At 37.5% G+C, this 144,179-nt stretch overlaps 6 protein-coding genes across 7 annotated transcripts; 4 read left to right on the forward strand and 2 right to left on the reverse strand.

Annotated features, from left to right (window-relative positions):
* The first annotated feature begins 46,883 nt into the window (after positions 1 to 46,883).
* On the forward strand, positions 46,884 to 54,657 carry LOC125236002. The gene is made up of 3 exons (XM_048142687.1): positions 46,884 to 47,011; positions 51,415 to 51,640; positions 54,453 to 54,657. Exons 1-3 carry the CDS (start codon positions 47,005 to 47,007, stop codon positions 54,613 to 54,615), a joined length of 396 nt encoding a protein of 131 aa, XP_047998644.1. The 5' UTR covers positions 46,884 to 47,004; the 3' UTR covers positions 54,616 to 54,657.
* On the forward strand, positions 49,279 to 49,937 carry LOC125236004. Its single transcript, XM_048142688.1, has one exon. The coding sequence runs from the start codon at positions 49,387 to 49,389 to the stop codon at positions 49,774 to 49,776; it is 390 nt and encodes a 129-aa protein (XP_047998645.1). The 5' UTR covers positions 49,279 to 49,386; the 3' UTR covers positions 49,777 to 49,937.
* A 12,099-nt stretch (positions 54,658 to 66,756) lies between the features above and the next one.
* LOC125236186 lies at positions 66,757 to 78,702 on the forward strand. Of its 2 annotated transcripts, XM_048142903.1 has the most exons (5): positions 66,757 to 66,849; positions 67,150 to 67,246; positions 72,697 to 72,870; positions 74,458 to 74,699; positions 78,646 to 78,702. In XM_048142903.1, exons 2-5 carry the CDS (start codon positions 67,154 to 67,156, stop codon positions 78,665 to 78,667), a joined length of 531 nt encoding a protein of 176 aa, XP_047998860.1. In that variant the 5' UTR covers positions 66,757 to 66,849; positions 67,150 to 67,153; the 3' UTR covers positions 78,668 to 78,702. The 2 variants fall into 2 exon arrangements, with proteins under 2 accessions (XP_047998860.1, XP_047998859.1); XM_048142902.1 differs by lacking the exons at positions 66,757 to 66,849; positions 67,150 to 67,246; positions 72,697 to 72,870 and adding an exon at positions 72,974 to 73,076.
* A 25,672-nt stretch (positions 78,703 to 104,374) lies between these two features.
* Positions 104,375 to 114,633, reverse strand: LOC125236068 (beta-1,4-glucuronyltransferase 1-like). The gene is made up of 4 exons (XM_048142754.1): positions 112,669 to 114,633; positions 110,990 to 111,110; positions 107,095 to 107,220; positions 104,375 to 104,787 (listed from the first exon to the last, which is right to left on the reverse strand). Exons 1-4 carry the CDS (start codon positions 113,763 to 113,765, stop codon positions 104,521 to 104,523), a joined length of 1,611 nt encoding a protein of 536 aa, XP_047998711.1. The 5' UTR covers positions 113,766 to 114,633; the 3' UTR covers positions 104,375 to 104,520.
* A 138-nt stretch (positions 114,634 to 114,771) lies between these two features.
* LOC125236069 lies at positions 114,772 to 118,083 on the reverse strand. Its single transcript, XM_048142755.1, has 7 exons — positions 117,923 to 118,083; positions 117,420 to 117,558; positions 117,101 to 117,231; positions 116,937 to 116,997; positions 116,732 to 116,840; positions 116,551 to 116,643; positions 114,772 to 115,163 (listed from the first exon to the last, which is right to left on the reverse strand). The coding sequence occupies exons 1-7, from the start codon at positions 117,996 to 117,998 to the stop codon at positions 115,116 to 115,118; spliced, it is 657 nt and encodes a 218-aa protein (XP_047998712.1). The 5' UTR covers positions 117,999 to 118,083; the 3' UTR covers positions 114,772 to 115,115.
* Positions 118,084 to 119,681: 1,598 nt separating this feature from the next.
* On the forward strand, positions 119,682 to 121,317 carry LOC125236056. The gene is made up of 7 exons (XM_048142746.1): positions 119,682 to 119,842; positions 119,931 to 120,069; positions 120,240 to 120,370; positions 120,474 to 120,534; positions 120,624 to 120,732; positions 120,821 to 120,913; positions 121,146 to 121,317. Exons 1-7 carry the CDS (start codon positions 119,767 to 119,769, stop codon positions 121,191 to 121,193), a joined length of 657 nt encoding a protein of 218 aa, XP_047998703.1. The 5' UTR covers positions 119,682 to 119,766; the 3' UTR covers positions 121,194 to 121,317.
* Positions 121,318 to 144,179: the final 22,862 nt, after the last annotated feature.

The raw sequence follows: 144,179 nt of genomic DNA on the forward strand, positions 1-144,179 counted from the left end.
TTGAAGCGCTGGTAGCCTGGCGCGTACGTGCGACTTTCGCTCCGGAGGTCGCGGGTTCGAACCCCGGCTCGTACCAATGAGTTTTTCGGAATTTATGTGCGAAATATCATTTGATATTTGCCAGTCGCTTTTCGGTGAAGGAAAACATCGTGAGGAAAGCGGACTAATTCCAATAAGGCCTAGTTACCCTTTGGGTTGGAAGGTCAGATGGCAGTCGCTTTCATAAAACTAGCGCCTACGCCAAATCTGGGGATTAGTAGTCACAACGGACCCCAGGCTCCCATTAGCTGTGACAAAATGCCGGGATAACACAAAGAGGATGGATGTTGTCATTTCAAACAGCTTGTTTTTCTTGGAAATTGAATATAGCTCGAACGGTGCAATATGCTATAAACTCACCGTGAGACTAAATGCGTTTTACACAAAACATTTTTGTAGAGAAATAACAACAAAGCTCTTAAAGCTCGTGTAAATCAATATTATATGTCAGGGCGTTAGAGCGATTTCAGATTATCCGATCCGATATCGGATGTAGGACCGATATGATATGCTTTGAATTCAGAATTACTGCCTTTTAATTTAATAATAAACAAAAATCATCTTTCAGCGAAATACCCCTTGGAACTCGTACACTCCTTTTTGCTGTATACTCAACACAGCAAAAGGGCGTGTACAAGTTTCTAATGGGTTTGCAACGCGCATGTAACGCTTCTTGAGTTGCAGGCGTCCATAGGTTACGGTGACCGCTTTCCATCAGGCGGAACGTATGCTTGTTTGCCACCGACGTAGTATAAAAAAAATACTCACAATATAATTTTCGCCGTAATTAGTACAACTGTGAGCTAGGGTTACGATATACTTACATACCCATAGTGTTCATCGAGAAAATCTAACTAGTAAACTGAAAGGCTTGTACGACCGGGATTGGAAAGCTTTCTGTCGGTTTCGCAAATTGCTTTAAACCAGGTTCTGTCAGTTTTGTTGAAAAAAATGCGGAACACAACGGTTCGCCAGCCCGAAAAATATAGTTGCAAATCTTTCTCGTAAAAGTTTTAACCAAAACATCGAAGATGTACGCAAACAAAAACATTTGTGAACATGGTTTGAATGTGAAATATGCTTAGTTACGTACTTTTTGAAGATAAATTGCTATATACTCATAGATTTTGTATATTTATAGCTTCTTACATAGATCTATTTTCAACTTTATTAAATTAACTTTTTAAAATAAATAGTTTCATTATTATCATTGGGAGGAATGTAGCCTAATTTAATCTTACACGTGGCATCAAAACAGTAATTTCTTATTAAGCTTCTGTACCGTTATAGAACCTTATTTAATATATTGAAATATAAGCTTCAAAAAAACCGGCCAAGAGCGTGTCGGGCCACGCTCAGTGTAAGGTTCCGTAGTTTTCCGTATTTTTCTCAAAAACTACTGAACCTATCAAGTTCAAAACAATTTTCCTAGAAAGTTTTTATAAACATCTACTATTGTGATTTTTTTCATATTTTTTGAACATAGGGTTCAAAAGTTAGAGGGGGGGGACGCACTTTTTTTTCCTTTAGAAGCGATTATTTCCGAAAATATTAATATTATCAAAAAACTATCTTAGTAAACCCTTCTTCATTTTTTAATACCTATCCAACAATATATCACACGTTGGGGTTGGAATGAAAAAAAATATCCGCCCCCACTTTACATGTAGGGGGGGTACCCTAATAAAACATTTTTTTCCATTTTTTATTTTTGCACTTTGTTGGCGTGATTGATATACATATTGGTACCAAATTTCAGCTTTCTAGTGCTTACGGTTACTGAGATTATCCGCGGACGGACGGACGGACGGACGGACGGACGGACGGACGGACGGACGGACAGACAGACATGGCGAAACTATAAGGGTTCCTAGTTGACTACGGAACCCTAATAAGATATTTCGCTTAATACGCGTTTTATTGTAAGGTAAAAGGCTGCTATTATAACATGCAATAACGCCTGTATCCCATAAAGGGGTAGGCAGAGCACATGAAACTACTAAAGCTTCAGTGCCACTCTTGGCAAATAAGGGGCTGAAAGAAAACGAAACTGTGACATCGAAACGAAACTGTGGCTGCTGTTATGCGTTATCTAATCCACTGTTTAATCAATTTTTCTTTATAAATGACAAACATAACATACCGAATATATGAGAATGTGGTAACTCCTTGTATATCAGGCTTCAACAAAACAACTTTCCTTGCAAAATCCAAAATATTATCCTTTTGTGTGCCGCCTAAATGAAGTGATTTAGCCCGCGTCATATTTCCCGGCCTTGGGCGAAAAAGGCCGCAAGAAGATACGAGCATTGTCGGAAATCCGTTCATTACAGCACTAGAGCATTTTGCCGGCCTGTGAGCAGAAACGGAACAGCCATTTCTCTCGCGGGCAGTAAAAATTTCCGGGACTAGTTTTGGGGTAACAAACGCCGGATCTTGTTGATTTTGTTTTGAAATACGAGGATTACGTTGCGCGTGGTTGTTGTAATAAACAATAAAATAAATAAATAAATAAATATTGGGGACACCTTACACAGATCAACTTAGCCCCAAACTAAGCAAAGCTTGTATTATGGGTACTAAGCGACGATATACATACTTAAATAGATAAATAGATACTTATATACATAGAAAACATCCATGACTCAGCAACAAATATCTGTGCTCATCACACAAATAAATGCCCTTACCGGGATTCGAATCCAGGACCGCGGCTTAGCAGGCAGGGTCACTACCGACTGAGTCAGACCGGTCGTTAACGCTGTGTCAAACCCAATGCGTTTGTCGCACACCCGTTTTAAATCTGATAATGTAATGTTGTTGGTAGGTCAGATGGCAGTAGCTTTTGTCCCTACGCCATCTTGGAATTCTTTTTCAAAGAGGACCCCAGGCTTCCAGGAGCCGTACCGCAATGCCAAGATTACGCAAGAAGATGGTGACGTATCTTATGACTTTTTTAATTTGCCGTGGAATTAGAACTCCGGGCCATCAGGGTCACTACCCAGTTGCTAGACCAATGGTGAGCAAAAATCAGGATGTGAAATATGTATCTAAAATATCTAAATTCATCAATATCAATGAATTTAGATATTTTAGATACATATTTCACATCCTGATTTTTTAACAAGTACGAACACGAAACAACACCCACGGGACGAAAAATAAAGTTATCTAGAGCTTAATGGAAAAAGCGTAGCGTGTAATTAATTTTCGATTTAAATTATAAAAAGTTTCACGCGGCGCCGAGCTTTTTGTAAGCTCTCACTTATTATTTAGCCTAACAGGCTTTTACAGCGACTAAAGCTTTGCCTCACAATGCATAGTGGGTTGGAAATGTTGGAATCTCTTAAATTGGAAATTCCAGATTTAAACGATTCTTGTTTTAAGTCTGTGAACATTTGAAAAAACTTGAAAATAAAATGCAAAATAAAGCTGATATTTAAAAGGTGTCACAGCTATACTAGTATACTTTTGGGTGAAGTGCCAAAAATCTGTCTTGTAGTAAGTCTTTCCCATCAATAAATTGTGATATATAGTAGATATTTTTAACGTACGTACAATTACATTTGTGTTCGTTCTTATTGAGGTCCGGATATGTCGACGCAGTTGCATGCATCATGATCACGGGTTTATATCCCGGTCAATATAAGTCTTATGAAATCAACCGTGAATTATTTAAAACTCTTATTATGATATAAACTGTTTCGAAAGTGCTATTGGTAGTGTTTTATATCCAACCAAATAGGTCCACCTAGAAGAGAATCGAAGGGAAAGGGTTCAAATAAACAAGCTTATTGGGTTTATCTAACGTATCCACGTAGCAGATCTCGGGCTGAAAAAGCAACCACAGATAAATTTTAAAATACTGTTTTTTTAAACTATAAAAGAATGAATCACTGTGCAGCGCTACCGTTGAAACTAAATGAGCGACGTTACACATGAAGAAAATTCGTCATTAGAACGTCATTAGAACACAGGGACGCAAATAAACCACCAGACGTTTTCTAATTACGAGCATTTTTCTTTATTAAGGGGTAATATTTGCTCTGGGGGATGTAAGCCGACGAATCCAGGCTTTATTATGGATAAATTTTACTTGTTGGCAAATGGTACTGAGTAAATTTAATAAAGTCGTTCGTAACACAGTCAAAATTAGGCGTCACTTTGACTAAAAGTGACAGCTCACGGTACACGTGACACTTTTTATAAGAATCTATACTATACTATACTATCCATACTAATATTATAAATAGGAAAGTTAGTGTGTCTGTTTATTTGTCAGTCTTTTACGGCAAAACGGAGCGACGAATTGACGTGATTTTTTAAGTGGAGGTAGTTGAAGGGATGGAGAGTGACATAGGCAAATTTTTGTCTCTCTCTGACGCGAGAGAAGCCGTAGTTCATTTTTAAGACGGTTCCGTCTCATTTCGTGCCATAGAAAATAGGATAAGTATCATTTATTTAGCATGAAACACACAATTTCTGTACGTGTCAGGTGGATACCAAAGACCGCCATGTTTTAACAGTCAACGGTGCAAAATTACCAAAATCGTTTACCACTTCATCTCTCCAGCGATAAATACCTAGGGCGGCCAGACTATCTTCAGCGATCAAAACTGAACGACTTTCTTCCATCTGCATTATATACCAGAATAATGTAAACACCGCTATAATACCTATTATATTTTCGTAGCCTGTGTGGTGACGGGTAAAGAATTTCACCACCCCCTTTCTTCCCGTGGGTGTCGTAGAAGGCAACTATGGGATATGGGTTAAATTGTGGCGTAGGCGAGAGGCTGGAAACCTGTCACTGCAATGTCACAGTTTCGATTTCTTTCAACCCCTTATTTGCCAAGAGTGGCACTGAAGCTTTAGTAGTTTCATGTGTTCTGCCTACCCCTTTATGGGATACAGGCGTGATTGTATGTATGTATGTTGTATGTATGTATGTATATTTTCGTAAACATGAAATATTCCCGAGCATACAACGCTGCATGACCACAAGCCCGTCGGCTTCCACATTTAAATTAAACCAGAGCGTATTAAACGCATCAACAAATATAATTAAAACTCCGATCCCAAGGATCAGGCTGTGGACTTTTGTATTACAAAACAGGGGGGCTACCATGAAGTGCTAAAGCCGTTCAGTTTAGGTTGAGAGAGAGGGACGGAGCTATGGAACTGCTATAGCTTCGTCCCTTTCTCTCAACCTAAACTGAACGGCTTTAGCACTTCATGGTAACCGGTGTTGAGCGAGTAGTTTACGTAAACCAATCTAAGTGTGACCACAGTGTGACTTGCTAGTCTAGCAGCGTAGCGTAGCACTCTTTCTCTGTTGCACTACTGCGGAAGAACAGAGAGAGGAGTGTGAACAATTGGCCACTTGTTTGACGCGCCCAGAAAGGTAAGTAGGTTTTTTTATACACGCTTGAGCACTCTTTTCATACACCGGTTTTTAGGGTTCCGTAGTCAACTAGGAACCCTTATAGTTTCGCCAGTGGTAAAACAAAAAGTGAAAAAAAATGTTTTGCTGGGGTACCCCCCCCCCTACATGTAAAGTGGGGACTGATTTTTTTTTTTTCATTCCAATCCCAACGTGTGATATATTGTTGGATAGGTATTTAAAAATGAATAAGGGTTTACTAAAATCGTTTTTTGATAATATTAATATTTTCGGAAAAAATCGCTCCTAAAGGAAAAAAAAGTGTGAAGGTCGCAGGAGTCCGCTGGATGCGGGTGGCGCAGGACAGGTCATTGTGGCAATCTTTGGAGGCCTATGTATAGCAGTGGACGTTTTTCGGCTGATATGATGATGATGATGATGACCTAAGTAAGAGGTCATCGGTATTTTATTTGCCAAGTCGAACGCTCGCTAACCAATCTAGAATCAAGTCTGATTTTTTTTTCCGCACGAGGGATTTTGATAGCGTAAAAATATAATAAAATAAACCAGATAAAATTAAACCGAATTAGTGTTTACAATCTGGAATGACCTTTGGCAAGAAATGTCATTTTAACAAAATGGGAATCGTGTTTAAACTCCGCGTTTCTACAATACAGTGGGCGTTCAATTGACTGGCCCGATTCGAACTTTAATATGCGTTAAATATTAGATCTAGATACGAGATGAATCAGATCAGTGTCAAGTTGTTTGAAACGTCGCTTTTGACGCCGATACAGATCTGTCATATATTAGGTTTAGTGGTGATCTAACTTATATCTTACATAAATTGTTCAAATACGCCTGAAACTGGGGGTCGCAATAAGTGCAAGAATCTATTTAGGCCTCATGAAAAAGTAACTATTCGTGATATAAATCTAAATAAAATAAAAGGGAAAAAAGTCATAAAAATGTCACCCAGAAATAAACAATGTAATAAAAACACAATCAAGTCCACGTAGGTAAATGTCCAGACATTAAAAATTGGGTTCAACATTAGGTTAATGCAGCAATTACTTTACACCGTAAAAGTACTAAAACCCCAAATGAGTAGCACATTAATGAACAAAAACGTTCCCGTTCTCTAATTATGATAAAACATACCCTCTTTGCTTTAAATTGCCTTACCATCTATGGGTGTCCTGTTGCTTTTGACATAATCATTCTTCCGCATTGCATCCGCATTACCTGGTTCCAAAAACTGATATATAAATGTCAACTATGACCCCACAAGGTTATCCAAAATAATATTAAATAGAGACCTTACTACTGTAATGTCACTCTGTTACGCGATATACTTTGGGTTGGCTCGCTAATACACACCGCACGTCCGTCCTCTATCTCGCTCGGACACCGACTCCCATATGTACTCGAGACAACTATACACTACAACTACCTAATTACCTATTCTATCCAAAACAAGCAAAGTCCCGATTAAATTTAAAAGATTAAAAACATTAAATCCAAATTATATCGAAACCACAGGCTAATGAAACAGCAAGTTCATCGGTCTGTAAAACACCAAATTAGTTTACACAAGTGCTAAGGAGTAAGTAAATACAGTGTAAACTCTATATAACGGCACTGAAAGGACTGTGCATTTTATGGCATTATAGAGAGTTGCCGTATCTGTATATTAATTGGAAGTTCAAAGGAATCGCTCTCAAAGAGTTTGCGGAACTTGGTAATGTTTGGAGGTGGGACGTCGACCGCGACTAAATATTCTATGAACAATTAATTCGCTTTTATTCGATAAAGAGTAAACATTAGACTTATATTGACCGGGATATAGATCGAGTGTGAACGCGAACAGTGGTAACGCTGAAAGTGAACGCGCCGACGCGCGCGAAGGAGGGTAGATCGCGCGCTGTCTACGCAACTTTGACATCCACCCGCCTTCATCAGTTTTCCGTGATTGATGCATGCAACTGCGTCGAAAAATCGGGAGCTCGACAAAAATCAAAAAGGTAATCACGGTCTATATCCCGGTCAATATAAGTCTAATGGAAATAACCGTGAATCATTCAAAACTCTTAAAGAGTAAACAATTGGACAACAATTCAAAATTCCGATCTTAATATAGTGCCGTTTGTCACCTCTGTTTATTTTTTTTTGTTTTGTGCTTCTTGAGTAAATGTTCCTTGCTATGTGAAGTGTGCAATTGTGCAAATAAAGAGTATCGTAATGTATTGTACCAAAATGTTTTGCCCGAAAACGGACAAAATGGCGTCGATCGTGGGCAAAGAAGCCCTTGACAGGATTGTAATCATTTTGTAAGCGCTTATCATGGCTGTTGGTGTAGAGCAGTCTTAACAACTAACGTACTTACTTTAAAAATAAAAATCCTTTATTTTGATGCGATTTTTTATCGGGCAGCTAAATCATCATACAAACGCCAAAGATTTCTTACAACACGATAGCAAATACTGATAGGAGCCTGAAATTGATCCTTACTAATTTTGTTATAGCTTGTATAGTGTATGTATGATCCAGACAAAAACTTAGCATTCAATCAACGAACTAATTTACCCATAAAATACCTAGTACCTACGATGTACAATGGATGAGGTGTAAACCCACATAAGTTTGTTCCCTACACTTTGTGATGAGCTTAATTTTCCGAGAATATATTGATTTTTGTTGCGTTCCCTTTTACCCGTTTACAACAAAATTGGAAAACTTTTGGTTATTTCCGTAAAAAGTTACAAAAGGGTTATTTAGAATTTAAATTGTGCGGTGCGAGTTTTTTTACTCATTTAGGTCAACGTTGGGTAATTTATGAACTTTCCTTGAGAAGGCGTTGATCGTCGGACGGATTTAGAACGGCAAAAGATCGGCCTGAGTGGAGGGCACTGCAACGTGCAGCGACTTATGTTGGTCACGACCCTTAGTCATGAGGTTTCGACGAAGAAGAAGAAGAATTTACGAACTGAGCATTTCTTTTCTTTTGCCATTTTTTATTTTGGTTTTTTTAGGGAATTTTAGACTTTCAATCTCACTGGCAGACAAAAAGTGACCCAGAATTTCCATACATTTTTGTTACTTTCCTCTTTTGTTGCCCCACACAATATGTACGGAAAATGGTAAGAAAATAAGAAAAAATCGCATGGGACAATTTTTTCAACTACTAGGATTGAAAAAGCTAGTGATTCTGAGTAGGAATAGCATAATTTTTTCAAAAATATCACATTTCATAAAAGTGGCGAGCAGTTTCAAGAAATGCTCAACTTGCAGTAGCAAAAGTTTTATGCCATGCTTAATTACGCGAGAGTACTTACTGCCTAGAAATGCCTAGAAATGTATCTTAAACTTATTCAATAAAATACATGCTATATCTTATACTTTTAAACGAGCAATTCTTGTATATTTATTTATTTATTTATTTATTTATATATATATATTTATTTACACTGACGATCTCGGAAACCGCTCTAACGATTTCGCAGAAATTTGTTATGTGGGGGTTTTTGGGGGTGAAAAATCGGTCTAACTTATCCTTAGGTCCCGGAAAACGCGAATTTTCGAGTTTTCATGCGTTTTTCTTCGCGCGCCATCTCGTGTGCAGTAGTTGTACTGTTAAGACAGAATTCTTTCGGTCGATGTAAGTACTATTTATTGCAAACACTAGATGGCGACACAGGTCAAGGCTAAAACGAATAGAAAATACACTATTTGAGTTTTTGTGGCGAAATGCGCGCCATCTCGTGTGGAGTAGTTGTGTTGTTAAGGCTGAGAATTCTTTCGCTCGATGTAGGTACTATTCATTTTTGAACTAGATGGCGACACATGTCAAGGATACGAAACAGAACCGAGCGAAGCTCGGTTGCCCAGATATTATTCCTTTTATCGGTCGAAGAGAAATAATAATGTATTAAATTACTACTTAAGTATTTTATGAAAACACAGAGAATTTTAATAAAACGTGTAATAGAATCTGCAATTACTTTTCTTAAGAGCTAATAGAAACTGAGAAGGCGAGTAAAATGGATGGATCTACATAAATTAATAGTGTTTATGTATTAATCGCAAATAAATAGGTGTTTATTTTCCATTAAACATCCCGTGTTTAAAAAGGTTAAGACAAATTTAATGTCATAATGTTATCGCGGTATTAAATTATTTATAGCTAATTTTAATACAGTGTATCAAATTACGTCAGAATTTGTGCTTCCGATGGAAGGACGGTACTTCAGTTTAATTTACTGCCAAGATTTATTACCGCTTCCTCTCATGTCGTCGGTAAACGCTAGTACAGTCAGCTGCAGAGAAAAGTAGACCCCCTTGCATACAAATATGTATGCAGGGGGTCTACTTTTCTCTGCAGCTGACTGTACACTGGGTACCTAGCTAACGTCCGTATAGCTGTTTAATAGATATGCGACGTTTTGTTAGTAGGTACCTATTAAATAACTTTATTTAAAGTACAGTCAACCAATTGGAACCTTAGGCCACTGTAGAACTATGTCATAGTGACGTTATACATCAGATTGTAAGAAATCTCTTACTGCTTGTCATTTTGACATGGTTGTAAAGCGGCCTAGGGTTTCAATTGGTTGACTGTACTTACGTACTTTCTCAGCGAAACTTAAAAGCCAATATTATTTTGTAAGGCGATGTACAATACACGAATACGTAATTCGTGTCGATTTAAACACTCCTAACCGTAATGTTTTAATTTATTTGCACTCGTTTTGAATTTCTTTTTTTTGCATTCTAGATGAATTATCATTTTAGAAAATGTCCCTTTGATTATTATCCATTAAATGAATACAAAACTCATTGCAAGCAACATACTGTGTTGTGTACATTTCCTAAAAGCATGTATTTGTTAAATAAAACCAAAAACTATATCCAAAATGTTCTCATTTTCCTGTTTCAGCGTCTATAACGTCAAAAGCATCAATACTTAGCCTCGGCTCATTAAAGCCCCTCCACACTCGAATTCTTTTCATTATACTGTTACACGCTCGCGTTCTGAATAATTCAGGAGTCTAGTTAGAGGAAATGGTGACTCAAAGCGGTACATAGATAGACCAGTTACTTTATTCGAAAAACATTTACTTATTTTTAAGATACGCCTGGCCAACTTCTTTTGCTCCCAAGTTCGGTTTTTTTTTTTTTTTTAAGAAATAAAAAAAAAAAATGTTGAAACTGTGTGTCAGGCTTGTCTTACTGTCGTATTCGGATAATGCTTCTAAGATATGAGTGAGATTTGACAGTGATATGGTACCTATTGGGACTGTAAAATGTGACGTTTCTTAAAACAAAAATCTTTACCGTGGTTTTTTTGTACGTAATCAATTACTAGTTTAAAGCTAAAACAGGTTGTAGAAGAAAACAGATTAACAAGAACTAAGCACAATTATTTTATCTATACTAATTTTATTTTTAAAAGGATATTTTTAATATCCTACTATTCGGAATAAAATATTGTATGGCTGCGATTTTACACCGGTTTTTTCAAGCGATGTGCTTTACAGGCATGTGAAATATCGCCTTTGAGATCAAACAATGATTGTTCGAAGCCTCTGAGACTTCTGAATTTTCGGATTGAGATTAGTTGATTTTAAAATTATACCTTCGTTTATTTTACCAAGGACGCCTTTGATGTTCACTTATTTGTTTTGAGTAAAACTTGAGATGTTTGACGTAGGAATTTTCAATATTTTATAATGAATTAGATATTAGATATTCTTACTAATTAATTATTTACATCGTCATTATCATTGGCCACTGCACCCCTGACGGATGATTTTTGCAACGTTGTATTAGGAGCGATTTAATTTACAAAAATCACAATTTTAAAATTACCAAAAAGGACAGTCGTTGACCGATCTTGAAATCTGGCAAATTATAAAACTCCTGGACATATTTTGATAAGTAAAAAAAAAAATCTTCCCAAAGAATCTATCCTGCCTAGGTAGGTAATAACCATCAAAACATTACTCGGGAACTTAACAATTTACTTGAGGTCTTTAGGGTCTTGCGATCACTTTTGAAGTCTTCTATATACATTATTTTGTTACATAAAGCCCTCGTACCCTTATCGATTACCAAACTCAAGTTGAGTAACTGACAAAAACGAGATTTATGTCCAAAATATTCACACCCATTACATGAGCACGAAAAGAGAGAAGACAGTTTATCTTGCAAGAACAATCTATTAGCTTGCCAAGTATATTTAGGCCTATGGTGCCTCCGTTGTGTCTTACAGGATACATAGAAAGTTAGTCAAGAAAGGGGTCAGGTTAAACTGGTTACTAAGGAGACAAAGCTAGGGGACGCGTCACTCATGTCGTTTACGCATGAGTTACACTTGTTTTCTACGAAGATTTGTTCCCGAAATAGTGCTTCTGGCGCATTGAGTGTGAATTTCGTAAGTACTATGAAATTTATATTGATGAGGCTTGAGTTCTGCTTAACCTTCAGCCACTTGTAAATATACAATATGTTGAAAACGGAGTTTTTGGAATTCTCACAATTTCAATTAATTTTCCGGGAAAGGTTGCTTTTACGAATTTACTAGGTCGAATTTACACGAGCTCTCACAGATTCACACTGAATTAATGGCAAGTGTTACAGACGCTACAGATGTTAAATTAAATAAACTTCTAAATATTTTTTTTTAGTTTACCATTATCTAACCGCTAAGCTAAAAGAGATTCTGTGTCAATACCTACGTGGAAAGGATTATTAAACTTTGATATTTCTGACCGCGATCTTTACTGTTCAGATTTAGCTTTATTTATCTTATTTAATCTTGTTTCCCAAACAAATTTTGGACCCCCATTTCACCTCCTCAGGAGGTGAATTTTGAAAAATCCTTTCTTAGTGCTCCTCTACACCTTATCAAACCCGTACGTGCCAAATTTGGAATCTCTAGGACCAGTGGTTTCGGTTGTGCGTTGCTATGTCAGTCAGTCAGTCAGTGAGTTTCTTAGTTTCTTCTTTTATATATTTAGAAGAAGAAGTTATATCAGATATTTTTGGTGCGTTGTTTCATCCGCTACTATTCATGCTGACTGTACATCAGTGAAACGTTATTCTCGGAGAAAGATGATCTATTTATAACATTCTTCTTTGTATTCGTCGCAAGTTCTGGGATCCGCCTTAATCCTTTTTCTGAAACTAACATTTCTGTCATTAGATTCAATGCGCCAAATACCATAAATAATTTGTCGGTAGATGGAACCTTCCATTCAACTTAGATTAGATTTTTAAAATTAAGGACTGTTTTGCCAGTGTCAAGGTGATATAAGCTAATTGTTTTAGATTTTGGTACGGTAAGTACGACAGTGTTCGGTAGTTGGCACTTGTAAATTGATAGCTAGATTTTACAAGGGCACGTGGACTAGCGGCCGTTGACGACAATAAAGGAGCTAAACGCGTTTCGAGATTGATTCTTCATCAGCTTCTCACTATAACATTAGTTTACTGCATAATAAGCTATCGATATTACACTTTAAACAAAATTAATGAGCAAAAGAAGGAGAAATTATTCACGACACGATACCGCTAAGATGGCGCCCGTACCGGAAGTCCTTCCATTCAACTTAAACTAAAGCAGAGATTTCCGAGCACAACGTCAAGGTAGGTTCAGAAATATGAAAACTACTTTTGTCAGTCTAAATTGCTCTTGATTTCCTGGAGGCCTGTTTAATTCCACCCGCTAGATTTCGTGTATTTCGATCGAGAGGATTGAAAACAAGTGCTCAATACTATTAAATTCCCAGTTTTCGTCACTCGTATTTAAAAAGTAGCATTTTTCATAGAGTGACGAATTCTAAAATCGTCCCGGGCTTCTTTATAAAATATTTTCATGGAAAAGTTCTTAAATACCATAGAGGAATAAATAAGGGAAGAGTTGCAACTCCATACATCAGTAAATGCGGGTTATTTGTATAGGCATAGTTGAGTGACATCTAGCGAATCACGCGTCAAATAGCGTGAATTATCAGTACCACTACTCGATACTAGGTGGCAACTGTGTCTCGTCTGCCAAAAATGTAATATTAGAACAGCTTACAACTTATATTACAAGGAGAAGGAATTGAAAACAGAATACTGATTAATACTATTGTAATATTACCTAAAAATTGGTGAGCATTAGACTTTTCGTTCGTCGCGACATCTATTGACAAGTAGCGTTACTGACAATTTACGCTAGTTGACGCGTGATTAACGCGTGATTGTCGCTAGATGTCACTTAACTATGACTATACAAATAACCCGCATTTACTAATGTATAGAGTTACAACTCTTCTTTTACTATTCCGTATGTTAAATATCTAGTTTATATTTTTCACGTCACCTAAAAATACCTTATTTTCTTAGGAGCGCAGGCGGTCAAATGCTGTCACAGTACCAGGAACAAGTAACCGGACCCGTTTGAGGCTGCAGCCGCGTAGCGAGATAGGACACATTTTTCAGCCTTGATCCGGTACCTACCAGACTAGCTTAATGCCAGAGACCTAAGACAGACTGCAAGCTTTTATGTTAACGTTATCATTCCTTTTATTTTACATTAATAATAATAATAAATAAATAAATATTGGGGACACCTTATAATGATGTTTATATGTTCTTTTATATTGTTTTGTATGGGTGTAAGTTTTGTATTTTACTTTTATATACATATTATAAACAGCCTAGCCTAAGATAGAAAATAAATATCTGTGCTAATAAATAAATAAATGCACCTTACCGGATTCAGAAGCCCAAACCGCGCATAGCAGACAGGGTCACTACCGACTGAGCCAGACCGGTCGTCATATACATTGTTCTGAGGTTAAATATTTTTTTGAACATTTACATTCTTCGAATCTTTTTTATCTAAAGTTACTTATGTCTATAATTACAAAAAACTTTAAAGTTTTCATTATGTTTTATTCAAAAAATTTGGCAAATATATACCCGTTCCACACATCCATTGACTCCACTATTCGACTATCATAAGACAAGATCTGATAAAAGTATACCTACTGTCTGATCGAGGTAATCATAATCAGAAGTCATCTAGTAATCAGTCACTTAAGTAAATTTAATAAAACAAAACTGTCTTTCAAGTAGAAAATCTTTTCTTTATCGAAATTATGAACTCATGCCAACTATTAAGTTCTAGTTTTAATCCCTTTAAGCCATTACAAAACCTTTTACTTATCAAACATCAAAACTGCACCAAACTGCAAGCATTAGCTTACATGCAACCTTATTACTAAGCACCTTTTACCTACTTATCTGCGCGAAACCTCCAAAAGTCCTGCCTCAGACTTTACCTTTTATACTTACTTCCGCCAGTTCCGCCAACAAAAGATCACAGACAAAAATTATAGCAAAATGATAAGTTATACTCTGACAACTCTAATCAAATTCTAAAGGACGTCGTTTAGGCTGTGCTGTGGCGCTTATAACGGTAAGCGAAGCATATACGTAAAATTATCATATAGAGTGAAAATATCTCGAGCACATGTAATCTGGATATTCTGCATAATAGGGGGTTTGAAAACGAGGGTTTAGTCTAATGAATCCGATAGCAGAGACTTGTTAGAATTACATGCTAGGTACTAGATTTGAAGCAAAAACGTCTGCGAACAGTGCGAACGATGCTAGCTTGCAATAAATTTCAAAACTTCAAAAATACTGCCTTGAATAAGATTTGACACAGCTTTTGCGGTAAGGGGTTTCTTACGGTAGATGTCGCTAGAGTACTTTAAGACCCGTAAGGCGGAAAAAAAAATGGTAGCTGTAGACGAGTTCCTTGGTTGCTCAGTAGGCAGAGCGCGGGAATAGCGATCCAGAAAGCGTGAGTGAAATATTTAGCATTGAGATTACATAATTAAAGAGTACCTGAGCGTATAAATAATATCGTTTTCCCCTCACTAGCTCGGAAACACGTGTTTTGTCCTTTAATACCAGCGGGTAAAAACGCATTTTATCCACTAGTGGGTAAAGTAATTTGACCTTGAACAAAGTCAAAATAACTGCTTTAAAACTGATAAAAGTAGGTGAATCTAGTAATCAAGATGATTTACCGCCTGGGGAACTACTGGAAGCAGTGATAAACGCATTTTTTTGCGTTGTAGTTTCCTCGCTGTAGTGAGGGGAAAAGTTTTGTGTTACACTCGGGTGCAAATGTATTTTACTTCTCGTGTGTTAAAAAACTCGCAAGTTCAGGATTCTATTCTCGAACACAAATACACGTTTAACTTCATATACCTAACTTTTATCCATTAATCATACAGTCAATTCAATAATCCACTAGTCTAATTTCAATTTTAAACACTAATAATCTCACGCCAACACGTTATTGAGTCAATTTTTATATCTAACTGCAGATTGCCGGTAAGGTGTAAACAAACTCATTAAGTGATTACATAACCATACGTGCATCTCATATCAGCGTTGCGTTGCATACAAGTTTGAGCGCCTGAGCATTTGTAATAGCAAATTGTATTCATGACATTTTAATTAAATTTATATACTTAGGCAATTCAATTAATTTAATTATTATGTTACAATGTTTTTTGACCAAGATTTACACAAACTTAATCACAAGCGTGAGGTTATTAGAGGCAAACTTACGGCCTTTCAGCACTCGCTTCGCTCGTGGTTCAACTATAGTATCCTTTCACTTGCTCGTTTTTCAATTCCACACTCGGCGTTAAAATACAACTTTGCCCCCTTGTATAACAAATAACTATTAGGTGAATGTGTTTCAAAATTAAGAAAATAGTTCATCCAGTTTGTGTTTCAATTATTTTCGTAAAGAGTATAATAAATAAAGTAAAAGTTTAAAATTGGCTGTCTTGGGTAGGACTTCAACCCACGAGCCTCTGTTCGCTAGCACAGTCAAACACGACAAACAAGACATTGTTTTTTCCACTTTTAATATATCTCTAATTTTAATAGCATCATTACAGACATTTCTGCATCATACGAGTACAACATAAATTTAGTCACAAACTACATATGTATAATGATCAGAGATCGGAAAAATTTGCGACATTGCTCGCAATAATGTGGACATGTCTCCAAAATTAATCAAATAATTAATCATTTAATCAATTTCTTACTTGACATATAATTTGATTCCTAGTCAATAAATACAAAAGTTTGTTAAAGTGTAGATTTATTTAACTAGTTCGTTTAGTTCTCTAGATATAAAACTCCGTGGATTCACTTTTTCTTAATATATATATTTTGACATTGATAGTATTCAAATTACAGGCGTATTTGTCGTACCTACCTAAATTATGTACGTACCATACCTAATCGGCAGCAAATTTAAAAAATGGCATTTTCTTTACTGGTGAGTACCTAATATCGCCAGTTTAAAAACGAATTAAGCTTAGTAGCGAAAATTGAATTTAATATAATACGACGTGAAAATGGTACGTATGCGTATTTACCTATACTATATATATATGGATGTAAATTCAAACAACTATGCAGATACTAAATCCCGATTTTGAGGTTATCGCCCACAATTTAGAACAGAAAATAACTCTGAATTATACTGGAATAATAATATTCCTATAAAAGTACTTAAGTTTGCCCCATTAACATCAGTGCATTGCGAGCGGAGTTTTTCAGCACTTAAGTACTGCTGACTGCTGAAATTTGGAAAAAATACTGATTATTTTCTTTAATAAATCTATACTTTTACAACACACTTGTATTTATTGACTAGGAATCAAATTATATGTCAAGTAAGAAATTGATTAAATGATTAATTATTTGATTAATTTTGGAGATATGTCCACATTATTGCGTGCAATGTCGCAAATTTTTTCGATCTCTGATAATGATTTAGTATACATAATAAGATGACTACTTTGTTACTCAGGATCTTGCTGTAGTTTCATGTGTACTAAATGTGCCTGTTAAATCGGCTGTTCGATTTTAAACTTTACCCCATTATACTGAAGACTCGCTAAACCGTTTCCCACGCAAATCTGTACTCATATGTTTAGTTAAACTAATACAACTTCCAGATTCCTGAATAATTTACCTAGTTAGATGTAAGTGCTATCTCTTGCAAACTTTTCCTTTGAATATATTGAGAAACTCGTTATCGTGTCACCCTATTAAAATTGCTAATGCGGGCTGCTGTTTGTATGGAAAATGCAAGGAAAATCTAGTCAAAGCCTTCGTGGTGATATGAATAAAAGAACCTACGTACCTAGGTGAGATGTGTTTATTTAAAAGGTATTTTTAATTTAATTTCCACCAGACAATCGGCAATACGGCATCGCCTCATGGTTAGTATTTCGAAAATACGCACTAAGCGTTTCGATTCAACATTTCTTTTGCGAACCGCCAAGGAGTGGAATGCCCTGCCTGAGTCTGTGTTTCCGCATGAGTACAATCCAGGTCTCTTTAACGCAAAAGTATATAGGTATGTATCTTATAGGTAAGCGTGCTCCACCTGTATACCGCATCATCACTTACCATCAGGTGTGATCGTGGTCAAACGTCTACCTATTCAAACTAAAAAAAAAAGTTTTGGTTTAGCTCTATGTTTTTTTGCGTTTTCTTACCGTAAAAGAAAAGGTTCAGGTCGTGTCGTGCCAGAAGGTGAAGGAGTTGGCAGAGGACCGGACGAGTTGGAATTTGCTCCACCGACAAGAGCACAGCTCTTAAGTTAGAAAAAGAAGAAGGTCGTGATAGACGACGTAAAATGATTTGTTAGATGATTATCATTTTCATAGCAGCGAAATTTCACATCGAATTTTATCATGATCGCAAATTTTTATCTCGTTGTTTTTTCATGCAGCGATTATTTATGTAGCGTTTTTTCACATTCGTATATTTTAACAGTAGGTAGATAATTTTACTACTCGCAAATATTTCTAGAATTTTTTTTTCGAAACGCATATTTTGACATGCTTGTTTTTTATAGTAGCATATTTTTATGTGTATGTACGCTGGACTATGACTTTGTTTTACGGATACAGGATACAGTACCGTTACCATGGGCTGCCCAAGTGAGAGCCGTATTACTTTACTTAGAAAGTGAGTGAGTTTACGTTTGTTTACATTATATTGTACCTAACTTCACTCCAAAGAAGCTGCTTCTGTCCCTTTCTAAGTTTATGAATAAACGGAGAAAGAACTATAGACGAATGCTACGCCTCTGGTGTTTACGCGATGGAACTAAAATCATAAGTAAATGTAATTTACCCAGGGAGAATAGAGGGTAAGAAGGAAAATCTGTCGAAGTAGAACAGTCGCAAAAATGACCGGCTGATGCCTTGTAATTGAGGTTACAAATCTCTCATGTCTTGCTCAATGATCAGCGACGTGACATGACATTAGACGTTCTATTCTACAACAAGTCAAGATGTAGTCCCGTGGTAGTGCGCTGACTTCGTATGCAGATGTTCTCAGGTTCGATCCTGTCAGCGTTCTTTTTGATTTTTTTTAAATTTTCATTTTGTGTATTTTGTTTAATTATTGTTTTATTAATAAAAATGTCAACTTAAGCCCTTTTACATTGTTTGCCCCATCTTAGGATTCTTAGGTAATGTTGTAAGTCTTGCGAATGAAATTTCGAAAAGTTGTAACAAAACAAAATATTTTTTGATATTAGAATTATAAAATATGCCGTGTAGTGACGGGTTAAGGATTTCATCACCCCTTTCTTCCCGTGGGTGTCGTAGAAGGCGACAGTGGGATATGGGTTAAATTGTGGCGTAGGCGAGAGGCTGGCAACCTGTCACTGTAATGTTACAATTTCGTTTTCATTCAACCCCTTATTTGCCAAAAGTGGCATTGGAACTTGAGTAGTTTCATGTGCTCTGCCTACCCCTTCATGGGATACTGGCGTGATTGTATGTATGTATGTATGTAAAAATATAAAATAATCCAGGAAAAGATATTATGCAGTAGAAAAAATAAAAAAGCTCTTATCAGGATTTGCACCCGGGACCTCTTGCTCCGTAGGCGGGGTCACTACCGAGAAGGCTAAGAGATTGTCAAACCCTTATGTACCTGCTATTCCAGTGCCAACTATCTTTTCTTTTATATGTGCACTTCTGATACTTAAAGCTTTCGCTCCTTACCTCTAATCTCCATAAATTTACCTATCGAAATCTGTCAATATAGGGTCTACTGCGAATTCTGAAACATACGCATTGAGGGACTCTTCCTCTTTCACTTCATACTGATAAGAGTAAAAGAGACGCATGTCCACATTTCGATAACCGGTATTCGGTAGTAGGCCTCAAACCATAGGCCAAGTCATTCTGACGTGACATTTCTGTCAACTTAAGTATACAAAAATCACACGGAATTTTCACTATTATTTTTGCAGTTTTAAATAAAATTATGACTAACATATTGTATTAATTTATAATATTACGTGAAATTCATCATAAACCAGTGAACAAATCAAATAAGGTAATGAGTTATTTTTTGCCATAATTTTGTACTATTTACAGTTGAGATGATTATATTGCTCAAAGTAGTTTTTGGTTTCAGAAAGATGATGGAGGCTATTATTGAAATCAATATTTCCGAACAAACCCGTATGGTATTCAGTCAACATGGAAGATAGTTCAATTAATATGAATACTGTGGCACTGTGGCAGATACGCTACTCATTACCTTCGGAAGCAGTACCAATTTATAGGTGTTTTTGTTCCGCGATGCACTTAATGGTATTATTGGCCATGATCATCACAGGTATATGTATAGAAGTGCTCCAATAAAGGAAGGAACCTCAACTCCAAAAAAATAATCCTGTTACTAAAATAAAGTATTTCATTAATTGACTTTGTTTATTTGTGATGTTCTCGAGTAGTAAAGAAATAGAAATATTTTATTTGCAGAAAAAGGGTACATAGCACCTTATATAGAATTAGCTTTTGCCGGCGGCTTCGCCCGCGTAATAAAATAATCCTTATTCAAACATGTACAAAAAATAAATTTTTCATTTGGATCCGTAGGTTTCTATGCAGACGTTTGTCTGCGTTTTTTTCGATTACTCATATTACTATTGTCTTTAAAGAAATGCTTGCAATGATTGTAGAAATGTTATAAAAACACAGATTGTTGTAAAAACACAGCGACCACAGCGTAGGTAGTAGGTACGAGTAGATATGTATTCTATATGCACTGGGGAGACTACATACAACAGAACTCACATAGCCCGTATCTCGACACTATTGTCGGTGGGTAAAAAGTACTTTCTCGCATTATCGCTTACAATTACCGCTTGCCGACCGATTAACCCTATCCCTATCCCTATCCCTATCCCTAACCCTATCCCTATCCCTATCCCTAACCCTATCCCTATCCCTATCCCTATTAGAGTTTGTTCCCGGGAAATACCGGTATCTACCGAAAATACCAGGAATTCCCGGGATTTCCAGCCAAGCAAAGAACCGGGAAATCAACTTGAAGGCTCTTTTAAAATATCCAAAATTATACCCTGTAATTTATGAATTTATTATGCACACTATTGGCGCTTTGTAAATAATTTAGTAATTGTTCAAAAATACTGCTTTTCATTCATAAAACATTGTTTTGTGTAGTTACTAAATAGTCATAAGTTTAGCATTTCAATATGTGCAATTATTACTTTTATGTTTAACATGGTAATTGTTATTCCTGTTATTTGTATGTTGTATTAAATATTGTATGTTTGAGCTGATGGCCAAGTTGCCAATGCTCCCAATAAATTAAAAAAAATTAGCTTTGACAATTTTGACACAAGGACTTAGCTGAAATGTCAATCGTTGACGCTAGACGCCGATCGAAATTCAGTATAGCTCTGTCACGTCAATACGGAAAAGTGATAGAGATAGCTAAGCTACGATAACGATGTTATCATAACCGTTTGTGCATTTGGCTACGTGCCCCGCCTTAAAATGGGATATAATTTTTAGTTGTTTCAAAATTCTTTTCACTATGCTCTCACTTTTGTATCAAATTATATTCTTCATATACATCACATAATGGCCTTCAAAAGTTCCATACCTTACCTTAGACTTATGTCGATGTCGTTGTAATTGATGATTGATATGTACGGAAACGCTGAATTTTAGGTATTAAGTTTTCGTTTCCTACCTAGCCTGTTACTCAAAAATATCACAAAATAAACAAAGTCACAGAATGATATACTTTATTTCAGAAATAGGATAATTTTTTTGAAGTTTTCTCCTTTGGTTCACTTCTAATAATATATACCCAGGAGATATGGTGTTATGGTGACTATGGATGGGTACACGTATTGTGCATTGAGGAACAAAAATGCCTATGAATTGGTACTGCCTGCTGCTGTAGGTAATCAGTTGATTCGTTACTGCCTCATTCCTTATCAATTTGAACAATCTTCTACGTTGGGTTTGCTGAATACCATACGGCTTGCATGGAAATATTGTTTTCAATAATAACTTCTTTTTCTGAAAGCAAGCAATATAATCATCTCAACTGTAGCTAAACAGTACAAAATGATGAATAAATAATAACTCATTACCTTTGTAAAAGTATCAAACACTGGTTTCATCACTGGTTTATCTTTTTATCGAACTACTGACTAACTGCTACATTTAAGCTGTTCTTGAATTTCACGTAATATTATAAATTAATACATATTAGTCATAATTGTATTTAAAATTGCAAATATAATCGTGAAAATGTTGTGGGATTGTTATATAATTTGACAGTAATGACACATCACAGTGAATTGGTGGTTTACTTTTACGCTATTGACTGTCAATGATTACTCACGTAAAGTATTGAGTTTTCACTAGAGACTGTCAAATAGTTCTGGTTCTATTGACTTCATATAGTTAGAAAGAGAGCGCCTTAGCTGTAAAGTTAGGAACGTATTGAAAACTCGGAGTAAATACGTTAATAACTTATGGTACCGATGAAAATTTTAGTACGTGAGCGTTTCCGCTTGGAGCGCTGTTCAGTTTTTCCATACATTTTCTGTAACTCTCACTGAAAACGTAACGTATTTTTTAACTCAAAAAAGTCATGGTAAGGCTACGGTATGCTTTTGTGATAATCATCTAACAAATCCGTAAAATGGCAATGTGTCGCAAAGTTACTAACGAAATTCTGGGTTTAGGAAACTTCATATTTTTGTAAGTATACGTAAAGAAATTTTCCATTGCCTAATCAAAGTTATTTTTTTTAGCTGCCTAAAATGTAATAGTACATTGTGCAACAAGGGGAGGAAGTTGAATATCACTAACGAGAGTAAGTTAAATCGCGACGGCTTGCCGCTGCCGGAGCGATTTAAAGACTCGAGTTAGTAATATTCATACTTCCCGAGTTACACACAATGTTTTTCATCACACTTGCATTATAAAAAATATGCAAAAAGGTAAAAAAGAGTTCAATACAGTACTAGAAATTTCTTAACTCCCTAGGGAGAACGATTTTTCTATAACTCACACTCCGCCTGCGTGCAATAGCACATTTAGTGTGCGAGTGTGATGAAAAATACAATTTTAATCAAGCTCATATTTTTTTTAAATAATTAAAATAATGTAGATAATATTACTAACTCGAGTCTTTAAATCGCTCCGGCAAGTCGTCGCGATTTAACTTACTCTCGTCTCGTTAGTAATATTCATACTCCCGAGTAACACACAATGTTCATCAAAATATACAAGGTTCCAACAGAGAATGAGTTTTAAAATTTGTGAAATACATAGATAAGTTACTATTAAATACAGGCCCTGTAGCCGAATGGCATTTCTCCGACGCGAAACGCCGCGAAAGGTAGTCTGGCTCTGTCACGCCAATACGCAAGAGCGATAGAGATAGATATCTACTAGCGTTTCGTTTCCTGAGCGTTACGTGAGCGTTTGTGCCATTCGGCTACGCACCCTGGGTCATTAGTGAGGAAGCTTAAAAGGCTGTGAATAGAAATTATTAATAGTGGCAACACTGAAGATCGCATTCGGTAAATAGTAAGCTCATTTCATGCCTTTGAAACGGTACAAAATGCTATTAATGATATATTATTATACCTATAACTATCCTTATTACTTTGTGAGGATCTATAGTTTAGTAATATTATCATAATCGAAAGAGGAGCTAGTTATTACATACATACAATCACGCCTGTTTCCCAGAGGGGTAGGCTAGATCACGGATTTCCATTTACTACAATCCTGACAATTTATTATAATTATTAATCCAAAGCAAAAAGATTATTTTTCAGGCAGCTATACCCTACGATAAACACACACGCACAATGACGTAGATCTATGAAAAAAATAATGATACTTAATCGTAAATCGAAAAAGCTTTGTCAAATCAAGCTAGCCTCAAATTATTTTCTTAAACAATTTTATGATTCTTTCAAAGTGCAGTTCTAAATTTCGTAGCAGGCTATAGCATGTAGGACTACAACTAAATCATCATGATTTTTTGAGGCCGTGTGCGTAGCCGTATGTACAAACGCTCACGATAATATATCTTTCGTAGCTATTAGGGATGTACCGACTAGTCGCCGACTAGTCGGGAAAGCCGACTATCCGGCCACATTTGTAGTCGGCGACTAGTCAGCAAAAAGGGCCGATTAGTCGGCACTTCATTAGTGATAGAAAAACAGTACAAAATTAAATTATCAGCTGAAAATTATGGTTGTATTATGTAGCTATCAGTAATTCCTTTTTTTCTCAAAACAACAAATATCTTTTATCACCACAGAAATAAATTTCCTTCCTAGGATTATCGACTTCATAGGCAGGATCACTACCCACTAAGCCAAGCCGGTTGTTAAAAATGGAAAATGTATATAAATATTGTCATGAACCTGTAAAAAATCATGAAAAGCGCGAACGAAGGACCCAAAATGACATTCAAAATGTGAATTTATCGAAAATTATGTTCTGGCCGACTAGCCGACTAGTCGGCCGACTAATCGGCCACCCAAGCGCCGACTAGTCGGTAGTCGGCCTAGTCGACCAAATCAATAGTCGGTACGTCCCTAGTAGCTATCTATCTCTATCGCTCTTGCGTATTGGCGCGACAGAGCCAGACTACATTCTGCGGCGTTTCGTGTCGCAGAAATGCCATTCGGCTACGGGGCCTGAATATCATCTATAGGTAGTTCGCTATCTGGTTATTTTCACTCCTCAAACTTCGGCAACTTTGCGGCCAAATTGAATTATGGGACACATTCACGTGACACGATATAACTTCCAGGAAACTACTGAATACCGCACTCAAGAAAGTTGTCTAACCTAATTTGGCTCAAGCTTGATCGAATTTAATCTATCTGAATAAGTAAAACAGGTAGGAATACTGATGTGCCGACGGAAAGTTTCCAAAGTTCTGAAATTTTCACATAGGAAAACTTCGGAAACTTTCCATAGTTTGTATGGACAATTGTATGGACCGAAACTTTCCATTTCATAAATTTATATTCCCATTATTTTTCGTGAAAGTTTTGTGAATTTTTCAAGAAATTTTAGATTTTTTTGTTAAGTTTCTGCAACTTGCACATCACTAGGTAGGAAAGCGATTAAAATTAAATCATATTAAATTGGAACAGCGTCGTATTGTTTTCTTTAAATTTCAAATGAAATAAAGTTTCAAGTTTTTATATTAAAGGAAAAAATTGAAAGATTTAAGCTCCCGGCGGGAATGAATTTGCTTTTTTTCCTTTAAAACTTATAAAAACTTGAAGGATCGTTAGTGGATGTTGCGCTTGTTAAAAATTAATGAAATATCATTTTCTCAAACATGCAATGAAATATTGTCTTTACGTTCCTTAAAATGGGCTGGGAAGTATCGCTTTTTGGGCGCAACAACTCGAGAGGACTGTAAAGGGATTTCATATTATTTTTTAGGCCTAGGCCTGCAAAGTAACTTTTTTTTATAAAATATTGTCCTTTAGAGCATTTTTTTTTATTTCATTGTATGTTTGAGAAAAGCACTATACATGCCTCGGCGTGAAAACGGATTCCCGGCCTCGTATCCCTATCCGGCCTCGCTCGCACGCTCGCTCGGCCGTATATACCCACTTGGCCGGAAATCCTCATTTTCCCGGCCTCTGATGTAATGTACTATTATTTTATATGCACCATATCAATTTAAAGTTTGACAGTTCTTACAAAGAAGATTTGACTACAAAGAAAGTACTTATTCTGTTTAGCTTATTTCCTAGGAAAGGAGTGAGTTATCTTCCCCCCTGTAATGTTCATTAGCTGCCAAGTTGGCACATGTTCGGTTACAACTAGTCACAAGTCGCGACTAGTTGTGCGCGATAACATTATCCAAGGCTGGTGGTGACATTTTGTGATAATAGCTTCGAGGTGTAAAATAGATACTCTGAAATAAATAACTCCTTAAAAATATTGAAAAAAAAGTGATTTAAAATGTTGCAATATGATATAGGTCCGATTTGGACTCATAATACATTAGAAATTAGATTTTTATACGATATGGTATCGGATGGCAATTTTAAAAGTTACAAGTGGAGGTGATACATTTGAGGTAGACAGAGAATCGGTCATATCGAAACTCCTTGTCATTATGGCTACAGAACTGTAGCCTGAGATTTAGTGTGAAATAATCTTCGTATTCACGGTACTATTTCTGCTATATCAGACAGTTTCAATGCAAAAAGTACTAACGTTGACCGAACTGGCTCGACAAAAAAGTACGAACGTTTCCGAGAAAATCCGATGGAAACCATTAATGCATACATCTGTAAAACGCATAAAATATACATGATACGCAGACAACATAGAGTAGACGAATAAAAAAGTTAGTTCAACAAGGTAATCATTTATCTTTTCTAGTACTTTTATACGAGAGGACGATGTTGCACTTAATGAATATTCAAGAAGTTTGGAAGGGTACTAAGAGAACCAATTTGTTTTCTAGCGGTAAACAAAGATAGTAAAAGGGATAAAGAACAGTAGGTAGTCATTTACAAAAAATCCGCAGCAGTTTAAATAAATAAATAAATATTATAGGACATTCTTACACAGATTGACTGAGTCCCACGGTAAGCTCAAGAAGGCTTGTGTTATATACAACGATACATAATAATATACAATTACTTATATACATAGAAAACATCCATGACTCAGGAACAAATATCTGTGCTCATCACACAAATAAATGCCCTTACCGGGATTCGAACCCGGGACCGCGGCGTAGCAGGCAGGGTCACTACCGACTAGGCCAAACCGGTTGTCGGTCGAAAGTTTCGGATGTTAATAACCACCATGGACCATAATATGGTCCCGGTCTCATCGTGTTATCTAAAATTTGTAAGCCAAATTCTGAAAATACTTACTCACATAAATGTATCACTGCGACCATTCCTGATCTGCTGTTATTGTCACCTTGACAGCTCTCGATAAAGTCCTATAAATTTTAAGACTTGTAGGTATGTAGTATCTTTTCAAACTCGAGATACCTCACATCATTCGGGTGTATTTCCTACAGGCTTGCTGCAAGATTTGGTATTAATAGATCAGATTATAATAATGAAGCTACAATTTCCTCTGCGATTCTCACTACTATGTCGTCGCTAAATAACTAAATGAAACAAGTTTCTAATTGTTTCCGTCCATTTATCTCCGTGCCGCCTTTCGCATTTCAATACCCTTTAGTTTTAGTGCTTTCCATTATTTCAACGGGCAAAATGCATACAAAGTGGTTGCCAGACGTGGCATTTTAATGGTAAAACGTGTTGCAAATGTTTAGGAGATTTATCAATGAAAAGCAGATTAAATTTTATGTTTAGGTAGATACAAACCCTTATACAAACTTTAATATCTGTCAAAATTTTGATTTAGATAATTTAATTTTATTTAATAAATATTTTTTACACAGATTGACTGAGCCCCACGGTAAGCTCAAGAAGGCTTGTATTGTGGGTACTCAGACAACGATATATATATAATATACAAATACATAGAAAACATCCATGACAGGAACAAAATATCTGTGCTCATCACACAAATAAATGCCCTTACCGGGATTCGAACCCGGGACCGCGGTTTAGCAGGCAGGGTCACTACCCGCTAGGCCAGACCGGTCGTCATATATATGTATATTATCCTGTCCATATCATATCTAGAGCTTCTTTCGAAGTCCGAATCAGGCAGTTAGTCAAGAGTTGATAATATAACTAGACACGTAAGTACACTGCCAAAATATCTGAAAATGCTTTTAGTCGTTATATGACATCCTTTTTTCGATATTTCTGTTTGCGTTAGTGTGTAGAATGGCTGTACATTTAAATCATAACTTAAGCAAAAACGTTAAAATAGATTATTTCAGTACAAATATATTTTCCTAAAATTAGACCACAATGAGTAAGGACATAATATTTAAATAATACTTTCGAATATTATTACGATATTTCAAAACCAACATTTTGGTAACGATCGGAAATTATTTATTACAGAACACGATTGGAATCTGACCGACATGCCTGGCTGCTTTTCTACTATTCTCCCAGCGTTCACGAATCAGGGTTCATAGCCAAAAGCACAAACGCTTACGATAATATCATATATCGCTATTTATATCGCTTTTCCGTATTGGCGCGACAGAACCGGACTTCGTTTCTATCGGCGTCTAGCTTCAACCATTGTCATTTTGGCTAAGCCGGCAGATGCTCAGTACCGGAGGATGGACGTGTTACCTCCCTATTACATTTTATTTCACGAACCCTGTCTTGGCACGTATTGCCATGACCAATAGTGTGGGTCATTTTTACTTTTTTTTATTTTCTTAGGGGGTACAGTCACAAAAAGGTGCCATTTTGTAATTAATTAGTGTACAATTTTATTTTTTAATTTTTATGTTTATTTTTTTGCCTCCGGATTTCAGTCGAAGTTTTTGTATTTTGCATGGAGTAGGGTGTAAAAAAGGTGTAAATTTTTGAGGTTTTTTCTTCATTTATTTTCTTTGAACCTTTAACATGCTATTACGATGCCAATAATGGTATATATTATAACAAAATTTTAAATTAAAAGACAATACATATATATACTCCGCACACCACACAAAATGTACTAAAAAATATATGAAAACTTCAAAGTGAATCCGGGGGCAGATGATTAATTCCAATTGCAAAATAATTTGAAATACTGTTTATTTGCATCAGTTTGCAAGTTTTTGTAACTGTGCCCAATGAAACAGCAATGAAATCAGGCTTGGAACAAGGTAAGTAACTTAATATAAATTTTATTTTTAGGTAAAATTTGTCTATTAAGTTGACTGTACCTTGTTCCAAGCCTTCAAATTGAGAAGTGTTTGTTATCGACTGCTGGATGAGTGAGGATTGTCAACAACAAGTAGATCGCCAATGTGAATAAAACATTAGATAGAATTTCTTATAAGAAAAAATATATTGCATTGATATGAAAAACCATATTGTTACAATTGATCATCAATTTGATTACGCAAATTAAATTGAATCAAAACATCTATCTAATGGATTGGAATGTGAAATCTGACTATTCACAGTTTTCTTGTAAAACCTATGAAAAGTGACAGCACTTTGCCAATTACCTCTTTTCAAGATATCATTAATGTTATGATTATCAAGCCAGCCTGACGAAGCAACCGCCGAACGGACACTGCCCGCACTACTATTTATATTAGCGTCTTTAAGAACTGCTTTAATCCAACCACCAATGATGGTTCGTGAAGCTGGCTTTACAGGACCACATGTAGAAATAAATAAATTATTTATTTTCCCTCTCCGGTTCTGAGACAAGGAAATCAACGTTTTTATCCAATAAACAGGATCTATATTTTTATTGTAATCACAAGCTAATAATTTCCAACCAGACTGTCTACGTGATACATTGTCCGTCTTGGAACCGAATTCGGGCCAAAATATAATACAATCAGAATCAATCTTACAACAAGAATCATTTATATTCAATAAAGTCAGGTCATGCACGCGTCTCCCTGAACATAGCAATAACAAAATTGCACACCTCTTTGAGGCCTCGAATAAACTGGTTTGCAAAGGTTCGTTATTCTCTAAATAAGTACACAAGTCTCTAACGTCCCATATACTATCCTTACTAGGAGTTGGTCTACTGAGAGCTATAGCTTTTAAAGCCTGGCGGACAACAATATGAGAGCTAAGCGGTGGGCCCGAACGAACGGGGCAAAAAGTTGAGACAACCGATTTGTGTAAGCAAATTGTACTATGTGATAACTTTTCTACCAAGTGCAAGTCTGTCAGGAATCGTGCCAAATCCTGCGGTTCAGGATTGTCTTTGGCAATATTATGGGCAGTACACCATCTGCACCATCTTAACCATGCTGGCTTGTAGGAAGCTAACGAGGATTTCCGCCAACCGCTTGCGAGTAAATCTCTTTGCTTATCGCTCCAAGTATCTAACAATGGGGCCCACCCTGTATCAGCCAGACTTCCAAAGCTATCCGCTTGACATCGGTTGGAGGTCTCAGAGTCTGTGTGTCTACTAACCGGTTCTCCAGATCTCGAATTTCCATTGGAAGAGCCAGGGATCGGTTTTTCAGGTCGCTGCGCCAAAACACCTTCTCCCAATTCGGCACTATTAGTATGTACATACCCTCTGCGTCGTTCAGGTGACTGAGAACCCTCGGAATTAGACACGGGGGGGGAAAAATCCAGGCCAGTTGATACTCCCATCTCCGACTGAACGCATCGACGAAGGTCGCATCTGGATCCGTCGGGTCTAGAGTCGCGTATATCGGTACCACATGTGCTCTCCTCGACGCGAAGAGATCTATTTGTGGCGTACCCAAAACCTGGAATATCTGGTCCGTCGCTGGAGAGAGCAGATGCCATTCCGACTGACCGCGAAGCCTCGACAGTCTGTCCGCCTCTATGTTGTACCTGCCGGGAATGAACTGGATGGCCATGTGAATGTGATGGCGGTCCAATACATTCAATATCCGATAAGTCATCTCCATCATCTGCTCTAACCTCGTACCGCCTTCGTTGCGCAAATACGACACAACCGTCCGATTGTCCGACATAATCATTAGGGAGGATCGCGTTAACAAGCGGCTCTGCAAAGTTATTACCTTCTGTACAGCCATCATTTCTAATAGATTTGAATGTTGGCGAGCCTCCCGATGCGTCCACTGGCCAGCTAACTGCTCGTTGTTCAGCAGGGCGCCCCAACCCTGACCCGACGCATCTGTAGTCAAAAAGAATTGGGGCGCTGGAGGATGAAGAGGGGACGTGGCAGCTACGTGATTGATCCACCATTCTATCTCGGTGTATAGAGTTATTGGCAGTTTTACCTTCTTCCTTGGGGATATGCGCAGCAACTGGTTGCAAAACCTCATCAACAGTCTGCTGTTGAGTCGACCCCTCGGAACCACGAAGCTGGCGAAGTTCACTAGACCTAGGAAAGATTGGACCTGCTTTAATGAAGCGCACCTTCGATCTACCATTGTTCGGCATTTTTGTAGTAGATTTTGGATCTTTTCCTCCGGAAGGGACTTCAGATTGTTCCAAGGGTCCCAGCAAATACCCAGGAACTCGATGGACCTCTGAGGAGTCAAGACAGACTTTCCGTAATTCATTGTCCATCCTAGGCTTTCGAGGATCTGTAGCGTGAGACTTACTTGATTTTGGAGCAATGATCGGCTTTGGCATGCAAGAAGAAAATCGTCCAAGTATACGATCACCCTGATACCACGAGATCTGAGTACTTCCGCAATCCAATTGGTCACTAGGGCAAATGTCCGCGGAGACGATGCCAGCCCGAAGGGTAAGGCTGTCACTTGCCAAAGTCGGCGCTGAAATATTACCCTTAGAAATCTCCGATGTGAGGCATTGACCGGAATATGAAAGTACGCGTTGTGGAGATCGAGCTTTACTAGCCAATCTCGTGGTTGGAGAAAGTCTGGGACTTTGTACATGTTGATAAGGTGAAATTTGGCCACATATACGTACTTGTTCAGCTGTCTTAGGTTGAAGACAGGGCGTACGCTCCCGCCCTTTTTCGGAACTAAAAACATGTTCGATACAAAACTTGGGGTCAATGGAGCTGGCTCTAGCACTCCCTGTTCCATCATAGTCGACATTTGAATGAACATTTCTGGACTTTCCTTCGTGACTAATTTTGAAGAAAGTCTGGCGGGGTGTACTAGAGGCGGCTTCTTGACAAAGGGTATTCGGTATCCAGACAGAATTTTGATTATGTAGTCTGGAGCTCCCATAGCCTTCCATTGGTCTATAAAAAGCTCCAGTTGACCCGCTTGAAAACTGAGATAGTCAGTCGTAGCGTCTGCGAGACCGCTTACCTTGCCTGTTCCTGTAATACCTGTCACCTCGAGGATTGGATCGAAATGGCCCAGCTTTTCGCTTTCTGTCCTGAGGAGCTGGGGCAGGAGCAGCAGAAGGCCCAGGATACACGCGGAAGCTAGCATTATCCGCAGCCTTCTTGGCCTGCTCCGGCTGAGAGACTCCTTGCGCAGGAGCTCGTTTGGTAGCAACTCCTTGCGTAGGAGTGCGTGGACAGAAAAATACCTTGTCGATTCCTCCATTCTTCGTTATGCAGTCGGAGAACCGCTTGTCCTCGAACAGGTGCTCCTGTGTGGGTGGGATTTTACGCAGACATTCTTTCATGTAGCGATCCTTGACGTAATGCAATACTCCATCACGTCGCTGCTGGATAATGTCTGCCCGACGGCCACAGACCATCTGCAAGAGGTCTAAGTGAATGCGGGAATAATCACCTTCTGAGAATACCTCGTTGATTTTTTCAGCTACCGCCTCCACTGTGCAATCACCTTGTGAGCCTATCCAAGACACGAACGTTTCAAAGCCTGCTTTCAATTTCTCATTTTGTATGATGAGAGCATGAGACACTGCGGCTAGAGTCTTTTCCGTAACGGCGAGGGCACGGTTACGATCAAAAGACTTGACCATGTCATTACTCTCCAATTCGGTAAAACCGGGTGATGACACGTACGTGTTCTGAGCATCTATGTACCGTACCTGAGACCAGTTGTTCGAATTGAAATGCTGCAACTTGTCCAAAATATCAGCATGCTCCTTTGAGGTTATCGCACCCGACGTTTTGAGGGTAGTTTCGAGTTTGAAGTTAACACGTTCGCGGACGCGTATTCTATAGCATACGTTTTTGTACTCCTTCTGGTGACGCGTATGCTATAGAATACGTTATTTGGTTTGAATTTCTGCGTCTGTTTGCTTAGTAATCTTCTTGTTCACAGTATAATATTATTCACCAACATTTCCTCTACCATTCACTAGAATCATAGTATGCATACTGCAACATTACATAGTTTTATCGCAGTTAAAAAATATGCTGTGGCGTCACAGATCGAGTTCACCTTTTTGTGACGCGTATGCTATAGAATACCTCTTTGTATGGAAATTTGCGCAGTAGCCCCGCGAGTGTCACCGGGAGTTGGCCCGTGAAATGTGGCCAAATTTCGAGCGCAAACGCAATTTTACGGATTGTTTAAAAAATAATAAGTAATTATTTTTACAGTTTATATATATTTTTGTGTTGCGGTTTTGTTAACAAACATGTCCACTGTCGTTTTATAATAATACACCGTGATTTTGGTTACGATAAATTAAGAAAACCGAAGCATGTTTACACCTATTATTTGAGTAATTTCCTTCGTACTTAGTCATTGCTTTGCTCATATAATTGTGAATAAACCCTATTTCTGGTTGATACTGACTGTTTACGTTAAATTATATCTTTTTGAGTGAATTTTGTTGGTGTTTAACTACTTGAACTTGGTTTAGATGCTTGTAAAATAGCATATAAAGCTGGGCGAATCATCGCGTAGTGAGAGGTAGTGGATAAGTTCTACCCAGAAATCATCACACCAAATGAAGGCCTTTAGCACCTATACAACAGCAGGTTTGAACAAACATTATTCTAGTCTCAATGACGAAACGGGTGACTACAGTTCTGACGAAAGTTAGGTACTCCAAAAGAGTCTGTAGGAGATACACATTTAGACAATTCTTCTTGTACCAAAAAACTCTGTATTCGTGAACAAGCTTTATACTTTTATTTGTGGGCATCATCCCCGCAGCCAGAAACACTAAATGTTTTATTTGATATGATTCTACAGAATGAATCTGCTGTATCACCATCTATGGATCGTATGCTATAGCATACGGTGTCATATAAGATCACAAATATAATACTTTTTTTTCTACATACAGGAGTGACCCACCCTAATGACCAACCTACCGTCAGAAAAAAAAATGTATAAAATAATGCCTGACAACCAACTGCATTTTCAACTCGCTGCCTCGGTAAGCCATATGAAGAAAACCCTGAATGGTAAAATAACAGAATGCTAATTTTAATCGTAGTGCATTGCGTAGGATGCTCCTGGATTTCAAAGAACTGTTACGTGTAATTCCATAAGCATTTTAAAATAACAAAAATATCGTAACCTGTGAGTAGCTCGAAAAATCTTGAATTAGATGTTGGTTGGAACAAAACGGCAATACATCGTCTTGAGAAACGTATACGTAAATGTAAGTTTAATCCAGTTCTATTAACAGCTATTAAAAAAGCTAGAGTACCTACGATTTGAGATTACATGGGGCACTTACATATTTGTTATGTGAAAATGCCTAAGTTAGATTTTAAAAGGTTATCTATGGACCGCGTGTAGCGCGCCACGTTTTAATTTTAATATGCTGGTTTTGACACTATTTTTCAATGAGCATTTTCAGAATTTGGGTCCCCCCAATTAGCGTAAGTTTTTAACAAAATTTAAGAAGAATTAAGAAGAATTAAGGAGAATTAAGCATAAATCTGTCTAAAAATTTACTTTTCTCACATTCTGAATGTAGATTATTGCTTAAAGTTTATGTAATTAACACAAAACAATATTTTTATTGAAATTTCATGCTTAATTATCGTCACAAAACTGACAGTGAGTTAATTTTTGTTAACATCAAGTCACGCTAATCGGGTGGTCTCAAATTCTGAAAATGCCCCAATAGTCTTAATAATTGACGCGTGTCATTCGTATAGTAATTGTAAACCAATGTAGTAGATCCGGTAATCGAGCCGACTACGGCATTTTTTACAAGCTAAGAGCTAACTAAAAGCTGCCAAATCCAAGTATAAACGCCGGATCCAGATGGAACTCTTATGGTACGAGTAAGGGTCTTAAAGGCGAGTAATATATCACCCAAAAAACCTATCCCTTTAGAAAACTAAAAACGGTCCGGCCGGACTACCCGGACGGTTCAACCCGGATTGCAATCCTTGCAATTTTACATTCAAGGTCGTGTCAAAACAAGACCATAATGTAACAAATTGTTAATCAGCATTCGATACTTACCTCTGCCCTGTAGACATGAATATTCAGTTTAAGCGCGTGTTGATGGCGTGGGAGTGATCTGCGTGGGTGTAACTATTAGCAGGCTACGATTTATCGTTACGGGCCAATTTATCTCGGCGTGTATCGTTTAGTGCCTTCGGTTTAACTTTAATTTGTAGCTAAATTGACATGTGCATTCGAGTGGGTAAAGTTAAAGGTATGATACTCGTGTTTTAGAACAAATAAAGTATCAATAATCTGCCTTGGCATAGCGTTTTTGAGAAAAATGTAATATTAAAATATTTAATTATCTATGGTTGATGCATACACAAACGATATCGTCACTACTTTTAAAAAATCTCGTATCTCACGCTGTTCCTCAAAGTTAAAACGCAGTAAGTCTATATGCATTCCATACATACTTACTACAATTTTCTTTTCATTGACAGACGAAGATACAAGTTTTTTTAAAAGTAGTGACGATATCTCACTTACTTATATTAGCCTGTAGGTGCATGTTGTTTTTGTTTTGTTGTACTATTAATACGTAAAAATGCTACACCCTATTGGGTTCCATGTTTGTACCTAAAATCTGCAAACACCTCTGTAAAATACCATGGTTGCATTGAATAAATCAATATGAATGAATGAATATGAATATTGAAGGTAGTTTAGTTATTGTGTACTTATCAAAAGTAGGTATACATCGGTATGTATACCCACTTTTGATAAGTACACAATAACAATGACTACGGTCAGTCAAATTGTAAGATTAGGTATTTTACAAACAGCATCGTCTTTTAAATGAATTTATTCATAAACAATCAATAAACTAAATTAACAGGGCATTAAAAAAACTTAACTATGAACTTATAAATAAAACTATAACTCAACTAAAACTACTTATAAAATAAAACCCTATAAATAAAAAAATGTTTCTAAATCTGAGCCGACCGTCTTTTTCAAACAATAAAATGTTTACAACTAGGGAACAAATCAAATTATTTTTGGCGGGCGTGTGGTCTAGTGGTAAAGACGTTAGCCGCGTAAGCTGAAGACCCGGGTTCGATTCCCGGCTCGGCCACCAGTGGGCCTTGCCGTTTTTTCTTTCGTGTATGATATCTATTTCAGTTTAATAAAATGTTTGTTAATTGACGACGCCACTATTAAAGTGTGATCCTGATAATTAGACTATGACACAGAATTCGGTTTTAGATCTATGCCTGTGTGATCTTAGACATTAATCTAATTCATGCACCGGTCATCATCGCACCGCTCGCCATCGACAGGGCGCTCATCCAATCCACACACCTTGCAACCTAAATGGTCGCGTACCGTGCGGTTTCAGAGGTATTCCTCCCGCGGACGCTCCGGCTGTGGAATGAGCTCCCTGCCGAGGTATTCCCGATGAACTACAGTACGGGGTTCTTCAAAAAAGGAGTGTACAAATTGCTAATGGGTCGGCAACGCGCATGCGACACCCCTTGAGTTGCAGGCGTCCATAGGTTACGGTGACCACTTTCCATCAGGCGGACCGTACCTATACCTGTTTGCTGCCGACGTGGTATAAAAAAATAACAAAAACACTTATTTAAAATAGGAAAACATACACGTATATTATAAGCAATTACAACCAAATTATAGGAATCCTAGTATCTACCTTATACATGCCTAATTATACCAGAACCCAAAGCGTTATAAGTCAACAAAATACAGCAATAACCAACAACCTTCACGAAGCTCCGGGCCCAAAATAGTCGCATTAGACGAAGTGGGAGAGAAGGTCGAATCGGAAAAATGTCACTGAGAGCGGAAATTAAAACAAGCCCGCCAATTTTATTAATATAAACCAATTTTCGGGGACTTTACGGAATAGATTCCGAAAATAGACTGACTTTTCTGGAAATAGGCTACTAGACTCATTTCGAATTTGGCACAATAAATGATTGTCTTCTGTAGTATTAGACATAAAAAAACAATATTTATAGATTTTGGATATTAAAAGTGGATGACTACGCATTTTCGATTAAAATTATATGTAATTTTTTATTTATTTTGGCCACCGAAAACGCTGTCACCGACCTAGTGACGTCATCGAATTCGAACCTTACTGCATGTCAAAACAGTCACTGACAAACTTTATGTCTTCATACTCAAAAAGTAAGAAAATGTTGTTTTCGAGTAGAATGACCTGATGCACAGATAATCTATAGATTAACATGACTGTGTTGTTTTCGCCTGATTGCGTAAAAGTATACTTTAAAAATAATTTTTGCTGTTTTGAAGTCATAATAAAATATGTTAATGTTTTATTTCGGCTAATTGGACAGTACTTAATCATATAAGACAGACTTTAAGAAAGGGTCAAGTAGCCTATTGATGAAATTAACATTTTGCATCATCTCAAACTGCTTATAAAGTGTCAGACTTGAGATTACTTAAGTGTATGATAATATTGAGGATAAAACGATTACATCCCTTGATATTTTGAAAGGGGGCATTCGGTTTTCGGGTAAAATCATACGTAATCGTATATGTACATTGACATCCTACCGAAAGCCCTTCTGAAAGTTTACGAACGCATCAATATGTAGTAGCGGATGAAACAACGCACCAAGAGTAAAAAAAATATATTTTCTCAAACATGCAATGAAATATTGTCTTTACGTTCCTTAAAATGGGCTGGGAAGTATCGCTTTTTGGGCGCAACAACTCGAGAGGACTGTAAAGGGATTTCATATTATTTTTCAGGCCTAGGCCTGCAAAGTAACTTTTTTTTATAAAATATTGTCCTTTAGAGCATTTTTTTTATTTCATTGTATGTTTGAGAAAAGCACTATACATGCCTCGGCGTGAAAACGGATTCCCGGCCTCGTATCCCTATCCGGCCCATATATACCCACTTGGCCGGAAATCCTCATTTTCCCGGCCTCTGATGTAATGTACTTAAGCTTTTTGTACTTCTTTATGCAACTCGCTATACAATTTGTATAGATAAAGATATATAATATAGATTAAAGTCCTAGTGCGACGAAACTGCGTCCTGTAACACAAGGTTTCCTAGCTCAGGACACAGGGTCGTGTTTTTCTGTAATTGTTAATTTATATAATAAACTTTTTTCATTTTTTTTAACTATCTGACATCATGAATAACTTTTCTAAATATGTATAGACAAATCTGTGCACTTCGCGGTCAGAAATGTCTGGAGCACACTGTTTGATCTGCTATTTTTGATGGTGACTGTACCTACCAACTAATTTAAGGGAACTTTTGGATGATGACTGCTGTATTAATGTTGTTTGATCGGTGTGTTTATTTACAAGTTTTACAACATAAAACATTTATTCAGTCTTTTTGACGTAGGCGATTATCTAAGGGACCGTCCACACTCAAGAGACGCATGTCCGCCGACGCGGAACGGACGTCAGCGCCACGCCGCCTGAATGTAATTTAAAAAACGTCTCCTCAGTATAGCAAGGACGCGCAAGGGACGCGTCTTACGTCCTTCCTACTGCGGACATGCGTCTCTTGAGTGTGTCGGTTCCTATGACAGTACCGACAAAAGCGTCACTTTTGACACTGATATCCGACCCGTCCTGTGTCGTGTCTATAACTAATAATTTACTCAACATTAATTTACTGTCCTCCGGCCGGAAAACGCCAAATTTCAGGCCGCTGCGCTATAACGAAGTTACCGCTTTCCAGCTTCGTTACCGTCAAATGGAAAAACAGTATACACATGTGATCTGAGACATGTCTTACTTACGGTGGCAAACAGGTATACGGTCCGCCTGATGGAAAGCGGTCACCGTAACCTCCACCGAATCACGCCAATAGACAGAAGGAAATGGTGTGCGTGTGGATTGAGTGAGCACCTTCCGAAAGTAACAAAAATATGCTGATCATTTAGTAAAAGTTCTAAAACAATTGTAAAACGAATCTCTGAATTTGTAAAAAGATAAATCAAAAGATACAGTCATTATATTGACTCAGTTCTCACAAACTACCAACGAAAACAGTAAATGTATTCATTTAACATATAATATTTATATACTAACATTTAGTAAAAAATATGCCAACTTACCTCTATAAATTTTAGATCACCTAGTGACGTATTTAATTTTTTACAAATAGTTTCTTATGCTCACTCAATCCTCACACTTCTGAAAAGCCGAATTTTGATGAAAAACATAAGATTTAGACCGCTATTATATGTGTATTAGCCTCAAACTGTTTCCGTTTACGAAAAAAATAAAAGTGAAATGGGAATTTGTAAAATACAAAACGAACCACTAACGTGTCAGGTTTTTTTATAATAAATTTTTGTAAGTGCTCACTCAGTCCACACGTTTTGAGAAAGTTAAAAATGTAAATATCTTAAGATTTGTAGCACCACAGACACTCGAAAGTACTTCAACATTTAGTAAAAATTTTTACTAAATATCCACCATCTAATATTTTATATTCGTTGTCTGGTTTTAAAGATATTCAGACATTACTTTTCCCATACAAATGTATCATGTAGGGTGACCACACTATGTCGGCTCCTGATTTCAGGTTTCTTACTAGTGAAGTATTATATTCTTTGTTTCTTACCAATTATTATTCATGTCCTTTTTAATGCATGAATGTCGATATGGTTATTATCCTGACGTCGATAAAAATTACACAATACACATCATCACTAGGCCAAGAACATAACCTAAAAACAGTTTGCAGATGGAGAATTAATATGGTATTAGTTTAATATAAACTATTATCAAAATTGAACGAAACTCCCCAATCTCAATATGACAATGGGAAGGCGGGGAAAATCAGGAGCCGACATAGTGTGGTCACCGTACATGATACATTTGTATGAGAAAAGTTATGTCTGAATATCTTTAAAACCAGACAACGAATATAAAATATTAGATGGTAGATATTTAGTACAATTTTTTACTAAATGTTGAAGTACTTTCGAGTGTCTGTGGTGCTAGAAATCTTAAGATATTTACATTTTTAACTTTCTCAAAACGTGTGGACTGAGTGAGCACTTAGTGGTTCGTTTTGTATTTTACAAATTCCCATTTCACTTTTACTAAACTATACACATATAATAGCGGTCTAAATCTTATGTTTTTCATCAAAATTCGGCTTTCAAAAGTGTGAGGATTGAGTGAGCATAAGAAACTATTTGTAAAAAATTAAATACGTCACTAGGTGATCTAAAATTTATATAGGTAAGTTGGCATATTTTTTACTAAATGTTAGTATATAAATATTATATGTTAAATGAATACATTCACTGTTTTCGTTGGTGGTTTGTGAGAACTGAGTGAGCACATGTTAATGACTGTATCTTTTGATTTATCTTTTTACAAATTCAGAGATTCGTTTTACAATTGTTTTAGAACTTTTACTAAATGATCAGCATATTTTTTTTTATTTTCGGAAGGTGCTCACTAAATCCACACGCACACAGGAAATGTGCTTTTGAAGACGGTCATAAAGAAAAATGTCACATGCCTTCATTACCTTTTTATAAGTATTCAAATATTAAATATCCTTCGAATCCAAAATATAAATATCCATTCTATGTTGGATGAGGGATGACGTTTAGGACAGGAATAAAGATACCATGAAAATAATGTTTATATTTTTGTCCATCGCTTTTTTTTTGTTAAAATGGCATCAAAAGTTTTTTCACGTCAATTATTCGGAAGGGGACTTTTCTTTCTTGGTAAATATCGCTCACAAATAAATGTTCTTACCGGGATTCGAACCGCGGCTTATCAGGCAGTGTCAGTCAGTCAGTTCAAGATCAGTGTGCGACTGTGCGTAGCCGAATGCCCAAACGCTCACGATAATATCTCTTTCGTAGCTATCTATCTCTATCGCTCTTGCGTATAGGCGCGACAGAGCTAGACTACCTTTCTGCGGCGTTTCGATTTCGTTTCGCGTCAGAAATGCCATTCGGCTACGGGGCCTGACCGGTCGTCGAAGGATAAAGCCTGTACCAATATTTCACACTTTGACAGTAACAAGACCTGACGAAGCACTAAACATTAATAAAATCAACCCTCTAAAGACTAAAGACTGTTGTAATAAATGTAAATCATCTCAAACGACTGCCACCTAAGTGCTTAGAGTCTAATAGGTTTTAAAGTATTGAAGTGACTTCTGTAATATTATAACAGGGTAGCTAAATTGACTTCAGAGTACGTGATAGTATAAATTACACGGAAATGTATGGAGAATGTGAAGACTCGAACTGAACAAGTACACGGTGAATGAGGGAACAGAAAGATTTTAACTACGCATTACTGAAAGCAAAAGAAAGATAAAATGTTATATGACGTCAAGCAAATTTTACCAAAAAAAAAATTGTAATTTTTTTTTTTTAGTTTTTCTGGATGTATTTTCACATAAAAAGTAAATGTTATTAGTAAAACTGGCACTTAAAATAATAATTTACATTTTTTTAATTAAAAAAGTTATGCTTTTTTTCTATATTTTAGATTTTGTAATAAGTTTTGTTCTGATAATAAGTAGGTGAATGCGTACAGTGCTTGTATGAGTGAGAAGATTGATAGAGAGACAGATCGACTCTTCGCGTTGTTGACCTTGCGGGATAAAATGTCAGTTTGCCTCCTCATTGTATCACTCCCATAAGCATTAACTTACCTATTTTGTTTCAGAATCGAGCTGTTTCAAGACAACTGGTAAAAAATAATTAGTGTGTATCGTCATAATCGCTAAGCAACAAAGCATTTTAATAAAGAATTTAAAAAAGTTTTTAATGTATTTGAAACCAAATAAGTTGAACTAGTAATTATTATACCTATGTATTTGTATGAGAAGCTTTAGTTTATTATTGTACTTGGTTTAAGCTTTGTCGGAAAAAAACGCAGACTATTTACTATTAATACCTGTCATTGTTGTATACTCAATGTTAAAATACTAAAATGTGGACTAGAAAAGAATTTATTATTTTATTTGTATTGTGCATAATTATTGGGTTGGTAAGAAAGTAATGAGCGATCGATTGAATTCCACATAAAATTTTTGATAGAGTTCTAGAATCTTCTATGGTCGAAAGTATATAAAGCGCGAGTCGCACAGTTTCTCGTCAGTCATTCACTAGCTGTCGCCGAGCTAATATAAGGAAGAAAATGGACGAATTAAAAGTGCATGTAAGGCATTGCTTACTATATGAATTTCAGTCTGGCCATTCAGCCGCCGAAGCAGTGCGTAATATATGTCAGCGTGTTGCTCCTGAAGTTGTGTCTGAGGCCACGGCGAAACGATGGTTCCAGCGGTTTCGTAGTGGCGACTTTTCATTATCAGATCAACCTAAGTCTGGTCGACCGGTGAAGATTGATGTAGCCAAATTAAAAACCTTAATTGAAGGAGATCCGAGGCTAACGAGTCGTACTCTTGCTACCGAGTTAGGCTGCTCTCATGTCACCATAGAAACACATTTACACGAGTTGGGAAAAAACTACAAATACAGTGTTTGGATACCGCACGAACTTGATAGAGATCAACTAAACCGCCGTGCCGATATCTGCATACAACTTCTGTCTTTTCGCCGCACATTCAACTGGTTGGACCATCTAATATTTACACATCAGCATGTTACGTTGATAATGTAGATCATTATGAAACTACGACTACTTTGAAAAGTGTGCAGGCGCAGAAAAAGGGATGTGACAATTATTGTAAATTAAGAAGAATTGTTCTTTATATTATACAACAACTGTTATCTGATGAGTAAAATAATATAATTCCCAATACATCAATTGTTTTCTTTTATGATATGTGTGTGTTTTTATTGAATTCCGTTATCTCCGCCATTTAGTTAGGTCCATTATAGGAAACAGAATGGCATAGTTAGTCTTCTTTAATTTCTATTTTTTCTAAAAAAACCATACACCTGCAATAGACGTTAACTTCAATTGCTGTTGAGAAACAGGCTTTACAATTTAACTTACACTAAGTAAGTGTCAAAACTATGACATGTCAATCGCTTATCGAACACACAAAGCCCGTTTCTTAACAGCAATTGTTGTAACATCTATCGAAGGTGTATGGTATTTTTCAGAAAAAAGTTAGGAATAAAAAAACACTAACTCTGCTATTCTGTTTCGTATAATGGATCTAACTATATGGGGAAGTTAACAGAATTCTATAGAATACGGTGTGTATGACATATTACGTAAACAAACAGTTAAATTACTAATTTCACTGACACTTGTAAATCATCATCATCGTCCTTGCATTGTTCCGGCATTCGTCTGGGAGCCTGGGGTCTACTGTGACAACTAATTAACAAACACCACCAGTGGGCTTATCGCTTTTTCTTTATTGCATGGTATCTATTTCAGTTTATAATTAACAAACAGTTAAATTACTAATTTTACTTACTCCTGTAAATAAGTGGTCAAAATAAGGACTTGGTGGTAATCCTACTACAAATAAATCACGTACGATACCGATATTCTGACATCCTTACGAGTACACAAAAGAACCCTAAAAATACTATAGACCGAGAGCTAGATTTTACGGTACATGAAGTTTTTTTTAGGTACGAGTATTATGGAATATAAAAATTCTGAAATCAGTTGTTATTGATTGTTGATTGATTCAAAAACTGATTAGGAAATCGTAAGGCAAAGTAAGTTAATTTTAATATCTAGATGTTGGCATATAATGCCCAGTACAACTGATTATTTTGAAATTGCATTATTATTAGGTAGTGCCTGGGCGACTGAGCTTCGCTCGGAGTTTTTTTTTTTATTATATTATTATCGTGATTTTGACTATGCGAAAGCAAAGAAAAACTCGAAAATCCGCGTTTCCTGGGACCTAAGATTAAGTTAGATTTATATTTCACCTCCGAAAACCCCCACAATAACAAATTTTAGCGAAATCATTAGAGCTGTTTTCGAAATAACCTGATCAACTCTCAGATGAAAGTAAGTATTTCATGAAACTAATTGACAAAAAATTGACAGTGTAAAGTGTAGATGAGCCCATATTTTAGTATTTATAGAATCCTCCCTTGCACCTTCCAAGTATATAACTACCCGTATTTTAAATTTGAAGTACATAACGCTGGTCTGACCCGTGATACGGACAAGTTTAATGCACCTCCTGATATTTTGACAATTTACCTAACATCGGTTAACTGGAAAATATCCCTATTGGGGATAAGTTCGCCTTTGTAAGTTCTTCTTCTCTTTTTTGCGTCGGGGATGAAAAATGCCTGCATTAAACTCAGAAAAAAGTTACAGCTTATTTTGGTGGTGCAATAAAGAGTTTGTGACATTGCACATTTTTAGTACAACGACGTTCTTAGGTTTGTCTCAAACATAAGTTTTTGCGCATGGCAAGGACTTTAATTGATCTAGCAACTGAATCGATATGGATGACAGTTCTGTAATCCAATCAGAATCATCTGTCAACAAGGGTTGTTGCCAGTATACAAATATCCATGATTTTCATGATGTTAATTATTTTAGAATTTAAAATAAATATTTGATTTATAAATTAGGAAGTTGCTAGAATATGGTTAGAAGATCAGGTGTAATTTTACACACTAGATATTTCAGTCATTTGAAATTTATTACAGCAAATTGTGCTGAAGCTGTCGTTCGATTTGGTATCCCCAAGTCTCCCAAAGTTGTTTTGAGTTCTGAGATCATTTCCTCCTCACTTGCTGGCTGGCTCCGGTACAGGTCGTAGGCCTCCAGTGGCTATTTCGCTGTATCATGGATTATCTCTGATGTGGAACAGGAATCCAAATTATGGAGCAGCAGGAGTCCTTTTCTGTGTGGCCTTATGGCTTCCAGAATTGTATTTTCAACCATGAATTGTGAGTAAAGTTTTGTTGAAGTAATATTGAGTTTAATTTCCTTGTGTGATCTTGGCTTTGTAAAGTTTTGACCATGTGTCTCTATTTCCAGTCTCCTGATGGTTTATGTGGCGGGAAGGGTTTGTCAGAGCTGCGAATGATGAGGCTTCTCAAGTTCCAGCTGGTAAGCAATCCAGAATATTAATTATTCATATCATATGATAAGGTTAGCCCACATTCCCATTATCTAATGAAGGTTTTCTTCTATTTCAGCTGACTGGGATTTAATTTATTTACGATTTTAGATCTTAAATTTATATTGTGATTTAATTTCGAGCGCTTCAAATTGTTTTCAAGATCTCAAGATTCGAGTTTCATTTAGTTTCTTCAAATTGAATGTTCCACCCGAAGGGGGTTTCGGTGAAGAGGATGCTTGCCGTAGGCTGAAGCTTTGGTTGCGGTGGTGCTCTTTTGAATGACTGCGCCTGGGGCGACCACTTCGGTTCACTGAAGGACGGTTTGCATGTGCAGCGGTAACTTCTGGCTTGAAGGTTGGTGGCATTTCTCTATCCTGGAAGCAAGTGTTAAGTCTAGTTAAATTTAGTTTCTATCATCTATGTTGGCACTGATACTTAGGGACTAACCAGTTTTAGGCAATACTTGTAAATCACTCAGAACCATGTTTGCACGGCCCAGCTCTATCGTCTGGCAATGTTCATTTAGTTAAGGGCTTAAGCTAATTTACTTACAAACGAACTAGCTATTGGACTATATTACCCTGATAATATCTAACTTTCAGAATATATTAATGTGCTACCCTACAGGCCATTCGTCTTAAGTAAGACTCCGAGGAGGACATAATTTGCCAACAAAACAGCTTGTTGCTGGCTATCTAAACATGATTAAGTAAGATTTATATGCTTCATAATTTAGTGCTAACAGACGTATTTTTTCTCCTTGTTGGTAATAACTTAAGGAGTAATGCAAACATGATAATATTACAGTCTGACCAAACAAAGTAGACATTAAAAAATGGCAACATCATAGTGTCGTCCCGTTTTCTCACACATATTGATTTGAAAGGGTCATGACACTACAATGTCGCCACTTTCTGATTTCTGCTTTTTTTGGTCAGACTGTAACAAAAGATATAACACTTTAAGTTCTCGCGCTTTGTACACATATTATGTTAATTAATCGCGTTCGACCTGTGTGTGACTTTAAATATGTGTAACAAAAGATGTTTGGAAGGGACTGTGGTATAATTATCTTCAATAATAAAAGTTTAAGATATCTTGAAACGTTAAAAAATAAATTGTGACACACTTTTGTATGTATCGTTCGTGTGAATTGATGGATTTAATTGGTAGCAATTTATTGTGCTTTAAGGACGATACAGAAGGGGTCAATCCTCCATACAAACACTCTCGACTATTTCCTTCCTGGTTTCTGAAAATAGAGCAATGATTTTTTCAACACAAATTATTATTATTTTTATCTGTGTCGGACCGTTTTGATTTTTTTGATATTTTTATTTTTAAAGACGCTAGAGCCAACGAAAAATTTTCAAAAACGGCCTTATTGATTGCGGCGCAAAAAGAGGTGTGGTATTCAAAATTGGTAACAATTAGCCAAAAAAACTAAACGGTCCGACACAGATTATTTCATTGTTATTCAGATTCTCTAATTTCGTTATGATTGATTAAGTTTTGAAGGAGGTAACAGTCGAGAGCGGAACCTCGATTTTAAAAGATTTTTTCGTAATATCTTTTGAACTGAGTTGTTCTTAATAGCCAATTTTTTTTTTCGATAAATCTAGTTAATAACACTATTATATTTAACTTAGATTCCCAAATTGAAAGGAGCCCCCCTTTCCATTTTAGCATTTTCGCTCCTGTATCGTCTTAAAGTGATATTTGTATGCAATATTGAAAAGAGGGCGTTTCTGGGAAACAAACTATAGACTTGTCTTAACATTTTTAAGGTAGGGTTTCAAAGATGTGTGCTCGACCTTGTAAATCACAAATAAAAGTACGGGGGTAAACAAAAAATATTTTTAATGGATAGGTAATTGATTATATTAAATAACAATGTTATGTAATATAAAGTACAAAATCATTACCACCAACAAGCACTATGCACAACCTAATTTACATAACTAACTAAGCAGAACTACTTACATAACCCCCCACCTGCCCAGGTTATTTTGCGTCGCCAAACCGCTCTTATCGCGAACAATGCCACATTGTTTCATATACCTTCAAAAATACATAAAACAAGCCCAAGTTTCGGAAACAACACATTACAGCCTAAACACGAACAACACAACATCCGTGGCTGAGCTGAAGGAACGATGCAGTGCTAAAGTTTAAACTAAAGTGAATATATGAAAAAAAAATTAAAATGGAAAGTAAGTGTAACAATTAAGGAACTTTTAATGTGGACTTTTAAGAAGATAGGATACGATCGATTGTTCGTACAATTTATTTTATTTATATTTATTTAGAGCCCAATATGTCCCACTGCTGGGCAAAGGTCTCCCCCTCTTTTTTCACTTATCCCTATTTAGAGCAATATCTGGCGTCTTTCAAAAAGTCCAAGTTATCCCGCCATCATCATCGTAATACAAACTTAGTATTAATATTCCTCCTTGAATTATGTCATTTTTGAAAATACATACGTATATGTTAGTCGGAATATATACCGAGATTACCTTTTTGTTTTTGAGCTGAGATTTAGTTGAAGGATTTGGGCGATAATGGCTGTGTCGAAATAGCGAGCATGACAAGAAACAAAGGTAATCAACGGTCTGTATCCCAATTAAAATATAGTGTTCTGTTCAAAGTAAATGTACAGTTCGATGTATTTTAACCAATGCCATTATTTTTCGAATTATGGGAGCTAGAAGCCGTATAAAATTGTATGAAATCAGTGTTCACTCTTAATTTTTATAATAATCAAAAATACAATGACTATACAAGTTGTGTAAAAAATATTTATCACTAGCTTTTGCCTTCGCTCGCGTTAAATTCGAAAATTGCGGAATGATCCATACAAATCACATTTTAGGGAAGTGGGGGGTTAGAAAGAGACAAAAAGTAGCCCTCCATCTCTTTAACTTGAAAAATCACGTCAATTCGTCGCTCTGTTTTGCCGTGAAAGACGGACAAACAAACAGACACGCACACTTTCCCATTTATAATATTAGTATGGATAATGTTCATATCCTACGTTTGTACGAAGAACCAATTTCGGATTGGCCGTCTCCTTTCGTCTCAAGAAAGTTTTAATGCGTATAGATACTTCTTTATTGTCAAATTTAATGTTGTAACGTAATGGAAGAGAATCGTAAAAGAAATCCAACTTAAACGGAAACGTGAAAAAAATACGGCAAGAAAAGAAACTTTTTAATGTTCGAATGAAACTTTTGATTAATTCTTTTGTAGTGAATCATAAGAAAGTTTCCTAGGGATTAGAGAATCCATTTGTTTTACGTTATTCCCTCGGGTAAAGTTACATAATAATAATTTTAAATGGCAATTTTCTAAGTACCTACTTTATTGCTCTTTATGGTTCGTGAAATTAATAATTGCCTACTTCAGAGTAAGTATCTAATATGCCAGTGGATTTTCGTATTTCGTTTATGTTAAAGAATTACATAACTTATAAGCTTATAAGTCATGATCGTGTTTGCTACTCCAACAGGAGATCGATTTTTGAATTTCGAACGCACGAATTCGCCGTTCGAAAGTCTGTGGAAAATGAGGTAATGCTATTTTTGAAAAAGGACGGCTAGTAATTTTAAAACTAGTGATAATGACCACCCGTTTTCGATTTTGTTAGTAGAATTTAAATGGCTAGTTGTGGACATATTATTGAACGAATTCCACGAAATCGAATGGCCGAGATTCAAAAATCGGTCCCACATACTTCATTTAAATTCGAAACTAAAAATAATTTGTTAAAATTGTTTTTGTTTATTGTTTTCATAGATTGTTATTTTGCCGATTTAATTAAATATACCATTACTCCCAAATTGCAATATTTTAATGAGATTTTGATAGAATTATCCAGTACAATTACCCAGTGAGGAGTAAAATACAATCTAGAAGACAAATAATAATATAGTTCCTAAGAGAATAAAATACACGGTGTAACATGAGGAAACCGCACAATTTTAACATCGTATTCTTATCATATTAGAAGAGTAAAATGTCATAATTATAAACTTTTCTGGATTTCGCCTACTTTCAAAGTTATAAGCATTAAAAAATAAGAATTACTTATACTAATTTCTCAGAAGAAAACGCTATTTTCTAACTCATATAGACATAATCTAACTATTCTCGTTAATAGATGTCAAAAAACAAGTGATAACTCATTGCACAAAAGTATTTTTTTAGAAAAAAAATGTAAATTTCTATTTTAAGTGCCAGTTTTACGAATAACATTTACTTTTTACGTGAAAATACATCAAAAAAATATATATTTTTTTTTTGGCGAAATTTGCTTGACGTCATATAAGATGTTAGGTATATACCTAACATCTTTATTTTGCCTTCAGAAATGCGTAGATAAAATCTTTCGGTTCCCTCACGTTACACGTGTATAACCTTGTTAATGTCCTTCTGTCGCAACTGCGTGCTCCGGGCAAAATTATTATCGAACATTCCAGGCCCATGTTATTCAAATACAGAATAATTATTTCCACCAACCATTTCAGAAATCATCGTGCTGTTATCGTTAGCTTTATCAGTAAACGCTTATAAGTTCTTCTCGAATAAGATGGAGAACGAACCGTCCTTGTCGATACTGTATACTCATGACAAAAGCAGCGACATGGTCGTCAAAGACTGTCTGACCGAGATGTACCCACGCAACCTTTACAAGTATCCCCTACATATTGACAGAAACGACGTCCCTTGCATCATACATTGTGTTCTCAAGAAGTTCAAGATTATGACCAACGATGGAGTCATCAACGTAAGAAATTACTACAGAAGAGTAGCAGCCATACACAGATATGACCCGAGAATTCTCATTTCGGATGTGGGAGACACTTGTGCTAAGAACATCAACAATATGAATTTAGACCACGATGTTTGCAAGAAGGCAAAGGTATTCAACGATTGTACGCAGTTATATGCCATCACATTGACGGACAACTTCGCATAAATGTGTGTATGGAATCTAAAGATGTGAGATTTTTCTAGAACTTGTATACGTTTTGTAAATAAAATTTCGTTTTCATAAAAAAAAATATTGTGAATAAAGTATATTTGTTGTGGATATTATTTTATTAGTCTGAAAAGAATTTACATACATACATACATACAATCACGCCTGTATCCCATAAGGGGGTAGGCAGAACACATGAAACTACTAAAGCTTCAGTGCCTCTCTTGGCAAATAAGGGGTTGAAAGAAAACGAAACTGTGACGTGAAAAGAATTTCTTTTGTTTAAAAACCTGCTTTAAAAATACCTAGGTATTTGTGTTCAAAAAAATAAGTTTTCCTAATATGTATGTAGTAGGTATTTTTTTTGTAAATAGGTAAAGCCTAGTCTACTTCCAGATAATTTCCTTGCCTCGGTTCGCCGAAAATTATTTTCTTTGATAGAGAATGAAGTGAATTAGGTCGTCTAAATTTATACATTGTAAGAAATGAACAATATTTTTATTTGAATCAATTATTTCACTAAATTCCTTTTGTAAGCACCTTTCATTTTCCTGTTTATTATTTTTGGACCTCAGTACCTAAGATTTTATTCAATTACGTTTAGGAGAAAAGATTGGTCTTGAAATGTATGTAGAGAATAGTAAAATATTTAGACGTAGTTTGGAGTGCGTGCTCCTCAAGAGCTGCTTAAATTGAAACGCTATTATGGTATAAACATTAACATGTGAGAAAATGCTAAGAAGCAGATTTTGAATATATAATATTTACCGGGATTTACATTTAAAAGACCAATACAACCAACTCAATAACCTCCTCTTTCATTTAGGGACGGTAAGTCGGACGGCAACCCAACTGCAAAACATGTGCGGGAACTGCATGACGGCTGCATCAACTACAACGTGCAACGCGCAGTTCCCACAAAAGTTGCAGATGGGTTGCATTACGTCTGTATTGGTTCATAGCTGGTAAAAATCTGGTTCCTACAATTCGCTGTTGAGCAAGTACCGGCAATAACATCTTGGGGTCAGATGTACTAAGTACTAAGTATAAAATAAGTCCAATAAAATTATTACCTTTAATTAAATGGAACAAGTTTGCTTTTGTTTTGTTATGTTAGATTTTTCAAACAAAACAAATTAACTGCACCTTGGTAATGACATTGATTCAAATTCAATTGGCAACTCCTTGCAGTCACCATCAGATACATCGGACCGGTCACGGTGCTCACAAATATCTACATGTCTCTATTGTCAAGGTGCTAATGGTACACGGGCAACACAATCCTAGCAATTTACATACCATTGCTGCGTTTGCTCCATAATTAGTTGGTACGTATGGAACAAACGCAGCAATTGATATGTAGATTGTTTGGAATTGTAATGCCCGTTTAAGAGCACCATAGCACCATCACCCTGCGTGTTCAGATATTTTTAATGCCCAGGTGCCCTAGCCGAATAACATTTCTGCGACGCGAAACGAAAACGAAACGCCGTGAAAGGTAGTCTGGCTCTATCGCGCCAATACGCAAGAGCGATAGAGATAGATATCTACGAGCGTTTCGTTTCGTGAGCGTTTGTGCCATTCGGCTACGCACCCTGGCCTCTTCGTTACGTGAACATCCCACGTTTGTTCCAGCAATATTTCTCCTGCTACTGGCATGCTGCGCGTCTGCAAAGATGTCCGTAATGTACACGCATGACCGGCTCAGCGACATGGTCGTGGAGTCCTGTCTCGCCGAGATGTTCCCCAAGCCCAAGAAGGTCGAGTTCCAGGTGTCCGACGAGGGCTGTATCATCTTCTGTGTGCTGAAGAAGTTCGGGATTATGACGACGAATGGGCTGTTCAATCTGGATGTTTATAAGTACGTTCATTGAAATCTTGATAAATAAAGAAATATTATAGAACATTCTTACACAAATCGACTGAGTCCCACGGTAAGCTCAAGAAGGCTTGTGTTGTGGATACTCAGACAACGATATACAGTATGTAAACCAACGAAAACCATTTACTGAAGCCTGTTAATATTTAAGTTACACAGAGCAACTTTTACTATGGGACCAACACCCAAAACGCGAAATAAAAATTTACTTTCCCATAGGAAATACTTACTATAAAATAAAACTACCTATCTACCTATGAAACTGTCAGAAGATATTTTCGTGATTTCGGGGTTGATCCCATAGTAAAAGTTTCTCAGTATGACCTGGACATTTACGGGTTACAGTAAATGGTTTTCGTTAGTTGACATACGGTATTTAATATACAATTACTTATATACATAGAAAACATTCATGACTCAGGAACAAATATCTGTGCTCATCACACAAATAAATGACCTTACCGGGATTCGAACCTGGGACCGCGGTTTGGCAGGCAGGGATCTTGAGAATATACCTATATATTATGTCAGTGTCAGTGTCAATAATACCGTTATTGTTTGAAGAAACTTCACTACTGACACTAACTGCATATCGCAGTGTAACATCTTAAAAGCGTTGTTCGAATATGGCAGTAGTTTCTGCGAAAAGAGAAGAGTCAGTTATTTCAGTACTCTTTCCGAAAAGAGTCTTGGTCCTGCAGTTTTGTCAAACAGTACGGATGACAAATTATATACAGGTGTTACAGCAGTGACTGAAAACCTCAGACTTGAAGTAGACATAGCTACTGTTACTATGGTACCCCCTCCAAAATTGCGAAAAAAAAGCTCTCTCATACATCAAAATTCCACTTAAATATATATTCATACCCGTAATGTGATTGCTTCGTAAGTCTATCAATGTAATGTAATTTTCAAGCCATCGAAGGTAATTTGAAATAAATATCCGTGTTTAGCTCATTTCTTGTCCAAACAAAGGGAATATCAATTCAGGGGGAATGTCATTCCCTTGGGTACAGCAGTGTGATGTGAAATATTTGATTTCTTTTTGTTCTCTCTCTCTAGGTTAGATTTTTACAATATAAAAATGAAGTAGTCGCTTTATAAAACAGTTTTTTTTCTTGATTTGGGGGCTTGATCACGTAATACAAGTAGCTCACACGTAAATTATTTATGTTTCTAACCTCCGGCCGCAAAAAGTCAAATTACAAGTCACTGAGCTACTTTCCGCTTCCCGTCTACGTCGATAGAAAAATAGCGAAAAAACCTTGGCCCGTGAAATTAGAAAGCCCCATCACATGTTTGTTCACCTCGGCTCCGGCGCGGCCAACCATTGTGATTTTAGACATTTGGGCATTTTCGTGAGAACAATCACAAAAAATATTTTTTCTAAGTAAGTAAGGTAAAATACCCCATAATGGACGGTGAAGCCATAATGGACAAAAAACACAAATCCTTAAAAATAAGTATCTAAAATGAGTTTCTAAAAACTGACGGCTATGTAGGTACCATAAACTAGAGTTGTAGAACTGTTTCATTTAGAAGTTTCAATTAATTCGGTTATTTCTGAAGGATTTGGCGACAACATAAAATTCACCAGTTTACTGAAAAAAATATCAAGACGAATTCTTAGTAATGTTGCTAAGAGAGTTGAGTTCATGCATAAAATAATAAAAAAATTATTTTCGGTGTAAACTTACATACATACATACAATCACGCCTGTTTCCCAGAGGGGTAGGCAGAGATCACGGATTTCCATTTACTACGATCCTGACAAACCACTTTCGCTTCACACACTTTCATAACATTTCTCATACACGCTCGTCGGTTTCGAGTACTTCTGACCTGGCCTCTTTGCAATATTTCCCCGATTTGATCAAGAAAAGGTAATTCGGTGTAAACTTGAATGCGTTTTACTTACTGCATTAAGCATGAGATAAGGTATAAAATATACTAGTTTGTTGCTCCAAAGATATAAAGAAATGGCGTTATTTTGCGAGTGTCCATTACTGGAACCGTAAAACTGCGTACCTCCTATGATGGAAAAGGAACAATTTACAAAACCAAAATTTACAAGAAACAATCCTATGTTAAAATAACCCAAAGTAATTGTATTTATGGTGTATAAAATAGACTCATTGGGTATCAGTTGGCTTTAAAAGTAAATTTTTTAACTTATTTCACTGTCCATAATGGGGGATCCATTACTGGAGAACTGCCGTCCATAACTGGAGAAAAAACACCTAGTTTTAATTTTTTAACTATGAAGAAACCAATAAGAGTATCTATTCTGCAATACGCTTGAAATGTAAAAGAAGGATAGGACATTCAAGATTTAACACGCTTAGCGGTAGAATTTTTACATTTATCTGTGAATAACAAAAACAGGCGAACATTTTTCTTAAACTGTCCATGATCGGGTCCGTTACCTTAGGTAAATTTTATGTTTTTCCAACTCAGAATCACGAGCCCTTTCTATCTAGGACAAAAAAAAAAAAAAACACAAAAAATGGTCCAAAAATTTTCTATTATCTTGCATATTTCCCACTTTGTAACCGCTGTACAAATTGTTTGAAAACTGGTAACGAAATGGAAATTATTAAATTTGGGACGCTTTTTTTACCTAGTAGGATCGAAAGGGCTCGTGGTTCTGAGTAGGAAAAACATTAAATTTACCTATGTAAGAAAAAATGTTTTTCAATCTTTTTTCGCGAAAATGCCCATTTCTTACTTCACTGGCCTGGCCATTTCTTACTATAAGTATGTACTAATCTGTTATTATTATTTATTTTTCAGAAAACGTGTAGAAACAGCGCACCAACTGGTTCAGCTGAACAACATAGCGGACGTTGGTTCTCGATGCATCAAGCTCGCCAAGGAATCCCCGCACAGCCAGGACGTCTGTCGGACCGCGAAGATCTTCAACGACTGCACTCATTTGTACAGAATCATGTTATAAAAATATATACTTAATAAAAATTGGATACCATTTTATTAGGCATACGGTTTTTTATCTCGTAGCTCAGTATTAAGTCCATCATTTTCATCCAATAGCCCAGTTAATTTAAGTTTCCATGAACTCTCTTGTATACACGTGTAGGTGCTGCCTTTGCCCATTATCAGATTCAGATTCAAAAGATTTATATGCCATCATAAGTATAATAAATACATGCAAATATTCCTTATACTATGCTGATGTACAAGATCATGAAGGTGACCATTAAAATATTGAAATTGTTACATATAATGTCATGTTACAACTAAATAATCGACAGCATTCACAATACCTCACCCTAGCAGCATCTCTAATTTGGTCCTTGCATTGCCTGTTAACTTTCGATTTAGTTCTGTTATTCCAACTATACAAAGGTTGTATGCAAAAGATCGCTTTTTAGCGATAATGCCTACCGACTGGTAATGTCTAGTTATACTTTCACTAAACGTTATTTGTTTTAGTTTAGTAGTTTTATATGTAAAATGTATTATTAATAGTGCAATGCAGAATATTTGTGAGTGTGCACGAGAAAACGTCCCACGTTGTCGATTGTTATAAGCCGCTTTATCAGTTTACTAATATAAAGATACAAGTAAATACGCCTTAATGTTAACCGACAAAAACTTCACTAAAGACTAAACACATTTACTTACCTACTTACTCACCGGCAGTATCCGCACAGTATCATAATTAATACCTACATATTATTATGCTTATATGATGATTATAATTGCGCGGACAAGTAAATGCTTTATGACTGAAAGTGAAATATAATGCCTAATAACTAGCTTTTACCCGCGGCTTCGCTCGTGTTAAATTCGAAAATTGTGAAATGCTCCGTATATGTACTTGAACTTTCATCCCCCATGTTACGAAAGTAGAGTAAAAGTAACCTATGTCACTCTCCATTCCTTCAACTATCTCCACTTATAAAATCACGTCAATTCGTCGCTTCGTCTTGCCAGTTTTGCCGTGAAAGACGGACAAACAAACAGACACACATTTTCCCATTCATAATATTAGTATATGGATATCATTTTACTACCGTTTTCGCTGGAACTTCTTGCAAGAAAATCTATGTACCAAACACGTGTATGCATCAGCATTTCCTGTTTCCTGGTACACTACAAACATTCCAATATAGGTACATATAGCACGCTCAAAGCTGATTCCAAAGATTCCCGAGAGATCTCAAAAGGATTCGGTGAATTTAAGGTTCAATGAACACACGACACATCAAAAGCCTGGTTTACAATCAATTCTACCTTCGTCTAATAACATCGGGTATTCGGAGCTTTAAGGATTGTCTTTTTGTTTTTATTGCTACGATGTACTAAATTCAGGGCCCGTAGGAGTCTAATTTTATCTATTTCATTTATTTCAAGACCAACCTTAGTTCATTGTTGTAACTATGGTTCCCATAAAGTCTTAAGTCATAACGTATCATTTGTTAAAATTTTTGCTAGTCATAATTTCGTTTTTCACAGAAACGAGTAACTTTTCAGAATAGCCATAAAACAAACCTAATCTATCTATAGATGACCTTAATGAAAACTCTGAAAAGTTACCCAGTTTAGAATTATAACTAATAATAATCTGGCAATCATTATGACTTGCAATAATTATGTCAAAAAATGGATCTGCTAGAAAATATGAACGGTTATAAAAATACACCCTATATTTCTGCTCCTATCTGTACGCACATTAAGCTCAGTTTACCCGGAAACTGTATTTCGATGACAAATTATCTCCCTGCGGCCATTTGCAACGATCAAAGCAGATTGATTTGTTGTTTGGACAGAATTTCAATCATAGTGGGGATGTAATATCAATCGGTTATAAAGGATGACAAGATAGACTGGGATTATTCGTTACTGATTGACTACCGCACGGCTACAAAGCTAGCACATGATTGGCGAGAGTGAATCTCGCCGCGTGATACTATTTTTTTTATAAATTAATTATAAATGGGCTTACTCTTGGATGCAGACTAGCCAAAGACGGAGACGTGACCTACGATGGAGTGAGCTCGCCCTGAAGATGCCTGTTCACCCTTGATTTGTTAGAGACGGACTGCAACCAAACTATAGTTTGTATGAAAACCGTGGACTACGTGCGGTTTTCACAGATATCGCAGTCGAATTGCAGTCCGCCCTTAAAAATTAAAGAAAAATTGTAGATACAAATAACTCAAATCAAAATGCAAAACGCCTTTATTACTCAACCCTCAACCGCTCAACAACTGCGATATAACGAACATGGCTATTTTCTGAATCCAGCACCAGATAGAACACCCCTTCTTCTGCGGTTCCTCTTCTTCTTCCTCCCCTCCTGTGGTCGCTGCCGTCGTGGCGTCGTCTTGGCAACACACGAAAGAGACAAAGATAGTTGCCACCACTCCTACTAAAATCAACTTTGATATTACCTTCATTCTTCTATTCGTTCTTGATTCCTTTGTTTATTAGACGTTTGTGTTTTGTTCTGGGTTCTAAACTTAAATTTTAACGTGTTTGGTATTCGAAAGAGCGGTTCGAAATGAACGAAATTTGATGGTCTCATAACAACCATAATTTTGATGTTTATCTCGGCGGAAATATGGTAACGTACAATGTTTTGATTCATGATAGCAATTTCGGTAATAATAATAGATATTATTATTTGATATGATACTGATGGCGAATTTTATTACCGATTTCCGTTGTTTTAGTTTTTATAATGACATTGTTTTTTTTTTTTTATATTGCAAATAGATGCCAAAATATTCACGTTAAATTGCCTTGACTTGCGAACTTCAGACTCAAAAGAAGATAAATGTCTAGTACTTTTCTCCCAATAAAGTTAATCTACAATTTCCACGAACCAAACTCAGATCAACTTCATTCCTAATTACAAACATCAGTCAACACCATTAAATAAATTAAGATAACTTTAATTTGGACTGCTCAACGACAGCTCATTTCGCTTAGGAACTAATGTACTTACGCACAAAGTTCCCGCGTCCCGTAGCCGAATGGCATCGCGAAACGCCACCGCAACGCCGCGAAAGGTAGTCTGGCTCTGCCACTCCAATGCGCAAGAGCGATAGATATAGGTAGCTTCGAAAGAGATATTATCGTGAGCGTTTGTGTATTCGGCTACGCCACACTGGGTACCTAGCCAAAGAAATCGTTTTCTCTCTCTCTCGTTTGCTCTCGCTATCGCTCTTAAGTATACGTATAGTGGCGCGACAGAGCCAGACTGCGTTTTGACCGCCACGTAGCCTCAACGATTGTCACTTAGGCGAGACCGGCTGGGATTAAATTTACTCGGCTAACTTTAGCATTGAGTGTGCAAACAGAATGAGCTACCGCCAATATGGCGGTGAAATGCACTTTGAACCCTCTTAAAAAGAAAATACGATCCGGGTTTATCCTTAGACAAGGTTAGATTTCATTTAAAACTGAAAAAATACTCGAGTCCTGAACTCAAGGCTTACGGATCCTAGATAGTGATCCGCTCCGCTCACTCCGTCCTGCTCTGCCGTTTGAGCTAACATGACTACATCAATAGCCAGGAAATCTTACCTTCAAAATGGTCACTAGATATAGATTAGTCTAGCGAGCATTCACCTTTAAAACGGCTTCTGGCCCCGTAGCCGAATGGCATTTCTCCGACGCCAAACGAAAGCGATACGCCGCTGGCTCTGTCGCGCCAATACGCAAGCGCGATAGAGATAGATATCTACTAGCGCTTCGTTTCGTGAGCGTTTCGTGAGCGATTGTGCCATTCGGCTAGCCACCCTGGACTGTCTTATTGCAGTAAAAAGTAGGTATCATTTTTATAAAACCTATAAAATTCCGTATCATAAATATGTGAGTGTGTTTAGTAAAACGTCCCACTTTGTCGGTTACCACTAAGGCGGGATTGACTTGTATCAAATAAGTTTTTTTATGGGATAGGAGGCAAACGAGCAAACAAGTCGCCTGATGGTAAGCGATCACTGCTGCCCATGGACACCCGAAACACCAAAAGTGTTGGAGGTGCGTTGCCGGCCTTTAAGAAGGGTGTACGCTCTTTTCTTGAAGGTTTGAAGGTCGTATCGGTCCTGAAATACCGCTAGCGACAAATAGGCGAATACACTGACAAAGCGGCTTTATAGCAATCGATAAAGTGGGACGTTTTCCCGTGCACACTCACATAGTATATGCTTTAGATGTGGATGCGCCAACATTTTCCCCCAGACAACAAACACTTAGTTCTTAGAAACTCTAAACTAACTTTCTTAAGAAGTTATCACGAAAAGGCAAAGATTCTTGGAAAATTTAAATTTAATTTAGGTAAATAAATACGAGTAACCAACCCCTGTTTAAACTAACAATTCTTAATTAAATAACAAACTAATTGCTGGGTCTTGGGATTACCCAAAATAAACAGTTTAGGTATTTGAATTTGAAATTAATTCAAAATAATAAAAGTAAAGTCCTCGGCAGAATAAGTGGTGAGCGTACCGGATGGATCCTGTAACAAATTCAAAAAATTAAAATCTAGGATTTACTCTTTAAACTGACTAACATTTAAACTTCTGATAAGCAAAACGTCTGCAATCGATGCCACTAGGCTTAGAATAAATTTAAAAGTGGAAAATGTCTGCCTTGGGTGAGACTTGAACTCACGGCCTCTGGATCAATATTCCAGATTAGTGACTAACATTTGTTCAGCGATTTTAAAAAATAACTTTATTTTGATTTATATCAGCCCTTCAAAGTTTTTCCTACGAGGTAATGTATTGCGAATTCTAAAAGCGTGACAGATAACGTCAAACGTCGGTAGGTAGGAGGCATTTCGCTTATACATATAACTTGGTAGGTACCATTTTTAGGGTTCCGTAGTCAACTAGGAACCCTTGTCTGTCCGTCCGTCCGTCCGTCCGTCCGCGGATAATCTCAGTAACTGTTAGCACTAGAAATCTGAAATTTGGTACCAATATGGACATCAATCACGCCGACAAAGTGGTAAAATAAAAAGTGGAAAAAAATGTTTAGTTAGGGTACCCCCTCCTACATGTAAAGTGAGGACAGATTTTTTTTTTTCATTCCAACCCCAACGTGTGATATATTGTTGGATACGTATTTAAAAATGAATAAGGGTTTACTAAAATCGTTTTTTGATAATATTAATATTTTCGGAAATAATCGCTCCTAAAGGAAAAAAAAAGTGTGTCCCCCCTCTAACTTTTGAACCATATGGTTCAAAAATATGAAAAAAATCACAAAAGTAGAATTTTATAAACACTTTCTAGGAAAATTGTTTTGAACTTGATAGATTCAGTAGTTTTTGAGAAAAATACGGAAAACTACGGAACCCTACACTGAGCGTGGCCCGACACGCTCTTGGCCGGTTTTTTATCACAACATAGAGTATTTTTAAGGAGTAAGTTTAAGAATGAAACAAACAGACTGAAATGTTTCAAAATATGTTTCTCTCTAACTTTACCCTGTTTTCTCATACGGCGGGCGGACATGGTCCGGCAATGATGATTATCAATTCCTAACATTATTTTTCCATTTCGTGGCACCTTCTCGTTTTTATGTGTTTATTTTTTTCTCTTTTGTGTTTAATTTTTTTTAGAACACAAACAGTCACAGAAACAAAACGAGTTGGTGTACTACAATGTAGGTAGGTACTAGGTTTTTTAAATGAATTCTATTCTATTTTCTGACACATACATCATTTTTCTTATGTATGTGTCAGAAAATAGAATAGAATTCTTTTATTAAAAATCAGCCTCGAGATTTAATGAAAACTTAGTGGTAAGTTTTTTTTTTTATGAAAGATAGACGTTGACGTATGAATCAACGCAAAAAAACTTTATAGTTATCCATATTCGTAGTTTTTAATTCCACTTTAGTTTTCTTTTATGCTTCTTTCATCAAATATAATATAATAATTTTAACCCCCGACGCAAAAACGACGGGGTGTTAAGTTTGACGTGCCTGTCTGTCTGTCTGACTATCTCTCTGTCTGTCTGTGGCATCGTAGCTCCCGAACGGATGAACCGATTATGATTTCTTTTTTTTTGTTTGAAAGCTGAGTTAGTGAGTGTTCTTAGCCATTTTTCATGAAAGTCGGTCCGGATTTTTTTTTTTCGAAATTTAAATTTTGTGTTTAGGTTACGTAGGTAGGTGTTTAAACGAACGTCCTGTTTGCTAAAGGTCACCGAATACTAATCGAGTTTGGGTAATAACAGTTTCACTTTTTAATGTTGTTTTCATTTCGTCGCCCACAACCAATTTACATAGCAATCAGTCGGGGGCGGCCTTAAAGCTGGATCCAGGGGCAGGCATTGACTTATAAAGTAGTGCGTAAAGACGGGCTTTAGGCCACCAAGAATAACGCACACATACTGCTGATTAAAAAATACAGATTGCCTGAGTTGCACCATAAGCTCAAAACTTTAATCTAGGAAACTCAAGATAGGTAGATTAGGTAGCCAAATGGTAAGTGAAACTGACATTTATTACTATTATTACTTGTACAATTGACTTAAAAAATTAATTAATTATTCTCACTTATTTTTTTATTATCTCTTTTGTTTGTTGTTATTATTTTGTTACTTACCTTTTTATTGTTGACTATTTGTAATGTTTAATTGTATTTGCAAGGCTTTCGTGTCTATGTTAGCAAATAAAGAACTGAATAGGAACTGAATATACTGAATACTGAATGTTCGCACATTCACACAGTGCCGACAGTGAAGCAATATTTGCAACCAATTTCAATTTCAATTTTCATTTATTTCAGTCAATTGGCACTGACAGATTAACCTTACGTGCTAATTGGGATTATATTACTTAGTGTCTAACATGCATTACCTAATGACTTTTAAGTAGTTAGAAATCATATAACAATAGTTAATTATACAATGTCAAACTTAAATACAATTAAAATATACATACATACATACAATCACGCCTGTGTCCCATGAAGGGGTAGGCAGAGCACATGAAACTACTCAGGTTTCAGTGCCACTCTTGGCAAATAAGGGGTTGAAAGAAAACGAAACTGTCACATGTCAACTGACACGAAACTGTGACTGTGTGTGTCAATTAAAATATACCGGTCAAATATTAAAATAATGTCATAATGTCCAATCGCGCGCGTATTGCGAACACGAATCGTGTAAATAGTAGCATTCCACCGTGTTGCCCATCAAATTAGAATGTTCGATTTAGATTATATTGTGAACAGTCCTATCCTTTTGAAATCTTTGCGGACAGGTCAGGTCGGAGGTTAGGTCGGGTTCGGATCATTACTAAATGTCATCTAAGGCCCTTTCCTGACACGGCAGAAAGGGTTATTGCGGCATAAACTATAAGATAAGATGAAATGTATTTATAGGAAAATGTCTAAAATTAAAACAATCACAATACTAAGAGTATTATTCAATCACAATAACAATGCTTAAAACTATAAATATAGGTACAAACACTACTAATAATTAATAATTGGAGTGGAATCTGGTGTATCAAATTCCTGCACCTCTGAGCTAATCTGTAATAAATAAATTTGTTTTTATCATGCAGAAACATCTGCGAGCAATACAACATATTTTTAAATTAAAGTAAAAATGGAAAAATTCACACCTCCGGCAGGACTCGAACTTGCGACCTCTGGCTTTGCCGGGGCCATCCTGACGGAGGTGTGAATTTTTCCATTTTTCCTTTAATTTAAAAATCTCTAATAAGTAATTAATCTGTAATAAGTAATTAAGCATAGCAATAACGACATATCGAGTGTCGCCTGATGAGATACAAGGAAAAGGGAATGCAGTATGAAATCCTAAAACTTGTTCAGATACAGGTAAAAGTAACGTAGATTTATAAAAAATAGCATAGGACTAGGACCTAATAAAATCCATAAACCATTGTGATATGTAGTATTACAAATAATGTCCATACCTACTTGTAATAAGGTATATCTATTAGTTATATTTCCGTATTTATGCTAAATAGGTAGCAAAAATAATCTTCAAGACAATTAATTTAACTCTGTGTCTAATTTATTGCAGACCTATATCTTCTCCAAGTTCTACTATGGCGCTACTAGAGTCAAGCCAAGATAAATTAGCGACGATTTTTAGAGTCTGGGAAAAGATTACATCAAAGATTAGGTTTTTTTGGGAGATTGAGGTTAAGTTTAGACGTTAACATTTTATTGAAGGTTGACGTTTAAAATTACATTTACACTGACGTCAAAACCGCAGCCAATTTTGCTCTATTTGAACCACTTTTACACGTAATACAAAACTGAAAAAGTCATTAATTGCTTCTTGAACAAAGTTGGAAAACTAAAAAGCCGTCCTTGCGAAACATTGAACTTACTGACACCTAATCAAAGCGAAGCAATTAAACGAACGACAACATAGCAAACTACGAACGGTTAGTAAAACAAGTTAAATTGGACTGCAAGTTACTGTGTTCCAGGATTTGTAAACAGTTCTTTGAAGTTATAATCAGTTGTGAACACAAAGCGAGGAAACACTATCACACTTCAAAAGAGACGATGCGATTCATTTGATAAAGTATAGGTACTTTATAGTATAGTCACTGAAAGGCGACCGACGCTATGTTGCTTTACGATATTAATTTATCATTTATTATGTCATTTTTCATTCAATTTTATTTTTAAACTAGTGCTTTGAAATATTTTTTTATGGCAAAACACCGAACGTCGTTCGCGGTAAGACCCCTGACTCTGTGAAGACAGACGAATTGGTAAGGTCAATTTAGCAGAGGCTGTCATTTCGATTGAAATGACATTTCAGTAAGTTGATAGAAATCGTATATTTGTTTAAGAGCCTCCTTGTACATAGGGCCTAATCGATTCAACCAATTCGAAATTAATCGTTAGATTTGGCAAACGATACGTCTTAACCACATCGCAACATACTACAAAACAAATATGTCAAAAATGTGAACTTACAAAGCCACACATAGATGTCGCGCTTCTGCGAAGTAAGTACATTTTAAAGTACCCATGGATCGGAAACCAACAAGCATTTAGGCATTATTTTTTATTTCAATGTCGGTCGCAAACAAGCATGCTATCCGCCACAGCTCGACTTCCATTTTTGATATAGGCCTCAGAAACAGAACCAATCGACTGTGCAAAGCAAGGCGCAATCAAAAACTCTCCCAAAATGTTGACGCCTAGCAAATACACGCGAGGACTTATTTGTACTTGAATGTTTCCGAATGATTCGACATGAAGTGATAGACAGTTGATTGGAATGTATGACGCATCTCGTTCAATATTTATTTACTTTTTCCTTGCGTTATCTCGACTCTTGCCACGTTTCATGAGGGCCAGACTGCTTCGGCTTAATCCCAGCCAAATGCTGGGAATGCGTAGACACTAATTTTATTAAAGCGACTGTCATCTAACCTTTAACCCCAAAGGGAAATTCTATATTGGGTCTTCAAATCAAGAGTGAACAGGCATCTTCTGGGCGAGCTCACTCCATTGTTAGGCCACGTCTTTGCCTTTGGCTAGTCTGTGGCCAAGAGTAAGCCCATTTATTATTAAAAAAATAATAATACGATAGTACTCTTTATTATACTGATTTGGTTTAGCCCAGTCTCCTCACGATGTTTTCTTTGGCACAAGCATTTGGCAAATATTAAATGACATAAGAGAGTTTGTGCAGAAAGAGACAAGTCGTATGCAATTATGCATCCTTGTCATTAGGTACATATCGTATCGATGCAAGCCGGGCCGGGGTTAGAACTCCGGGATGGAAGCTCGCTTAATATCGGTCAATATAATTTTATTTATTACAGTTATTTATTACCTACTATACTAGTAAGTCCGCTTGCTTATATCGAGTTCGAAAAACACTGACTGAAAATTAAAATTAACTTAGAATTATTTTAAAAATTTAAAACTAAATTAAAGCACCGTTACATACGCCATAAGTATTGGTAATAACATTTTATTCGCTCATTAGGTATAAAAGTAAAAAATGTAAATGGAAAACGAAATCGGCCTGAAAACAAGAGATCTGCGATAACTGCAGCCCCAAACTGCGACCCCAAACGAGGCGAGATTTTCTAGCACTCCTTATACCCTAATAAATAAGGAATATACATATTTATACAAGGTGAGGTAGCTTTTTACTTAAAGAATCACATAATATGCTAAAAGGATAAAGGAGGAGAGCGTTTTTATTTTTGCGTTGATCACAATTATCAGTCTGTAATAATAATAAAAAACCTACTTAGTAAGTGTACATTTTGTCAAAAAATGTAATACCTATGTATAATTTCAAGAGTCAATCGCTCTGTATCTACATGAATATTTACTTCATAAAATTGATTCTTCTTTAACTAGTCTAAAAAGTACTAAAATGCAGACGCTTATTTCACTGTTGACCGCGTATAGACGCTATTCTTAAATGCCTTTTAATTTTTCGATTACAGAACTGGCTGGCGCATCTGGCACATGGCGGCTGAAAAGATATAAACCTCTGTAATGTTTTTTTTCTTTTTGGTACCGAGCTCTCGTATTGTTGTATTAAGAATGGGGTATTCTGTTTTTCTTTTGCTAGAATGTGGTGTTATTTGAACGTAAAAAAAACATTGCAGAATTGAACGTAAAAAAACATTAATTACAAGATTTCCCTTTTCCCAAGATTCTCCTTTCATAAAAAAACCAGACAAATAATTTAAGAATCTTATAGTGGCTGTTCTTCTATCTTGACAAGGTCGACAGTGGATCTTGTTCTGCGCAAAACCCAAATAAAGTCCTTTATAAACCAAAACTCTATACTATTAACAGCTAGTGTAAAAAATCTTCTGTCTCGAGTAACAAATGCACAAGTACAACTTTCTGGTATGTCCAATTGAAAGCACAAAAAAATCCACTCTTCGAGGAGTTACGTGAAAATCAGCCGAGACGTAACGCGTGCATCTGGTGCACAATAAAGGCAACAGAATTAGCACAATTCTCATTGTTCTTGCTTTTAGGCGGAGAACACACGGAAAGATTTTGCGCCGAGCATCTTTGCGTAAATTATGTATCTACATAAATACCTACATATTTTATATCAATGAAAAACACCCTACCTTTTCGACACTTGACGCCAACTGCACGACACGGGGCGTTTTTAAGTATAGTCTTCTTTTTTTACTTTTCAAAAATAATTTATTTACATTAAGTATTTACATAATTATACAAGAAAATAAGACTTAACGATATTGTAGTCTTCTGAGAATCAGATCGGATTGTCTGTCTGAAGAAATTCTTACAGAGGACCTTCTTTTTAAGGTCAAGAATGGTTCCAACTCACGACTAAAAATTGCTCCTTACAGGATAAAATACCAATGGCCAATTTTATATAAGGTACAAAACGTTTGATTTTACTCCCCATCAATGTTTAATATATTTTATTATACCACGTCGGTGACAAACAGGCATATGGTTTCTACTGGCATATATGAAAATCTATTCTAGGAGTAAACTTCAATAAAGTACAATTTTATTGGACTAAACATTGATTTCAGAGATTTAATGTTTCCATTAAGACGCTGACAACACCCAATGACCTTGACGCTAGCGTACATTGTCTATTCGCATGGGAGTAAGTGAGAGCGCGATGTCACTAAAACAGGGCGGCTAGGTACGAAAAGTACGGAAAAATATTAAAATAAAATAGAAAGACGCATTATTTGTGCAATATGTTTCGTTAGTGTTTTAGATATGTATATTTTTGTTATTGTAATTTGAATTAAAGACAACTAAGTGAATAATTAAACGACATAGAACCGTTTAATGACGAACTCGACACCAATCTTTGCAATTTTTTTCTATCGAGCCGATTTCGTTAAATCGTGTAGCGAGTACGGCTATGTTCGTTGAAATATAATGAATATAATTTATTTGCCTTACTAAAACTAATAGTTTGTCTGAAAAAACTGCGCAAGTAACATCAATTTTGTGCTGTTGGGTGTTGTCAGCCCCCTAAATGAAGTGATGTGTGACGCGTCACCGTTCCGTATGTCCCGCCCCTTATAGTCTCAGTTCGTTCGCAAAGCATTTAAGTCCTAGTGTCGACGAGCGGCTAACTTCATTTCAGACATTTATTTCGTTACTGTCGCCTGCAGGAAATTGTAAATTTTCTCTTAAGATTTCTTCGTGACTTTTCTAGAGCCGTCTTGAAAGGTATTTGGATTAATTTTAGATATTGCGTTATTCAGTGAAGTTTCGATAATAGATTTTAAGTGTTTTTTATATAGCTCGGTTTATAAAAAGTACGGATAATTATAATTATTTATTTAACTTTTATTGCATAATATAAAGTTCAACTTAATGCCTTAAGGCATATTGTCGACTTATATCACCCAAAAAGTAAATAAATAATTGAAAATAAAAACAAAAAGTTCCCATACATGTTGCAGTTTGGCTACCTACTGTCCGTCTGTATCGTTTGTTGTTTTAAAACAACTATTCTTTAACTTCCAGAAAGATGCAGTTCACCAAAGTCCTCGTGTTCCTGTTACCTGTATTTGCGTTAGTGAGCGCACGTGGGGGGGCCTTGGTAGACTTCTCGGATCCTAAGGTAACTAACAACCCGATTCAAACAAAGTTTAAAATAATGTCAGATTTAAAAAGTGACGTTTTTCATTGAAGGAGCAATCCACCCTATCCATATCGTGTTTAGAGCTAATATTATAGAATCATAAAATTCGAATTTCACCGGATAGATCTCATATTTTGAAGGTGTTACTAAAATCGTGAGTTTGCTAAAAAAACTTTACCAAAAACTATGGCTTTAGTTTGATAACCAAACTGACACGAAAACGTATAAAAAAAATTATCGTTTTCGTTTCTTACACACTATTAATTCTTATTTATATTATATATGTGCGTGTGTGAAGGTGACTCTTCGTTTTTTGACACAATGTTATAATTATTTTCTATATTATGTACGTTTGCATGTCTTTACTTCGCCTCTCTCAAATGTTATAATTATGTTGTTATATATTCTAATATCTGGTTACAAAGTTACACACATTAATCTAATATGACTAATACTTAATTGAAACGGGACTTAATAATATGAGTGAAAATCGTGTTACTTTAAAGTAATATGTTAGTTCAGGGTAACATTACAATTCCACGAATTGAAACTTATATACGGTTAGACTAAAGTATTCTACTAAACTAGAACATTAAAGTGTTGCAACAAGTAGCTACTTCTGTACTATCTGTACTTCTGTTCCATGGTTTTCAAGAGAACTTAGTTTCGTAGGTAAGAAGAATAGGAAGAATCAAAAATTTTCGAAACTATCACATTAACGAGCTTGTACACGTTACTTCGCGGAGTAATAGTGTAGACTACACACAAGTTTATACACTCTATCGATTGACAATCTTCATACTAAGAATCGTACCTCAATTTTAGCGCCACCTATTAAATACTATCATAACTACACTGATGATGCCTACAAATTTTTTTTCCAAATGTGTATTGACGTGATATCATGATATTAAAATAAAGAAATATGTCATTTGTTCTTTAAAAAAATATATAAGCACGCAAAAATATTTGGGGGAAATATGATTTTCGCCACTTTCAGGCTGCGAAACAGCGCCATCAAGTTTTATCCCCAAAAAGCCCATCATTTGAGGGGTACACTTTTTTGTATTGGCTTTGTCAGTCCCGGTATATTTTCCTTGACTCTATACTGTATAGTGTCTAATCTTCTGCAACTTGTTAGTAACTATCTAGCATTTGCATTGTTACGTCGTTAGTTTACGCTAGCTGCTAGCGAACGAAGCGTTTCTGGGTATTTACTTAGCCACAATCACTTCGTATCTAAGTCTCCCTATCGCTCTTCTAAAGTGACATGACAGTGTGCGTAGCCGAATGCACAAACGCTCACGAAACGCTCATGATATCTCTTTCGTAGCTATCTATCTCTATCGCTCTTGCGCGACAGAGCCAGTCTACCCTTTCTGCGGCATTTCGGTGGCGTTTCGGGTCACAGAAATGCCATTCGGCTACGGGGCTTGCGCTAGACTATGTTTCGACCTGGCGGTCAACGATTGTTACTTCGGTAGGGCCAGCTAAGTAGCCCTTGGCAATTAAAAATGAAATGGTCTGTTGCCAAGCGCACAGGCAAATGATAGCTAGCAGCAAACTTATTAAGCCACACAAAACCTTTCCAAAATACCTATCCATATAATGAAACTTGCCATTTTGAGACTTAGCTAAAGTATCATGAAACTTGGTATGAAGGTGTAAAATAAATAAACATAAAAATTTCTATCTGACCATACTTAAGGTGGTTCTCTTTCCATACAAAAACCAAGATGCATTTATTGTCATTACAGAATATAACTAAATAATAGTATTTTATACAATCGTGATACAATACAAAGCTTTTCAGTCGAGTACCACTACCTTGTTTAGGCCACGCAGCTTGCTGAGAGGCCTAATAGTACGGTACGAGAGTGAAAAGCTTAATTATATCACTATTGTATACAATACTTTTTCTATGAGTCATCATCTTCATCATCAATGGACGATAAATATCATCATTCAAGTTAAAACTAATGTTAATAGCGTCGTTCACCGTTTTATCAACATCGAATTACCTGGCAACCAATTGTTTGTAATAACCGTCTCTGTTGGTCGATAACGCGATAGATAAAAAAAATGTGTTTCAGATGCTGAAAAATTTGCCAGGTATCGCAAATTAGTATAGAACTTGTATGAAGTTCTATTTTTGAAATTTTTTCAGGTAACTAAAGTGAAGTGTAATGAAATATTATAGTTGACTAAGTATCAAAGACTATCCAACACTGAAAAGTCAGCACGTATAGTTTAGTCTGTGGTGTCCTAATTGACAGATTAAAGTCGACAAGTAGAAAATAGTTATTTGTTTTACAAGGGGGCAAAGTAGTAGTTTAACCGCACGTGTCAATATTGACACCCGAGCAAGCGAAAGATTCCAAAATTGAACCGCGAGCGTAGCGAGTGGTTCAAAAAGTGGAATCTTGAGCGTTGCGAGGGTATCAAGGCACGAAGGTTAAACAAACTTTGCCACCGAGTGAAACACAAAATTTTTCACCACACCAACACGAACAAAATACTTACTATAAAACATCAAAATAAATGAAATCTATCAATTTATTCAATATTTATGATTCAAAATCATCATTTATAGGTAAAATCTAGCAGCCAGATTAAGACATCGAGTTAAAATTCGTATGAAATTACTTTGCCCCCTTGTGGATAAAATGCAATTTTGCTATCTGTTTTCGAATAGCAAAGAAAGCCTTTACCACTTGGTGTGGTGAAAAAATAATTATGCGCGTCTATCTACTTTAGGATTTTCATTTTCGCGAAACTAAAAGAGAAACATTAAAAGAGATACAATTTTCATTTCAAATGAATTCAAAAAATATTTCCTAGCGGATTTGAATGCAAAGCATCAAAATACAAAAAAGTGCTACTGAAACAAATATATACTGGAAAAGAATTTAATCGCAAGAAAAATGTTGCAGCTTAAAATGTCGTGATTTGAAATCTTTTGCTTATTCTTTGGTTTATGTCTCGTAGGATAGATTATCCTTCCCCAGAGGAACTTTTCTTGAAGGAGCTTTACATAAGATAGTGCGCATTTCCATCTTGAGGCCACTTTTCATAACATACACAGTTATGGTTGAAGAAAACCGAAGTTGAGAAAGATAGGGGGAGTATAGACAAGTGTATACCTCGTAGTTTAACTTTTTTACAAGCAGAAAAGTCAGCCATCGATGTCACTAATAGACTAAGAGCCCAGAGACGCCAGACCTTCCTCATTTTCTTAAGGATGAAACTTTAGGATAATGTAGAGTTAGTACCGTCGTTTAATGTCTGCATATTACCTAGTTCGGCCCGTTGGCCATTTTTTTGCTATAAGTTTTTTTTTTTAAAAACACCAACTTTTCTTAAATTCTCAAGGCTGATTTTTATATATGTGTTAGAAAAGACTAGAGATTTGATAATCGTCATTTCCTTTTCCCATCCCATTTTAACTTTTGACATGCTCTTTTAAAGTCTCTCTAATTTACCCTAATTTCCAATGTTAATACGGCCGGCGCAATTGGTTAGGAAATGATGATTATCAATTCCAAACAGTATGTTCTCACACATCATATATAAAAATCAGCCTTTAGAATTTGAGGATAGTTGTGTATTAAAAAATATAAACCTTACAGCAAAGAAATGGCCGACGGGCCGAACTAGGTAGTATGCAGACATTAAACGCCGATACAAACTTTACATCATCCCAAAGTTTCATCCTTGAGAAAATGAGGAAGGTCTAGCGCCTCTTGGCTCTCAGTCCATAAGTCTTAGAATAAATTTCAAAGTTGAGAATTACTGCCTTGAACTCACGACTTCTGAAGTACGTATTGATCCAGACATGAAATGGATCGAAACATGTCGAGCGTTGTTTCGACTTATATATCTCACCGAAGGTAGTAATTTTCTTTTTTTAAGTGTCTTAGTTATTTTTCTCCATTCATATTAGGTAGTGCGTATTTGTGTCAATCCATAACCAGTTTTAGGTAAGTAGCTGCAATTCCGTAATATCAAGAATTTAAAAGACCTACCTTTTCTTCCTTCCCTTTTCTTCCTTCGGATATGTAGTTTATTTAATTTACCTAACCAATGCAATGAACGCTTAAAAAATAAATTTGTCGCACTTGTATTCTAAATAAATTCAAACTTAACAAACCTTCCAAGATTTTAATTTAAGAGTCGCTCGCCCAAACCACCCGTCCACCTGCTACCTTCCTTATGTTTACATTACCGGAAATAATTCCAAGCACTTTTCGTGACTCTCGGGTGAAAAAACCTTATTTAAGACTAAACAGACGGACCGCGCAATCGACTTTTCATACAAACGTAGTCCTTGTTTTTCGCTCTGAATATTAACATTATTGGAAATATTTTGATAGAGTTAGATGCATATTAGCCACAGCTATGCCCCTAAGAGTGATTATATGCGAGCCATTTTAAAATTTGCAAAACGTTGTCGGGAAAACGTCGAACGTTGTGCATAGCCATAGTTAACTTTTAATAAAATTATCCGTAAGGAATATATTTCCCAACCTACTTTGAACTTTATCTATACACTATGTAACATAATTGCCGAAGATAAATCCTACGGCTTATACATTACCTTCTATAGTACCTTTAATTTTCATGGTGTTTATTTAAAAAAAAGGAAGTGGTATTCGTAACCGCTATTCGATACCGGTTATGCTCTTAAATGGATCACCAGCATTGATGTTACATCCTGTAGATCTCAAACAGGTTTAAAAATTAACTAAATTTTGACATTTTCATGCCCCCGTCGGATTGTGCTAAACTATTTTTCAAAATCTCAATATACAAGGATAAAAGAGTATTTTTTATGACAAAGCGGAAGTCCCCTTTGCTCTTAACAGAGTAGCTGAGCAGAATAGGGCAAGCAGGAAAATAAAAATTCTCGTAATCGCACTGGCTACTTCCAGCCTCACTTAAATACTTACCTTCCTGCTCATTTCTGTAAATGAGGCATTTTGTAGACATAATGGTCTTGCTGTTAAAATACATTATGATTCTGAGATATCATAAATTGTGGTTAAGAGAGAATATTATACTTTTTTTTTTTTAAGAACAATGGCTCGCGCAACTGAGATAACAGGATACAACATAAAACAAATGATGCTCTCCATGACGTCATCAAAAATAGTACAGAATCAAAAGATAAGAGGGGAACAGGGATTTCAACCCCCTTTCTTTGTCTCTAACAGGTCATCAAACCCTATGTGACGGTGACAGCTTGATACTACGCTTACGGGTTCACTATATTCTACTCGTAAAGCACGTTATACGTTAGTCTAAGGGGGAGATCAACGAGAAGTTGACATGATCATGACAATCAAGACCCTCAGCAATTAGAAGTATACGTTCGTAATTAAAATGTTAAACTTCTAACCGAATAAAATGTATTTTTATGTTTTCCCCAGGTCCAAGGCCACCTAGACGCCCTAGTCCGCATGGCGCAGTCCTGCGTAATTCGAGTAAGAGCTACGCCCAAAGATGTCCGTGCGTACTTCACCAACTCTGCTCCTGTGACTCGCTCCGGCCAATGCTTCGCAGCGTGCATGCTTGAACAGAGTGATGTCATCAACCATGGGAAGGTTAGTCTCATGACTTATTAGACATATGACATCTCAGAAACTACATAGTTCGGAAGAGGAGCATGACACAGTATTGGGTGATCCGAGTAAGAGCTACGCCCAAAGATGTCGGTGCGTACTTCACCAACTCTGCTCCTGTGACTCGCTCCGGCCAATGCTTCGCAGCGTGCATGCTTGAACAGAGTGATGTCATCAACCATGGGAAGGTTAGTCTCTTGACTTATTAGACATATGACATCTCAGAAACTACATAGTTCGGAAGAGGAGCATGACACAGTCTTGGATGATCCGAGTAAGAGCTACGCCCAAAGATGTCCGTGCGTACTTCACCAACTCTGCTCCCGTGACTCGCTCCGGCCAATGCTTCGCAGCCTGCATGCTGGAACAGAGTACCGTGATCAACCATGGGAAGGTTAGTCTCTTGACTTATTAGATATATGACATCTCAGAAACTACTTAGTCCGGAAGAGGAGCATGAGGCAGTCTTGGGTGATCCGAGTAAGAGCTACGCCCAACTTCACCAACTCTGTTCCCGTGACTCGCTCTGGCCAATACTTCGCAGCCTGCATGCTGGAACAGAGTGACATCATCAAACATGGGAAGGTTAACGGTTACCGCGATAGTTACTCATGAAATAAAACTATGGAAACGGATTAAATCGCGTATAATGAATTTAAAATACATCTCGACGTTTCGAACTCTTTACAGCGTTCGTGGTCAACGGGTGACTGAGGAAAAATTAAAATGTGCAAAAGCTTTTGCTTTTGCTTTTTATTTCATGGGAAGGTTAGTCTCTTGACTTATTAGACATGTGACATGTCTAAAACAATATATTCTGGAAAAGGACCATGACACAGTTCTGTGTGTGATCCGAGTGAGAGCTACGCCCAAAGATGTCGGTGCGTACTTCACCAACTCTGCTCCTGTGACTCGCTCCGGCCATGGCTCATCAACCATGGGAACGTTAGCCTCTTTACTTCATATTAGACTTGTAGCACTACTTAGTCTGGAAGAGGAATTTAGCAACTACACGTGATCGTGAAAATATGACCGCGCGTACTTCACCAACTCTCAACCCGTGAGTCGCTTCTGTATACCTGGTCTTCCACGCGTCGACCTGAATTCAATTGATGACAGAGATGTGTAAAGTTTGTAGGACATCAAGTGTTTTTAAAAGGAGTTTCTTGAGATGCCTCTAATCTAGTGAATATTTATGTTAATTGTCCACTAAAAGTACTGCATCTTATGTTTGCCGCTATAGACGTAGAATTAGCAAGCAAGTAAACAAAGGAGAAAATTCACTGTACATACTTCAGATCTCATCGCATCTAAAAGAGTGTGGCCACACCATCCTCCTTGCGTTATCCCGACGTTATTGCCACGGCTCATGGGAGCCTGGGGTCCGCTGTGACAACTAATCCCAAGATTTGGCGTAGGCACTAGTTTTTACGAAAGCGACTGCCATCTGACCTTCCAACACAAAGGGTAACTAGGCCTTATTGGAATTAGTCCGGTTTCCTCAAAAGTGTGGCCACACAGTCAAGGCTTATAATTTTACCCGTCATATAAAATTCGTTTTCTTCTCAGGTAAACCGTGAGCTACTCGTTCACCTCGCCAGCTTAGTGAACGGCAAGAAGTCCCGCGTAGTGCGCAAGCTGAACAGCGTCTCCCGAATGTGCCTCGACTCCATCGAAGGCCTGTCGGACCGCTGCCAGCTCGCCTCCACCTACAACGACTGTCTCAACGAGAACATGATCGAATTTGCCTTCCCACTCGACCTAGCCGAAGAAGCGGTCAGGAAAATGCCCTTCCACCTCATGTCACCTAAGTAAGTATTTTAAACATTTGTTTTCTAATACCAGCTGACAGTCAATTACCCAATAATCTCCTGAACTGAGAATCGTTCAAAGATTCCTGCAATCTTTGCCAGATCAATGATGAACTTCGACAACCGCATTGGCATGTACAGCAAGCATAGGTAAGCAATCTTAGGTAAATACGATATATATTAGAAAACCAAGAGTCGGACAAGATTATAGTCGATTGTTTCACTGATCACCGCTTGAATTTATCGATATAATTTATACTAGGTATTTCTTAGCCCTAAATAGAGATAAATATTTAACTTTGAAGTGGCTGGATTCATCCCAGTACTTTATAAAACATTGCATGAAAAATATGTGAAATTAAGGCCAATGACATGTGTCAACCTTTCTCAACAAAGATGGGATCATAAATCATATAAATCTTATCATATTTAAACCTCTCTGATAGGCAGACTCTATTCGAAAATAGAAGGGTCCTGAAATGTATGGCATCCAATACATTCTACGACATTTCTTTTCATGAACAAACTATGCCTATACTACACTATAAAGTAAACTATAAAGTTCGTCCGAATTTTCATAAAAATACATAAAATCCTGCTTGTTTATGGAGCGATCATCGAAATACTAAAAAAACGTTCCAGCGTATGATTACGATCTGACCTTTTTTTCTCCGTTAAACTATAAATGTATCGTATTTCACCAATGTCGTTGCTAACTCTCAGAAAATAAATGTTAGTACACAATGTCACCTTTACGAAAATAAGATAATATTTAGTTTCAAAAGAAAAGTGAAACGTTTTAGTCTGGTAATTAGTTGAACATCTTTTACGTGAGTAAGACCAAGTCCCAGGGGCAAGAGACTTCGAAACTTCTCTCTTTTTAATCTTTTCGCAAATTAAAATGTCTGGAGAATATTACAAGTATTTGTAGGTATGATGGTTACAAATTAGGGAAAAATGTCTAAATATAATAAAGTTTTACTTTTACTTTCAGATTTAAATAGTAGTTTTTGGTAATCCTTTTTTTTGTACGTAGGCGTTGATTTTATCTTACTCATCAACGCAACCATACAAGAACCTTAGCTGTTTATATTTTTACTAGCGTAGCGTGGAGTAGAAGAAGCGTAGCGTAGAAGAATCTCTCAGGCATACTTCGGGTCTTTGGCCCTATGCGGAGCTCGGCCTTTGGCCTTCGCGAGGCTATACGTAAATTACCTAGAAATTTGACTTTGTCCATTCTCGCCACCAAATTTCAATATAAAAGACCGCGTCTTATTAATCTCCCTATTTCGGCATTTCGTCCAACACGTTTCTAATAAAATTTAATAAACTTCCAAGAAATGTTAATCTCACGACATTTAAGTCCCAAAGCCCTTGTTTTTGTAGACATAACCCTAAACTGAGCACTCTTCATGTTCCCCTTCCGCAAACACACTGAGTCAAGTTTACAACCTCCTTGTCTCAAAGAACTTTTTAAATTGGATCCAGAGCTACTACCACAGGTTTTAGAATACGTTATACTAGAGTAACAAACGTCACGAAAATTGACATACATTTTAATTCATAATTCATTTATTGCTTTTATGGGTTTTACAAGCTTTTATAATACATATTTAGGTTCCAGCATAAACCCCGTTGGGACACAGTAAAATATTAAAACGTATTATTAAATGAGTTTTCAATCAGAAACTTCTTGAAACTTCTTGAGTTTCGAATAGAATCTCTTTCTCTATCTGTTTGAGTTCTAAAGGAATGTTGTTGTACACTGTTACTGCCATGATACAGGCCAGAATTCACTATTTTTAAGTTTGTAAAAGTACTAGCTAGTTTATTTTTTTTCCTTAGGTTTTGATTTCTAGGAAAGTTGTCTCGTGTACGCTCAAATAATTGATTTTGTTTTTTAACAAACTTACACAATTCGAAAATATACAATGAGGTTAGTGTTAAAATGTTCATTTTTTTAAATAAGGTAGGCAACTGTCTTCTTCATTTATATTTGCTAATATTCTTATGCACCTTTTTTGTAACAAGAATAGTGACTCTACATTTGTGCTATTCCCCCATAGGATAATGCCATATGATAACCAAGAATGGGCATAGGCATAGTAGGCGTTAGTTGCAGCTTTTAAGTTTGTAAATTTCTTTAAATGGGATAGAGCATATGTAAATTTTGATATTTTCATCGATACTTTATCAACATGTGCCTTCCAATTTACACTAGAATCTACTTCCACTCCCAGTAAAGAACATGACTCAGCAACTTCCAGCGGTTAATTATTGTAGGATAGGTTCATATCAATTTGTGGCTTTTTCCAGGATTTTATCTGCATGATATTTGTTTTAGAGATGTTTAATTCGAGGTTATGATCTTTAAGCCAGTCTAATATTAGTTCCACAGCAAAAGGGAGTGTACAAGTTTCTAATAGGGTGGCAACGCGCTTGTGACACTGTTTGAGTTGCAGTCGTCCATAGGTTACGGTGACCACTTTACATCAGGCGGGCCGTATGCTTGTTTGCCATCGACGTAGTATTAAAAAAAAGTGATTTATACAGTTTATTCTTTAGTTCCTCACTATCGTTGCACGGGAAAATTAAAGATATGCTAGAACGGCTTTGTTATCTAATATATTTGGCAAATCATTGATATAAATTACGAACAGGATTTTATAGAGAAAACAGCGCTTAAAACGGTTACTAACTGAAATAGACCACAATTTATGGATAAAATTTGCGCTGGTTCATAGCCCAGAAGTGACAAAACTCTATTTACAGGAAGATCCTAGGTTAGTTTATTTTGTCCGCTGGCTAGCTGGCTATGTTGGCGCCCAACGTGGGTCTTTAAGGACTTGGATTACCTGCGTACTTGTACAGATGGTGATGATACTGATGATGTACAGATTCTTAAAGTATTATAATGACCAGCCAGCATTATTGACCAATAACAAAACTTTTTGTTGTAACCTCTTCAATATTGTTCTTAGATGAGTACTATGAGTATAGGTACCTAAACATTATTCAAAAAACCACCATGTTGCTCCAACCCATTCATTTCAATAAATATATATTAGTACGGAATAACACGTCACAGTAGTGTAAAAAAAAGTAGTTGTCGCTAAGTCACAAGAGTCAATTTTTTTTTTAATTTTTGACATTAAAAAATACTAAGTTAATGTTGATCTAGAGCCGTCTGGTTTTTGGCATAATTATTCCTCTTTAAGTTATTGACAACATATGTGAATTACAAAAGAATCGGAGCAGTAGTTTTTGAAATATTTTGAAAAGTTAAAAAAACTTTAAAGTGACATTTCAAAGAAACTGTCAATAATTATGATATAAAATTTGGTAGAATAATAACTAACATTGTAGCCAATACGTAGGATAGATTCATTAACTGAAAAAACGCCAGGGGCATTTTTTTCCGTTACGGCTATCTTCTTTCTCCATGCAATTCCGCAACCTTCCAATCAAGACTGAACAGACATCTTCTGGGCGAGCTCACTCCATCGTAGGCCACGTCTATGCCTTTGGCTAGTCTGTGGCCAAGAGTAAGTCCATTTATAAAACAAAAATTGCAGCTCACTGTACATTTTCCAAGACGTTTACGCTATCGAGTAAACTCATAGTAGAGGGTGAGAAGCGGGGAGTTATCTCTGAAGCGCGGGTTACTGGATAATAACGCGTAAAGTCCTGTAAGCTGTGTCTTTTTACTGACACGGTTGAGATTTCACACGTCTTTCTTATTTTTATTAGCATACCTGATAAAAAGTTTCATTCTTAAGCTTCCCTAACATTTCTTCATTTTACGTTGATTTTACGAAGATGTGTGCAAAAATGTAACCTAACGATCTTCGCCAGTACAGTCAGCACGAAAGTAGTGGTTAAAATAACGCACAGCTATTGTAATATACATACCTACATACTTATGTTTTTTTTTCTTTTGTTACAGTTTACCGGACCCACGAGTGTAGTATATTTGTACTGAATTAATAATTTTATATTTTTATACCAGCAATAAAATTTACTTGCAATTTTTCTGATTGTATTATTTATTATTATAAACCTCTTTTTCTATAAGTAGGTACTAGATATGGATGCAGATGCGTATACCGCGCATACGGGTATACTAGTAAGATCGTTGTTTATTTGTTCACTTTCAACTGGCCTAATCAGTAACGCTGGGCTGTTATAGCAGCCATGTTATATAACATATATACATAGATGTTATATAACATGGTGTGACAGGGACAGCGCACCACCGCGCCATCGCGTTGTCCCTGTCACACCATGTTAAAGCCTAACCAGAAATAGAGGTATATGACTACGCGCGATTTTGCGGAATTTCATTAGAACTACTTTCTTCATACTGTACTGAACTGTCATGGCATACATCATAATAACAGCGCCCTCTTGACAATAAATAAATATTATAGGACATTATTACACAGTAAGAGTTTTGAATGATTCACGGTTATTTTCATTAGACTTATATTGACCGGGATATAGACCGTGATTACCTTTTTGATTTTTGTCGAGCTCCCGATATTTCGACACAGTTGCAAGCATCATGATGACGGAAAACTGACGAAGGCGGGTGGATGTTAAAGTTGCATAGACAGCGCGCGATCTACCCTCCTTCGCGCGCGTCGGCTGCGTTCACTTTCAGCGTTACCACTGGTCGCATTCACACTCGATGATCTTTCCAAACACACTACACTCACAGTGTCACTACGTTTGTTCAATTCTGACTTCACCGCACAGTTTTCCGTGATCATGATGCATGCAACTGCGTCGAAATATCGGGAGCTCGACAAAAATCAAAAAGGTAATCACGGTCTATATCCCGGTCAATATAAGTCCAATTATTACAAAGATTGACTGATCCCCACGGTAAGCTCAAGAAAGCTTGTGTTGCAGGTACTCAGACAACGATAAAATATAATATATAAATACATATACCTAGAATACCTACATAGAAAACATCCATGACTCATAAGCAAATATCTGTGCTCATTACACAAACAAATGCCCTTACCGGGATTCGATACCGGGACCGCGGCTTAGCAATAATAATCATATATTTCCGGTAAGGCTTCCTTTAAAGCACAAACACATTTCACTTTCATACTACGTCTAAAGAAAAACCTTGATTCTTTTGTACAGTACACGCTTATCTTTGTAGTATAACAAGGAAAGTGACCCGAGTGGTAAATAAAAAGACACGTGAATTACAATCTTGAAAAACAGGAAAATGCCTTGAAAGCTACCAATCAGGACTCACCCAAGGGTAGCTTTTGGTTTAAAAGTCGCCTGCTCTCTTTTGTATAAAAGTAAACAATTCAAAACCAGGAAAACATTTTTTATTAAAAGACAAAAATATCTTTAGGTACCAGCTGGCCTAGACAAAGTGACAATCGTTGACGCTACGTGGCGATCAAAACGCAGGCTGGCTCTGTTGCTCCTCTCCAGAAGAGCGAAAGGGAAAACTAGCTACGATACGCTTACGAAGCGTAATGCTAGGTTTACACGGGCTTAGTATTAGCGTAAAGAGGCTTGTCAGCAAAGTGACAAGTAGCAAGTAACCGTCTACACATGGATATTAGAGAATAGTATTAGTTACAAGATATTGCCATGGTAAGGAAGTAAACTAATCACTGGAGTAGTTGAACTTCACTTGTCAGTAATGTTTAATACACCACTTGAAAAGTGACAAGTATTAGTAGTTTTTTTGCCGGCGTAACTCACTACTACTTGTCGCTTAGTAAATAAATAGAATTGACTTCTATCCACTTGCACTTGCAGTAGCCCTAATACTAAGCACTTGTACAATGTGTTTACACGCATGTGACAAGTATTAGGGACACGCACTAAGCATTAGCTACTAAGCCCGTGTAAATCCAGCATAATCGATTGTAATTGTGGGTCACTGGAGATAGTTACGTCTACAGAGCTATATTTTAACTGTAATATTTATCATGATAATTGTTTGAATTTATGAAATAGATATTTACATTCACAAACATTTTTTTTATTATCCCAAGGTAGGTTAAGCATTGACACTAGCGGTGCCCGTTGGAACTATTTGACGCCATTAGGTTTTATAAAATCTCATAAAATGTGGGCAGCACCAGTCGTGCACGTAGCGAAAAGTAGAAAACCAGGCCCCATAGCCGAATGGCATTTCTCCGACGCCAAACGAAAGCGATACGCCGCTGGCTCTGTCGCGCCAATACGCAAGCGCGATAGAGATAGATATCTACTAGCGCTTCGTTTCGTGAGCGTTTCGTGAGCGATTGTGCCATTCGGCTAGCCACCCTGGCCCCGTAGCCGAATGGCATTTCTCCGACGCCAAACGAAAGCGATACGCCGCTGGCTCTGTCGCGCCAATACGCAAGCGCGATAGAGATAGATATCTACTAGCGCTTCGTTTCGTGAGCGTTTCGTGAGCGATTGTGCCATTCGGCTAGCCACCCTGTTGTCGCATGTTTCGTTACGTTCCGTGCCGATTACAATGAACGTATTTCCTTGTTTTCCTTTCCCTCCAATTTACTGACAAAGGGCTCAAATTGAACACAATCCTATGTATTGTATCGCATAAATTCAGGATCCAAGGGTGACCCTTAATCATTAACGGGGATGTGGGGATTGGGAACCATCTCAAAACCAGCTGTCACCTTGTTTTTGGGGGTTGTCGCAAAAACGGGGCGTATAGTCAACGTACCTATAGGCTACTTTACCCTCTTTTAAAGTATATTTTATATTTTTTAGTACTTCAAAATTAACCGAAAATAAATACTACCATATTTTATTCTACTTGAAAACCACAAAAAAACATTTATAAAATTTACTTTAACTTAATTAGGCAAAAACATCATTAGCCATGTTAATCTATAGATTGTCGTAAATCGAATTGAACTCAAAATTGTCTGACATTTAAGTTATGAGGCATAAAGTTCATCATGTCAGTGATTGACTCGACATGAATTTAAGTTAGTTCTATGACGTCACTACACGTCTGACAGCATTTTCGGTGGCCAAAGTTAAAAAACTATTACACACATTTTTAATCGAAAATACGTAGCCGCTATACACTTTTAATACCCAAAATCTATAAAAATTGGTTTCTTATGTCAAATACTACAGAAAACAATCATTTCTTGTGCCAAATTCAATGTCTAGTAGCCTATTGTCATGGCTTTGTGCGTGTTCGATTGACATGCTTACTAAGGAAGTGGAGCTACCAAAGTTCGTAGAGAAACTTTCACGCTCTGTAGAGTCGTAAGTTCTCTATCGAACTAATGGACGAGTGGCAGACACATGAACAAAGCTCGCCCGTGTCCTTCGCGGAGTCCTGGTGTCCTTTCGTAGCTATCTATCTCTATCGCTCTTGTGCATTGGCGCGACAGAGCTAGCCTGCATTTCTGTCGGCGTCTGGCGTCGACGATTGCCATTCGGCTACGCCGGCTGTGCCGCCGCCTCAATAAAAACACAACGGTGTCACGAAAACGTACTAGGTGTAGGGTTGCAAAAAAACGTTTTATTATTACAAGTGCGCGAACTGTCAAATCGTATGGGTTGTCATGGAAACACACTTGTAATACAAGGCTTGTACCTTTCGAGAAACGGGCCACTGGTCTTATAAAAGTAATATTTACGAAATCTGTAGTTGGCATAGTTATCACTATTTACTGTTGGCAACACCACCGCCTCTCCGTGCTACACGCAGCATCGGGGATTCCCCAATAAACGTTTGTATACTGAATGTTAATTGAATTTAAATGTACGTTATTGTTATTGAAACACGTTACAACTCACGAAAAACCGTTATTGTCGTATTATTTTTTCATCTGAAAAAAAAAACCATATTTAGAAAAAAAACCATGGTGCTCGGTTTTTTTTCATGTTTTTTTTTTCATAATTCTGAAAAAAAAACATTTGGTTTTTTTTTCTATTTACAACCCTAACTAGGTGACGCGAGTTCATCGACACACAAAACTAAAATATTCAGTAGAAATTGTATGAACCGGCTTTATCTTACAATTCTTACATACATACATACAATCACGCCTGTATCCCATATGAAGGGTAAGGGATCAAGTTCCAGTGCCACTTTTGACAAATATGAGGTTGCAAGAAATCGAAAATTGTGACATTACAGGTTGCCAGCTACTCGCCTACGCCGCAATTTAACCCGTATCTCATAGTCGACTTCTACGACACCCACGGGAAAAAGGAGGTGAAATTTTTAACCCGTCACGACACGGGATTTACCCCTTACCTAATCTTTCCCTTTGAAATCCTTGCCAAAACCTCAGTAACTTCAAACCCCAAAGAAAACTTGTTACAGACGCATAACTTTATATGATAACATGTAATCCCTTAATATTCTTTGACAGTTTCGTGCCGAGCGTCTTGAAGGATGAGGAAAAAGTCGGTAGGTACCACACTCAATAAATAAATCTTACATCGATCGATTTTGGACCCAAACCGAGCAAAGTCTGTTTATGGATAACTAGACGACGGTATAAATAAATACTACGTGCATACATAAAAACCGGCCAAGAGCGTGTCGGGCCACGCTCAGTGTAGGGTTCCGTAGTTTTCCGTATTTTTCTCAGAAACTACTGAACCTATCAAGTTCAAAACAATTTTCCTAGAAAGTGTTTATAAAGTTCTACTTTTGTGATTTTTTTCATATCTTTTAAACATATGGTTCAAAAGTTAGAGGGGGGGGACGCACTTTTTTTTCCTTTAGGAGCGATTATTTCCGAAAATATTAATATTATCAAAAATCGATCTTAGTAAACCCTTATTCATTTTTAAATACCTATCCAACAATATATCACACGTTGGGGTTGGAATGGAAAAAAAAATCAGCCCCCACTTTACATGTATGGGGAGTACCCTAATAAAACATTTTTTTCCATTTTTTATTTTTGCACTTTGTTGGCGTGATTAATATACATATTGGTACCAAATTTCAGCTTTCTAGTGCTAACGGTTACTGAGATTATCCGCGGACGGACGGACGGACGGACGGACGGACAGACAGACATGGCGAAACTATAAGGGTTCCTAGTTGACTACGGAACCCTAAAAAAACAATTAGGTATGATTCAGAAACAACTACCTTACCATAATAATTGAAATGTCATTATTAGGATTCGAATGCAGAACCATCGGCTTAGGAGGCAGGGTGACGTATTCTCCAAATATTAACAAACATATTTTTGAGCGTTTACCTCCGGATAATGTGGAAAACGCACTTAGGCTCATTTAAGGGCATCTTAATGAAGTTGTTTCCTTGGTCGATCCGAAACTAGCCTTTCGGTGCGACATCGACACGGCCCCTAGATACTCTTTAACTTGGACCATATAACTTTTTCTTGACCTTCCCCTGAACTAAACGTACATTAACTTACATATATTATGTACTTAGATGTATTTGTTTGAATAATGTTCAAATTACCCCTTTAATAAAATACTCGTAAAACTAGGGAGATACTAGTTTAGTTACTTTATTATATTCTATGTAGTCGTAGGAGGATGATAATGAATAAAACCGGCCAAGTGCGAGTCGGACTCGCCCACCGAGGGTTCCGTACAAACTAGGCTTGTGTCGTTCACGAACTATGAACTGTTAGGAATAAAATCCCATCAATGACCGAAATGAACTGAATCTTTCCGTGGTTCAGAGTTTCAGACCAGAATCGGTCTTTGCTCATTTAGTTCAGTATAGGATCGGCGAGCGCGAGCGGTTTGGATCGAGAACGAATGTCTGACTGCGCCGACCGAGAGCGAGAGCTACTTAGCAGAGCAACAAAAAAAGTCAAGTTTTCATATTAAACTTCGGTTACTTACAACCTTTCGGCCCGGAATGTTACTATCTGTGGACTATTTGTATAATTTTGACACTATTCGGTCCCATTCGTTCTGATCTTTCCGACCGCAGTGGTCGCTGGTCTGGCTGAACTAAATGAGCAAAAGACCTAAAAGAGCGAACTAGTTCATGGGAGCGATTGAACGAGATCGGAGCGCTCCGATCAACGAACGAAACGGCACAAGCCTAGTACAAACTTTTAATGGTCAAAATAATCTAATACTACTCATACTCATTTATTTGTAACGCCATTTTACACGTCAAGATTTGATTTAAAAAAATAATATTCATACAACAATAATACTTAGAAAATAAATAGACAGAAGATTGAAATTACAAAAAGTTAGGCAATATTCACATAAAAAATTAACAAAAAATTTTTCTAATTAGGTAATAAAAAAATTGTCATAAGTGTAGAACGGGTGCTCGACCAGCCAATTTTTTAAGCAATACTTAAAGTTCGACACTCTAGGTACTTCAACCACATATTGCGGCAATTTATTATAGACGGCAGGGTCCATCACACTATGAGCAAGAAGAAGTATTGCATAGATTTCATCGAGGGAACCGGCCCCTTACCCTTCTCTTTGTAGGGAGTAGTCACGTGCGATTTCATGACTATTGGGATAAATCGGATCAGTTTGACCCAAGGAACAATTTTGCCAAGCAGCATCGCCACAGGCAAAAGTGCAAAGTCGCTGGCCTTACTTATCCTACTGGTCATTGGTGACACGAATATGGCAAAGGGAAAATGAGCATAGTTTGAAAATTATAAGTTCTAGCTATATACTTCCAAAGACAATATTGTAGAGAATTTTATAGAAAATATACTTCTCTTAGACGTTATTGTTGTAGCTTTTACGGTTTTCATGGAAATATAAAAAAACTGAAAACAGGCATACAAAAGGGGAAAAGGAGGGGAAACATTGACACCTCGGCGTGTTTCTACTTCAATGTTGTCTTATAACCCTATAAGCTATATACATGCCAAGTTTCATGCTTTCTGCCAGACGGGACTATACATTCATACTAATGCTCTGTTAACGCTCCACACTATTCAAGTATTTTCCCATTTTAATATGAACTATCAACGGCGTGGTCATGCGGCCCGAAAGATTAAGCACAAAGTGAGTCTTTTTGAGATTTAAAGCTAAGCCATTCCATGCGATTTGCGAACCATTGACGCCGTGGCTTGCGTGGGCGACGGTTGCGCGATGGTCGCGCGACGGTGATGCGACGCATACGAAATCAAACCTTATCGATATGGAAGTAGACGATGCGATGAGACGCGACGGCGAGTTATATAATGTCTTTGGCTAGAAGTATAGGTACTCTAATGAGCATTATTGTATTTAGCGCCATCTCTCGGCAAAATTTACTAAGTAATTTACGCGACTTGAGACTTGTGTGAACCTTTAGGCATGGAAAGTTACATGAAAAGTTGTCGAAACTAATAATAGATGACGCTGCATTTGAATATCTTGACTGATAACTCTAATACTAAATTGAATATAATCTAAGGTAGAGCAGAGTCTAACTGGGGAAGTACCTCCGCTTTACAAAAGACTGCGGTCAAATAGGACTAGACCTTACTCATTGTTGTGTTCCTGCCGGTGAGTAAGGCAGCCAGAGCTCAACGAGGGAGGACCTACGGAACTAATTAGGACAATAGATTGTCCTTTGAGTCGTCGGCACCCAGGCCCCTTCTAAGTACAGGTTTGTACAAGTTTCTAATGAGTCGGCAACGCACATGTGCCACTCCTTGAGTGGCAGGCGTCCATAGGTTACAGTGACCGCTTTCCATCAAGCAGACCGTATGCCTGTTTCCCACCTACGTGGTACAAAAAAAACTGTCGACGAATTCACCTTAAACATTAAAAACAAAGTCAAAATCGATTGATTCGTTCGGGAGCTATGATGCCACAGACAGACATGTCAAGCGTCAAACCTTAAATTATTATAAAACACTCCGTCGTTTTTGCGTTGGTGGTTAAAAACAAGAAACTTCCTTCAAAACTATAATAAAACACAACTTTCTATGAAAATTGGTCAAGTGCGAGTCGGAATTCGACATTTCCATACAAACAGGTCATGAGCGCCTGACGAAATGTAATGGCAACGTACACTAAGTAATTTCGTACTTAGATTTCGCGTATATTTCGGAAACGATAAGAGATAGAGCAAAATGGACTTCTGATTTTGGTTGTCGATGGCACAATTTTTTTGTTTTCGTATATATACACCTTTTTTGGACCTATGTGGGCAATATTATGGTCAGTGAAGTTCTAAACGGTCTTAAGTGCCTCTTTTTTAGTAGGAACTTAAGTCATTTTGGAAAATGATTTTTTTTTTTAACAATTTCTATAACAAACGAAACAGAAATTAATTTCTTTATACCTGTCCAACGCGATTACAACATTTTAAGACGTTTAGTAACTACTTGCAGCGGCAGTGAGTGAAATTCGTAATCTGAGTTTTTTTCTCTTAAGTCCGACTTACGCTTGACTGTAGATTTCTAATAGGTTTTCCTGTAATCTACAGGTAGAGGGCTATCTCGTGTATTTTTTTGAAAATTTTACGCTAAGTAATTTCGGAGATAAGGGGGGGGGAATGGTCATTTTTTGCGTATTTTCTTAAATTACTTCTAAATTACCAAAATAAAAAAAAATAAAAAAATTATACTTCAAATGCTTATAAAATGCTCTTTCATTTGATATGTAACACGATATAGTTTTAATAACTTTGATTTTTAATTTTCAATGTTACCCCCCAAAAGTGGCCCCTGTGATTAAATTTCATTTAATTAAATTACATGTCCGTCTTTGGGCCACAGGTTTACATATGTGTGCCAAATTTCAAGTAAATCGGTCCAGTACTTTTGGAGAAATCGGCTGTGACAGAGGGACAGACAGACACGCGAGTGATCCTATAAGGGTTCCGTTTTTCCTCTTTGAGGTACGGAACCGTAATAATAACAAAATAAAAGAAGGGAGTAACTTTGGCGAGCAGACGGAATGTTGAACAACTTTTAGGGGTCTTTCACATTGTTTTATGCGATATCGGCTCTGCGGCTGTCGCTATGATGTTGATGAATCTACTGACATAAGTAGTCGTTAACTAATTTCATATGACCCCTAAATAATGGAAAGAACGTCCACATAGCGCTTCTATCTAGATCGGTCTTGAGAAAGTTGAGACTAGTGTTTCCACCCGTTTTCCTTCGCCCCTGCAATAGTAGGTGGGGACCTGCAATGCCAGGATAGCTAGCCAATTTCACAATCGCTTGCTTCGAACGCGTATCATAACTAGCTCGCCCTATAGTCCTCCATGTCGCATCCGACAGCGGTGACCTTTACAGTTTTCTCTGATGAGCACGTATATGTTATGTAAATATATGTATGCGTAGGACGGCTTAAGTCGAAACCCGTTGTAAATAGGCGCTTTTGGTCTAGGTGTTCTAGTAGACCTTCTTCAAAAGTATCTACACCTCTTACCTTCTTGCGCCATTCTGATCGCCTAACCGCCAGCTCCTCCCAACGCTCAGGTGAGATATCGCAGGTTTTAAGGTGGCGCTTCAGTACGTCTTTAAATCGCAGAAACTGTCCCTCGTGGCTGCGTTTTCCATCTTTGAGTTCCGAATAGAAAACGGATTTAGGGATTCTACAGTCAGCCATGCGACAAAATGTGGCCACACCATTTTAATTGGCTCTTCATTAGAGCTGCCTGCCTCGCCCTATCGCGCTACTGTAGAGGTGCGACAAAGCCAAACTGCGTTTGGATTGCCACGTATCGTCAACTATTGTCACTTTGAAATTGTAAGCTCTGCTTTAGATGCCAATGTTTCCTTTTTCCTTGCTCCAGTCTGGGACTTGCCTTACCTTCGTACTACGTTTGGCCCCATACAAAAATGTTAAGATCACTTTAATCTTTAATAAGTAGCATTATGGAGGAATTGCTTCCAAAACAATCAAATGTATTTCTCATTCTTTTAGAAGATTTACTTTTGTCTTGAGTTGAACTACGTGTACACCTCACATTTCTCAATACTGTCAAGTGCGATACCGACCTAAAAAAACATAATAATACTTATCCCGTTTCCACAGCCGATCATATATTCCGTAACATAATGTAAAAGGGCCCTTATTGAAACGTGACATGTGGGAAATAAGGGCCGGGCATAAAAACATCATAAGTCACAAAGAACTATACAATATTACGACTTTTTGCTCTCAGTGAGTGTTGCCCTGTTGATAAATATTGAAGGAGCAATACGTTTTCTATTTTGAGCCGTATGGCATGAGGCTATAACTTTTAGTTCTGTTACGGTCAATACTTGGTTGATTTATTAGATTTTCCGGCTATCGAGCCGAAAGAAAGGGCTTTAAGCGGATATTTAGAATGGATTCATAAGGAAAGATCATAAAGAAAGTATTTACTCGACACACAAGAACCCCGACCTACTTAATCATATAGAAAATAAGAAGTACCTACCTACCTACTGAAGGATTTTAAAAGAGTTTAGTTATAACATCACTAAGTCATCACGCTCCTTGCGTTATCCTTGCATTCGCCGCGGATCATGGGAGCTGGGGTTCGCTTTGACAACTAATTCCAAGATTTGGCATAGGCACTAGTTTTACGAAAGCGATTGCAATCGACCTTCCAACCCGAAGGCTAACTAGGCCTTATTGGAATTAGTCCGATTCACCGAAAAGCGACTGGCAAATATCAAATGACATTTTCGCACATAAGTTTCGAAAAAATCATTGGTACGAGCCGGGGTTCGAACCCGCGACCTCCGGATTGAAAGTCGCACGTTCTTACCTCTGGGCCACCAGCGCTTTATAACATCACTAAGTACTCTTATATTATTCTTAATTCATGGTTTATTAGTTACCATTCAGGATCACCTGTTTATTATATTGCTACCAAAAATTTCTCACTATCAAACAAGACTATGAAAATGTCAAGGTTAATATTGAACTTCGACACGAAAAGACGAAGTAGGCATTAGTTGCGTATTCCAATACGCAACTAATGCCTACTTGTATTATAATATTAGCCATTCGGTAGCACCGAAATAAGTTGTATGAAGAATAATCTGAAATAAAACCAACCATCTTCGAATAAAATCTCTTTATTTACATGAACATATTTACATAATTATATAAGGTCCTAATTTATTAGATGCAGATATTTTTACAGCTGATAGTACCGAGTACTGGAGTACTGAAGTATATTAAACCGTGAAACATTATAGCTTTTACGATGTTTTTTTGGAGAAAACGGAAAAACAAATTTGCTACGTAAAAACACCCTGTTTATGTGATTATTAAATGAAAACTCATTGAACAGATTCTAGTACCTCTTTTACGTACCACTTAACTGTAACTGGCCACTTCAATGACATGTGCAGTTTTCCCGCCGAACCTTTACGACATTTACAACAAACAATTGTTGATATGACAGACAGTGTTATTGTGACATGTGATAATGCACATGATGATTTTTTTAGACGAAATTATAATTAATTTTTTTGTTAGGAAAATGAAATCAAAAAAGTTACATGAAAAGATTTCTTAATTTATATTTAAAGTTAATTATTTTAATGTAAAGTATCATGTGTTAAAATATCTGCAACTAATAAATTAGGACCTTATATAAGAAACTAAGACTAAACTTAAAGCTAGCTAATGTCTAAAATAGGTCCTTGAGGCATTGTACCAAGGACTGGCGACATTTCCTCGCTGTATCGCAATGCTGATACGTTGTGCGAGGAAGTCGCCATCTCTTCGGTCACCAGTTACCTCAACGTCTTCGAATTATTTTCAGGAATTATTCACTGCCTTCAAGCAATTGCCTGAATAGGTACAATAGTAAATTTACTATTGTACCTATTAAAACAAAGTAGATATAATATACACACGCGAATAAATATGTCGTCAAGCAAAATATTCTTGCAACAAATAGTGCCCAGAGACAGATTTAATAACAGTCTCAGACTATTTGTTACGACCATTATTCTGTGTGGGAGGTATTTCCTACATTTCATATTGTTATCTGCGGGAACAGTGGGAACGAAACAGCTGCGGAGGGCCATTCTGTCTAGGTCCGTTTTGATTAAGACATTACAGATGAAGACATTACAAAAATTGTTGCTTTTACTGTGTTTGTCGAAATACAGCCTTTGATATAGATATAGTGACTCGGACGAAACGTGTGTAAGTGTATACTCATATTATACTAGCCTTTGGCCGCGGCTTCCCCCGCATTAAATACCAAAAATTGCGGAATGCTCCATACAAACTCACCCCCCCCCATTTTAGGGAAGTGGGGGGTCAGAAAGAGGCAAAAAGTAGCCTGTCACTCTCCTTTTCTTCAAATATATCTTCACATAAAAAATCACATCGTCGCTCCGTTTTGCCGTGAAAGACGGACAAACAAACAGACACACACTTTCCCATTTCTAATATTAGTACGGATTGTTACAGTGCAATCAGTAAATACCGTGATTTTGTCTCCACCTGTATCATATACCTCTGTATTTGTCGGCTACACTTTTATGTCACTTCTTTATCTTCGTTTTTAGGGTTCCGTAGTCAACTAGGAACCCTTATAGTTTCGCCATGTCTGTCTGTCCGTCCGTCCGTCCGTCCGTCCGTCCGTCCGTCCGTCCGTCCGTCCGCGGATAATCTCTGTAACCGTTAGCACTAGAAAGCTGAAATTTGGTACCAATATGTATATCAATCACGCCAACAAAGTGCAAAAATAAAAAATGGAAAAAAATGTTTTATTAGGGTGTACCCCCTATATGTAAAGTGGGGGCTGATATTTTTTTTCATTCCAACCCCAACGTGTGATATATTGTTGGATAGGTATTTAAAAATGAATAAGGGTTTACTAAGATGGTTTTTCAATAATATTAATATTTTCGGAAATAATCGCTCCTAAAGGAAAAAAGTGCGTCCCCCCCCCCCTCTAACTTTCGAACCATATGTTTAAAAAATATGAAAAAAATCACAAAAGTAGAACTTTATAAAGACTTTCTAGGAAAATTGTTTTAAACTTGATAGGTTTAGTAGTTTTTGAGAAAAATACGGAAAACTACGGAACCCTACACTGAGCGTGGCCCGACACGCTCTTGGCCGGTTTTTTTTTTATGAGATAGGAGGGAAACGAGCAGACAGGTCGCCTGATGGTAAGCGATCACTGCCGCCCATGGACACCCGAAACAAGAGAAGTGTTGAACTCGTTAAGTTCATTTGATGTACCTGCCGAGGTATCATGTTTTTGTGAGAACGTTTATTTTTGTAACTAGCGTTTGTTTTGCACCTATTGAGTTACACGTAGGTAATTCCTAATAAAATTTAATACTAAAGCAGCATACATCACTATTTTCTGTTACCTTTTTATTTAATACTCAAAAAAATATAGAAGAACAAATACTTAATGTGTCGCTTAACTTCACACTTGGTAAATCGATTTTGCTTTAAGGTTGAATATATAAAAAATACTAGCCACCCGCGGCGTCGCTCGCGTTTGAAAGAGACAAAAAGTAGCCTATGTCACTCTCCATCCCTTCAACTATCTCGTCTTAAAAAATCAAATTCGTCGCCCCGTTTTGCCGTGAAAGGCGGACAAACAAGCAGACACACACACTTTCCCATTTATAATATTAGTATGGATTAGTATGGATAGTATGGATAATATGATCTGAAAGATAATCAACCTTATAGCAGAATGGATTTACCTAATTTAGAAGTTAAGCAACACTTATATATTCGTCAAAATACATTACGAAAAGACTAGAGGATCGTGAATTGGTGTATTCAGTAAAGTTATATTTAAGGAAGAGACTTCAATTCCACTTATTCGTTCGTTACTCGTTATAACTTTTTTCCAGTTTTCGGCCCGCCCTGCCATTAGGTATTTCTATGTATAGTAACACATTTTTGTTCAGCGGTTACAAAATAGTATGTACACATAGTTACCTACCTACTTACGAAGTGTTACTTGATGCTGATCAAGGTTTTATTATACAGGTCATACTTTTGCACGTAGTTTACGTATGCAAAATGAACCGCGTGTGTGTGCGTTAGAAGAAGTGAAACTTCATAAGTTCATAACATAACCTCAAACACATTTTGTCAAGTGACCATCACGTATTTGCGTTTAGTTACGTCCATATTTTACTGTTTTAAATAATTTTACATGGCTATTTGCTCAAATCATTTTGCACTCGATCTAAATATAAAACACACACACACACGCCGTGTCTTGCGTGGGCGACGGTCGCGCAACCGTCGCGCGATCGTCGCCGTCGGGTCTCATACTTCCATATCGATAAGGTTTGATTTCGTATGCGTCGCATCACCGTCGCGCGACCATCGCGCGACCGTCGCCCACGCAAGCCACGGCGACACACGCGCTAGTTAATGAGTAAAACAAATTAATTATTCACTAGGCGAGACAGCTAAGATGGTGCTCGAATCAGTAGTCGCACATTCCAACCATTTAGTCAAGTGACCATAACGTTTTCGCGTTTAGTTACATATATCTATTAATAATATAAAACACACACATTCCAAGTGTTCTGGGCCTGTAGCCGAATGGCATTTCTACGACGCGAAACGAAAACGAAACGCCGCGAAAGGCAGTCTGACTCTGTCACGCCAATACGCAATAGATGTCAACGAGCGTTTCGTTTCGTGAGCGTTTGTGCATTCGGCTACGCACGCTGTCACTGAGTGAATAAGTGAATGAATGGAATGAGTGAGTCGCGTTGAGCTAATATTACACGCACTGACAGAATGCTACGCGCTGAGTGAGCAGCATTTCACGCAACGTAACAATAACTGAGTGTTACGCGCTGTCAGTTGGAAGTCGCATTAGAAGTTTCAATTCAATAACAGTAACATTTTTCTGGATTCGGGTTTGTCTTTGGGACTCAAATGCATACACAGGTGATAGTATAATATATTTATTATTTAAAAAGTATTTCGAGGTATGATTACAAGTAACAGAAATTAAACCTTTGTATAAGAAGCTGTAGATATTCGCTCGCTCCATTTAGGTTAAGCAAACATTTTCATAATTTCTCGAGTAGCGAAATAAACTAATATGCAGCATAAGGGACGAGGCAGCCATACAAGGCAAGTTTAGAATTAGTTTCCGCAGCGTTCTCGCTACTTGTAACTCAGTTCAATAACTCTCTGACGAACATCTTGTCTGAATAAACAGTATCCCATTAGTTTAAGAGTAAGCTAACTGTTAGGGTATTAGAAGAAACTTTCCTAAGAAAAGTAAATGATAATTGACCGCAGCGAAGCAAGGGCTACGTTTTAACTCAAGCAATTTGCTTTTGTATGTCCGGATGTCTCGCTCTACAGCTCGCATTTCCCAACCGATTCGCGTGAAATTTTGTGACCAGATTCTATGACTCAATAAAATTTTTTTGTCGTCCCAGATTTTGGAAATTGTTAAAATTGATAGAGTCATGGGGCCTCACGCCTTAACTTTTAACCGTATCGATATCTTAAAAGTCTTATCTTTTAGATGCATGTATATAGAGTGCTTGGCAAAAAAATCAGACGTTTTAGAACACAGGTTTAGACGGTAGATGTAAAAATATGTGATTTTGAATGAGAATAAGCTTTTTAATTTCGCCAATCTACGTATGTGTTAGGGTGGCTCAGTGGTAAGTCACCGTGCTTTTTTTTTTCAAATTTCTAATCACCAAGTTCTGCGTTCGAATCCTCCAGGTGCCATAATTTTTGTATTTTTTTTGCATTTGAATTTTATATTAATAATTATATTTTAACCAACTAAGCGATATATACATTTTATATACATATAATCATTTTTTTTCAGTAGAAAATAAAATCCTGTTTGCTTGTTGATCGAAATTTGCATTTTTATGTCCGTATATTTTCCTCTATTCAACCGATTCTCGTAAAATTTAATTATGTAACGAGACTATTTATATAAATTTTTTATGATCCAGTGTTTAATAATTTTGAAGTACAAAAATAAATTTATTATTTATAAATAAATGTAGTGCCGAAGATGGCAAAAATAAGTACTAACCAATTTGATATAGAAAGGATGAGCTGAAATAATTACGATGCCTCTCCTACAACGTCACGCCACAATATTGTCACAGATGGCGTTAAACAGAAGATAAAAACTTACCTCGGAAAAATCAACAAAATTGTGTTTGACTAAAGAAAACGGAGTGGAGTCCCTCCGCGCGGCATAAGTGAAACTTCGTAACATAATTATGATAGCTGTTGGCAACAAGACGAAAAATAATAAAAATAAAAATACAAAAAGTTTTGCATTTGCCGGGAATCGAACCTAGAAATATGACTAGCGTGAGGGCAAAAATGTACCATGAATGACACTGCACCACCGTGGTTTATACTACACGGTGCGAATTTAAGTGTTATGTGCTGCCAACTTTCAAGTAGATTAAATTAGTGAGTTGGCGATGCATCGTAGTATTTAAAATAGTTGGGTTAGGGTTTTCTTGTGACCCTTAGGCACTAGTCCCACCGCGAGCTAGTAAGCTATGAGCTACCGGCTATAAAAACGAACAAAAGATAATCACTCCCGTGTAAATAAAAGAGACACGGCGATGTTTATAGTTACTCGCCCAGCGGTGAGCTATTAAAATCGCCGTGTCTCTTTTATTTGCACGGGAGGGCTTATCATTTGTTCGTTTTTATAGCCGATAGCTCATAGGTTACTAGCTCAGGGTGGGACCAGTGCCTTAAAAGCGAAAATAGGAAACCCACTTCGCGGGCTAGCGTCGACACGTTTACAAAACAAAAAAATTGATAACTAAACGAAAATGGACGACGAGGGGCGAAGCACCCACAAGAGGGCTCGGGGGCGAAGCCCACCGTCAAAAAGCCAACGTAGTACGTATTGAAAATAAGTTAGGTTAGGGTCTTTTTTACGACCCTTAAGAGTGAAAATAAGGGGGGGCTCGGGGGGCGCAGCCCCCGCAAAATAGAAAGACCAATTAAGTTTCCAAACTAAGTAAGGTTAGGGTTTTCTTGTGACCCTGAAAAGCGAAAATAGGCAACCCACTTCGCGGGCTAGCGTCGACACGCTTACAAATCCAAAATTGATAAGAAAAACAAAATGGACCACGAGGGGCGAAGCATCCATAAGGGGGCTCGGGGGCGAAGCCCCCCGCCAAAAAGAAATACCAACGTAGTACGTATTGAAAATAAGTTAGGTTAGGGTCTTTTTTACGACGCTTAAGAGCGAAGATAAGGGGGGGGGGGGGCTCGGGGGGCGCAGCCCCCGCAAAAAAGAAAGATCAATTAAGTATCCAAACTAAGTAAGGTTAAAGTTTTCTTGCGACCCTTAAGAGGGAAAATAAGGGGGGGCTCGGGGGGCACAGCCCCCGCAATATAGCAATACCGATTAAGTATCCAAACTAAGTAAGGTTAGGGTTTTCTTGTGACCCTGAAAAGCGAAAATAGGCAGCCCAGTTCACAAAACCAACATGGACGACGAGGGACGAAGCATCCACAAGGGGGGCTCGCCAAAAAGAAATACCGCGTAGTACGTATTGAAAATAAGTTAGGTTAGGGTTTACTTGCGAAGTTTAAGATCGAAAATAAGGGGGGGCTCGGGGGGCGCAGCCCCCGCAAAATAGAAACACCAATTAAGTATCCAAACTAAGTAAGGTTAGGGTGTTCTTGTGACCCTGAAAAGCGAAAATAGGCAACCCACGTCGCGGGCTAGCGTCGACACGCTTACAAATCGAAAATTGATAAATAAACCAAAATGGACGACGAGGGGCGAAGAAAGAAATACCAACGTTGTACGTATTGAAAAGAAGTTAGGGTTTTCTTGCGGCGAAACACCCACCCGGGGTGCTGGGGGGGGGGTATCCCCCACGAAATACCAACGTAATACCTATTGAAAATAAGTTAGTGTAAGGTTTTCTTGCGACGAACAAGAGTGAAAATAAGGGGGGGGGCTTGGGGGGCCCAAACCCCGAAAAAAGAAAGACCTATAAAATATCCAAACTAAGTTAGGTTATGATTTTCTTGTGACTTGATAACAAAACCAAGGGCAGGACTATGATGCTTGCCATTTTATCACTTATCTACGCGGATAAAGCATCCGTCACGTTGTGGCAAGTTAGTCAGTGTGAGATTGACATATGTGTGTTATCCACATTGATAAGTGATAAAAGTGCAAGCATGATAGCCCCACAGTTTTTATATGTTAAATGCAGAAATTGCCGTTAAGGGCTTGAGTTGAGTGCCTATAGCGTACGAGTATATGTCGCTTGAAACTGTTGCTGTCATGAGGTCATGACTTGACTGCGATAATCACTAATTAGCTTTCAGTTTTGCGTTCTCTAAGCATTTCGCGAAGGTCTACAGCTCCCAGAGCCACTAGTTATCTGAAATATAAGGGTGAAAAGGGATACAAGTTTCGCCTTAATAGGGCATAGGTACATTTTATCATAGATTAAACATAAGATGATCATACCATCCCATACATTAAAATACGACCGCCTAAGAACGCGCATATACTACACCACAGGGATGTAACGGAGCTCTGCTTCCGCTTCCGTTTCTGCGGAACTTCCGTTTTGTTTTACACATCCGCTTCTGTTCCGGTTCTGTTATTTTTCAAACGGAAGTTATAGCGGATGTCGGAACCTAGCGCGACGGTGGGACATGAGCGGCGTACATCAAAGACCAACAGGTCTATACCTGTCATTCGCTCATCTCTCCGCTTGCCACGTGCTGCGATACTAAACATCAATCGCTTCATTCCATTGCGCGCCAATATTTGTCCTGTCCACCTAGTTAGTAGCGACTTAGCGAGTGAACAACTATTCAGTGGTGCAGGGCTTATCTACGATCCCCTTAGAAGCAAACTGCCGGGAGATAAAGCTGCTAAGCTTTTGTTTATTAAATACAGTTTACTTCTTTTATAATCACTCCATTTAATTTAAAATTTTAATTGTGTACTAACAATTACGTACACATATAATTTTTACTGGTTAGTTTTGGATTGTATTATATATACTACCTACGAGTAAGTTTTCTTTTCGTTTCTAAAACCTTTTACGGCATAATAAAGGTTTAAAAGGATTCTTATGTGATTTTTAGTGATTACCTAAACAACTAAACATCTTAAAGTTCAAGGTGATTTAAATTTTTGGATTGTAATGAATGATATACTTAAGATAAAATATCAGGTAACTTTTCTTTTCGTTTTTAAAACCAGGGTGGGCCTAAAGGCTGATTACAAACTGCTAATTACAGACTGAACAGTAAACACCTAAAAGTTCTAGGTAATTTAAGTAGTTTTGGTTTATGTTATACCTATGTGGTATTTTTTCATTTCGTTTTTAACATCTATAACTTCCGCTTCTGGTTCCGGTTCCGCTTCTGCTTCCGTTAAACTAAATTCAAAACTTCCGCTTCCGCTTCCGGTTCCGTTAAAACCACATCCGTTACATCCCTGCTACACCACACATAGATGGCGCCACAAAAAATGTCTTGTAGCTTTCGATTATACTTGGAGATGGCGTTAAGTGTCACTTTTGACATAGATTTATGGCTCGAAGGTGACACTTAACGCCAATCTACAAATAATCGATGGCAACAAGGCATTTTTTGTGGAACCATCTATGTGTGGTGTAGTATATGCGCGTTCTTAGGCGGTCGCATTTTAATGCATGGGATGGTATGATGTCCTTATATTAAATCTATGATTTTATTTAGAAATTTTAGTACATGCCCTTTTACACAAGAGCCGCGCGAGATTTGTACCCATTTCAGTAGCGGTTTCAGAACTAATAAAACTGTGGGTCTAGTGAAAAAGGGTATAGCTCAAATTGACTCGGTGAAAAAGGTCACAAGTCCGAGGTAGGACTTGTGATCTTTTTCACCGAGTCAATTTGAGTTAAACCTTTTTTTCACTAGACCCACAGAATTTAAAGTACCTACAACAACAATTAGAGGTAAATCTAAAAACGGCCCTGTGGCATAGTACCGAAAATAAGATTTCTTCGTGAAGCTGTAGACCACTTTAGCAGCATGTCAGTAAATATTTCGCCTTTACGCATGCCTGCGCACAGTAAAACATCACGTAAGACGCATTTACCTGTTTCAATACCACTTTTCCTTTTTTTCCAAATATCTAAAAACGGCCCTGTGGCATAGTACCGAAAATAAGATTTCTTCGTGAAGGTGTAGACCACTTTAGTAGCATGTCAGTAAATATTTCGCCTTTACGCATGCCTGCGCACAGTAAACATCACGTAAGACGCATTTACCTGTTACAATACCACTTTTCCTTTTTTTTCCAAATTCCAAGCTATCCAGTCACTTTCTTCATCTAAAAAAGTCCACCGGCATCGCGCGTGCTCAATGAAAATGCTCCTCGTTACGGAGCGAAACACTTCGGGCGACTTTCGACAATTTTACGTGAGTTACCCGATTTTACATGTTTCATATGTCAGTGTCTCACGGTAGTATTATTATTAAAATCCAAAAAAATCTCATCTAAATCAGAAATTGAAAGCTATCCAACCTCTGTATGTTTATTTCTGAGTAATTTGCATTCTGTTACTTGTTGCTGTCCGTGGTTCGAACCCCGGCTCGCACCAATGAGTTTTTCGGAATTTATTTGCGAAATGTCATTTGATATTCGCCAGTCGCTTTTCGGTGAAGGAAAACATCGTGAGGAAACCGGACTAATTTCAGTAAGGTCTAGTTTACCCTTCGGGTTGGAAGGTCAGATGGCAGTCGTTTTCGTAAAAACTATAGCGTCAAATCTTGGGATTAGATACCCCAGGCTCCCATGAGCCGTAGCAAATGCAAGGAGGATGATGACTTTTAGTTGTCCATCTAGATGCCGCTGTACCGAGTGTCAAAAAGGCTGGATCGCGGTGTTACGATTTTTCTGAGAAACATGATGTCTGGAAGGAAATACCAGTACCTCTATTGTTTAGTCAAGTGTGTGTTTTCTTTTTGGGCCTTTTTACATGAATAAAAGTCTATTTTTGTGCCATTTCAAAACTGTCGTCGCAAACGTATCGTCCAATATTGCCTAAATATAAAAGGTATTTTTACATTCCTTATTCGCTTGGCAGTAACCGTTCTAGACGAAAATAGAACTGTCGTGATATTGTGCCTTTTAGGTACCTATTTAATACATATTTCTCAAGAACTTTTGATAAAGGACGGGACGTTGAGAAAAATAAAGTTAGCGGCAGATAGATGTACATGGTGAAATGTTTATTAATACAATCGAATAAAATATAACAAAGGTTACATTAAATATAAAACATGATGAAATTGATGAAACATAAGTGGGTTTTGTGCAATCGATAATTGTTTAAAATTCCGTCTGCGGTACATCGAAATCGAACGTCTTCTAAAATCACAGAATGAAGTTAAATAACCTTACCTACCTAGCCTATCGAGTTTTCTATAGCAAAATTACGATAATTTTTACAAATATTTGTTTTTCTTATGCCTATCTCACGTATTTCAAGTATCATAGTGTCGTTACTGCGCTAAATTAGGTTTAACGATAACCTTTTTTGCATGAACTCGGAACATGACTTTCTGCCCGCTGATAATATTGACTGTCATATTTGTTTTGTCATGACAGTTTTAAATATCTCTATTACATCAGACGACGTAATAAAATTGGGCAAAATGTTTCCATATTTTAATTAATTAATTAGCCTAGTAAAGCCACTAGTAACAATTAGGTACCTATATTACAATTTCCGTACCTATAAGATATAAATTTGAGGCATAGTACCTATATTTAATTACCTTTATTACGTATTTGGTTTGAAATAGAATTATAAATTACTAACTACGTATAGCCATAACAACTACAAAATGAACAAAGTTATCATAGGCTAACAATAACTGAATCAGCTACTGATATGATTAAAATTTAGTAACTTAAGAGATATTTCAACAAATATGGTACTCGTATTAAGAAGCGTATGAAGTTTCACAACAGCATAATCACAGTTAGATTTTCAAGAAAAACATAAATGTATTACAATTTCAGAATCATTTCAGGTCGATTCACAAAATTTTTCTATCCTAGTTTGAGAAATAGTTATTTGTTATACAAGGGAGCAAAGTTGTATTTTAACGCCGAGTGTGGAATTGAAAAACGAGCAAGTGAAAGGATTCTATAGTTGAACCACGAGCGAAGCGAGTGGTTCGAGAATAGAATCCTGAACTTGCGAGTTTTTTAACACACGAGAAGTAAAATACATTTGCACCCGAGTGTAACACACACTTTTCCTCTCACTATAGCGAGGAAACTACAACGCAAAAAATGCGTTTATCACTGCTTCCAGTAGTCCCACAGGTGGTAAATCATCTTTATTACTAGATTCACCTACTTTTATCAATTTTAAAGCAGTTAATTTGACTTTAAGATCCAAGGTCAAATTACTTTACCCACTAGTGGATAAAATGTGTTTTTAACCGCTGGTATTACAGGACAAAACACGTGTTTCCGAGCTAGTGAGGGGAAAAGGATATTAAAGGTAAGACAGAACTCAAAATGTCATGAAGCTTGCTCGTATTTATTAAGATATAAAAAAGTGTAAAAAATGGAGTTTTTCTCAATGTTCACTTCTAACATCAAAAAGCTAAGCTTTCAGATGACCTAACTCATTGAATGTTGATGTGTAGCTAAGTAACTACTTACAGTTACGCGAGTTTTTTAACACACGAGAAGTAAAATACATTTGCACCCGAGTGTAACACACACTTTTCCTCTCACTATAGCGAGGAAACTACAACGCAAAAAATGCGTTTATCACTGCTTCCAGTAGTCCCACAGGTGGTAAATCATCTTTATTACTAGATTCACCTACTTTTATCAATTTTAAAGCAGTTAATTTGACTTTAAGATCCAAGGTCAAATTACTTTACCCACTAGTGGATAAAATGTGTTTTTAACCGCTGGTATTACAGGACAAAACACGTGTTTCCGAGCTAGTGAGAGGAAAAGGATATTAAAGGTAAGACAGAACTCAAAATGTCATGAAGCTTGCTCGTATTTATTAAGATATAAAAAAGTGTAAAAAATGGAGTTTTTCTCAATGTTCACTTCTAACATCAAAAAGCTAAGCTTTCAGATGACCTAACTCATTGAATGTTGATGTGTAGCTAAGTAACTACTTACAGTTACGAATCAGAAACGCAGAGAACCTGGGTGGCTAGCCGAATGGCACAATCGCTCACGAAACGCTCACGAAACGAAGCGCTAGTAGATATCTATCTCTATCGCGCTTGCGTATTGGCGCGACAGAGCCAGCGGCGTATCGCTTTCGTTTGGCGTCGGAGAAATGCCATTCGGCTACGGGGCCTGATTCTTAATAGTTAAATAGTTAAATGAAAGTATGTTTTGAATGGGGCATCAGCTCAGCGTAATAGGTACTATATTTATGTTTAATTTTTCGGGTTTTCTTGACGCGTGGGTAACCTGGGTAGGGAGAGATTTTGTATTTCAATTACTGTAGGTAAAATATAGATGATGTGCCTAGTGCGTTTTCACACTACCCCATCCGATCCGGCACAGATAGGCACTGGTCCCACCGCGACCTAGTAAACTAGGCTATAAAAATGAACAAAATATAATCACTCCCATGTAAATAAAAGAGACACGGCGATGTTTATAGTTACTCGCCTATCAATATCGCCGTGTCTCTTTTATTTGCACGGGAGTGATCTTTTGTTCATTTTTATAGCCGATAGCTCCTAGGTAAGGCGGGACCAGTGCCTTAGAGAGCGTCTTAAAAAAGTACATTAAATAATGGCGCCATTTTTTTCGTACCTGTCACGTTTGACACGAAATGTAATAAGTTTATATAAATTATGGAAATTCATAAGTACCATTATAGGTATATTTAATTCGTATTATTTTACGTCGCACTGTAGGTAACACATTATATGACCTAACCTTAGCAGTACTACGCGTAGAGAGTTGTTGCTGCCCGTAGCGCCATCAGAGAGTCATTTCCGTTAATTTCGAGAGCCAACGAGATTCCTCGCGGCCTTTATAAATTTCCGGTAGAGTAAGGTGCAATCAAACGCTACATTTTGGTACCACTGAAGTGAAGTTGGTTTATTTTTTGAAATTGGGTTTGGATATTGCTAGTAAAATAGGCTGATTTGTATTTATTCCTAGGAAATACATGTTTTCTATGATTTATGCGGTTTATGGTTACCTACATATGAAGGCACACCATCGTGAATTCATGTGCCGTATTCGAATAATGTTATTAAGATGTGAATAAGTTGTCATTGCGATATGATACCGGTCTATAAGCATCAAAAGTGACGTTGCTATGCCATTTTTGACACGAACATATCCGATCCATATTGTATCAATATAAATTTAATATTTGACATAATTTTTTCATCATCATTCATTAATTCAGTAAAATTGGCATTGTTTTTGCTTTGTAATTTTACGGAAACGATCGTACTTCGTATACTGAGACTGACTGAAATAGCATGACACGTTCGTATGTTTCCGTAAAATAAGAAGGAAAAACATTAAGCACTACATCTGTATAAGCACTACATAAGTATTGTATGTACGTAAATATTTATAATTTTGTCACAACTATAAACTAAAGTTAATCAAGCGGAAACATTCAGCAACCGGACGCGACAATCCTTATCGATTTATACCCATTTACGTATTCCAGTGTGAGAAAAACAGGTGTTAAGACAGTGACGAGTGGCTATTTCCATCGAATAAATAACTTAAAGTACAGTAAAATTGTTCTTCTAATAGTTCGCTTAGTTTATTAGTATAGTTAGTAATATACCTACATACATACTGGCCTGGCCTTAGCGTCTATTTCAGACGATTTATGGTGCAATGTCCGAGAGACATCGCTTTTGATGACTAAAGAGACCTATGCGAGAGCGACACATTTTGCCACACAGCTGACAAGGGAAGCTTTGCAACCGATTGCGACGTTTCGCTATTTCGTTTCGTTTTTAATATACCTAATAACACTGATAAAATGGGTCAAACACTTCAACACGTCACGAGCTATAATGCAGGTTTTTCCAAGCCACTTTTGTGTTTTTACACTTTTTACCATAATCTTTAGCCCCTTTCATAAAATACAGTTCGCTTGTCCCTTTCTATCACACCAATACGTCGGAAAGGGACAAACGAACTTTATCGGTTCGATAACTTTATAATACGTTTATGAATAAGGGAGTTAGTGTTTATCAAATGTAACATTTTTAAATAAAAGCAAACTTCCAAAAGTATAAACATGAAATTTTATCAGGTCATTATATGGATCGCCATTTATTTAGACGCAATAAAGAACCTGATCTATTGTAGTAACGTTATTTATGTGGACGATACAATAAAGTGGAAATATTCGCACGTACTTGTCGGAAACTAGACTAAATAATTAAAACATGTGTAAGTTAATTACACTTCTGATTTTTTTAAAACATAATTTTATATTTAAATGCTCACTAGACTTATTAAAACAGATTGATCGACTAAAAGATTTGACAATCAAGCTATTTAAGACACTGGCATGGTTTATCCAACTTATAGGCAAAGATATACATTTCATCATTACAAAGATGTAAAATACCTATTTATACTACTTATAATTATTTATATATGTAATAGCTTCAACAGTACACTGAGAGAGTTTGGTTATTCACTATTTAGCGATATGAAAAAGATTATTGCACTAATTCAAGAACTGTCCCCAATCCCAAACACCATAAAAAAGTGCTGCCAGTATCAACTAGCCACTGGTGTCACATCTCGGACACTGGCGATCAAATATAATGAAAGAGGCGCAGATTAGTAACTACCAAAGCCAACCCATGGCGTCGAAAATCTTGCCATCCATTAGGTGAGTATCTACTGGACGGCAAGATTGAGACTGACAAGATTATTGTGCTGGCAAGAATTTGCCAGTGCAAGATCCTCAAGTATTGTACCCCACATCAGCTTACAAGCAGGTCGATCAGTGTACTGAGCCTTGAGCGTGGCGATGATCTTATGATACTGCTGGGTGTTGGCACGCTCAGCGCGGGTGTGGCGTGACGGCGCTCGCGCCGCCGCGTGACAGAGGAACCCTCCGTCAAGAACCACCAGTCGGTACTCTTGTAGACAGAGCTCCAGCATCTAGGCAAAGGAGATTTTTCAAATTTAGTTTGTCTTGAAGTGCATGAGGTTTCGGGATCCACTCGTTCGAAACTCGCTCATGCGAAAAAGGGTTTTTGCAACCTTATATATTATAGAGAATATACGTTATCCCGTCGTTTTTGCCAAGGCTCAAGAAAGTCCGCATGGAAAAAAACCTCAAGATAACTCTTGGGATTATAAGATAGCGGTTACTTCGCAAATAAACTAGTGCCTAAAGCTACGCTAATCCTTGAGATAGCAACCATGCTAAGCTGACCTTGGGTTCTTGAGCAGTGTTAAAAATCCGGGCAACACGAGAGAGATGAGACTATCTTTGGACGACAGTACTAGTATATACGAATGACAAAACATAATGCAGATATCCTGGATGGATCTGGATAACTGGAAATCGTTGGCGTCGAAATTTAAATGTCGAACGTTACGCTCTAAGAATCCGTAAACGGCCGAAGATAAATTACTGACATTGTCCCTATCCGGTGATTTGGGTCGGCAATAAATTACAGGCATGGGAAACTTACTAAATCCTAAGTGTAATCTCATGCCTGCACCGGCAGATAGAATCTGTAGTAAAACCGCAGTGCGAAAAGAGATAAGGTACAGCGGGGCGAATCCCGACTGGGGGCCAATCGTAACTGATCCATTTTTTCTATTATTACACGATGATGTTGAGTTCTACATGTATCCACTGAACACGCCTCCTACCATATATAACCGATGGACACTCTATTTAATAATCAGAGATCGGAAAAATTTGCGTCATTGCTCGCAATAATGTGGACATGTCTCCAAAATTAATCAAATAATTAATCATTTAATTTATTTCTTACTTGACATATAATTTGATTCCTAGTCAATAAATACAAAAGTTTTATTAAAGAAAATAATCAGTATTTATCGACACAACTAGGGAACAAATCAAATTATTTTATTGAATATTTTTTGATTTGTTATTTTTTCAAGTAGTCACACTACTATATATAAATTATAAATTTAAATAGATATCATACACGAAAGAAAAAACGACAAGGCCCACTGGTGGCCGAACCAGTGAGCCTTGTCGTTTTTTCTTTCGTGTATGATATCTATTTAAATTTACAGTATTTATCGAGTTAGCATTTATGCTGAGTCGGGACCATTTCGTGGTAACTTGTATGTTTTAATTTCTTTTATTTGCTGTTTCTGTTTTTTTTACTTGTGTATTTTTATTGTAATTATCATAAATAAATAATTGATTGATTGATTATTTTTTCCAAGTTTTCAGCAGTCGGTATATTCTTTTTACATCAAAAACATACTTAAGTGCTGAAATACTCCGCTTGCAATCCACTGATGTTAATGGGGCAAACTTAAGTAGTTTTATAGGAATATTATTATTCCAGTATAATTCAGAGTTTATTTTCTGTTCTAAGTTGTGGGCGATAACCTCAAAATCGGGATTTCTGTCAAGGACGGCTTTCATTTTAGTTTGCAAACGGTTACCTTATTTCTCCGGGTATACTGTCCAGATTATTTAATATATTTCTTATTTTACTTAAAGTGTATTCGACAGTATTTGAAGAAGACTGTAAATTCTCTATTAAAACCAAAATGGATTTGAAATGTTGTGAAATGAACTGTAAATTGTCGACGACATCATCAACTTTTGTATTTATTGACTATTAGGAATCAAATTATATGTCAAGTAAGAAATAAATTAAATGAATAATTATTTGATTAATTTTGGGGACATGTCCACATTATTGCGACCAATGACGCAAATTTTTCCGATCTCTGTTAATAATGCAAACATTGTAAAACATGGAAAAAATGAACCAGTTGCATTTGTCCCCCAGTCGAAATTGTCCCGCTGTACCTTACTGCTTTGCCGGGACAGTCGCTATGACCTTCTTAGCCGCCGCTAAACTTGGCTGCCAGAGGTGTGAATTTTTCCATTTCTTCCTTTAATTTAAAAGTTCAAGTATGTAGTATTATGTTTACATAATTTGCTATAACTTAAGTTCAAATTTTTTTTCCAAAAAACAGACGTCAATAATAATAGTATCTTTTTTCATATAAACTGCGTGATTCGAACTTTAGTAGGTATCCTGCGTTTTCACATTATCCGATATCCTATACATTACAGGCGCCATCTTGGACTTTTCCACTGAAATCCTTCCGGCATCCGATATCGGATCGGATAATGAGAAAACGGACTAAAGTTAAACTTATAATCGGATCTAGAGCTTAACTTACCTTATCATCTTAAACTTAGAATCGGGCCAGTAATAAGTAAGTAATATAAAATACCTGTGTCATTTTATCCTGCCGTCCCTCCCACGAAAGTGACTCGCTGTACCACGGCTCCTTCCGAGTCCCGAAGTATAGCGGTTCCCATCGGTGGAACGGGTACTCTCGCCGGGCGATCAACATGGGCTGAAACGGAAATATTCCGTTACCATGCTACGATGTACAGTCTGACCAGAAAGAGTAGAAATTAAAAAGTGACAACATTGTAGTGCCATCCCTTTCAAATCAATATGTGTGAGAAAACGGGACGTTGCATGAACCATAGTTAATATTAATAGACACGTCAACGTCACGCAGCAGAGGTTTAAGGAACGTCCCATAAAATAAAATTTAGCACAACACAAGTATAAACAAACTAAGATACGAAATTCGTACATTCAAGAAGAGGCCGTCAATGGTCGAGACGGAAATAGAATCTGAGTCTTCAACTTACGAGGCGTCTTTAGACCTACTCTCAAAAACAAATCGTGTGTTATTTAATATTACATGCATTTAACTATACTTAAAATCCAACACTTAAAATAGCTCTTGTGAGCTAATATAGATATCGTACACGATTGTGAAGACGGAGCATCTTGTACTAAACAAGGATTCCGAAGAAATGGCAACTACACCCACAAAAACTAGGAAATCAATCAGGTAAGCTCCTTCGAAAAACGTATATTTGGAAGTGACAGGGGCAACATTCTCGTGATTTTAGTATATTTTATGGTATCATTATCAGCACATATTTACAATTAGCTTTTGCCCGCGGCTTCGCTCGCGTTAGAAAGAGACAAAAAGTAGCCTATCTCCATCCCTTCAACTATCTCCACTTAAAAAATCACGACAATTCGTCACTCCGTTTTGCCGTGAAAGACGGACAAACAAACAGACACACACACTTTCCATTTATAATATTAGTATGGATAAAGACTTGTGAGATATTTGTCACGAAAGAAAAAGCGACCAAGTCCACCGAAAATAAATATTTAATATAAAAATAATTTGATTTGTTCCTTAGTTGGAGGTCTCGTGAAGTTAAGAAGGAAAGAATGAAAAATCTAAACAAATCTCAGTATAGAAGGGGCAGAAATCTTCGAAAGCGCTTCACTATAAAGAAATAGTATTTTTATCTCTTCTGCATGTGATCACATCATCACACAAGTTTCTTATACCTCGAACAAGTAGGAGGAATACAGAACATTTAAACGAGATCTCGTTCCGTTTAGGCTCATTGTTACATGCAAATTGCCGCCAAACTCAATTTTCACTCTGCCTACCGAGACAGATGAAAATAATTTGTTTCAAGTTCAATAACGATTTTCTTCGCAGAGAAACGTTATTTATGAGAAAAAATGTATATGACCCGGTATGCATCACGTATCGCAAGAAGAACGTGTAAGGAATTTGTAGTAACAAATCAGCAGAGACGTATTATGAGAGTTCAGGAGACTTTAATCCCCACCTCGACCAAGTCATCAAACCCCATTCGCCGCTGACAAAAAAAATCTGACCCATCTCTTCTCTGTGCATGTAAATAATTTTATTAGATTGCGTTAGGTATTCCTCAAATTATGGTATATGTATGGAATTTTTTAATTCCGCATTTTCATTCTTGACCCTGTAGGTACGAGTTGTATGATCCATCCCTCCCTTAAACTTTTTATAACTACGTGCGATCACAGAATATATAATAGTACAAGTACAGAAGGCCCACTGCTTTGATGTTCACGAAATGCCGCCTTTTAAATACCTACAAAATTCTTACAAAGAAACGAGCCGCACGTGCGCGGCGTCCCGTGGTAGGGTTACCAATGGATTCAAACGAATTAATACTCACATAAAATGTTATACTATTATATTCAAGTCTTGGGTACTTTCTAGGTATATATACTGTATTTATATATTTTTGTTCAAGTTCTAACATCACAAATCACAAGCCTTATTGACCTTTCCGTGGGACTTAATCAGTAGTAGATCTGTGTAAGAATGTCCTATGGTATTTATTTTATTCAATATGTCTATTTAACTAAATATTTGCGATTTAACTGTATAGACCGGTACAAGTGGTACAACCGACTCAAAGCCGGCGTTACATAGTCTGAATCAGATCAGATGTGTGTGTAAGATAATAGATAATTTTCAGATAAGTCCATAAGTGCGTTTTGTTGAAATCAACCATCAATGTCATTGAGATTCGCACTCAACATTATTGCCAAGTTGCCAACACGAAAACCGTGTTACGGAAACTTAAACGTCAGTCTTGTTACAAGGTTTGTGCAGCGCTGCACCAACTCCGCTGTTCCAATTTCGAACGACAATCAAATCCCCTCGTGTGACAGCCGAGGTCTTAACGAATTTAACCCCCCTCTAATCGGTTAGTAATTATGGGGGCGCCTAACTGGCCCACTTTCGGGACGCGGATTCACGGAGCGGCTGATGGTCTTTTAAATTTGGAGCGGGTTTTGTTTAACAAGGCGCTAATGGAAGTTTGCGAGTTCCGGATTGTTATCTGGGCAAAGTTAAGGTTTTAAGCCGCGCTTGTCATTCTTGTATGAAAATTGTACTCAATATGATAATGTCAAGTAACGGGCTATAAAATAGGAGCTTATTCCTGCGTCTTCATTTGAGTTTAAATTCATTCCATTCATGATAACGGTGATGTGTGCTCAAGGCTCCACTTCTTAAATCCATGGAGCCTAAAGGACCGATCGAGCGAAAGAAAACCTCTTATTCACGCAACACCACATTTCACGGGCTTTTCTTGTTGATGCCGAGGTAAATACATTTTACAAACTATAGTCCTTACTATAAAAAAGGAAAATAGGGTATTTTTAGTCCTTACTAAAAATACCCTATTTTCCTTCTCGGGCCTATGGCTTTTTTTATCTTTTCAGCTATTAACGCGCGGCTAACAGATGCATAAAACAAAACATAAAGACAGATAAATTTTAACTATGTAGCTTCTGTATACATATGTGAATCACACATACCTTAGCAACTTAATGTTGTGTTTCTTATCACATCACAATAAAAATAAAAGCATTACACAACTAAAAGCTCATTTTTAGCCCGCGCGTTTACTTCACCTACGTTTGACATTGCAATGAATGAGGCTTTTAGAAGTGTAGGTGTAATGCTTTGAAATATGCTACTAATGCTACAATGACGCCCACATGTATCTGAAATAAAGTTTAAGGGGAATAATAAAGCAGACGGTCATGAAATCTAGAGACTTAAGGGGTATCTGACAGCAATCAAGAGTCACTCGCCCTCAGAGTGTATCAAAGATGCCTTGGTACTTAGCGAACGTCACAATCAATCTTTTAATCGTTACGTTTCGTAAGCGTAACTAGTAGTGGCGCGACAGACTATTTCGATGGCCTTGTGGCGTTCAACGATTGTTACTTCGGCTAGGCCTTACTAAAATGGCATTAGGTATAAGTTCTACTGAAATTGGGATCGGTGCCATCGCGGAGGAATGGTCTAGGAGTTCAGGGTGCCACGGTAAAGGATTGGTCACTTTTTCTTTATATATGTATAACATTTATCTCAGTTTATGGTTTCAGTGTGAAAGTCTGCGAATATACAAAATGTTATCATCATTGGAATACTCATTTGCAACTGAATAGAAACGTCGTATGGTGAACAGTAATCATGTCATTTGAAGAAGCATGTCATTTGTTGTTACAAAAAATAAAAACACGCAAAAATATTTCGGGAAAATATGATTTTGGCCACTTCCAGGCTGCGAAACAGCGCCATCTAATTTTCAGGGGTACGATTTTTTTTATCCTTGGATATATCGAGAACGAGATTAGGTATTTCGTTATGATACAGCCAACTCATATCTGATATCTACGTAGTTTCTTACAACATTAAAAACGAATTAACAATGTAGACGTAGAATTACCTCAAGGATACCAGGCGACTGCCGAGCGAGCCAAGTTTGTAAACCAGGGAACCTCTGGCAGTGTGAGCAGAACTTCTGGTGGAAATACATGGCTCGGTTGGAGGCGACCATTTTAACCAATCTGGGGACAAAACAAAATGAACGATGCTTGTGTTGTTATGCATTTTACGACATCACGAACCAAAAATAAATAAATATATGCAAAGATACACACACTTTTCAGTATCACTAAAAAAATAAACAAATAAATTCAAGCAGTGGCTGCTTAACTAAATTGTAAACTATACAAATAAACTGGTGCAATCTTTGTATAGAAATATACCAAAAACTAATTTTAATCTATCTAACCTCTCTCACATTTTGGAGACCAACTAACCTTGTTAATACTAAGTAATTTAAAAGTCTGTGAAAATTGTGACAAAATTAGCTTCTTTTATTTCTGATTCATTTTTTTAAGTATATACATATATGTACATAAGGCATCCTCATATCCTAATGAGAGGTTTTTCGGTATAAAAACACCAAAAATATGCCGCCAATTCCGTTTCCTGAATTATGATTTAGCAGTGTATGCGCGTTCCCTAAATTATATTACAACGACGAATATGTATGAGCTGCGACTTAGGCGGTTTCTCCAATTTCATTACGGCATTCGTAAAAATATGGAGATTCATGTGAACCGAATAACAAGTACGAAATCCTTGGTGGAAAATATTTTAATACGTTTTTTTCCAATTTGAGGTGAATATCTCGGAAGTAGCGTCATTGACAGTCGAGATAGATTCGTTATATGTTATGATTGGTTTGCACAGATTAGAAGTGGATGTATACACACTGTGAAGGTGACGTAACGGAATCATTAGTTCTTAGATACTTATTCACTAAGTTTGTTAAAAACTTACAAAGAAAGTGATCAAAAGATTATTACTAGGTAGGTGTTGTTTTCGATACCTAAGCAGTAACACCTGAATCCGATGCCTTTAAGCTAAGAATAAATTTCAAAGTGAAAAAAGTATTGCGTTGTGAGAAGCCGTGAGTTCAAGTCTCATATATAGAAAAAATAGAAATGTATGCGAGAGAACAGAATACTATCCCAAAAGATTTACTGTTAAATCGTTATTTATCTAAGGTACATTAAATCTTTTTTTTTTTTTTTATTTTATTTAAAGAAAAAAACACAGTTACATAGTACCTTAAATTAAATTTTCGCCAAACTGTGAGACAGTTTGTTGGCGTAGCGCTCAATTAAACTTTAAACTACATTAGATTAGGTACTTTACACTAAGATTAAGATAACAACATTGAAGTAAGTATATAGCAATTGTCAGTCTACGATAACAGAAACTTTTTTATGAAGGTAGATAAATTATTGAGTGTACAACATGGGGCTTAAAACCCGTTATAGTTGGTAGGTTTATACTACAGCAATAGGCTCAACTGACCATTCGTGAATGCTATCGCATTTCAATAAGGTTCACGAATGATCATCTTTCGAACGATTTATCATAGTGCTATTTGCCACAAGAAGTAATATAAAAATATCCCTTTGGGAAATCTCGCAAAGGAAAAATAAGGACAAGAACTAGGACAATAGCGGTCCAACAGGTGGGCGAGACTTGGAAAAGTCGCGCTCAACTGTTGCGAATGAACTAAGTAAATAGCTTCATTTGTCAACTTACGTGTCCTTGTCGCGCGGAATCTCCTCTCCTTTCTCCACCTCAAATAGTGGCACCACGAAAACAGTCTTCCCGAAAATGCAACCTTCATCTCTCTTCTTGTCCCCCATTAATTTTCTAACCATGGTCAAAAACTTGGGCGCCAACCCGTCACTTGGCACCATTTCGATGTCTGACACAATGAAGTAGTTTGTCCTTGACGCATTCCTGGCGACGTTTCTACCTACATTTATATGATATATCAAATTGTTGTCCTTCTTGAAAGTCATTATGCTATAATCGATACCAGCACAGTCATCAAACATCAAATCTGGGGCATATATTCTTTTCGCCGACATTTGCGACATCATTCTCGCAATTTTACTCTTCCTGGCCTGTTGAATGTATTCATATCTAGTCTTATTATCTAATTTCCTGTAATTATCCAGTTTCTTCTGTAACATTTCTTCTAATGTTATATTTGAAGTAGTTGTCGGCATTTCTGTGGTCGTGGTGCGTTGTTCCTTGCTACGTAATTTCGGTGGATGTTTTTTTGGATAGAAAAGATGGAGTGACACTTTAGACATTCCGGAATAGCAGTGGCAGAGTTGATTCATTATCTGCATAGTGATATCCAAATCGTAGTTAGGTACAAAAACTGAGAGACTGATAGGACCGTCCCAATACCTTGCTATTTCTGCTATATGATAAATATATTCCGGGGTTGCTTGGGTGGCGTATGTGACTGCATTATATTTGCTGTGGTTAGAGTATGCTGTGCCCATGACAGCATTGTAAATTACTCTATAAGGGCTCTGTAGTCCAGCTTCGGGAGTAGGCATTACACGAAAAGTTCCCCATTTAAGCGTGTCTGGGAGGCCATAATTGAATTGGCAGTATGTTTTGTTTTCGTTAGGCTGTCGTCCCCTGAGGAACGCGCCAGGTTGGTAGTCAAAGTCACCGATCTTTGTTTGCGCGTGGTGATGGTGGTGGTGGCGATGGGAGTAAAGGTGGAAGATGAGGGTGAGGGTCACGATGAGGGACGCTATGAGGAGCAGCGTGGAGTGTCGCCTCGTCAGCCGGTACGAGTACGCCCCGAAGATCCGCAAGCATCTCGACATGTTTATGTAGCATTGTATTAATTCAGAACGATGCTTCAACTGACAATTCCATTGGACATATAAATTGGACAGGATTCATCATTCCTATACGTTACTATTTTTGCTATTATCATTAATTCTTTTAATATTTTTCTGCCGCACAAGGGGTTATATCCTTCTGTCGAAATATGACGATTCTGTGCTCTGTTTTTTTACCGCGATACTGAAGATATAGCGATATACTAATATTGATAAATGTATTTTCACTTTGAGGTCCACGTATTTTTCAGGTATAAAATAGAATAACAATAATCACAATGCTCCTATTCTACTTTTGACAGATCTGATGCGAATTAAAAATATAGAACTGATGTTCCATTAATTCGTTATTTCACATTTAGTCAGTCCAAATTACAATACAATATTAATAATAAGGCATACCTACATATGACACAATAATAATTTCATTACATACTGTCAAAATACAAATGTGTTACGGAAAAACAAATGAATACCGTTCCGCAAAAAAAATTAACACATTGAAAAATATTTCAAATTTAGAGCACACTTATGTTTATTTTTGATTTCAGGTACACTATCACAGTTTATTATTCACAATCCAAGGAATTTTACTGAAGTATTTATTATTTGGAGCAGAATAAGTTACTTTGACAGATGTTGCGCGCGCACGCGAGAAATCAATATCTCCGCCATGCTGCTATCCAGTCAGTGGGTTTCCTATGCGAAAACCGAATGTAAACTAAATTGTTTCCTGTTACAAATAAAATAAAACTCTGAGATCTTTTGTATCATTGAGTGAAGTTCATTCCAATTATTTAAAATCAAAAGTAGGTATACTATACCTGTAAGAGAATTTAATATGATGTGTAATAAAGTTTTTCCAGTGAACCAAAAAGTAATTGATTGCGTTCATTCTGATTTATTTATAAAAACCAAAACCATAACTATATAAGGACTAAAATAAATATAATATGTTAATTATCTTTTCTTGAAATAATAACTAAGATTGTTGTTCTGAAAGAGAATGTTTTATTAAGTACAAACAAATTATACTCTAATACATGTTGAAATTATAACAATGAAAATGCTCACCTGAAAGAGAAACAACATTTAAGCTAATATTCCAGTATCTTTTAAACGATTTACAAATAAAACATTATTCATTGAATAAAGCCTCTGACATTTGGTGCGTAAATATAAATGTCAAAGTCATGGCCGTGTCATAGACACTTACAAGAGTCATAGGTTGAATATGTAACAAAAAGGCTTTATTTACATAAATTTAAACTTAAATGTGTTCACATGGACAATGTGAAAGTAGAACTGAGGTAGCCCCCTGGTGCCGCAGATTTACATCGCCTGCTCCAGCAGATTACACAATTGGATGCCAAACGCCTCCTATGACACAAAAATATGCTGAATTATATACGTGTTGTAGAAAAATCAAATAGCCAGAGCTGACCAAACAGAACGTCTAGTTTATAAGTAGACAATAGTTATTTGTTATACAAGGGGGCAAAGTTGTATTTTAACGCCGAGTGTGGAATTAAAAAACGAGCAAGTGAAAGCATTCTATTGAACCACGAGCGAAGCGAGTGGTTCGAGTATAGAATCCTGAACTTGCGAGTTTTTTACACACGAGAAGTAAAATACATTTGCACCCGAGTGTAACACAAAACTTTTCCCCTCCCTATAGCGAGGAAACTACAACGCAAAAAATGCGTTTATCACTGCTTCCAGTAGTTCCACAGGTGGTAAATCATCTTTATTACTAGATTCACCTACTTTTAATTATTTTTAAATCGGGACTTAATCGCGTATAACTACATATTAAACTGACCTCCAACGTTTCAAGGACGGCGTTGTCCCCGTGGTCTCGGAGAAGACTGGCTTGAAATGACATCAACACCTTCTGACAGCCGCGCGAGTTATACCGTTTCAATCACCTGGCGTTTATAAAATTGATTGCAGTTGTGGTAGCTCCTACATTGGAGAAACTAAGCGCACCATAGAAGAAAGGGTAAAGGAGCACATCGCGGCTGTGAAAAATCGTCAGGTCAACAAGTCTGCCGTGGCTGAACATTTGTTAGAGTCAGGGCCAAACCACTGGATCGAACTACATGACCCTAAAGTCCTTTCCACGGAACGCCATTTCTACAGTAGAAAAGTGCGCGAAGCCATTGAAATCAAAAAACATCGCAATTTCAATCGGGACGAAGGTTTTAGGATCTCATCCACATTAATAAGTGTAAGCCGAAAATAATATCGACAGTCGTTAAATCGAATATCGTCAGTGTTGTATGTCGACAGAGTAACATCCCTAGTGCGCAAACAGTTCAAGTTGATAATCAAAACCAAGTGCGGGTAGTTCGAAAAACTCGCGCGGCTGTCAGAAGGTGTTGATGTCATTTCAAGCCAGTCTTCTCCGAGACCACGGGGACAACGCCGTCCTTGAAACGTTGGAGGTCAGTTTAATATGTAGTTATACGCGATTAAGTCCCGATTTAAAAATAATTATGTGTAATAATCGTGAAAGTTTAAATCAGTGTTTCACCTACTTTTATCAATTTTAAAGCAGTTAATTTGACTTTATTCAAGGTCAAATTACTTTACCCACTAGTGGATAAAAAGCGTTTTTACCCGCTGGTATTAAATGACAAAACACGTGTTTCCGAACTAGTGAGGGGAAAACGATTCTTATTCCCAACACCTATTTTGAAATTAAATTCGCCTACTTTTTTTATTTGGCCGCCTTTTTTACTGGCAAGGTTGCAGTGTTTAGTACCTTATTGTCGTGGATTTGCTGGTTGAAGGCTTCCACCACTCCGTTCACCTCGTGGGAGATGTCACGTCCATGCCACACCACTTTCAGTTCGGACTGAAACAAGCAAAATGTATAAACATCAAACTCGCTTTCAAGTATTATGTCGGTGAGCTACTATATTATGAGCAGCCATCATGCGTACCTCGATGTTTGTGCTCAAGAGTAAGGAGCAGTCGATTATGCTGACGCCGCTGATGGGTCTCGGGCGGACACGCACGCTGCCTTCGATGCGCGTGTTAGTCGCCTGCAGGCTGTAAGTAGAACAAAATAACCATATCACGATGTGTTCTAGAGTTTTCAATCAGTTAGTTACTTGTGGTACCTAATAGGTAGTTTAATTAACTTACATTCCAGAGTTTGAAGCTTCGAATTCGCGACCAAGGACGGCTGCTTTAGCACCCTGTGATTCTGAAAATATACAAATTATTTTAGACACGTACTGTCAAAAGGTTTCGAGACAACAAATTTGGTATCCTGATTATTTAGTAAAAAACTATGACTAAATACTTACTGACGACACAGGCGATACTTGGCCACACTAGGTTGAAGTTAAGCCGCATGCTGACCGAGTTGAAGCTGAGCCGGTCGAACTTGTTGTGGGAGAGCCCCGTGCACTCCAGGTCCTCCAAGTGCGCGTAGGCGCTGCGACAGAATGATACATAGTCAAACTTTGCTACTAGTTTTAAAATGTGTCGTTTTACTCGAATTTCAATTAATCTCGATCCTAAAATGGCAATGCCTTGTTTGGCAATGAAATATTAGGGTGTGTTTAATATAGATTAATAATAGTAATGTAAATAATTTTTAATGTGCATTAACCAGATCCTAACCTGAGGAAGGGCGTGTCAATGCCGGTGGATCTGTATTCCGTGACCAGCGGGTCGTACCCGTTCTCCCTCAAGCGCTGGTTCATGTTGTTCACGGCTCGCTGGATCCTGTTCGTGACGGTGATGAACGCCTGGCCTCCATCTGTCGGTAAAACATGTACATGAGACCTTCGACTTACTAGTCTTACTGCTTTGCTTACTTATACCACAGTATAATAAAAAGCACTATCGTACAGTATGGTCACTCCCGCTCCCCGCTGTAAGTGCCGCCCACGCCCTCTCGGCTACCTCACAGTTACCGCCTATCAAAAACACGAACAGTCGACCTGTCATATTTCACTCATACAAGCATAGTACGCGTTCACCTACACGAGCTAAGACTGTGTGCTAGGAATGCGCCTCTTTCAATATATTTGATCTCCAGTTTCCGAGGTGTGCTTATACGTACGGTTTTATACGGTTTTTTTTTTACACAGATACGTAGTCCTTATTAATTTCACACTTACCGAGTTCAAGTTCATTCTGGGGTAGAGCACTGATACCTGCGAGCAGCAGGGTAAAGGCAAGGACAATAAACTGCATTTTGTTTATTCAGTTATAATTAATAACCAAAAATATAATTGGTAAATTGCACTGCTCTGCTGAAGAAGCAAATTAGTGATATGCCGATGTCTCAAACTGTGAGATATTTATACTCAATCAATGAGAGATTATGAGTGCATTTCTGATTTTTATCTTTAATAAATCGGATTTTGACCTGCTTTATCAAGGACAAGCAATGAAAATCAAGATACCAAAGTGTTTGAAAATGCTTATTCATAAAAAATACGCTAGCAAACATTTGAATTTGAGATAGAAAATGCTTTGAAGATGGCCCTCGTAAGAGGATAAGCTGAAACTTAGCTGGAACGAAATGGTAACAAAGGTGAATTTTGGAAAACCTGATAAGTGTTGAGAGCCATCAAAAAGAGACACCTGTTAAGACATGATGAGTTAATAAAGACAATTACAGAAGGGAAAAAAGGAACCACGGAAAAGACGGAAGACAGAAAGAAAGCACAGAAGGGCAACACTAAATTTTGACGACCGGTCTGGTCTAACGCGTAGTGACCCTGCCTGCTAAGCCTCGGTCCCGGGTTCGAATCCCGGTAAGGGAACACAGATATTTTATCTATATAAGTAAGTATACAGTCGCCTAGCTCCTATAGTACAAGCTTTGCTTAGTTTGGGGTTAGGTTGATCTGTGTAAGGTATCCCCCAATATTTATTTTTTCTACTCCCGAACTGTTATTCGTCATTTACAGGGTCGAGCATAGATCGTTAAAACCCTACATAAAAGATGCCCGCCCCCGCTCGGCGTCCCGCGCACCCGCGCATACTCGTACGTTATAGCTCTTAAAGTATTGTTAGGTAGCCTTTAAGGGATGTAGCGTGGGTGCGCGGGGCGCCGGGGGTTGCGGCGGCGCGGGGGAAGTGCGAGCGACAGGGTGAGTGCAGGATCATTAAAGAGGACAAGTCAAAATACAGAGTGCGAATTTCACGAAAGTTATTCTAGAAAACTATTAAAAAGTAAGTGCATGGTCGTAGAAAAAGTATTGTATACAACGGTATTTAACTGAGCCACAAAATACTCGTGGCGTCTTAATAATAATTTTCGGCTTCGCCTCAAATTGGTACCCACGCCATTCGTCTTTTTTGACCTCCTTTAAACGCCTGTTGCATAAAATACTATAAATGAATCATAACCATAAGTAGCAGAGTTAAATTTGAGTCTTATCAGGCTCTTCATGAGACGGTCAAAGAAAGACATGCCTTAGAGATTTTACTGATTCACTGACAATATTAAGATTTGTAGTTTAAGATAACGGTCAGAGAAACTAATTGTAAAAACTTTTATCGAGAATTCTTAGATAATAATTATGACCATTGTTGTCTGACTTTTAAATTTATTGGTATCATAAGTAGGCACCTACATAAAATATTTAAGTACCTTATCGTCATTAAAATCCTTTATAATTATGTCTACCCAGTAACACAATAATAAGATTATTTGAGATCAGATTCGATAAAGTTCAACTTTTCATATCTTAGGTAATTGTTTTTGTACCTAATTGTATTCAGATTATAAAATATAAGTACCTACATTTAATAAGATAACAGATCATATTTTGTGAATTGATTCACTGTATTTTGTTAAAATATGTAAAACAAAACCTGTTTAAGATAATAATCGAACGTAAATTGTATAAGTATCTAGTACCGCATGCACATATCATTATTATATGTTTGCATTTCCTACGTGCATCATAAAAAATCTTTGTTTCACAAACACCTTTATTCGTAAATAAAGATGAAGTTTATCGCAATTACCTTTGCACTCTTGTTCGCAGGCATCTGTGCACTACACCAGAATGACATCGAACTCGGTAAGTGCCAAATGTTGTCCACGATGACTAAGACAAAGTATGAAAAAGTAGTACCTCGAAGGTCTCATATTCATTACTGTATTGACAGATGGAGGCCAGGCGTTCATCACCGTCACGAACAGGATCCAGCGAGCCGTGAACAACATGAACCAGCGCTTGAGGGAGAACGGGTACGACCCGCTGGTCACGGAGTACAGGTCCACCGGCATTGACACGCCCTTCCTCAGGTGAGGAACTTAGGTTATGCACACTAAAAAATATTAACATTTAAATATTAAACACACTCTAATAACTTATCGCCGAAGATAGTTTAAGACTGAGTTTAATTGAAATTCGAGTGAAACGACACATTTTAAAACTAGTAGCAAAATCTGACTAAATATTCATTTTGCCGCAGCGCCTACGCGCACGTGGAGGACCTGAAGTGCACGGGGCTCTCCCACAACAAGTTCGACCGGCTCAGCTTCAACTCGGTCAGCATGCGGCTTAACTTCAACCTTGTGTGGCCGAGTATCGCCTGTGTCGTCAGTAAGTATTTAGTCGTAGTTTTTAGCTAAATAAGCAGGATACCAAAATTGTTGCCTAGAAACCTTTTGACAGTACATGCCTAAAATAATTTGTATATTTTCAGAATCACAGGGTGCTAAGGCAGCCGTCCTTGGGCGCGAATTCGAAGCTTCAAACTCTGGAATGTAAGTTAATTAAACTACCTATTACCACAAGTAACTGATTAAAAACTCTAGAAAACATCGTGATATACTTCTTCCTGTTCTACTTACAGCCTGCAGGCGACTAACACGCGCATTGAGGGCAGCGTGCGCGTCCGCCCGAGACCCATCAGCGGCGTCAGCATAATCGACTGCTCCTTACTCTTGAGCACAAACATCGAGGTACGCATGATGGCTGCTCATAATACAGTAGCTCACCAACTTAATACTCGAATGTGAGTTTGATGTTTAAATATATTGCTTGTTTCAGTCCGACCTGAAAGTGGTGTGGCATGGACGTGACATCTCCGACAAGGTGAAAGTAGTGGTGGAAGCCTTGAACAAGCAAATCCAGGATAATAAGGTACTACTCACCTTTCCAGTGGAAAAAGGCTGCATATCAGAATAAAAATATTGTCGTTTTCTACTAACAAATTGAGTGTGTTCCTAAATGTCATTTGAGTCTGATAAGAATTAGGTTTCGTACACAAAAACTTTCCAATTGATCGCCTCTGATTGTTTGCACATCGCTTTAACTACGTCAGACTGTTATTTCCTAAGCCTGTATTAATATTCTAAAACATTTTTTGTCATAGGAGGCGTTTGGCGTCCAACTGTGTAACCTGCTGGAGCAGGCGATGTAAATCTACGACGCCAGAGGGCTACTTTAGTCGTACATACATAGTACTGTGTCAATTTAATACATTAAATTTTTGGTATATACTTGAAACATGTTTTCTAACTTTGAGAAATATATAAGAATCAACACATATTCGTTTGACTTGAAAACCCCTTTGGTACTTTAATCTAACATATCTTACAAGAGGCAGAAACTATAACATCTTTATCATATAACGTCTTTCACATCACGGAACAATGGTATCCCTTTTGGGAGGCGTTCACGGAGCTGAATCTAACACTTTAATTAAATGTAGGTACATCAAACTGACTCTATACATCTACAATTAAATATATTGCTTTTCTAGCAAGTAAAGCCTAGATGTGTCCTTAATTTCTTCGTATGCAATGAGGTAAGTAGTTAACGTTTATCTAAATTGAATTTCAGATTTAGCTCCAAGCAAAATAATGTGTTCTTTACATGATTTCACTTGGGACACCGGCCCCGTGATAAAAAGTCAGAAACAAATAAGGAAAACAAATTTAGGTCATTGTAGTAGTAATCATTGAGTAAACCAATTTTATTTGTCTACAGAGATGTTGCTTTATTGACTAAAAACTTCCAAACATTATATAGTATCGCCGAAGTAACACAAAGTATCGGTACACCCGATTTGTGTCTTAACTTTCATAGTTGTTGAGAAATCGCTTCCGCTATTCAAAACTTTGAAACGGAAGTAAGCAGTTTAAGTTTCCAACACGCTACCAAACAACGTCTTTTTGGAACACCAGTCTTCGTTTAGATTTACACCCGAGCTATCGCCATGAAAAATTCCATATTTAAAGAACACTTTATAGCAACAAATTTTGTAAAACCTCTCTACAGAGTTAGTTTTGCCAAACCGCCCTATGACTTTGACAAAACTAATCTAGTCGGCGATGCCTTCAATTTAACTAAAAATGTTTCTAATATTACGGTTAAAGAAACACAAAAATATAAGATACTACCGGGTGCGTGTGAGGTTCATAATTATTATGATTTAAAATGTGATAGAATAAGGAACAATATGGAAGAACGTGATAATAATAAAGACGCTATAAGTGATGATATTCAAGATGTTGCTAATCCAGCTAGCAAGTTCAAAGGAAGAGACGGAAAGAAACATATATCGTTTAGTGATTCTTTGGAGTTAGTTTTAAATGATGTAAGTAACTTGTAAAGTTCTTTTTTGATGACTAAATATTGCCTCACTATTATAAGTCGAACATTATGGCTTTATGGCCATAAAATAAAATCTAGCAAACATAAAGTATCCTACTATTAGATGTGGCTGAAAGAATCTGCCCTTGTTATACTGATCGTGTTGTCGCAAGGTTCGTTTTCATTTAATTGTAACGAGACGAATTCAATCATTCGAGCCACGTGTCAAAGCCGGGGAACAGGATAAAGTTAAATGTTGGCCTAAATCCGGGATTAGATCCCAGCGGAATCACCTAAATCTTTCGGGGCTGCTGACACAGACAAAGTGAATGTACACTGACGGCTAAACATTTTAAAATATTTTGACGTATATTTTTGCGACGATGAAAAAGTACCTGGGTAGGTACCTAGACAACGCTAAAACGTTACGCTTAAACGTACGCGATTCGTAGCTAGTTCTCCCTGTTTCTCTTCTGTAGTGGCGTGACAGAGTCAGAATGCATTTCGATCTTCACATAGCGTCAAAGACTCACCTCGGCTAGGCCGACTGAACAACGAATGAGATGCTCAATAATGATTGATGATGAATCATTAATAATGAATCACTTTTTGTAAGTGCGATAGGGACGGCCAGATGTTTTAATAGCATTTATCGCGGGACCATACTTACCTGCCTGTTGGCTTTGGCGCTGCTCTTCCAGACAACCTTAGAATAGCATGGCATAATACCATAATATATAACTATTGTTACTCACTAATTAATTAGAGATTAGAGCAATAATAAATGAGTTCGACGCTTTATACCCTTAGCTTTTCTAGGGAATTGCGGCACTTGGCAATCTTAAAGCTTAGCACCGCTTTAACAGCTAATGTAAAATATCTCCTGGGAACCATGTGTGCATTTAAGTGCTTGGTGAACACTGTTAGTGTAAATTATTGCAGTAGGTCTCTTGGGACGTAATGATGCAAAGTTATAAAGTGTGTTGTGATATTATGTTAAATAACGCAAAGTAAGTGTAAATTCCATTTGAAAACATGACGTAAAGGAAACTTTTCGGTAAGACGAATTTTGTATGGGATTTGTAACACTGCGCCAAGCGAAGACATTTTGGAAACACTGCTGTTGTCCTAGCCGAAGTCAAAATCTTTGGCGCTAATAAGTGAATATCGAAACGCAGTCTAGCTTTGTCCCGCCACTACAGAAGAGCCATAGGCAGAGCTATAATACGCTTAGCATATAGCTACTATACGTTGAAAATGAAGCGTAAGCGATTAGTGACGTTGGGTAGCTGATCTAATTAAATTCATTCAAAAACAAAAAGTTTTTCGTATGTTTACACTAGGGGCTCTAATAAATAGTAGGTAAAACACGGCAATATTGAATGACTACCGCGTAGTAAATCGGCAGTGTAACTCCACCAGTGCCCCGACATTCAACTGATCTTTAAAATAATCGGATATTTCTCCTCCTAATCGGTCCCATGACGAGAAACTACTAAACAGAGTGCTCAAAACGATTACAGCCATTTCGAACTAACGACAGCTTTAACATTCAAATAATAGCTGAGTCATGTAACATTTAAATAAACTTTACGAACTTTACTTTTAAGGCATAGAAGTTGTGACAAAAATAGTGGCCTGGGGGTCCATTTAAGGGCATATACGGTATCGTGTTGTTAACAGAAAGAATTTTGTTTGTAAAGTAACGCATAATTCCCACCAATAGGTCTTTACTTTACTTTGAATCCCACTACCGCTAAAAGATGTCATTCAAGTCATTCTTGTGAACAGACTCTTCTAAATCAGCAGAAGACGCGACTTAGGACCAGTAAGGCGCCAATTCAGATTTAATGAATTGTTTCGTTTTGTATTGGTTTTGACACGACCTTGAAGATTGTTCGCTTTGATTAAGTAGTGAATATGGAATTAAGTGAAAATCATGCTTTATATGCGAGATGACCTCAATATCGGATGAAAATCATTCTTAATTAAAATTACCCCAGTGGTGAAGACAAACGGCCAATCCAAGTATCAGCGAGACGACTAAAAAAAACTAATTAGTCCGTCAGTTAGATTATCAAAGAATTTTAGACACGTATTTTTAACCGACTTCAAAAAAGGAGGAGGTTCTCAATTCGACTGAATGTTTTTTTTTTTTTATTTTTTTTTTGTATGTATGTTACTCGATATCTCCGAGGATCGTGGACCGATTTTCAAAAATTTTTTTTTGATCGAACGGGTATAACCCCGAGATGGTCCCATTGGCACCAAGTCGGGGTCTGATGATGGGATCTTGGAGAAATCGAGGGAACTCTTCAAATGTTATAGGCACATGTAACGTTCTTAGTGTATTTTTCAAAGGTACACCAGTATTTACGCCTGATGGTAATAATTTTATGTGGCTGAGCTGATGATGGAAGGTCAACTCCTCAACGGTTAGGAGTTAAAGGATAATTCTTTCTCTCTCAGGTTCTCAATTCGACTGAATGTTTTTTTTTTTTTTTTTTTTTGTATGTATGTTACTCGATATCTCCGAGGATCGTGGACCGATTTTCAAAAATTTTTTTTTGATCGAACGGGTATAACCCCGAGATGGTCCCATTGGCACCAAGTCGGGGTCTGATGATGGGATCTTGGAGAAATCGAGGGAACTCTTCAAATGTTATAGGCACATGTAATGTTCTTAGTGTATTTTTCAAAGGTACACCAGTATTTACGCCTGATGGTAATAATTTTATGTGGCTGAGCTGATGATGGAAGGTCAACTCCTCAACGGTTAGGAGTTAAAGGATAATTCTTTCACTACTGTACATATATTCGGACTGATACATATAATATCACTAGGAACCACTAAACATCAACAAATAAATTATTTTTTTAACAAAAAATAAAACCGCCTTCAAAAAAAGCGTGTTACAAAACACGGAGAAACTAAAAAGCCAAAAATAATAAACCTTCGAATTCAGATTTCTTATCGGATTGCAATAATCTAAACATCCAAATTATAAACAAATCAATTATTTTTGGAGTCGGGGCCAGCCTGCGTATGGTTGGGTGGGGCAAACAGGAAATAGCAAGGCGACGAACAGGTCTGGTACCGACTACAAAAATAATTGATTTGTTTATAATTTGGATGTTTAGATTATTGCAATCCGATAAGAAATCTGAATTCGAAGGTTTATTATTTTTGGCTTTTTAGTTTCTCCGTGTTTTGTAACACGCTTTTTTCTTTTTTCTCGTAAACGAAAAATGATTACGGTACAGTGCGTTGAAGTTTCGCGTGACGTCACGCCTAGGTACAATTTTTACTTAGAAGTGACGTCACAAGCCCCCACTCCGGAACTGTGATGCTCTATATCTTTGTATTTTTTCGTTAATTAGAAAAAGCGAAAAATATGTGTTCAGTATTTTTGGACGACCTAACTGACGGACTAAACCGAATGCCATTTTTTATGTAGTGGTCATCCCAATTGACGCGACACGGATAGTGGTGTATCATTCGCCACGGAGGGTGAGCAGTTAATCCGCTTATTTCAGTTCAGCTTTGATTCATTGACTAGTTCAAACATTACATATTTTTACAGAACGAAGAAACCTGGCTGCGTGTACACCCAGCCCCCATATTGCCGGAGGAAAGCATCAGCTCCATATTATTCCGATTCATGGCTTGCCAACTGGGCATCACTGCTTTCATCATCCTCTGGACCGCTATATGGGTGGCGGTTATACACTCATATGAAGGTGAGTACTTTTTTGTTTAATGGCTAGTTGAGACCTTCACTTTCTTCCACGTCTCGATCAATGGCAATGTTTGGTTTGGCCACAGAACAAGATTTTGTTAGAAGAAACAAGTTCATCTATTTGTATAGGGGCCGAGCGTGTCAGATTTTGTATTGAAGTTGTTATTTGCCTGTGATTTTAAATATGTCTCAGGCCCTGAAGTGTTCAAAACGTGTTGTTGCAATAATATCACGTAACTGCATTTTTAGGGTTCCGTAGTCAACTAACTAGGAACCCTTATAGTCGCCATGTCTGTCTGTCCGTCCGTCCGTCCAATATGTATATCAATCACGCCAACAAAGTGCAAAAATAAAAAATTGAAAAAAATGTTTTATTAGGTTACCCCCCCCCCCCCCCCCCCCACATGTAAAGTGAGGGCTGATATTTTTTTCATTTCAACCCCAACGTGTGATATATTGTTGGATAGGTATTGAAAAATGAATAAGGGTTTACTAAGACCGTTTTTTGATAATATTAATATTTTTGGAAATAATCGCTCCTAAAGGAAAAAAAGTGCGTCCCCCCCTCTAACTTTTGAACCATAGGTTTCAAAAATATGAAAAAAATCACAAAAGTAGAACTTTATAAAGACTTTCTAGGAAAATTATTTTGAACTTGATAGGTTCAGTAGTTTTTGAGAAAAATACGGAAAACTACGGAACCCTACACTGAGCGTGGCCCAACACGCTCTTGGCCGGTTTTTATGTTTTTGTTGACTTAAACTTATAAAAATTGATGCCCGAAAGCTGCAAGGTGCGAATAAAGACGGACAATTCAGTGGATTTTACCGAGTTCATTTGACACGCTAAGTAGATACGTTTGCTTGATCTATGGTATATTTGACATCTATAAGTTGGGTACTTCTTAGTTAATGCCTGTTGTGTCCTCCATCACTTTCTTGCACGTATCTCGGTCTATTACAATTTTGGCCAATGATTTTCGAAAGACATCAAGATCGATTTATTCAAGGACTGCCGTCACGCCGCGCGCCGCACTGTTTGGTCCATTCAGTACTTTTTTGGTCCACAGATACTCTTATCAATGTACTTATTTCGCGTGGTAGTGCAGTGCGACGTTGTACTACGTTCGCGTGGTAGTGCAGTGCGAACGCACGTCCGCTCCACCCCCGCGCACCCGCCGCGTCCGTGATTACACCGCCGCCTCAAAAATTGCGTTTGTGCGAGCCGTTGACAGTGTGGATTGGGGCAAATTATATCAGAATAAAACCACCGTTGACGATCTCGCGTTAGCCATAATGAATACCATTACTAACAAAATAGAAATCTGCTTCCCGTTCAAGATCAAACCAAACGTCTCAAAAAAAACTACTGGATCACTGAGGAAGTACATAACATGAAACGATTGCTGTTTGACCTTGTAGACCTCAAAGATAAATTCCCCGAAGAAGTAGTGTTAGATGATAAAATAGACGAACTTAATACTAAGTACAACAAGCTTACGCGCGATATTAAATCGAATTTCTACACCACTAAAATAAATAATAGCGACAATAAAATTAAAGCTATGTGGCTTATAGTGAATACAGAAACAAACAAAACGAAATCTTCTACTGTTGACTATACAGATATAATAAAAAAACCCGATGGTTCCGAATATGCTAGCAAATTAGATTTATTAAACGCTATGAACGAACAGTTTGCGTCGGCCGCGACTCGTTGCGGAGCCCCACCCGCGCAGCCCGCGCGCGCCCTCGCCGCACTCGCGCACGCATATACCGCTGCCGACCGCTCGCTACGCTTCGAGCATTTCACACCGGCAGAAGTTTATAAAATTATAGTAAAACATATTGCAAATAAACCAACTCAAGATTTATATGGTATATCGGTAGAAATGATTAGACTTTCGGCCGCTCCTCTCGGTCATCCATTAGCTACTCTCTTTAACGAATGCTTACGAACTGGGAGATATCCGAAATCCCTTAAGGAAATAAGAGTAAGCCCGCTGTATAAAGGGAAGGGGAAGCAGGAAGACCCTGGTTGTTATCGTCCGATATGTATTATACCAGTAGTAGCGAAGGTTTTTGAGAATGGACTAACCTCAAGGCTAACTCGGTTCCTTTTCAACAATAACTGTGTATCAGAACGTCAGTACGCTTACAGGTCCGGACGATCTACCACGATGATGGCTCGTGAAGTGGTGCGTCTTATTCTTCAAGCGCGGGAACGAAAGCACGAGGTCGCAGTTCTTTTCTGCGACCTATCGAAAGCTTTTGACGTAGTAGACCACAACTTGCTCTGTTCAAAGTTCTACCACTATGGTGTTCGCGGACCAGCGAAAGACCTTATGTCGGATTTTATGAGCGAACGGATACAGTACGTGACTGGCCAAAGAGGCAGGTTGAACTCGGATGGAGTGTCGACCACCGTCGGTGTCCCACAGGGATCGTCCCTATCTAATGTGGCTTTCTCCATCCTGCTCAACGACCTACCCATGGCGGTGAATGGGGGCGAGGTCTACATGTATGCGGACGATGTCGCGGCGGTTGTAACCGCTCCAAACATTGACCAACTGGAAACGAAACTGAATACGGTTGCGGGGGAACTGTCGGACTGGTTTGAACATAACGGTCTCATTTTAAATTTGACCAAAACCCAGTTCATCCAGTTCGATTTGTCCGGACGAAAGCGCCGCCCGCTGCACGTGGAACTCGCCAGCGGTGTCGTCGAACAAGTCAAAAGCACCTCGTTCTTAGGCTTTCAAATTGACCAAAGCCTAACGTGGGAGAATCACATTGAGTCCATATGCGGAAAACTGGGCAGTGCTTGTTTCGCCTTGGGCAGACTAACGACAATCCTGACGCGTCAGGCAGTTCGCAGCTGCTATTACGCCAGTGTACAGTCCATCTTACAATATGGACTTGAACTATGGGGACGCGCAGCTGATTGGCAGCGTGTTTTCAGGCTTCAGAAACGAGCTGTAAGATCCATGGCTCGAGTACCATGGCATGAGTCGGTGAAGCCGCATTTCACCGCCCTAGGAGTCATCACATTGCCGGGTCTCCTAATACTGCAGACAGCAGTTTACGTGAGGGAGAACTTGGATAAATATCCCAAGCGCGGTGATAAAAGCGATCGCGTTACACGCTACGGACATAAATTAGCGGCGGTACCACGTACTCTGGCCAAGGCAGCCAAATCTATACATGTCATGGGCCCCGCTATATACAACAATTTACCAGCATCTATAACTGATGCGCCTTCTCTTGTCAGTTTCAAAGTGAAACTCAAAAATTGGCTCATTGAGCGGCCGTTTTATAATGTCGAGGAATACTTAACTCGAAATATGAATGTATAATATGAAATATAATTAACAAAATAAATAAATGTATACCTATGTAAATTTACGAATTGTTCTGTGATTGTAATATAATATGTAAGATTATTCGTAAAATATCGGGAGAATGTTTTCAGTTTCAGTCAGGTTAGTGGTTAAAGAGATTTTTTTTTTTGCTTTTTTTCGAGTAAGTATGTATTTATTTTTATAATTCTTGAGGGAACATTAACCAATTTATAATAAGTATTGAAAAAGTGTACGAAGTTTCAGTGACATAACGTATTTAGACGATATTGTTCAATAACTTTAAATCATCATTTTACGCAAGGAAATTCATGGAAAAGCTAGATTTAACATTTGTAATACTTAATTTATGTTACATTACAGCAGCATGTAAATATGTATTTTCATGCTTATCTCTTTCAGGGCCGAATGAAAACTTAGTGAATGAAGAATTCACAAGACAGCAAAACCAGTTAGTTATCGACTTGGCCACAGAACTTCGCTTGGTAAGTCATTTTATTTCTCTTTCGTAGTTCCTGACACCTAAATACAGCGTGTGTATTCCATACGGGCGAATATCTTAATAACGATTAGTATCGGACCTAAGGAACCTAACTACCTACACGGATTTTTTAAATAGATGAGATATTTTTTTATACATCAGCAATTCCCGAAAAGTTTTTGTACATTTGGCTCACGTCTCCGATTTTGATAAAAATTGGTAGGCTGATAGAGTCCATGATGCTGAGCAAGATCCATTAGGTTTCCCAAAATGTCCTATGTAGTTTGTATGAAACCTTCCTTTTTTGTTACCAGATGTCAATACATTTTCTTTTCGGTAACAAAAAAGGAAAGTTTCATACAAACTACCTGGGACATTTTGGGAAACCTAGTGGATCTTGCTCAGCATCATGGACTCTATCAGCCTACCAATTTTTGTCAAAATCGGAGACGTGATCCAAACTTTTCAGGAATTGCTCACATAATAATTCAGCACGTAATGTATTATGTCCACATTAATAAGCGTACCTACCTAAACATCATTACGATAAACGTCACGTCATGTCAAATTAAGTTGGACGGCGTACATTGCTGCTTGGCCAGATTAAAAAAATTAATTACTCTTAATTAATAATACTTTTTACAAAATGATTATCCTATACTATTCGTATGATCAGGTAGGTACTATAACTGGATACATTAATCGCCTGTATGGAATCCACACGCTGTATATAGCCGGATATCAACGCAGAATCAACAGGACGAAAAAACAGCCATAAAATAAACGTATTGATGGCATTGACATTAAAATAGAAGAAATTTTAACATCACATGGGTACTTGACTCTATTGATAATGCACAAAAAAATATTTTCACTTTCGAAAATATTTACAATCATACTACGTGTAGATATTTTAATTTAAGACGATACAGGAGGGGTCAATTCTCCATACAAACGCTCTCGACTATTTCCTTCCTGGTTTTTGAAGATAGAGCAATGACTTTTTCAACACAGATTATACTTAATGATTTTTATCTGTGTCGAACCGTTTTGTTTTTTTTAACACGCTTTTATTAGGTCGTCGTGTATGTAACTATGTATGTAATGGAATCTGCGGAGGCTAATTTAACCATCTTCCAGGAGTCGTAGCGTAATGAAAATTGGCAGCTATATGTAGTTCCGATGACAATACAATAATATGGTACTGTTGAGCTGATCTGATGATGGAGTCGGAAGATATGAACTGGAACTACATGATGGAACCTCGTATCATAGCCGTTTTTGGGTTTCTTAGAGAAGTCTTGTAATGAACTTTGACTACAATTAGGTTTCAAGGTCTGATGATGAAGCCGAAAGATATGAACTGGAACTACATGATGGAACATCGTATCATAGCTGTTTTTGGGTTTCTTAGAAAAGTCTTGTAATGAACTTTGACTACGATTAGGTTTCAAGGTCTGATGATGGAGCCGGAAGATATGAACTGGAACTACATCATGGAACATCGTATCATAGCTGTTTTTGGGCTTCTTAGGAAAGTCTTGTAATGAACTTTGACTACAATTAGGTTTCAAGGTCTGATGATGGAGCCGGAAGATATGAGCTGGAACTACATGATGGAACATCGTATCATAGCTGTTTTTGGGCTTCTTAGAAAAGTCTTGTAATGAACTTTGACTACGATTAGGTTTCAAGGTCTGATGATGGAGCCGGAAGATATGAACTGGAACTACATGATAGAACATCGTATCATAGCTGTTTTTGGGCTTCTTAGAAAAGTCTTGTAATGAACTTTGACTACGATTAGAATTCAAGGTCTGATGATGGAGCCGGAAGATATGAACTGGAACTACATGATGGAACATCGTATCATAGCTGTTTTTGGGCTTCTTAGAAAAGTCTTGTAATGAACTATGACTACGATTAGGTTTCAAGGCCTGATGATGGTGGCGGAAGATAAGAACAGAAAAAAGGGGGGGGGGGGGGGGCTCGAGGGGGAAGCATGAAAGAAAGATCAACGTAGTATTTAAAATAAGTTGGGTTAGCGTATTCTTGTGACATTTAAGAGCAAACAAAGGGGGCTCGGGGGCGAAGCCCCCGCATGAAAGAAAGATCAACGTAGTATTTAAGATAAGTTGGGTTAGCGTTTTCTTGTGACATTTAAAAGCAAACAAAGGGGGCTCGGGGGCGAAGCCCCCGCATGAAAGAAAGATCAACGTTGTATTTAAAATAAGTTGGTTTAGGGTTTTCTTGTGATCCTTAAGAGTAAAGAAAAGGGGGGCTCGGGGGGCGAAGCCCCCCGCATGAAAGAAAGATCAACGTAGTATTTAAGATAAGTTGGGTTAGCGTTTTCTTGTGACCTTTAAGAGTAAACAAAGGGGGGCTCGGGGGGCGAAGCCCCCCGCATAAAAGAAAGATTAACGTAGTATTTAAAATAAGTTGGGTTAGCGTTTTCTTGTGACCTTCCAGAGCAAACAAAGGGGGGCTGGGGGGCGAAGCCCCCGCATGAAAGAAAGATCAACGTAGTATTTAAGATAAGTTGGGTTAGCGTTTTCTTGTGACATTTAACACTTTCGAAACCGGGCTCTACGCGGCGCTACGACATTTTCGCTACATACGGGGAAACCCATGTAATCGGCTACGCTTCTACGAGCGGTGTACCCGACAGTCGGGTTCTTGGTAGCGAAAGTGTTAAGAGCAAACAAAGGGGGGCTCGGGGAGCGAAGCCCCCCGCATGAAAGAAAGATCAACGTTGTATTTAAAATAAGTTGGTTTAGGGTTTTCTTGTGATCCTTAAGAGTAAAGAAAAGGGGGGCTCGGGGGGCGAAGCCCCCCGCATGAAAGAAACATCAACGTAGTATTTAAGATAAGTTGGGTTAGCGTTTTCTTGTGACCTTTAAGAGTAAACAAAGGGGCTCGGGGGCGAAGCCCCCGCATAAAAGAAAGATTAACGTAGTATTTAAAATAAGTTGGGTTAGCGTTTTCTTGTGACCTTTCAGAGCAAAGGGGGGCTCGGGGGGCGAAGCCCCCCGCATAAAAAAAGATCAACGTTGTATTTAAAATAAGTTGGGTTAAGGTTTTCTTGTGATCCTTAAGAGTAAAGAAAAGGCCCCCGCATGAAAGAAAGATCAACGTAGTATTTAGAATAAGTTGGGTTAGCGTTTTCTTGTGACCTTTAAGAGCAAACAAAGGGGGCTCGGGGGCGAAGCCCCCGCATGAAAGAAAGATCAACGTAGTATTTATAATAAGTTGGGTTAGCGTTTTCTTGTGACCTTTAAGAGCAAACAAAGGGGGCTCGGGGGCGAAGCCCCCGCATGAAAGAAAGATCAACGTAGTAGTTAAGATAAGTTGGGTTAGCGTTTTCTTGTGACCTTTAAGAGCAAACAAAGGGGGGCTCGGGGGGCGAAGCCCCCGCATGAAAGAAAGATCAACGTTGTTTTTAAAATAAGTTGGGTTAAGGTTTTCTTGTGATCCTTAAGAGTAAAGAAAAGGCCCCCGCATGAAAGAAAGATCAACGTAGTATTTAGAATAAGTTGGGTTAGCGTTTTCTTGTGACCTTTAAGAGCAAACAAAGGGGGCTCGGGGGCGAAGCCCCCGCATGAAAGAAAGATCAACGTGGTATTTAAGATAAGTTGGGTTAGCGTTTTCTTGTGACCTTTAAGAGCAAACAAAGGGGGCTCGGGGGCGAAGCCCCCGCATGAAAGAAAGATCAACGTTGTATTTAGAATAAGTTGGGTTAGCGTTTTCTTGTGACCTTTAAGAGCAAACAAAGGGGGGCTCGGGGGGCGAAGCCCCCCGCATGAAAGAAAGATCAACGTTGTATTTAAAATAAGTTGGTTTAGGGTTTTCTTGTGTTCCTTAAGAGTAAAGAAAAGGGGGGCTCGGAGGGCGAAGCCCCGGGCATGAAAGAAAGTTCAACGTAGTATTTAAGATAAGTTGGGTTAGCGTTTTCTTGTGACCTTTAAAAGTAAACAAAGGGGGGCTCGGGGGGCGAAGCCCCCCGCATAAAAGAAAGATTAACGTAGTATTTAAAATAAGTTGGGTTAGCGTTTTCTTGTGATCTTTAAGAGTAAACAAAGGGGGGCTCGGGGGGCGAAGCCCCCGCATGAAAGAAAGATCAACGTAGTATTTAAGATAAGTTGGGTTAGCGTTTTCTTGTGACCTTTAAGAGCAAACAAAGGGGGGCTCGGGGCGAAGCCCCCGCATGAAAGAAAGATCAACGTTGTATTTAGAATAAGTTGGGTTAGCGTTTTCTTGTGACCTTTAAGAGCAAACAAAGGGGGGGCTCGGGGGGCGAAGCCCCCGCATGAAAGAAAGATCAACGTGGTATTTAAGATAAGTTGGGTTAGCGTTTTCTTGTGACCTTTAAGAGCAAACAAAGGGGGGCTCGGGGGGCGAAGCCCCCCGCATGAAAGAAAGATCAACGTTGTATTTAGAATAAGTTGGGTTAGCGTTTTCTTGTGACCTTTAAGAGCAAACAAAGGGGGGCTCGGGGGGCGAAGCCCCCGCATGAAAGAAAGATCAACGTTGTATTTAAAATAAGTTGGTTTAGGGTTTTCTTGTGATCCTTAAGAGCAAACAAAGGGGGCTCGGGGGCGAAGCCCCCGCATGAAAGAAAGATCAACGTAGTATTTAAAATAAGTTGGGTTAGCGTTTTCTTGTGACATTTAAGAGCAAACAAAGGGGGCTCGGGGGCGAAGCCCCCGCATGAAAGAAAGATCAACGTTGTATTTAAAATAAGTTGGTTTAGGGTTTTCTTGTGTTCCTTAAGAGTAAAGAAAAGGGGGCTCGGAGGGCGAAGCCCCGGCATGAAAGAAAGTTCAACGTAGTATTTAAGATAAGTTGGGTTAGCGTTTTCTTGTGACCTTTAAAAGTAAACAAAGGGGGCTCGGGGGCGAAGCCCCCGCATAAAAGAAAGATTAACGTAGTATTTAAAATAAGTTGGGTTAGCGTTTTCTTGTGATCTTTAAGAGTAAACAAAGGGGGGCTCGGGGGGCGAAACCCCCCGCATGAAAGAAAGATCAACGTAGTATTTAAGATAAGTTGGGTTAGCGTTTTCTTGTGACCTTTAAGAGCAAACAAAGGGGGCTCGGGGGCGAAGCCCCCGCATGAAAGAAAGATCAACGTAGTATTTAAAATAAGTTGGGTTAGGGTTTTCTTGTGATCCTTAAGAGTAACGAAAAGGGGGGCTCGGGGGGCGAAGCCCCCGCATGAAAGAAAGATCAACGTAGTATTTAAGATAAGTTGGGTTAGCGTTTTCTTGTGACCTTTAAGAGCAAACAAAGGGGGGCTCGGGGGGCGAAGCCCCCCGCATGAAAGAAAGATCAACGTAGTATTTAAAATAAGTTGGGTTAGGGTTTTCTTGTGATCCTTAAGAGTAACGAAAAGGGGGCTCGGGGGCGAAGCCCCAGCATAAAAGAAAGATTAACGTAGTATTTAAAATAAGTTGGGTTAGCGTTTTCTTGTGACCTTTAAGAGCAAACAAAGGGGGGCTCGGGGGGCGAAGCCCCCCGCATAAAAGAAAGATCAACGTTGTTTTTAAAATAAGTTGGGTTAGCGTTTTCTTGTGACCTTTAAAAGTAAACAAAGGGGGGCTCGGGGGGCGAAGCCCCCGCATAAAAGAAAGATTAACGTAGTATTTAAAATAAGTTGGGTTAGCGTTTTCTTGTGATCTTTAAGAGTAAACAAAGGGGGGCTCGGGGGGCGAAGCCCCGCATGAAAGAAAGATCAACGTAGTATTTAAGATAAGTTGGGTTAGCGTTTTCTTGTGACCTTTAAGAGCAAACAAAGGGGGGTTTTCTCGGGGGCGAAGCCCCCGCATGAAAGAAAGATCAACGTAGTATTTAAAATAAGTTGGGTTAGGGTTTTCTTGTGATCCTTAAGAGTAACGAAAAGGGGGCTCGGGGCGAAGCCCCCAGCATAAAAGAAAGATTAACGTAGTATTTAAAATAAGTTGGGTTAGCGTTTTCTTGTGACCTTTAAGAGCAAACAAAGGGGGGCTCGGGGGCGAAGCCCCGCATAAAAGAAAGATCAACGTTGTTTTTAAAATAAGTTGGGTTAGCGTTTTCTTGTGACCTTTAAGAGCAAACAAAGGGGGCTCGGGGGCGAAGCCCCCGCATGAAAGAAAGATCAACGTTGTATTTTAAATAAGTTGGTTTAGGGTTTTCTTGTGACCCTTAAGAGTAACGAAAAGGGGGCTCGGGGGGGCGAAGCCCCCGCATAAAAGAAAGATAAACGTTGTATTTAAAATAAGTTGGGTTAGGGTTTTCTTGTTACCCTTAAGAGTAACGAAAAGGGGGGCTCGGGGGGCGAAGCCCCCCGCATAAAAGAAAGATTAACGTAGTATTTAAAATAAGTTGGGTTAGCGTTTTCTTGTGACCTTTCAGAGCAAACAAAGGGGGCTCGGGGGCAAAGCCCCCGCATAAAAGAAAGATCAACGTTGTATTTAAAATAAGTTGGGTAATAGTTTTCCTGTGACCCTTAAGTGCAAATAAAGGGGCTCGGCAAAAAAGAAATACTTAAATTTTGTTTGAATTAGTTGAAATGTGACAATATTTTCTAATCGAGTCAAACAAAATCCCACTAGCTGAGAGCTTCAAAACAATGTATGGCGAAAGTATGTCTCTCTAATGTCTTCAAAAAGTCCGCGATGGCACATGTCTATATTGTCTATCTTTTACGGATAACTTACTAGGTATAAACATTTTTATGATAATACCGTAATAAGAAGGTAGCCGCTAGTTATTATTAAGTAGCAATTAGCAATAAGTACACGTTAAGCCAGAAATGGCATGTAAAATCCGCCTACTTGAAATAATTTTATGTATAAATGTTAAAAGGTATTTATTTCATTATTAATGACTAAAAAGTATAAAATAAATTAATAGTTTAAAAAACACTATAAAACACGCTTTTATAAATGCACGTAAAAGCCAAAAATAAATTATGGATCGTTCAAGTTGTCTCTATTTGTGAGCTGAAGTTTAAAAACTATGTGCTTTTAATTATAATATTTGATTGTAAAAGCGTGGGGCGCTGGAACAGGAAAGACTTTCTTGTAAACAAATACTAATTCGAACTTCCTGGCGAATGAAGTTGCATAAGAACATAACGTTTACATATGCCGCCTAAGGGTTACCAAAGAGAACCAAAGATATCTCGTCCACGAACAAGAACTCTGCATCCTGTCACTGTAGACACATTCCCCTTTTGTACTTTGATTACCGGAAAAAAGCGGCGTTCTAAGTGTCGGTGACTGTCGACTCTCCTCGCTACTAGCGCATATTTTGTCTGAGTTCGACAAACTGGTACCTACTTTGAACACTGACTTTTAATTGATTTGACTGTTTAATGTAGAACCTACTAGTCATGCTGCAACTGCAGTTAGCGCGTCAATCTGTGTAACCTCCTTCCCGTAACATAGCATAATTTGATTTATCAGCAAGTTATACTTATATATGCTGTGGTTATACAAAAAGTCTTTCCTGTTCCAGCGCCCCACGCTTTTACAATCAAATATTATAATTAAAAGCACATAGTTTTTAAACTTCAGCTCACAAATAGAGACAACTTGAACGATCCATAATTTATTTTTGGCTTTTACGTGCATTTATAAAAGCGTGTTTTATAGTGTTTTTTAAACTATTAATTTATTTATATTTTTATTTTTAAAGACGCTCTAGCTAACGAAAAATTTCCAAAAACGGCCTTTTTCATTATGGCGCAAAAAGGTGTGATAGGTACTCAAGATTGGTAACAATTAGCCAAAAAAACTAAACGGTCCGACACAGACTATTTCATTGTTATTCATATTCTCAAATTTCGTTCCGATTGATTAAGTTTTGAAGGAGGAAACAGTCGAGAGCGGAACCTCGATTTTAAAGATTTTGTCGAATATCTTTTAACTAAGTTATTCTTAACGGGCAATTTTTATTCGATAAATCTAGTTAATAATACTAGTATATTTAACTAAAATTCCCAAATTGAAAGGAGCCCCCCTTTCCATTTTAGCATTTTCGCTCCTGTATCGTCTTAAATAGATAGAGATTTCAGTGCTCTGAAATTATTTTCTTTGGATCGTTGCGTTACGTAATCTACCTATATTCTATAAAAAGTAAAAAAGTAAAAAGTACATTAGGTACCTACTAACCGTATGAAAACATACAGAATTCGCAGAGTATAACTAAACTCCTAATAATAATTTAGTTGCGTCTCAAAGATAAATATTTTCTTGAGGTTTCGCAGAATACCTAATTCAATGATCAAGATTAATTAATTTTGTAGTAATAATTCATTTTCTTATGTTGGTTTTTGTTTGGCGAAGGGGAGAAATGAAAATGACAAGGATACCATATAAGAAATGTAAATATGATTAATTAAATTTTGAATGTGTATTTATTTTAACAAGACCCAGTCGCCTGATAAATGAAATACAAACTTGAGGTGCTTTAGAACGTAAAATTAGCCTTTTCAGCTAACTGACCTGAATCTCATGATATTACTGACATATCATATAACACAATTCACCACTCCTTTATCGTTACAATCGAGTCAGATATTTTTTCATACAACACTATTATTGCGTTAATAATTACGTTCACCTTCACTTCAAAAACAGCGGTAGGTTAAGGCTGCTTTTCCACCAGAGAAAGGCTACGTGGATGTGTTTGATATCCACCAATCATGTTCATTATTCCACAAAGCATAGCGCAAGTGGGAACGGGTTCGATTAAACTGATATGTGGATATCTGTTTGTAATGTTTTTGACGGAAGAAATCATAAAGTTGACATTTGGATTGGCGAATGCCGCTACAAATTTACAGTCAGTGTCCTTAAGCCCACTTCCACCAATGTCTTAACTCAGGGTTATCATCCTCGTAGCGCCAAGCGCGGATCCAGCTTCGTGCCCAGGGGGGGGTCACGTGGTAAAGGCCCAGGCCCCCCCGGGGGGGTCACGTGGTCTATTTGTATGGCCAGCCTAGGCTCCAGGGGGGGGTCATGACCCCCATGACCCCCCCCCCTGGATCCGCGCATGCGTAGCGCATCTTTAGTGGAAAGGCGGTTAGAGGAGCTAAAACCAATACACCGTAACGAAATTGATAGGCAGCTACAGAGATTGTCAATACGTTACAAATTACCCTCTGATGGATGGAGACGCTAATGGAATGCGTCACCGTGAACTTCGATCATGTACAGTACAGCTATGTAAGAAATTATAATGATGTGAATTTGAACCTTTTTTTTATGTATCGTACGTTCCTTTTTTTTGGATCATGTCTCCGATTTTGATAAAAATTGGTAGGCTGATAGAGTCCGTGATGCTGAGCAAGATCCACTAGGTTTTCCAAAATGTCCTATGTAGTTTGTATGAAACCTTCCTTTTTAGGGTTCCGTAGTCAACTAGGAACCCTTATAGTTTCGCCATGTATGTCTGTCCGTCCGTCCGTCCGTCCGTCCGTCCGTCCGCGGATAATCTCAGTAACCGTTAGCACTAGAAAGCTGAAATTTGGTACCAATATGTATATCAATCACGCCAACAAAGTGCAAAAATAAAAAATGGAAAAAAATGTTTTATTAGGGTACCCCCCCTACATGTAAAGTGGGGGCGGATTGTTTTTTTCATTCCAACCCCAACGTGTGATATATTGTTGGATAGGTATTTAAAAATAAATAAGGGTTTACTAAGATCGTTTTCTGATAATATTAATATTTTCGGAAATAATCGCTCCTAAAGGAAAAAAAAGTGCGTCCCCCCCTCTAACTTTTGAACCATATGTTTAAAAAATATGAAAAAAATCACAAAAATAGAACTTTATAAAGACTTTCTAGGAAAATTATTTTGAACTTGATAGCTTTAGTAGTTTTTGAGAAAAATACGGAAAACTACGGAACCCTACACTGAGCGTGGCCCGACACGCTCTTGGCCGGTTTTTGTTACCAGATTTCTATACATTTTCGGTAACAAAAAAGGAAAGTTTCATACAATCAACCTAGGACATTTTAGGAAACCTAGTGGATCTTGCTCAGCATCATGGACTCTATCAGCCTACCAATTTTTATCCAAATCGGAGGCGTGATCCAAATGTACAAACTTATCGGGAATTGCTGACATTGTGGAAGACAATGGAAAGAAAAATTAGGCATTATCTGCTTGTAACATTAATTTTCATATTTGCACGAGAAATAGGTGCAGAATAGTCCTTCAAAAACTCCTTTGAAGTTTTGATTTGACATCTTTACCAAATAATGAATGCTTGGTGATTATAATGTAAGAAAATTTTACACTACGAATGCACGAGTCGCGCCGAGCTGATGTGAACCCGTCATAGTCTACGAGTATAAGGCATATCTACAATATCGCTCGAAGAAAAATAGTAAACAGTTAAAAAAGACTAACCATCCAAAACTGAAACGTCTTCTTCGCTAAGTTCGGGTTCCCTAGGTCTTGATATTTCGTACTAGGTAGTCCGAAGTAAGTAAAGATAACAAAATGTTTTGCGTACACAAGTAAGCGATCTGTGACTAAAGGTAATTAAATTCAGACTAAGTTATACAGATCCCCAAGGAATGTTGATAATTAAGCGCCCCTCCGCCCATCGGTTCAGGAATGCGAGTTCTCTCCATTTGATATTAACTTTAGCGTTCCAGGCATTACTGTATGATACAAAAATGTACGTACAGATTGCTTCTCCCACGTGTAAGATGCATGTTACCTATGAAATGTTTCATTTATGCGCGTCAAATTAATATTTCTATATTATATCCTCTCTGTTCATCGCTTAAATGATTCATATTTATAATGGTCTGGCTCAGTCGGTAGTGACCCTGCCTGCTGAGCCGCGGTCCCAGGTTCGAATCTCGGTAAGGGCATTTATTTGTGTGATGAGCACAGATATTTGTTCCTGAGTCATGGATGTTTTCTATGTATATAAAAAAAAAAAAAAATTAAAATTTTAATCTGTTTATTTCTAAGAAACGTGCATGCATTTATAATATACTTAACTGCTAATCTTAAATTGAAAAGATTATTTGAGTTAAGGAGTCTAGTTACATATGAATTGTTCTTTATTTTATTTATACATAATTAAGTTTTTTCGTTTTTAATAAGTGTTTTTTCAGTATATAACGAGCTTGGCTACAGGTTCGACTTTCTAATGAGTCTATCAATTCATTTGGGAATCTATTCAGTATCCGCGGTAATGTGCATTTCCATACTCTTCGCCCGTACTCATTGTTAGTTTTTCCGATCTCGTATGTTGGAATGTTATCTAAGTTACGAAGCCGCAGAGGTCGTGTTTTTTTCCGTAAGTATTTTATGTTCTTGTAGTATTGAGTTATAATAGCTAAATCTATCTTTTCAAAAACAGTTAACACCCCGCAGTAACTGAATAGATTCTCATAGTTAAAGTCCGATATAAGTATGTATTTATTTATTTAAGTATGTATATCGTCGCTTAGCACCCATAGTACAAGCTTTGCTTAGTTTGGGGCTAAGTTGATCTGTGTAAGGTGTCCTCAATATTTATTATTTATTTATTGTATTTATTTATTTTATACCATTGCCAGAGCGGGATGGGGCGGGCCGGAGCTTTCGGCGTTTCATTTTCTATGGAAAGTGATACATGATTACCTAGCGTGAGTTATTCTTTTGAGTTTTAATCTGCAAACATAAAACAATGCATTTTTTACCAGTCCACCTTAGACCAATATAATTAAAATTTCTATACGAATTTCATAGATTATTTCATTACTTACAACTAAATATCTTCGCATTAAATAGTATTTTATACAATCGTGATATAATACAGAGCTTTTCAGTCGAGTACCATGTTAGGCCACGAAGCTTGCTGAGTGGCCTAATATTACAGTACGAGAGTGAAAAGCTTGATTATATCACTATTGTATACAATACTTTTTCTAAGATGAGTCATCATCAATTGACGAACAATATCATCATTCACGTTAAAGTTAGTGTTAATAGTGTAGTTCACCGTTGTATCAATATCGAATTTCCTGATAACCAAGTGTTTGTAATAACTGTGTCTGATTATTGGTCTATAACGCGACAGATAAAAAAAATATGTTTCAGATGCAGAAAAATTTGCCAGGTATCGCAAATTAGTATAGAACATGTATATGAAGTTCTATTTTTGAAATTATAAGTTTGAAAAAGTTTTTCTTTTCTCGACTTTTTTTATTATAGTTGTCTACGGAGAATTATAATGAAATATTATAGTTGTCAAGTGTCACAGACTATCCAACATACATCCAACACTGAAAAGTTAGAACTTATAGTTTAGTCTGTGGTGTCCTAATTGACAGATTAAAGTCGACGAGTAAAAAATGGTATTCGGTATACTTCAGTGCCCCTTTGTAAACTAGACTTGACAAAAGCACTACCGAGCTCCCACACTGTTTGTGTGTTACAAGATTTTCTCTTTAGCACCGAAGCCATTTTCCTCCAAATATTGAGGCTCCTTTGTCTCAAAGGAATTCATGCATTTATGTCAATTTTATTAAAAGCCCCGCTGAAATATTATCACGCTGAGCAGTGTCAAATCGGATATTATCACTTCTTGGCTTCTTGCCAGAACATTTTGTGTTTTATCTGACTTATAGTTCGCTGAGTATATGGCGATGAAAAATTGTTGAACTTTATTACTTTAAGATTATTACTAGAAGATTATAAATTTTCATTTGTTACATAACTTTCATGTGTGGAAACTTTGTTATACAATTTGAATAGGTTCAGCGATCAAATTAAGTCAATTTTCATCATCTCATAAAAGCAGACGTCCATTTTATTTAGCCTAAGTCCGTTGTCACATTATCCAATCCAATCCGATATCGGTTGTCGCAAGGATTTCAATGGAAAAATCCAAGATGGCGCCTGTAATGCCACTTTAGTGCGTTTTCACATTATCCGATCCGATATCGGATGTCGGACCGATGTGAAATCCACATAAAGTGGCATTACAGGCGCCATCTTGGATTTTTCCATTGAAATCCTTCCGACATCCGATATCGGATCAGATAATGTGAAAACGAACTTATGCTAATACAAGTAAACGTTTTCAATTTCATTTGAATGTTTCTACAGGTTTCCAATGAGTTTTTCGGAATTTATGTGCGAAATGTCATTTTGATATTTGCCAGTCGCTTTTCGGTGACCGGACTTATTCCAATAAGGCCTAGTTATAGCAGTTATGCTTCGGGTTGAAGGTCAGACGGCAGTCGCTTTCGCAACCTACTAGTTGTCAAAGCGGACCCCTGGCTCCCATGAGCCATGGCAAATGCCGGAATAACGCAAGGAGGATGATGATGTTTCTATAATTATGTTATACATCTGGTCAGTGTGCGTAGCCGAATGCACAAACGCTTCACGAAACGCTCACGAATCGTGAACGTTAAGCTTTATATAACTAAGCGCCATCTTGCGGAATTTCATTAGAACTATTTTCTTCATACTATACTGAACTGTCACCCCATACATCAGAATAACAGCGCCCTCCTGACAATACGTCCTCCTGACAACTGTGGAATTAATTGTCGCCTGCGGTATTTCCGGACCGATACGACCTTCAAATCTTCAAGCGTACACCCATCTTAGAACACCTCCATGGGCGGCGGTGATCGCTTACCATCAGGCGACCTCTGTCTGCTCGTTTGCCTCCCATAAAAAAAAATACGCATATATTTCTGGTCAGGTTTTTAGATCCATACCATAAGACCGTTTTCACATTACCCGATCCGATATCGGATGTCGGAAGGATTTCAATAGAAAAAAATCCAAGATGGCGCCTATAATGTATGGGATGTCGGTCCGACATCCGATATCGGATCGGATAATGTGAAACGCATTGACGAGGTCGACATTTTGACATTTATTAATGATGATGATGATGATGATGATATATCTGGAAAAAGTTATATTCATATTCATATAATTCATATAATTTACTGCATTCATGTTCATTACATATACAGGTGGTAAAGATACAATAAGTCGGTACATGATACCCTGTTAGGGCGTTGCAATTACCTTAAAAACTAATTGTAGCTATTTACAAGTTATAAACAGAACTACATTAATCATTACACAATAAAAGAAGCAAAATATGTGATAATAATAATGTGGTAAAAATAAGAACATGTCAGTCAATAATTATCTTCGTCATCATAAAAGCTCAACTAGTTATTTTACACGAGGCATATTTCGTCGCGTACAGAAA

Source organism: Leguminivora glycinivorella, chromosome 18, assembly GCF_023078275.1.
Source record: "Leguminivora glycinivorella isolate SPB_JAAS2020 chromosome 18, LegGlyc_1.1, whole genome shotgun sequence".
Lineage (NCBI taxonomy): Eukaryota > Metazoa > Arthropoda > Insecta > Lepidoptera > Tortricidae > Leguminivora > Leguminivora glycinivorella.

What these genes read in the sequence shown, in the direction of transcription:
- LOC125236002 (XM_048142687.1), top strand. An exon ending in TTCAATCTGGATGTTTATAA is followed by an intron (nt 51,641 to 54,452) that starts GTACGTTCATTG and finishes TTTATTTTTCAG; the next exon opens with AAAACGTGTAGAAACAGCGC.
- LOC125236004 (XM_048142688.1), top strand. Translation starts at nt 49,387, where the DNA reads ATGGAGAACGAACCGTCCTTGTCGATACTGTATACTCATGACAAAAGC.
- LOC125236186 (XM_048142903.1), top strand. Translation starts at nt 67,154, where the DNA reads ATGCAGTTCACCAAAGTCCTCGTGTTCCTGTTACCTGTATTTGCGTTA. An exon ending in TAGACTTCTCGGATCCTAAG is followed by an intron (nt 67,247 to 72,696) that starts GTAACTAACAAC and finishes TGTTTTCCCCAG; the next exon opens with GTCCAAGGCCACCTAGACGC. An exon ending in TTCCACCTCATGTCACCTAA is followed by an intron (nt 74,700 to 78,645) that starts GTAAGTATTTTA and finishes CTTTTGTTACAG; the next exon opens with TTTACCGGACCCACGAGTGT.
- LOC125236068 (XM_048142754.1), bottom strand. Translation starts at nt 113,765, where the DNA reads ATGTCGAGATGCTTGCGGATCTTCGGGGCGTACTCGTACCGGCTGACG. An exon ending in ATTCCGCGCGACAAGGACAC is followed by an intron (nt 111,111 to 112,668) that starts GTAAGTTGACAA and finishes TTTTGTCCCCAG; the next exon opens with ATTGGTTAAAATGGTCGCCT. An exon ending in GGCAGGATAAAATGACACAG is followed by an intron (nt 104,788 to 107,094) that starts GTATTTTATATT and finishes TCCTTTGCCTAG; the next exon opens with ATGCTGGAGCTCTGTCTACA.
- LOC125236069 (XM_048142755.1), bottom strand. Translation starts at nt 117,998, where the DNA reads ATGCAGTTTATTGTCCTTGCCTTTACCCTGCTGCTCGCAGGTATCAGT. An exon ending in CCAGAATGAACTTGAACTCG is followed by an intron (nt 117,559 to 117,922) that starts GTAAGTGTGAAA and finishes TTTTACCGACAG; the next exon opens with ATGGAGGCCAGGCGTTCATC. An exon ending in ATTGACACGCCCTTCCTCAG is followed by an intron (nt 117,232 to 117,419) that starts GTTAGGATCTGG and finishes ATTCTGTCGCAG; the next exon opens with CGCCTACGCGCACTTGGAGG.
- LOC125236056 (XM_048142746.1), top strand. Translation starts at nt 119,767, where the DNA reads ATGAAGTTTATCGCAATTACCTTTGCACTCTTGTTCGCAGGCATCTGT. An exon ending in CCAGAATGACATCGAACTCG is followed by an intron (nt 119,843 to 119,930) that starts GTAAGTGCCAAA and finishes CTGTATTGACAG; the next exon opens with ATGGAGGCCAGGCGTTCATC. An exon ending in GAAGCTTCAAACTCTGGAAT is followed by an intron (nt 120,535 to 120,623) that starts GTAAGTTAATTA and finishes TTCTACTTACAG; the next exon opens with CCTGCAGGCGACTAACACGC.